The following is a 108,922-nucleotide window of genomic DNA, read 5'->3' as shown; positions in this document are numbered from 1 at the left end:
GTAAATGGATTTGGTTGAATTAAACAAAGTTGTAGTAGTAATGTAATGTTATGATTTAGTAAAGTTTTCCGATCATCAATTGTGAAAAGGGGAAAGGTAATTAAGTGGACTCTTCGTTTTGCCACCAAATATGCTTAATTACGACATTTCAAAGGGTCAAACTTAATTAATAATAAAAACACTAATTATATTACCTAAAACGTTGATGATGATGATGATAATTATATTTAGTACTAAAGACGATGACATGATATTCAAAAGGAACTAAAAAAATAAAAAAAGAAGAAGAGAATGGTGTTCACGTAACTAATAATTATAAACATTAATTATATCACATTAAGTGATGACAACCCCTTCAATTTTCATACTAATTAAAATATTTAGTCATTCAAAACATCACAACAAACCATAAACCATTCTAACTAATGATGTTGAATACGAATTTGGAGGCTAACCGTCTAAGCGAGTCATTATAAAAGAGCTTGTATCTTAAAAGTCTTTGATCGTTTTACAACAAAGGAATGTATAGCACATGTCGGCTAGAAATAACTCACCTCAAATTGAGCGTGAATCACCTAAGTAACACCCCCTATAAGAGAGTTGAGATTTCAATTGACATCAGAGTTCAACTTTCGTACGTGTGTTTTGTAGAAGAAGGGAGTCAATTAGTTGGTTCAAAAGGATGTCAAGAATCTAACACCCACGACACACTTTCCATCGGTATTTTGTAGGTTTGTGCAACTGTTTGTCAGTGAATCCTTTTGTTTGGAATCGAAATAAGTCGTCAGCCTCTCAATCAGCAACTTGTTTCCTCACCTTTCAAATTTGCTTAGCATGCAATGATACTAGTTTTGTCTATTTCGTGCATTGAACATCTCTCTGAAAGTCATGATTAATCTACATCGTCCTGTTATCACATAGAATATCAATATTAGTTTAAAGAAAATTAGGTCATAATTAATCCTTGTAACATGACATTTCTATATCGTGTGGGTAGAAGATTCCTACTGCTCTGTACAAAAAATATATATATACACAAAAGATCACAATGGATTCCTTTCTTGATGAGATTCTCTCTAGTGGAAACAAGATCGTTGAAAATTCTTCAACAACAATATATTTTAAGTCCTGATGAAAAACATGTGTATAAGTTTTATTTAGAAAAACATTATTATAAAGTTGAATTGATCTTAAAGAAAATAGTCGAATGTGGAGTACGAACTTGTCTTGGGAATGGAAATGACCCGAGGCAATCGAGTACATATAATTTTTTTTAACATTACGTGAATGTAAAAGTTATACTTGTTCCTATAGTCTTAAATTGGCCAATAAATATTAGGGAAAAAAAATTGACAATTAAGTGAGAAATTAGTGAACTTCTCCCAAAACGAAATGATTTATGAGATTTGATCGAATAAAGAGTGGCTTAAATCGGAACAAAGTGACAATTAAGCATACCTTAAATGCCTAAAACATTACATCATCAAACCTACATGTTATTAAAAAGATTATAAAAGAAAAACACAAAATTTTAAATGAGTTGGACTAAAATTTAAAACAACAATAAAAGAAACGAGTAGAATTTTAAAAATAAGATTTGAACAAAGAGAAAATAACACATCGATTACGTAAAGGTAATAGAATATTTTGGTGTATTTGAAGGTCGTAGTTGTTCATGTAAAAAAAAAAGAAAAGAAAATATTTAAAAGAATTAGAAATTAGAAAGAGAAAAGAAATAGGTTTAGTTGGAAGGGAACGTAATTAAATTACATTTTGTTTTTTTTTTTTGTATAAAAAGAAAAGAAGTAAGGAATGAAGTGATGAAGTGATGAAGTGATGGATTGAAAGAAATAAAGAAATAATCAAAAGCGCGTGAGAATGGAGAATTGACCATACGCTCCGTTGATTTTGTCAAACCTTCGCCTTCAATTTTTCTTTTCATAATTCTAAATTCTCTAAATCTCAACTCCTTTTCTGTTGTTTTCTCTTTCTCTCTCTTTTTTCCTTTATACAAAAATCTTTAACAATGTATTGTTAAGGAATAAAAAACAAAACTATTTATCAATTTTGATATATTTTGTAAATAGTTTTAATATTTTATTTTTTAACTGTTTCAAAATTTGGAAAATTGTATTAGATGATAATTTTTTTATAAAAAAAAAAACCGCTTACAACATTTTTTTTTGCATAATGCAAATTTGACAAATATGACTAATAATTTACGGTAATCTGATTTTAAATTTTTCATTTTTGCAACATGAACTCTATTAATATAATTTTCTTTTTTCTTTTTTGCTATTTTTGTAAACTCTACTTGTAATTTTAATTTTAGTATTTTTAAATGAAAAAATTATGTTGATAAGATTGGTGAATGATTGTTCTTTTTTTAACTTTGGAAAAGTTTTTAAAATGATTAAATATTTGAGCTTTTATAGAAAGGTTGATTAGAACAACTAAATAACAATTCGATTTTTTAAAAATGATTAAATACGTCGAATATACACAAAATTGAAATTAAAAATTTTATTTAATACAAAAATGAATGTTTAAAGATAAATCACATATAATTACTTAACACGAACTTAAACGTTTAAATATCTAATAGATACTTTTACGAGTTTAAATGTCAAATAAACACAAACTTTATATTTGAAATAATTAAAACTAGTGTTTGAATACTTGTTGTGGTATGGGTTTATTTTTAGTTAATGAAAGTATTGTCGAAAGTGAAGGGTCTGTTTGGTAGAGAATCTAAATTCTATTTATGTTTTCAGATTTACTGAATTCAATGAATGCGTGTTTGATAGACAATCTAGATTATGTTTCTGAAAATTGTTTTCGAATTTGGTCATCCAAAAAATACAAATTTTGAAAACAATTTTTTTTTAATGTTTTCATTTTATCCAAAATTTGAATATTACATTTTTTAAAACTTAATTAAACTAAATACATATATAAACATTTAAAAATACAATACATCAAGTTATAAACTCAGTTCCCTTTATTGATTTTTTTTTCATATTTTTTTTTGTACTCGATCATTTAGATTTGGGTAGTCAAATCTCATTGATTTTTTTTTTTCAAGAATTTGTGGTTTATGTTTGGAACACTATCATTTATATTTGGATTTCTTTTCCCGATCTTTTATATATTTGAAACCAAATAACATTTTGAAAAAAAATAGATTTTTTATATTTGGTATACTATCTTGAACCAAATAACAGTTTGAACAAAAAAAAATGCAAAAAAATAAAAGAAAAAGACGATGGAAAGAAAGAAAAAATAGCGGAAGAGAAAAAAGACAATGAAAAGGATGAGTAAACCTCATATGTTTAAAAAAAAATACTCAATTTCATTGACTTTTTCATTTTGTTACACCGGCCCTAAATATTTTCATGGTTGGTTATATTTATGAAAATCAACCTTTAAATTATAAATAATACAAAACAATAATTATATAAATTTGTCACTTCAATTACAAGATTGGTCCCTGTGGTTTTAAATGGATATAATTTAGTCTTTAATTATGATTTATAACAAGAATTTAGTCCATTTGGTTTGATAAAATCAAAGAAAATAGTCTCACTCGTAAAGACTATTTACGAAGGTTGTTAGACTATAAGGATTAACATTTTTCTAAAATTGGAATTCAAATTTTGAATTTGCCACCAAACACATATTTCGTTTTCAAATTTTTTACTAATCAAGCTTTAAAATTTTGCCTCCATGATTGCACAATTTTTTTCTATCAATAGTAAACTCTGGTTACTTAGTTGATAGAATTTTATTATCAGTGTCTATCATTGATATACATTTATCTGGAATAAAAATTTACTTACATTGTTTCTTTTGAAATTTCGTTTTCATAAAGATTTTGTCGTTCATCGTACTTCGTGGATTCTTATGAAAATGATTTTTTAACCTCTTAACAAGGGCAAGAGAGAAATCTTGAAGGTACACTAAGAATGTTAGATAAGGACCCTTTTTAAAGCATTACCCTAATTCACATTTTGTATTATATAGAAACAAAAGTTCTTATTTCTATGTTTTGAAGTTTAATAATTTTTGACTTGCTTATTGATTACTTTGTTTTATAAATTATCTTCACTTATCAAATTTAATTTGTTGTTATCCATTTATTAGTAATGATTTCAAAAACTACAGTAAAATTTTTCGAATTCTATCAATTATAAAAGTCTATCACTAATAGATCATATTACAAATATTGTCTATTATTGATTTGTTGTCTTTGCAATTTTTTTGAAAATATTGTTATCTTCTTAGTTATTATTCAAAAAAACCGCTACGATTGTAATTACTCAAACTTTTATTTATTGTTTTAATCTAGAGTTGTTTTCAAATATAATAAAATACACAAAAATATATATATAATAAAAAAATCAAAATTGATTAATGATAAACACTATTAAACTTTTATTAGCAAATATAAGTGTTATCGATAAACCCTGATAAAATCCACCAGTCTCAACCAATGATATTGATATGCATTGATAAAAATCTATCTTCTTATCAGTATCTTTCATCGGTAAGTCATTTATTATTTTTTTCAAAAAACAAAACTCGAAACAAAATCGTTTAAACTTGAAGTTTATAGGAACTGAACAAAGCTAAGAGAATAAAAATATGTTAACAATCAAAATAATAATAATTTTGAGGCAATTTTTAAGTGTTGACTTTCTCTTGTAATCCCAAAATGGAATCCAATGCCTTTCCCTCTCTCCCTCTCTCTTCCCTAACATTTGTTTACTTCATTTTATGCTCTCTTTTTTCCATTTCCTTTCTTTCAAATGTTTCATATTTGCAAGAAAGTCCAGGAAGATTCATTATTTGCGCCTTCAAACTACTTTTACAATAATAATATCATATGAGATCTTAATTCATTAATTAAAACCATTGTTATTTTTTTTTATTACTAACTTATAAGTTCTTTTCAATAAATTTTCCCCAAAAGAAATTGAAATTTACTTGTTTGACAGAAAATCTTCACCAAATGTTGTAAACAAAAAAACATATTTATAATGAGTGTAATCACTTTTGAACATTTAAAGCATTTTTATAAAAAGGTATGATATAACATTTATAAACAACATTTTTAGATGTAACAAAAGGAAAATATTTATAAATTATAGAAAAAATTTGGGTGTTTTGATGTCAATCATATTTACAAAACTTAGAAATTTGAAAATTTGTTAAATTTTATAAATATTTTTAACAATTTTATCTTTTATAATAATTTTTCAACTTAAATATACAATTATATTTTGAAATTAAAAATGAAAGGAACTGGTAGAAAGTCATTTCAAATAACAAAACTGTTAAAAAAATTTAGATTTATTAGAGTCTAAAACTGCTTTTAATTGACATATTATATTAGGGTTAATATATTATAAAATTTTGTCATAATTGGTAAGTAATTTAATTAATTTTGATTGCACCCTAAAATTTAATATAAAGTCATATACTTAGAGGAAATGAGTACACGTCTATTTTGGTCATTAAAATCATTTTGCAATAATTTATAATTAATTTTTTGATCACTATAAGCCAAGTTTCTATATCTTGATATGAAGTTTATTAAACACTAATTTAGTGTCATAATGTTTGAGTGATGAATCATAGAGATAGGCTTTTTGTTTGGCATGTAAAAGAAAGGAAAAAGGAGCAGTGTTATGTATTATGTATTTGGTTGGGAAGAAAAAGAAAATTCCTAGGAGCAAAGCATAAAACACAATGGAACAAACCTATATCATATTGACCTTTATTCATTTCTAAGTCATTTTTGAGAAGACGATTCTTTCCTTTTTCTTTTATTATAACCTAAGCAATGACCCCACCTAGATTCGTGTTAAAAAAATTCAATCAAATCAATTAAACACAATTCGTAGGATTTGAACTAAGTTATCAACTTAATCGGTTTGATTGAGTTATCAACTCATCTTAATTGATGAGTTCGAGTTCAAATAAATGAAAACTTGATGGATCCGTTTAATTTATAGGCTTACCTAGAATTTGTTTAGCTTCCCCAAAGGTGATTATATCATGAAGAAGACACACCAACAATAATGTGAAGATCAACCAATTCAATTTCAATTTGCTTTTTTTAATTACTCCTAAGTTTAATAACTTGTAACGAACTTAGGAGGTTCCGAACCTGAACAATGAACAGAACCAACCTGAATCGGTTCAGATCTTACAACCGATGTTTTTTTAATTCCTTGTCCGACTCCCTATAGATCTCATTTAATGGTTGACGGCGAAAAAGGAGGGAGCGGAGAAGAAGATAGAACTCACGGCGGCGATGACAATGCTTCCATGGCTGGCGGGGGCGGCAACAAGGAGAAGCAACTTGATGGAGAGGGAGTGCGGGTGGAGAGTGGAGATGGAGGAAGATGATTACGTTTAGGTGGGGTGGGAGTGCCTTAAAAGAGTTAACAAGAATGGGCTGGGGCTCATGATTTTGGGTTAACACAAAAGATGGGCTTATTTATTAAATACGGTTTGGTTTTCTGTGGTTTTTGAGATCCTGAACCGTGAACCGAACCGAACTATACGGTTTCCGTCTTCTTCTAAACCGTTGGTTTGGTGTAGTCAACGGTTTTTGCACATCTCTAGTTCAAATGCTTTATAATTAGGTTGGTTTAGAATAATAAAGGCTGTTTGAATCAAACAGTTAAATGGAGTGAACTTAATTCACAAGATAGGGAAGACATATAATATAGTTCTCAACCACAGAGATTGAACATGACCCAGAAGAACATCTTTTAAAAAATCTAAAACCTTCATCACCAAGAGAGAAAAAAAATCTTGGTATCTTCCAAAATTGGTGATCCAGCATTTATCTTTAGTATATAAAATAAGAGCAATCTCCCCATCTAATCTTAATGCTCAAGGCTATCTGAAAATGACCATGGGGTAGGCGGCTTGACAGATAAAAACAGACAAGAATCTCCACTTTTTTTTTTTTTCTTGTCTACAAAGAAAGAGTTAGGCAGCTAATCTTTAAAGGCAAGCAAGATAGAGAAATATTTCCATAGCATAAGCATGAGCTTACAAGAATCCGGGCTAGTCGCAAACTTGAGTTTATTCGAAGACGACTGACAATCGCTATTTCAATTCTCTACCCTTGGTGTTACAACTACACAAATTACAACTTTCACTATACAGCATAGCAAGACTTTATGATACAACCGTAATAACGGAAAGAGCACAAGAGAGCGAGGAGGGAGATGACCATCAGCAGATGAACTGCATCTATCAGTTAGGAATTTCATACACATGAGAGTGACCAATGGTCAAGTCAGATTGGTGGAGAAAATAGAAGAACATGTTAGTTTGTTGCTTGTTCACCATCTGGCTGACCTGACCACCCCTAATAAAATAGCATTGAGTGAAATTGCATTGTCCTCCTCTGTCTGCTAGTTTTCCCATATTTGCCTCTCACCTGTTAAAGAAAAGCCCATTGAATCATGCCAAAGACACAGAAACAACTTTAACAAACATGAAAATTTTCATATTATAGGATGATGATTATGCAGCAAATCGTTCGTATTTTTCCCTAGAAGAATTTCGAGACGGAAAAAGAAGTCCAAGCTACCAACTACTTCTTGTGGGGATATAGCCACCAGAGAATATGAACATTTTATCTCCTCTACAACATATGATTCACAAGTTGTTACCCAGTCTGAGATAGCCGCCTCCAATTGATTATTTGATGAGTCTGTTGATGCCCCTGCAAGAACGAAGAGCTAGTTCCGATGCCATTTTCATCAACCACAAACTGCTCCGTGTAACTCGAACTTGGTGGAGACCAAACCGGAACTACACCTCCATCTCTCTCTCTTCTAACATCACTACTGGAAGAAGACTCTGCAGTGGAGTCTTCAACAGAAGTTCTTAGGGCTATACCTGCGGTATAGGGGCGTCGAGTCTGTGTCGGAGCAGTTGGCATAGCTCTTGGGTTAACTGCATCTCTGGCCGGCTCTTGGGGTAGATTTGCATTTGTAGGTACTTCTGCTCTACCATCTTCTGCTGTACTTTGAATGTTCAAAGAAGATTCATCTTCTAATCTCACCGAACTAGTCATGCTTGGGACCATCTGATCCTCGTAGCACCGAACTGTATGAGCGTTCATCCTTGCAGGCTCAATGTCTTCCTCATCCATTGCAATGTCTTGAGGAAATGCAATTGGGATCGATTCAGAAGAGTCCCCGAGTCCCTCTTCAGTTCCATTCTCTATGGCAGCCCTTGAAGCCGCTTCTTGTTGCCACATCTCCGACAGCGCTTCTTCCAACCTAGCTTTGGCCGCATCCAGTCCTACGATGGGAAGAGGGTAGTTTGATCCAAGCTCAACCCCAGCAGCTTGGAGCACAGATTCTGGTGCATTCCATGGGTGATGAATCCATTCAGTGGGTAATCTAGAAAGTTCAGGAAGCCATCTCCGGACATATTCTCCATTTGGGTCGAATTTATAACCCTCCAGCTGTAGAAAACCAACTATTAGTATAGATATTGCATCCAAAAAACACACATAATACAAGAGCATGAGCAAGCAAATTGAGGACTCAAGTCTAGTCAATTGCACACGATAGCAAAAGTAGCAGTTATAAAATATTCATTTCCAAAACCCTCAATAAGAAACCTCTTTCCACAAGCAAGGAGTAGGAAGATATTAGCTTTTAGATAAATTCAGAGGATACATGTGAACATCTGAGGAAAAGTTTTAAAAGTGTGTGTACCTGTGGATTGTCAATGCGATCAAATTCGCGACTATCGGGAAGTGTTCCAGATATGTACTGCCACCCAAGCGCATCACTCTCTAGATCTGCATCCAAGAGAGTATCCCAGAAATATTTCATTCCCCATCTCCAGGGAAGCTGCAGAACCTTCACAAAGAAACTAGAAACGACAACTCGGATCCGGTCATGCAGCCATCCCGTAGCCCATAATTCCCTCATACCAGCATCCACTAATGGATAACCAGTCCTTCCTTGCCTCCATGCCTTAAAATAGCCTTCATCCACAACCCAGGGGAAGAATTTAAGATGCCCAAGAAGAGGTCTTTCATGACTGTACGGATGGTTGAAACTCATGTATCTGGAATATTCTCTAAGCCCAATAGACTTGAGAAACAAGTTGACACTCTCTTCGCCAGCTTTGTTTCCTTCATTGGCCCATAAAACCTGTTTCATTCGAACAAGATGGAATACTTTTCTCACACTTACCTCTCCGAAATGCAAGTGGGGAGACAGAAATGAGGTGGTTGCACTATCTGCCTTCCTACGATTTTTTGAGTATTCAAGTAATGGTCCATTGATGAATGTGGTCAAAGCTTTATCTGCGTTGCTCCATCCAGGAGACCATGCTCGAGCGAGAAGCGCATTACTTCCCTTCTCTGATTCATCTTCAAATACCAGCGTATCACATGGACACCTGGATGCATCACCTGAAGGAGCAAAGACAACACGTAGAGTGAATCTTTAAGATGGACAAAGTTCACAAAAAAGTGCATGTGCTACATTCCCAAAGTAGCTTTCGTTTTAGATAAAAGAGAAACAATGAATGAACACCAAGCACATACTTCAAATGTGAAACCTCCTTTTCACGGTCAACTAGTTTGCAAGTAACAATCTCTTAGAAAAATAAGTACTCTATAGGTGAATATAAACTTGAAAAGTAGTTTGAAGAATATAATTAAGATATCTTGACAATAGAATCGCATAGACCTAGCACCTTGTTAGACCACCTATCGTTTTACAATATAGTAGAAAAGGGAAGAAAGGGGTAGCATAAAGGGTGACCACAGTGGGAGTTAGAGTCTTTAGTCGGTTAGTATAAATAGTAGTTTGGAAAGGGAGGGCAAGTCAGTTAGGTTTTGCGAAGAATTTCTGTTTCATCTTTGAGAGATGAGATAACAGATAGAAAGGGAATTTCTTTTGTGTTTCTCGAATTGATATTCCATCAATTTGATCTTCATTCCTATTGTAATACTTTCATATTACCAGAAATAAAGTCAGATTGTTGATCAAATTCGGTTACTTGAGTGGAATTCCATCACACCTCTCTCCATTGGCTGTTTGTTTTCTCAATCAGACATCAGCAAGGCCAGTGCTTTCAAATGTTCTTCTATGTTTATGCACCTAACTTAAATACTAAACTAGAACGACCCACACAAACTTATAACAACTAACAAGCAATGCTACTTTCTCATTAATTAATCTAACCAGAAGCCATAGCCATTCATCCTTCAACAATAGGACAGATAACATTACAACTTGGGATTTCAAGTAAAACACCCCTCATAAGTTAAAGCAGGATGGCCGGACTCTCTCGTATAAGAGTATGTAGGGAAAGGGTAATTGTATCTGCTTTCCACTAATTGTGTGAAAGGAGAAGAAGATTAGACTAACGAAACCAACTATGCAACTTGGTACCCAAAACAGATTTAATATATTAGAAAGAACAAGGGTCGGCTTTAAAACTCTTCAAACTTCAAAGCTGTTGACTGAAATAAAAATGGATGAGCAAAACATTAAAGAATCACAACTAGAAAGTGCTCTCTCTTGCGAAAACCATCATGTACAACAAACAAACACAACAACTAGAGAATTACTGATCAATCAATATTCAATAAGAAAAAAAAATATATATAAACACAAAACTTGTTCGACTAAAATATAGAAAAGCAACCTGAAATTATTCTCTTAGGTGGTAGTAGTGGTGCCTCTGGATCACAAGGCATACTAAGACATCTCTCCCAGAAACCAGCAAAGGTAGTAAACGGATTGCCATTGGCATCCTTAACATCCCACGGTTCGTACAGTAAATCTGCATTGTAAGACCTCACACGTATCCCTTGGGCAGATAAAACCTCCTTCACTCGATGATCCCGAATGAGCGACAAAGGATCTAACAAAACAAATTCACTTTTAGAATATATGTACATCCAAATCATTACCAAGACATCAAAGAAAACACCATAAGTCACCAATCCTAAACGAAGAATCTATTCACATCACAACCAATTAAGAACCCCTTCCCTCTTTCCAATCCTATGAAAACTCAAAACTTCCAATTATAATCCGAGAAGACAGTTTATATCAATAATAAGCAGAGTTCACCTGGTAATTAATAAGAAATTAACAAGCAGATGAATAAAAATCTCAGTAAAATGTCACAAAATATCTTCCATCATTGAAAAAACCCCACAAATAGAAGAAAAATTAGATCACTATACAAACAATTCCAAGCACATCCAAGAACAAGCAAATCAATTATAGAAGAAAAACAAAGAAACCCAGAAAGAAGAACAAACCGTATAAGTGATTGAAGAAGAGGTGAGAAGCACCGGTGGCTTTAAAGACGTCAAGCAAAGCAGAAATGGTGTTGGTGGATCTCTTAGTGAGAAGATAAGTACCAAGGCTTCTAAGAGAGGAATCAAGATGAGCTAAGCTTTGTTTGAGCCACCATCGGGAAACTCTACCGGGATAATAGTGACCCTCTTCTTCAGGAGCCCAGATGAAGACGACGACGACGGCACCGGCCCTGACGGCGGCGGTAAGAGCTGGGTTATCTTCAATCCTGAGATCTCTTCTGAACCAAACTATGCTACAACCGCCACCTGACATCTCTCCCAAAAGAGAAAAAGAAAAAAAAAAAAAAAAGAACCAATCCAACACCCAAGAAAACACGTACCCTTTTTCTGTCACTCACCAATGAACCATATCCATCTTCTTCCTCTCTCTCTCTCTCTCTCTCTCTCACACACACACACACTCTCTCTCTCTCTCCTGTGAGTCTCAGAGTTTTTTTCTTTTTCTTTTTCTTTTTTAATTTTTAATTTCTTTACCTTATATTTAATTTTTCTCCCCCTGCTTTTTTGGCACTGTTGGAAGGATTTGGGGAATTGACAAAAATAGGCCAAAAATGGGGTAGATAAAGATTTTTAGGATTGATTGTAAAAAAGTTGACATTTAGGACAAATTGGAGGTGAAATGACGAAAATACCCTCATTTCATGTTAAACATTTCAATTTAAGAACCTGCGAGATGTTTACGAGATGTCTACCAGATGTTTGCGAGATAAAATAATAATAATAATAAATTGTTTTAATTGTTTTATTTTTTTTTAAATCTGAATATGAATTGTGTTATATGTATATATATTTGCATCTTAAATGTATCAAGTTGATTTATGGTTGATTTAAGGTTGTTTTATAGATGTTTCAAAGGATGTTAGCAATTTATTATTATTATTATTTTATCTCGCAAACATCTGGTAGACATCTCGCAGACATCTCGCAGGTTCTTAAATTGAAATGTTTAATATGAAATAAGGGTATTTTCGTCATTTCACCTTCAATTTGTCCTAAATGTCAACTTTTTTACAATCAATCCTAAAAGTCTTTATCTACTCCATTTTTGGCCTAATTTTGTCAATTCCCCGAAGGATTTTACATGGAGAAACGAGAAGGACTAGGAGAATCTATTATTATATTTCAGTTACCAATTCCTTCCCATTTTTTATTCACTAATTTATATAAAAATAAAAATATATATAAAAAATATCCTTGTCATCAAAATATTAAATCATTTTAAAACTTACACCCCATTAATATTTATATATATATTAAAGTAAAGATCTAAAATTTCAACAAATTGAGGTCTAACACAACTTAAAAGAATAGTGCAACAATGTATTCTCAAATAAGTGGGTATTTGGGTCAACCAATTTAAAATTGGTGAAGTGGGTTCTCTTATTACATGTTGTAAAGCTCCAAATTTATTAGTAACATTCACTTTACAACTATTTATACCTTACAATTAATATTTCAAAAATAGTTTCACACATCTTCAATCTTTAAACTAAAATAGTTCTCCCAAAATACAACTAAGGTTTCTTATAAGATAAAGTTGAGTTCTTTTTTTTTTAATAATATGACTTTATTTATTGTATTTTTACTTAGGGGTGAGGGTGAATTGCATGAAATGAATCTAAAATTGAAGATATATATTATATTTTATGAAACAAGTTGAGAGGAAAAAAAAGGGTATGAAAAGGAATGAGAGAGAGATAGAGAAATGGGGGTGAAGTGGATTGGTTAATGGAGTAGGGACGAGGGATACAGCAAATTGATGCGCAATTTGTAGCCACACATTTTCTTTTTTCCCTTTTCTTTTTATTTTCATTTTCCTCTTTTTATTTGTGTTTTATTTTATTTTATTTTATTTTTTTCATTCTTCTTATCTTCGTGGGGGAAAAAAACAAGGAGCCACCCACCTCTCTAGTTCCTTCCTTCTCTCATTGTCTTTCCTTGACAGGGTGGAAATGGATTATCACTCAACTCTTCCAAAAACCTAACCCTTTTAATTCCTAACACATTTTCCCTCTAATTTCCTTTTAATCTTTCTTCGTTCTCACTTATTTTCCGAATAAAACATGCGACATTTATTTACAGTCATAGTATCGAGAGTCATGAAAAATCATTTCATGACAATTGACGGTGAGAAAACTGCACGTCGTCCGGATATGACCTTCAAAGAGTTTGGAGATGGAGGGTGAAACTGGACGGTGGAGTGAAGAGACGAACACAAATAGAATGAGAGTTTTTCAATAGGGGTTAAGATTTACTCGTAAATAAAAATTTAACTTTTTTTATATATTAAATATATTATTTTATTTCTCTAATATGACATCAAATAATTGTTGCAAAAGTAATATTCGAAAACTTGTGCATTTTTCCACCAAAAACACGTTCTTTATCCTTTTGTGATAGTTTTTTCTCCCTCCATTTTGTGATATAAATAATTGTCGTAGTAGATGGTTTTTGTTGTAGGGTTATACAAAATACTTCTTAATTTTAAGGTAGTTGTAGGTGTCGATTACTGGAGGAATTTTAAAATTTAAATCTATGTTTAAAAAAGTTTATTTTGAAAAGATATTTATGCTAGAATATTATAAAAATTGACACGACAACTTATGTGTAAAAGTTGAATTGTGTTATGTAACATTATTGTAATATATTGTATGTGTATATAAATTTAATAAGATAACACCTTTTAAGATTATATGTATTTGTCAATAAAATCAAAATCAAGTTCATTAAAAAAAATAAAAGAAATAAAGTTCAAATGTGAAAATGAAACATGTTAAGAACCTAAGACATGCATTAATGGGTATTTTTTATAATTTAAAATTATACCAAAATAAATTATAATCAATAATTATTTGCCTCCAATTTTATGTGTCTGTTTAGTGTACCTTTTTTCCAGGCAATGTGTTTCATTTCTTAGTTAATTTCTTAAATTGTTGATTGAAATCCAAACATTTTAAAATGTAAAAATAAAAAAATTATGAGTTTTTTCTTTTTCGTTAATTCTAAATATTTATCCAATTTATTATTATTGTTATCGTTATTTAAGCAAATTAACTATTATACATGCACTAATTCAAACGTATTTAAAAAATAAAATACATGAAGCAAAAGTATCAAACATAAGATTTTAAGGAGGATATTATTCATATAGTATAAATTGAACTATTTTTATTTTAGCAATTAAATTCTTAAACTTGTAACTATTTTATATTTTTTTGGTTAATTTCAAAAATTAAGTAAAAAGAATTGTTTTTGTCTTGAAATTTACCCAACAATACGAATGTTAAAAATAAAGATAAAAATTGTGGTATAAAAAGTTGTTTAAAAAATAAGTTTGAGGACTAATACTTTTTTTTTTCATATAATCACTCAGTGTAAATATTTTTTGATTTTGGTACTTTTTTTTACATTTTTTCTTAAAATTTAAATAGAAAAAATTGAGTATGCATCAGATAATCTTTTGAGTTAGATAATAATTTATTAGGTGTTTTTATTTCTTTAATCTCTTTCTGTATTGTTTTACTAAAAATAAATAAAATAAAATTCGTTGTCTGAACATAATTCAATGCATAGTTTGATAAGATTTTTAATTAGGATGAAAATAATTTATCATTTTCCTATGGAAACAGAGAGATATGATTAAACAATATTGATGATAAACATAAATGTTCACTTTACCTTTTTATTATGAGTCAACCATTGAAAAGACATTATCCCACCACTAAAATTGCCCATCTTTGATTAATATTCCATCATTATCCAATACTTTGCACTTTGCACCAAACCATCTTTAATTTAATTAGGTATAACTAATTATTGTTTTCCTACATTAATTATTGAAGTTTAATATGTTTAAAGATGCAATTCATATGATTGAATTATCATTACAATCACGAAATTAAACAAAAATAACTCAATCTAAAGAATTATTGAGATTAATTTACTTTTTCATGGAAACATTCACGAATCACTTTTTATGTTTACTTTGGATAATCCTCAACATATATGAATATAACATTTTGTATGTGTCTAATAAGTATTGGTTATAATATTAAAGTCGTATCAAAATTTAACTATGTCCATACCACTTGTGTGCTTAATTTGGTTAAATGTGTCGTCAATTTATTAATAAGATAAGAGTAATATTGTTTAGAAATAAAATGATTGGCTGAAAATTATTTTATAGTCTCATTAATAATACATAAATACTATTTTGATGATTTCCTATGCATTATGTGTGTATATGAATTCATATAAAACCTAAAGAAACTATAATCAATCATGTTTAAGAGAATATTAATAAAGAAAAAATAAAATATAGATAAGAACAAAGACAACGTCAAACTTTCAATATCAAGATGTGTTCTTCTTGTTTTATATATATATATATATATCAAGTTACAATAGAAGAAAACAAAATATTGATATCTCAACACATTTAGGTGTCTAATAGATGAATGATTTTTGAAAAATTATTAGCACATTGGAAGGAAGAAATTTTTTAATTTAAAGGTTTAAACAACCAATATACACAAATCTAAACATTTTAAGGTTAAATGTGTAACTTAACGTGAAATTAAGATTAAAAATCATTTTTATCCCTAAGTTTTCATAAAAGTCTAATTAGTCTTAGAACTTTCATATTTAGACTATTAGTTTTTGTAAAATTTAGTTTTAAAACGTAACAATTTAGTTCTATTTTTAAATTTATAACTATTTAGCAAATTTAATTGTCAAAATTGAATTATTACTTGGAATTTTTGGTAGCTTTCAAAATAATAGCTAAGAATAATGCACACAAAGATGATTTTTTTTTTTTTGTAGGAAAGTTGTTCATTTTTAACTTGAAAAGTCATATTATGGTGTTTGACAAACTAATAATAATTAACTGCTACAGTTTAGTTATATCATCTAAAATATACAAATTATTTTAACAATTGCAATGTTGTAAATATCATTACTATCGATATACTACTAATCGACACTTTATTGCTATACTTATAATAATACACTTAACCATCATGGGTTGACTTAGTGGTAAAAAGGAAAATATAGTCTCAATATCTAACTAATAAGTCATGGTTTACTGATGGTCATTTATCTAAAAATTAATTTTTTACGAATTTTCTTGACACTAAAATGTTGTAGGGTCAGGTGAAGGTGCGTGTAAACTGACCCAAATGCTAATACAATTGACAACATCATTTATAATAATGCTTACACACTTGAATGATATAACGTTATTAAACTATGTAAATTGACTGATTTATTATTTATAAACTTGTTTAGTCGATATCTACTTTTCCCCACCATTTTTTTCTTCATTGTCATTATTTAATCAATTTAAGGTTTATTGAAAGTACGATAACTAAAAATTGACAAATGAAAGTATAGTTATAAGTGTATATGAGTTGAGTTGAATTAAATGTGGTTTTTTACCAATGTCAACCCATAAATTCGAGTTGGTCGAGTTAGCTACCCAAAATGCTCAAATAAGTTCTCCAACCCTATCCTTAAAATTCCGATTGGGTTAGCTGGGTTGCCGAGTTTTTCTACAAGATATAATTAATAGTTAAATATCATAAAACTCAAACGTTAAATATTAAACATCACGATATCTAAGACAAGGTTTGAAAAAACATTAACAAAAACAAATATATGCACATAAAAATTTAAATACATATACGATTTTTGATCGAATCGGATCAACTAACAAAAATTCAACGAGAGACCCAAACTCAACTCAACAAAAATAGAAAAGTTTCAATTCAATTGGATTGGACGGCTACAATTTGAGTTGGATAGTTACAAGTTATTTGAAGGTGAAAGTAATAAATAAGACTATAGTTTTACATGAGTTGAGATGATAATTTGAGGCTTGGACCCACGGAGGAAAAAGATAGCGGTAATCGGGAAGAGGATTGGGAAAACTCCGTTTTGGTTGGCTTTGTTTGGATTGTGGGTGGGCCTTTGCCTCTCATGTCTTTGGACTTTGGGGCTATTCATAGACTTTAGATTCCATTTACATCTCACTATTCTAACTTCATCAATTGAAGATTGAATTGCCTTTTTCCTCTCCACATAATCAATCACATCCTTTCTCTACTAAATTTGGAATTCTCTCATATAATCTATTTTCTATTATTTCATTTTCGTGTTTTCTTTTTCGAGGAGGTAGCGAGAAGATAGACAAATGTAGATTTATTGATCTCTCTACGCATGTTGATGTCGTCGTCCAATCAGACGTGACGAGGTGACGTATTTTTAAAATGAATAATTGTTTAATAAAAGTATTAAAATTATTTCTCCACTGGTCGTCCAAACGTTTTCTTCATTAACATTTTTTAGCTGTTCACCAACTCTTGAACTAAAACTCCTCGTTTGTGTTCATTCAAAGTATTAGAAAAATTATTTCACCCTCTCTCTCTCTCTCTCGTCCCCTTCTTTGTTCATATTTTTCTTTCTTCGGTTTTCAAGCACGTTCTGAATAGAAGGGTATTGGTATTATGATCGATACTGGTGCAGTTTTGATTGAAACAAACTATTTTATCTTGGAAACAACGTGGCGTAATATCGAATTGTTTGTATTTCGGGTAGAGCTGCAATACATCTTAAAGAGAGCATAGTCCACGACTCAACTTCAGATAGTGAAAAGTGTGAAGTAGAGTTTGAAGATTAGATTCAAGTTGCCTTATATGAAACTATAGTGATTTGTTTATAAAAGTAATTATCCTATATTGCTTCGGTTGAATTTTGAAATTGTGTTAGAATCTAGAGTGATGCTTTTGGCTAAGGCATTTGTGGGCATCTTCGATCGCTCGACTTGAGGTCAACGCAAGAATCTTGAGCCACTCAACCCAATTCCTTGCCTTCTCATGGTCTCTTCCTCCATTGGTCCGTGTCTAACACTCTTTTAGTCTCGATGTAACTACTATCATTTCAATTTTATTTTTCATGTCTTGCTTTTTTTCATGCTCGTAACTCTTGGTCTAAATTCAAATTTTACTTCAATCGTTCAATTTTTATTTAATTTTGGTAATTAAAAGTTCTAGTACATCTAGTTAATCATTGCTTTTCTTTTATATAACATCATTTTGAGTAATTCAAAATATATATGCTAATATTTTTTTTAACATATGGTCTCATTTGATTTTTTACCGTCATTTTGCTATGTAATATGATTCTATCCAATATTTTCTATTTAGTTTTAGTAATTCATCCAAGATCGTTTTAGGCATAAATCGTGCAATTCAAATAAACTATATTTTATAAACACTCCCAACAATTTTACTATATTTTATAAATATTTTGATTAATTTTTTTATATTGGAAAATGTCCCTTATAACAATTAACATTTTTATTTTTGTTAATAAAAGTTTAACTCAACTGACATATGTATGTAAAACGTAGACTAATTGAGAAATTTTACTATAATGTTTACCGTAACTAATTGATGATTGTTAAATAGTATTTGTTGTAGCTAACTAAAAATAATTATTATAATACTACGTAACTCTCGTTTCAAATGATCCGTGTATCGCTTGAAAGAACTAATCTAGATTGTCAACATATTTTATGGTCATTCCCTTAAGAAAATGTTGGTTCATATGATCCTTTGCCTTAACCCAAAAGCCAATTTTTTTGTTTTGGTTAGGAGACAAAAGTTTTGATTGGTGTGACGCCATAACAAAACATTATACATATGTGTTGATATGGAGTGAAATAAAGTCAAAAGTTAAGGGGTACGACATGTCGTCCAGATAATACACACAGAATCTCATTTTGCCTTGTTTGTAACCCGACGCCCCCATGTGTCCATCCATATGCCTTAACCCATTGTAGCCTTCCTCCCACACCCCAATGTTTCCTCCTTTTTACCATCCAAAAATTATTGGATTTTTTTCATGATTTTTATATGCTTAGATGCAAAATTCATCAATTGGAATGTGACAATATAACCTATCCCTTTTTTCTTTAATATATATAATATATATATATATATATATATAAAACTTCATTGAAAAATATGGTATGCCTAATGCATATAATTTCTTTTTGTTTTTAGTATATTAAAAAGAAATATTGCATGCATTTACTCTCCATTTTTCACCATCATTTGCATATCTTTTTTAAATATAGTTAAACACTTTTAGTTGACTTCTAATTCTAAAAACAGTCTGTTCAACTTTTAACTTAGCTTTTTAAACTACCGATAGAAAGTAGATAACAAAATAATAAATTTAAAGGTAAAAGTAATGTTTACTAGCTTAGTTTTAAAAAAAATAATTACTAAGCATATGACATAAACAAACTAAAACAATAATTTAAATAGTTATTTATTGTCTAATCTGTATGTTATGATATAAATAATATACATTAATGTTTATAGTCAAGTGGTAACTTATAACTAATCTATTTATTGTTCACGTGTCTCAATATGACACACCATTAGTGTACATTGAATCCACCACCTACTTGTCATTTATCCTATAAATAGATGTATTTGGCGGATTTGTAGGCGATACACATGTTGGCTAAAATTCCAAATAGATTAGAGTTAGTAGAGAAAACTATTTCTTAATTAATTAATTTATGTATATATTTGTTTATTTATTATAATATTACATTTTTTCAATATCCGTATTTTTGTTGTGTCTCGTTTTTATAACATATTTCACTTTTTAAGTCACTTTGAGAATAAATTTAAATGTATACACCATTGAATTTTTATATACGAGTAAAGCCTTTACATCATGTCAATGTTTCTAAAATGGTTTAAATTTTTTTTGTTCTCTTTTTTAATTTGGTATAAAGCATGATTTTAATAATTCAAAATCAAATACAATGGTATGGAAGTCATGTTAAAAAATGTAAGATTAAATATGAAATTAATGTTGAGTGATTAAATACATGTTTCAAAGTCATTTTGAACACATAAAAAAAATTTAATAATTTTAAAATCACTTACAAACATGTCATTGATATTATATAGTATAAATGTATAAGAGCTTGAAATTAATATCCGACTTTTATTAATAACATCTCTTAAAACGTAGAATCAATTGGTGAGACCCACCATCAATTTAAGAATATCTTTTCATAAAAGAAGAATCGTAATCTCTTAAACTTACAAGAAAAGTAGTAAAAAACGAACTAACAAACGGAAAAAAGAGTAACTGGCAACAAAAATGTCACAACCTTTAATTAAATGCAGGGTCTAATTTAATGAAATTAAATGATTTTGAAAGTAAAAATTGAAACAATTCAATACACAAAGTCAAGGGTAAATATTAAGGAAGGGTACTATTATATGCTATGTCACGGTGGGTCTACAACCAGATCTAGAGGTAAACAAAGCTAGAAATGACTTTGAGCCAAATCTTAATTTTTAATTCTCATTTGGTGCTTTTGTTGAAAGAATTTGCTAACTCATCCTTACTAATTAGTGTATTTAGATTGCCAGCGTCATTTGTGTAAATATTTTGCCATTCTTTTTTATATTTATAATTACTCAATTTCTTATCAAAATTTGATGATCTCTTTTAATGTTTGTGATTAGATTCTTACAAACTTTAAAATGTAAATTGTTCAATGTTTAAGTTTAGGATGGAACGATTAAATAGTTAAAAACTAAATAAAATTATATAATTATAATGAATAACAATTTTATAATAATATAATATCGAAACAAAATGAAATTAAAAATAATTATATTAATTATAGATTTATTAGTCATTAATAGACTCCATTAATTATAGACTTCTTATTTTTATAAAACGTAAATTAAACTCTAAAGAGAGAAAGGAAAATGGAAAATGGAAAATGGGCATTAAAGATTCAGATTACACAGTTGAACCCGAGAAGAAACAATCAAGAAAGAAGCTATCAAATAAATGCAACAATAATTAGCTAAGCGGCAAAACCCTAGACCATGGCCTACACGCTCTCTAATCTGCAATGCCCATCGCTTCTTCCATCATTCTCTCATTTTCTTTATCCAATTTCTAATCTAGATCCATGGCCAACGACGCCGCACTCAACTCCTCTCTCGTAATTTTGGCCCTCGCCGTCCTCCTCGTCGGAATCTCCACCTATTCCTTCAAGAAAATGGCCGTAACTTATTTCGTCGGCGTTTTCGCCATCGCCGGCGTTCTCTTACCCGATTGGTGTTTCTTTGGCCGAGATTTCTCCCGGTGGACTTCTCCGGTCACCGAAGAGGAAAGGGAATCGTATAGGAACGCCACTGGATCTCACCTTCAAAGGTCGGTTATATATACCTTTAATTTCTTCTCTTCTCTCCGTGTTACTTTTTTCTTCTTTGATTGATGAAAAATTTGTGCGCAGAATTAGCAAAAACTCGCCCTCCAACTAATTTACTACATAATTATATATATGGTAACGTTTAAGTCTACTGGACTACCAAAGTATTACAAATTTCCTAAGGCTACACCTAAATATTTTTTTATTTAATTTTTAACTGGAAAATTTATAATATATATTTTCTAATCTGGGTAAAATTTTAACTAAAATTACAAACTATTATAAGACTTCGTTAAAAATTGAAGAGAAAAAAAAAAATATATATATATATATTTTTTTTTTTTCTAATCTTTGTTTGTTGGAAATCTTTTTGCAGGTTTAGAATTTATCCAATGAGACTAATTGTGTACGGCGTAGTGTACAGTACTGCTTTGTACAAGTGGTGGCAATACGTGACCAACTAATTTTTTTTTTAAAAAAAGGTTAAAATATAATTATTTTTTCTTTTTGAAGAATTTAAAATATAAATAATTGGTTTAATTTTAGTTTTTTCATTTTACTTCTAAAATTTTATTCTTTAGACTTATAAATTAATCTTTATAAATATATATTTTAATGTTGTTTTCAAGTCACTTAAAGCATGCTGAATTAGCAAGCCATTTTTGTTGATGGCTAAGAAATAATTGAATTTTTTTTTTAGGAAGTAAGAAACATATATATTCGTTTAAATTTAAAATAATTGTCATATATGAAGATCTTTTAATAAGTGAGTAATTGAGATTGACGAACTAGAACGTTGAGAATGGAAAAAATGCATCCTCTCAAATTGCTCTCATGATCTAAATGTTTGTCTAATAACACTTTTGATTTTCTTCACTAACCTCTTCTCCATCCTTTTTATGTGTTTCTTTGATCCCTTAGTCATTTTTCTTTCTTTCCCTCCATGTAATTAGAGGAGGTTTTTATTTTTCCTTTTCCTTCTCGTTTCGCTCTCCCTTCTTTTTTTTTTTTTTCATTTCATTTCCAACGTTAATTGAGAAAGTAAGTATATCACTCGATAATTTCACGAAAATAAAATTTGAAAGAGGAGCAAGAAAATAGATCAAGCATGGAGTAGAAGTAGCGAGAGTGGTGATTTCCATGTTAGGTTGGTCATTTTGGGTAATTTCTCGTTCTAACAAAGCAAATAGAAGTTTAGAAGAAAAAAACAACTTAATTTCAATTAGGTGAAGTGAACTATTATAACTCACTCTATGTTTGAGCCTTTAATTATTATAGTTGTAAGGGTGTTTACAACTATTATAACTTACAATTAAGTAAAGTAATATATTTAAAATTTCTATTCTTCTTTCTCATCCTCTCTCTTTTTCATTTCGCATTTACTATTTTTTATCCATAATAAACTAATGTTATAAACTCTAAACACACGCTACTTTAACCTACAAACTATAATAACTATACCGCAACTACAGTGACAAACTTCGAAATCCAAATATCTAAGTCTTTGAAAGTCAAGACAAAATTCATTCGATCAAATACAAAAATTTCTTTATTAATGTGTTGGCTTTATAATAAAGATGGTTGTGATGGTTGAAAATTATGTACAAATAAAGAGGGGTGTGTGGATAGACCTTTGAAATTGATTTATGAAACTAATTAGGGATATAGACGTGAAGGTTGAAAACTAATGTTGTAATATTCCTTGGCGTGGACGGAAACACTATCCTCAAATATAACAAATTTGATGTCAATGTAATCCCAATCCCAATGCTTTGAAATATATTTTTAGGGTAAAGACTATTCTAAAACTATAACTTTCCTTACCACTAAACTATTTTATAATCTCTTAAATGCTCCTATTTATCATTATATTTACTATTTATTAAAAAAATTATTATTTGTTATTTGTTACTCGTATTTACTATTTTTTTCAAACTAAAATAATTTTCATATCAAACACATGTTATTAAAATAAAAAATAAAATAATCTACACTTTAAACACAAATTACAATAACCAACTCCTTGCTCCAAACGCCTCAAAAGCATTGATCTAAGAATTAATAAACACATATGGAGTTAAATATTACTTTTATTTATATACTTTATAATTTATTCAATTTTATTCATTCTATTTTTAATAAACTTTATATATATTTTTTTTGTTTTTAAGACTAATTTCTTGTTATTATTTAAAAAACTATTAGTCCATCATCTATACCTATTTTTACTATAAATTTTAAAAACATGTTTACATATCTATTTAATTAAATTATTGTTGTTATGTAATCAATTTGGGTGGAAATTAATTTTTAGTAACTAAATCTAAATTGTATTATTGAAAATGTAAAATTCAAAATATTGGACTATAAGGATCGTTTAGTTCCCATGAAAAATAATAATTATAGTGAATTAATTGTTGTTTTTCATTTATTAAAGTGGAAAGTTTAATTATTTCCAAATTTCATATTGGATAGAGTAAGAAACTTATAAATTATTTTAAAATGTTGTTATTTTATTCGTATTTCAAACGTATCACGTTGTATTAAATTCAATAAATGCGGGTAAGCTCACATATCTACCGATTTTAGAAAAGTCAATAGGCACCTTCTACTATATTAATGGAGGAAGGTTAGATAATTATTGAACCGAGTTAACAAATTTAGGCTCAGTTTGATACCCAATTAGTTAAATAGTTGTACTAGAAAAATGAGCTTTAACGATGTAAAATTTGTGTCATGAAAAGTTTGAATGATTCAGTTTTTGTGCAATCAAAGTCCCTATCACTATTTAACAATACTTTAAAAAAATGTCGTTAAATAAACTTAGATGACACCAACATACTGTCATTAATATCCTTATATTAACACTTCAAATGTGTCACCGTTATCTATAACTTAACATAAAAAAAAAATCGTGATTCACGTAATAGTCTGTTTATTCGTGTCATTTTTTTTTATATTTAAAAACAATGTAATTCAATGTAATTTACAATTAATTTTTTTAAAAAAAAAACTTTTTTATTATTAGTACATGTAATCATAATGCCAACCAACAAAAGTATCGGGCATCATATAGTATTCTATTTTTTTAGGACAGCAATCTTCCAAACATTTCTACGACGATGTGATATAACCCACTTTTGGTCATGCATACTGTGACTCATAGTTTTGCTTTTAGTTTCACTAAAAGTCTCAACGCCAACGAAGATGATTGTGTTTCACTTATACACCTATAACCATTCTCTTACCTATCGAGCTTTGGGACTTTGGTGACTTCGATTATATTTTCTATCTCCAATACCCTTCAACATACTTTCGTGATGTTAATGGTTCCTTGATATCAACAAAATATCAAAACAAAAAAATGTGTTTATTTGTGATATTAATGTTCTTTAACATCAATAAATTACTTAACAAATAAGTATGAAAAGATAAAATTATTCCCGAGAACTATACAAAATAGAATTTTTCAAAATTTTTAAAATCAAAGTTATATAAATATCTTGAGTCAAAATTCAACTTAGACCAAAACACATAAACTAAATAGACTCAAACCCTCGATATTCTTTTATATATATAAAACAATATCAATACTAACCATTAGCTTAGTAGCAAAATCATTTTCTACCCTCTCCAAACTCATGTACCTCTTTATATCATCAACTTTTATATTTTAATATTAATTTTGAAGTGTTAAATTATAATATATTAAATAATTTAAATGATTAGTGTGAGATGCTATCTTACAAAATTTATGATCTAAAATTTGATGGTAAGGATTTAGGAGTAAGAGAAAGAAAACTCTTCAACGATAAATTATGCGGAAGCATCGGAGGCGACCGTGTCGTGAGCCACGTGGGAGAATGCTCGAGAAACGTGCCAATGGAAAAACAATCCTAATCCCTTATACCACCTGAATGTCACGTGCCAAACCATTAGCCGTATGGCCCTCTCTTTCTCCCTCGTAGTACGTGCCAAACATTACCGCTCTTTTCTCCACGCCACGCCACCTCACTTCAATAATTAAACTTAACTACGTCATTAATAATTAAACTTTCGACCCTGTGGCGATTTGTGTTCTTTTAATTTTGTATTAACTCGTTAATTGACTTATTTAATATTTTATTAAACACAAAATTACAATATTATCTAAAAGATTAAGTTTTTAATTGAATTTTTTTTAAAATTATTTTTGAGTATTAGATACATTTTTCTTTTTCGGTTGTAATAATCCGAAACACATTGATGTGAAGGCTTTATAGCAAAAGCTTCGTCTTCGGGAAAGTATAAATTGAGAAATCGGACTGTCAAAAAAGACCGCATCACAAGTTGAAAGGAAAAAGAAGAGTAAAAAAAGAGTAGAAAAGTAAAAAGGAAATTCATGGCACACGAGATGCGCCCCTTGTTTGGCATTCCACAAACTGCTAGTTCCAACACTTCCACTTCTAATACCGATCCAACCGATCGAAGAATTAACGCTCTCGTTAGGCATCTGGTTGAACCATCTTCATCCGCCATGGCTGATTCTATCTCTGCTTCTCCTACTTCCTCCTTGAATACTGATTCCGTTTTCGCTCATGTTGTTCGTGCTCCTGAAGATCCTATTCTCGGGGTAATTTTTTATCTCTTTCCATCAATCCTTGTAGTTTTTTTTTTTTTTTTCGTTCTTTGCTCTGCTGATCAATTTTCTCTCCACTTGCATTTCTTTGTTCCGTTGCCGACAAGTTCAGCGGATTTCCTTTTCGTTTTTTCTTTCTCTTCTCTTGCTCTTAGTTTAAGTTTTTAATTATTCACGTCTCTGATTCGGACTTTTCTGTTTCTATTATGTACGGTATTTTATTGAAATGAACTATGTCGAGCCTTTTGGATTGTTGTGATCGGGAGTTTTTCGTTGGCTGTTTGTGGATCATGATCGTTGCTTGTGTGTTTTTCTTGAAATCTAACTGGCTGTTGCTTCTGATGTCATTTTGTTGTGTTTTGGAAATTTGTTCCGCTTATCACTTGGTTTAATGGCTTTAGAAACGCCGAAGGAGATTTTTAAGAAATAAGAAGACTATCGGACAAAAATCTTCTCGTTATTTTTGTTTAATGCATATTTATAACTATCTATCCGAATTTTTGCAATTTTTGCTAATATATATAAATCACTATGTTGAATGGATAGGTGACTGTTGCATACAACAAAGATCCGAGTCCGAACAAGTTGAATTTGGGCGTTGGTGCTTATAGGACAGAGGTACGTATCTGTTGCTTTAGATTGTCGCATCTTTTAATTTATTCATTATCGAGATGTCTAAGCAGTTGGCGTGTCTAGTTAGAAATTTTTTAATATTGTAGTATTTTGATATGATAGGAAGGAAAACCTCTTGTATTGAACGTTGTCAGAAAAGCAGAGCATCAGCTTGTTAATGATAGGTATTTTTCTTCATTCTCTTGGGATTGTTACTTGATGTAGATATATGTTGAGCTTCTTATTTTAATGACCTGCAGTTCACGAGTTAAGGAGTATCTTCCGATTGTGGGATTGGCGGAGTTTAATAAACAGAGTGCGAAGCTTATTTTTGGCGCTGACAGGTAAGCTGTACCGATATTATTTACAGTTGGTTAGCTCATACTTGGAACAGCATCTTTGGTTAAATAGTTTTCTCTTTTTGGATCGTATTTCTAATTCTTACTTTTATATAGCCCTGCCATCCTTGAGAATCGTGTCACAACTGTTCAATGCTTGTCCGGTACTGGATCATTGAGGGTTGGTAGTGAGTTTTTGGCAAGACATTATCATGAGGTGCGGAGTCGCTTAGGTGTTCAATTATCATGCTTGTTATGCTTTACTTTATCAAAGTAATAAAGCCATCTCAACATGCTTTATTTTCTTGTTTTTCAGCGGCTTATATACATTCCCCTGCCAACATGGGGGAACCACCCCAAAGTTTTTAATCTGGCTGGTCTATCTGTAAAAACTTACAGATATTATGATCCCTCAACACGGGGGTTGGATTTTCAAGGTTCAAACTCGTTCTCTTTTATTACTACTATGCAATAGGCTTTTTTGGTTCTATCACCATAATGAATTCCAACGTGTTTTTATCTTTCACTGAAGTGTTGGTTCAATTAGATTACTCTCAACTTGTATAGCCTTTTAGACTACAGTGTTCCTGGTATCCCATATGGGAGTGCTTTAAGATGATTGGTTACTGAAGCTTTTGATGTTGAGTATGTCAGTCCCTTACCATTCCTTACCATTGGTTGGACAACTTTAATGTGTTACAGGCCTCTTGGAAGATCTTGGTTCTGCCCCATCTGGAGCTATAGTTTTGCTTCATGCATGTGCGCACAACCCAACTGGTGTCGATCCAACCCTTGAACAATGGGATCAGATCAGGAAGTTGATGAGATCAAAACAGCTTTTACCTTTCTTTGACAGTGCTTATCAGGTAAGGGTTATAGATATTATAAAATAAAGAATGACTTGCACATCAACAACTAAAAAAGATAATCTAGGCGTTTAAACTTCTGATATATTTGCCTCTTATTATACAGGGTTTTGCCAGTGGAAGTTTGGATAAGGATGCACAGCCTGTGCGCTTATTTGTTGCTGATGGAGGTGAATGTTTTGTAGCCCAGAGTTACGCAAAGAATTTGGGGCTATATGGCGAACGTGTTGGCGCTTTAAGCATTGTAAGGTTTTTAGAAGAATGTCCATACTTGATTTATTGAGATATAGAGCATCACATCTTCATTGATTGAATATGGAGTCTGTGTGGTATTATTGGCAAATACAGGTTCTATTATAAATTGAGATGAGTAAGTTATTGTAGGTTACTATAAATTGTGTCGTCTTATTGTCACGTGCATGATTTTCCACTGCACTATTCTTTTGAAATGATAAATTTTTGGTACTCTGGAAAATTGTGCATATTATTCGTGGAAATATAATAACTGCTTGTATTATCATTACTGTTAATAATAGAAATTTACTAAATTGGTAAAAATACAGATTTCTAAACTGCAAGAGCTTATTGATAGACATTTTTTTTTCATTCAAAGAATCTTTGAAGCAGGAACATGCATGGATGGTGTCTAAGCTAGTATTTTTTTAAATTTTCTGCCTTGATCTTACGCATTTTTACTCTTGAACAGGTCTGCAAGAATGCTGATGTTGCAAGCAGGGTAGAGAGCCAGCTAAAACTAGTGATAAGGCCCATGTACTCGAGCCCACCCATCCACGGAGCATCTATTGTCGCTACAGTCCTGAAGGACAGGTAAAAATAAGAACTTCTCATATGACCTCAACTCAGATTGGGAAGGCGAACGAACATCTATAAGCAAGATGCTTGTGTTTACTTTATTTCCAATTCTGAAAATTTGTGTGGAACTGATTCACTGTCCATGCATCATGAAATCAATATCTTTGATCTTATCCAAAAAAATGAAAGCAATATCTTTGTTTCAATGGTAGGGATTTGTTCAATGAATGGACTGTTGAGTTGAAGGCCATGGCAGACCGTATTATTAGCATGCGCCAGCAACTTTTTGATGCCCTGCGCGCTAGAGGTTAGTATTTATTCTCTTGGTATCCATTTTGAGTTCTTTTGAGTGCTTACTAGCCTCATTATACCAGTTCCTTTTGTGACTGCATGGTCTTATTCAAAGGATATAGCTAAGGGTAAGAGTAATCAATAAGAGAATAAAGGGAATAAAACATTTGGGGTGTGGATGAGAAGAACGATCATAATTGGGAATGCAGATTAGGTAGGTGGACAAGGCTGAATCTCAATTTATCATAAAATTCAAATTTAGTTTCCCTTCGAAAACGATTTAGTTTTTAACTTTCTATTTTGGAAGGTTGTGCTGATTTTCTTATATTTTCTACTGTGTGGTTTTCAAAAAAGGAAATGAATAAATAATTTGAACTGCCTTTATTTTTCATTTTCAAAACTGCTCATAGAGATAGATCACAAAATAAGGAAAATAGTAGCTGGAAGCAGCGTTTATATAACCTTAATTATGAGAAGTAAAAAAAGTAGTCAAATAATGGGTCGGTCATTAGGCCTGAACAATCATTGTAATCTTAATTACTTATAGTTGGTTATGAGATTTTGAAGAGGAGAAAGGGAAGAGACGGTGCATGATTTAGTTTTACCTTATACATCCATTTTGTGTATTGTATGGTTAAATTTAGGAAGCTTTCATTTGGGAGGGACTAGTCGGGAGAATTGAGTGCGATGGGTGAATGATTAGGGGGACCTAATGGTCCTGGCTAGTGAATTGATATGATACCGATGGCTTTCTGGTGAATATTTTCTGGTCGTCTTGTGTGCGTTGCGGTCTGGTGAGATAACAGTGATGCCTTGAAAACGAGTAGGAGGTTCCTTTTGGAGAAAAATTAAATATTCTAGAAAATCCTAGAGGAATGTGGAAGAAAGGAAATGTTAATTAACAACAGAATTGCAAATAGAATAATATGGAGAGCTAATATGAAGAATGAATAGAATATTATAATCCATCCATCCAATCCATAGATTTTGAGGGCTAATATGAAGTTTGGTATGAATGATGCAACAAGTTATTTTGTAATGTTCGGAACTGCTTTATTTTAAGAATTGCATAGTCAATCAAGATTTGTGGTTTATAGATGGGGAGATCTGTCATCGAATTCAAATCTTTTAATTGCATCCTAATTAAACACAGCGTTTAGATTTTCTCAAGTAGACTAAAGTGCTATAAAACAAATGCCTGATTTATCATCCCTCACATGGAAGGGAGTATGAAATTTGGGAAAAGAGTAAAAGGAATCAACAAAATTGGTTGGTCGTGGTTGAAAATATGGTATTAGAAGCCATATTTGAAGGGGTCTTGTGGTGTGTTATTGACCATTCATGTGTATGTGTGTATGTGATGAAGGTACACCTGGTGATTGGAGTCACATCATCAAACAGATTGGGATGTTTACATTCACAGGATTGAACTCGGAACAAGTTAGCTTCATGACCAAAGAATATCATATTTACATGACCTCTGATGGGTAAAGCATCTTTCCTTTCACATTGCTATAATCACTTCTCTATATCCCCAATCATTTTCGTCTACCCATATTTTTGTTTTTCTTGCCCCTTTTTCCTAAGCTTGTTTGATATTTTTTTCTTAATATATTTGATTCTTTCCTTTTTTTTTTAATATAGAAAAATAAACTTAAATATTTAATAGCAAATATAAAAATGAAATTTTCAAATGTTCTATTATTTAAAAACCTCTCGATTAGAAACAAGACCATTTTTAAAAGTTCTAAAATAAATTAAAATATTTATGAGTTTTAATTTTTTGACGTCGGATTTGAATTTTAAGTTTTTGAATTTTGAATTTTAAGTTTTAAATTCTATGATTAAAATATTTCACTTATAACAAATTTTAAATTTTAAATTGTTTGACATAGTAATTTTAAATTTTAGATTCTATAATTAAAATATTTATAGGTTAAACAAAATTTAACAAAATTTTAAATTTTAGATTCTTTGACATAGTAATTTTAAATTTTAGCTACTTTGACATAGTGTTGAATTTGAATTTAAATTTTAGATTGTGTGATACAGTGTCGAATTAGAATGTAAATATTTTATAAAATTAAAATTTTCATAAAAACAACTTCCATAAAATGATTGAATTAATTATTGATTATGAATGAAGGTAAATATTCTTTTTTTATAACTTTGTTACGTGTTGCAGGAGAATCAGCATGGCAGGTTTGAGCTCAAGGACCGTACCTCACCTTGCGGACGCAATCCATGCAGCCGTGACTCGTGTCCTCTAATTTTTGTTCCCCCACTTCTATAGTCTTGCTTTAGTTCTCTTACCATATTATTAAATAATCATTGTTGCTCACCATACTGGAAGCAATTTGTTGTCATCTTGTTGGCAAAAACTTGTCTCTTTTAACATTTCATTTGAAGAAATTATCGGTGCTCATTTGCCCTTTGAGAAAAAGGCTCTTTGATTTTTCATTTATATTCAAAGTTTTGAAGTTTAGGTCAGACCGATGATAATCTAGAGAATCACGTACAATTACAATTTCTTCCCTGTTTTTTTCCCTTCTCTTTTTTCTTCTAGGGGGACGAATGAACACACATTACGTCAAGGAAGTTGAAGGCAGATAGATTTGTTATGTGCAGCCGTTGAGAAGATAGAAAAGGGGACGGGTGGTCTCTACTGTTGTTGTTTTCACGCACCCATTGTCCCTACTTTTCCTGGAGAGCCACATTCGCTGAAGTCCAATACCCTACACTCTGCCTGAAAGTCAAATCGTACAACTTTACAATATTACCCAAAACCACAACTCAAATCTTTCTCTCTTATTACTCGGATCAAATTAAATGTTTTAAAACTAAATCGACCCAGATTGTAATATATTTGCTATTTGTAAATATTTTTATCTAAAAAGTTTTTTTTTTAAAAAAAAGAAGTTTAAATATCATCGGCTATCATGATTTATTTTTTCCATTAAAAAAATAATAACAAAGTCTCTTTTGCTTGAAAACTTGATATGTATCAAAACGTAGCATTTGGAATATATTTCACTTTGAAAAGGTAAATTTTTTTAGAGAAAGAACCTTTTTGCCAAAAAGAAAAGAGAATGATGAAGGTGTTTGGAAAGAATGATTACCAGAACAGCTTCATCACAATGGAGATGTTTCATACGCGTTCCCTTCAGAAGTGTGTCTGGAGTTTCATTTCCCAACACTTCATGGGCATTGGCACATGCAGCTGCCGTTCTCTCGCTTACTTGTTTCATTAACCCAATTGCATCAAGGCTTCTTTCCTTCGGGCTCGAAAAATACCCAATGTCCTATTCAACAAAAATACAACAATTTGATCAAACCATCGTTTAATGAATACTTCTTTCCCATTCCAAACAATCTAACTAAGTACTACCTCGATCGATATTTCAGTATCGATCCTCGGGCCAGGTAGGAAAGAATTGAAAAACCAAGGAGACATCCATGCTGATGGGGATTCGATACTTCTCTTGAATGGAGTTTCACCAGCTCCAGGTCTAAAAGCCATAACACGATGTCCATTAGAGTTCATAAAAGTTAAAAAAGAAAGCAGAACACAACACTGGAACTCCATAAATGTAAACATGAAAGGAATAATGCATTAAACAGAGAGGAAGATGAATCTCACAATGAAGCAATTCCGGTGGCTGTAGTCTGTGGTCGAGTAGAATCTATCTGCTTTACATTGTCAGCATTTGATGCATCTTCCGATTTGCTCAGACAGTGTCGTTTCTTAATTCTTGTACTTGAATTGAGAGCTTTTTGATCAACAGAATGGAGTAGCAAGTCATTGGCATCATGTTCAGCCAAGACTCCAGGAGGTACCTTTCAAAGGTGAAATTAACTATCAGATTGTGTTCGTCGTAAAAGAAATACACGTTGAATGTTGGATACCCAGTAAACTTGATTCTTCAATACAATAAAAATAGCTTGGTAATTCTTCAATGATAACAAAAATCAATCATCTACCAAAAAGTTGGTTGAAAGTGACTAACAATTTCAGATGTGGATCGAACGCTTATCATCTCGGTATCAGCAGTCCCTTGTTTTGTATAGTCTTGGGAACAACGTTTTGGAAAACCATTCTCTGAAATCATGATGTCTTGAGATTCATTACTATCTTCAAAGGTACAATACATATTTTCTTTATTATCAGCAGAATCTTCAATACTTTTCTTTAGGTTAGATGGAGATAATATAGAAGCTTTATCAGACCCATCATTGAACACAACATCCAAGCGTGAAAAGTTTTCGGTCAAACTGGATGTCACATCGGTTTCAAGCTTTTTGTCGGTTCTTCTTTCAGAAAGAGGAGACATTAAATCACGGTGTCGTTTCTTCAAAATAGATGGAGTACTGGTAAAAGTTTTGGCAGCGCTTTTCAGTACGGCATCTGGACTAGTATCACGAGATGGTGAATCCCATAATCTGAATGGAGTAACAGAGTTTAGAGAAGACATCATCAACTGACGGATACCGAGTGGGCTGTACTCCTGCATTTCACTTCCTGACTGTATGAGATCACAGCTGAAAAAAGGAACATCTAAACTTGGAAAACGAGGAGGCTCGTAACAAAGAGCTCTCGAGTCTAGATGTTTATCATTTTGTTTCGCTGTTTCGTCCAAACGAGTGCATGTACCTGTACCATCTGCTTCCGCTGCTGCTGTTGCAAATGTATCCTCACAAATTGCTTTTGGCAGGTCTTCTGATCCGCCAGGCTGTTCTTGCATTTCTGGGTTATCTGCAACATCAAAATAGGAAGGCTTGGATGTTCCATCTTTATAAACAAACCTATTTTGCTGGCTAGTTACACATCCGTGCTCTACGGCTCCTACAAAGAGGTTGGATCCAGTACCGCCTAATAAAATCACGTCACCATTGACAGAAACCATAGATGGAATCAGCATGCCAGATTGACCAAAGGAATTTTTCTCCTGCACATCAGTTCCTGACGGATGATTATATATCTGTGGAGTCAAAGTATGGTTATTTTCCACTTTTGGAGTTCCCAAGGAGTGAACTGGTACTACGTAATCACACATTTCAGATACACAGGGTCCTTTAAGATTACTAGTCAGATGGCCTCTATCACTTTTTGTATCTGAGAATAGGACCCTGCAACACTCATCATCAGATATAAACATGCACTCTGCTTGGGCAGAAGCCACAGCTTCTTTTATCATCGAAGAAGTTTGAGCAGAATCACCAACTCCATGACTTTCACCCATCCCATGACCCATTGATTGAAACTGTGATGCTTCTTTGGCCACCTGTAATGAAGAGATGTTAGGAAACTGATTCAAATCACACTGGTGCTCCCTATTTGATGTTGTTCTACAATCATTCGAGAGATTTTGCTGCGAATGTGATGAGTGACCCATTTCTTGAGCAAACTCGGCAATTGGACAAGTGCTTACTTCCATGGAAGGACGGTAGTATGGTTCCGAATTGGATATTGGGCTGGCACTTTGCTCCTTTCCCAATCCCAAATCCTCGGTTAACTGAAATTCTTTTCTTATATTCAGGGTGGCACATGCTGAATCGATCATCAAGCTATCAGAAACTGTTGCATCTTGACTGCACTCTGAAATCTCCTCTGTATCCATTCCCTTCAAGCCACTGTCATTTCCACTACCAAGCACCTTTGAAGATGAAACTGGGAGTTTGTTTGGTTGTCCAGCGGGAACTGGATCTTGAAATTGTGAGAGCAAGCCTGAGGCAAAGTAAGAGTCCAATTTCTTTTTGACAGAACTGTTCCAATGGTTTTTTATGGCATTGTCTGTCCTGTTGATTATAAAAGCACAAATACAACATTTTTCAGAATCAAGTGAATTTTCCAATTAAAAATGGAAAGAAATGCAGTTGTAGAGAATAAAGCTGCAATGAAAAGAAATTCAACAATTTTAATCTGAAAAGATTTATAGGAACAAAATTATGCACATATAGGACAACCCCACATAATGCCTTCAACTTTAAGATATAAATATGGGACACACCTTCCAGGTAAGAACTTTGTTAGTTCTGCCCATCTGTTGCCATAAATTTGATGAGCACGAATTAAAGCTAACTCCTCCTCTTGGGTCCATGCTTCTTTGTTTATATTAGGATTGAGGTGGTTGTGCCACCTTTAAAAAAGAAAGCAGTTTATGTAAAAGAATCTGAGGACAGCTGAAAATTTAATTGAACATCAAGTAGGGACGCATGATAAGTTCAACTTGATGGCACCACCAATCATAATTGAATCCAGAAAATAAATATTCAACAGATGGGGTTAACCAAAGAGATAATAAAAGTAATAGGAGAATCAAAAGTCAAAAATAAATAAATAAAGAAGAAGCAAGAAAGTAACTCAATTGTCTTACCTTTCTCGGCATTGCTTGCCAATACGTCCAGGTAAATGTGTTGCAATTGTGGACCACTTTTTTGGTCCATATTTGTTCACCAGGTCTATGATAATCTCATCTTCCTACATTCAATTCACAAGCAAACAGGTAAGTTCATGTAGAATTCCACATATAGAGCATCGAAAGAGTAGGACGATTATTAAATTATAATTACTAAAATTTCACAAGCAGATCACCTCTTTAGACCATGGACCTTTGACAAGCTCGGGATTTAAAACCTTTTGCCACCTATGCAGACATTGTACATCAGTCCGATCCTTGAAATATCCAGCTACAAACAACCAATAACAAATGAACCAGTGATGCAGTAACACAGTAGTCCATACAAAATATTGTTCATCGTGAAATATGGCCTCCTTTTACACGATAAATTAGGTTATCTAATCATCTAAATACCGTAGGTACACTTTACATACAAGTTAAAAATGACCCAAGAAGAGAACATCTTCAGTACAATAAAATATATTCTTGGCCTCTATAGTATCCAACACATCAATAGTACCTATTTTCTTCCAGTTCTTGCCTTTGAAATGATCAACTGCTTGTCGCAAAATTTCATCCTGGATGTGTATAAAACAGATTACTCATCAAACATACAACTTTTGGAACAACAAAATTGTGAGCAAAGTAAAAATAAGGAAGACAACATTCTACCCACCCCCCCCCCCCCCCCCCCCCCCCCACACACACACCCACACACACACCCACACTCAAAAAAGAAAAACAAAAAACATCACCATTCTGTCCTGCAGCCAACTAGAACAATGAGAAGAAATATCTAACAGACTGCAGTATGATACATGATAAACTTACCTCTTCAGGTGTCCATTGTCCTTTTGTTGAACGTCTTGTTGGGCCACTAGTTCTCCTAAACATCCCCCAAAAGAACATACATAGAGTTCAAACTTCAGGCGATAACTTAGTTTTTTCCTTCCGACAAAGTAATAGGGCAAGGAAGGTATATGAATGTCAAGCAACAGTATAGGAACTGTGTAGTACAGGACATAAAGTCAATTCAAATTTCAAACACAAATCCACAGAAATGGGACAAAAATCATGTTGAACCAAAAGACATCAAAATACAACCATTTACAAGGAAAAATGAAAAGAAAGTAAAATTACAAGTTGCTAAAGACAGAATTACAACAAGCTAGTTAGTGACTGGTATGCCTCTCCAGTAATAAAGGAAACCAAGGAAAATGTTTTATAGAAACAGGACTCAAGAATATTGCAACTGAAACAGTTCTTATATGAGTTATGGTGGCAAATTTGGTTTAGAAGACTTGCAAAACAACAGTTACAAGACACCAATATAGTAAAGTGCATACAGAGGCCAAAACTTGCAGAATGAGGCGAATGAGAAGAAATATGAAGCAAAGCATGAGATCTGCTTAGTTAGATGAATGAAATTACCCATGGAGAGCACGTATCCTCTGATCACGAACTGCCTCCTCAGGATTGTCCGAAGGTGTTGAGATGGTCTTATCACCTTCCATAACTCCTTGACATAGAGGGGCAAATGCATAATATCCCAATTCCTACCCGACAATGGCTTGTTCCAAAGAATGCTATCCAGACCATTATTTTATTCCAATGTGGAAAAATCTACCATTTCATCCAACAATTTCTAACCAAGGAAAATAACCAGTGAATATCTGCAGGCAGTAGAACAAAGAAATAGTACAAAAATACAAAACATACGGCCGTATCTATAATGTATAAATGTGCATAATCATTATTCAAAGGCAAGAATCGAACCAAAAAACATCAGCTCCAGTAAATTAAATCTTAGTATTTCAAAGCTGTATAAAATTTGAGCTCAACATGGTCTTTGAATCAATGATGTTGAAAATCAGCAGTGAGACATAGTGGATCTAACTTCGGTCAAAGTTTCTTTAGGCAGTTTTTACAATAAGTGATGTGAAACGCATAAAATCAGATATTCCTCCAGGCGAAAAATGAATGCTATCGATATTCTCAAAACTCACTCTACGTGAGAGAAAAAAGGCCTCGTCATTTAAAATTAATTACTACAACAAGAAGTCCAAAATCCATATCATGAAAACAAACTGAGAGGTATAACAATTGAAACCTAATTTTAGGAGTGGAATAAGCTATCAATCCTTGATTAAAACGCACGTTGTGCACAATACTAGCATCAAACCTATTAACCGTACTCCAAACCTCAAAAACAACAGAAATGACTGCCAGGAGCCAAACCTGAAAAAAACGGAAATGACTAACAAAAATTCAATTTCCACCGCCGCAAAGACTGAAAAAAAAAGATCAGAGAAATGATTCATTACAAAATCGAACTCCAGAAACAGAAAACAACAAATTACCTAAGTGTGAATAAACCGAAACCACAACGAGGATAAGATAGAGAACATTTCATAGAGTCCACAAGGTAAATCACTCAAAATAGAAGGAAAGAAAAATGTTCAAGAATCCACAAACTTGAACTGAAATGCCTAGTAAACTTCAATCCGAAGCGAAAAACAATCAAATCGACAAAAAGATCATAAAATAAACGGAAGATAACAAAATTAACCAAAGAAACCCTAAAGAACTGACCGGCGTCGGCGTCGAGCGGCGGTGAAGTGCAGATAAATAGATGAAACTGGATGCAGCGATCGAAACAGAACGCATTAGAGAATCTGCGCGGAGTAGAAATTTGATCGGAAGAAGAAGTGAATGAAGGAAAGCAGAGAGAGGAACTGGTAGCGAAAGCGAAATGGCTTAGGATTTGGAAACGATAATTTAAACGGTCCGGAGCTCTATTCAAACATAAAGGGGCGGACTAAAGGGATTCAAAACCAGCGGCTAAGATGACAGCACGTTTGGAAATTCAACGGTGTAGATCGAAACACGTGTGAAGCGGAGATGTCGTACTACCGACAATGATTACGTGTAATGGTTGCAGTAATGGACAAGTTTTAACGGGAAAAGACCTCCGTCACACTTTATTTCATCTTTTTAAAACTTCACCAATTTTTCACCATATCTCTTTTGGAAAAAAAGAAAAACTTCATATTTGACTTTGTATCACTTAAATTATTTTGTTTAAAAACTATATAATATAAAATTTCTTAAAATGCATCGATTAACATAATATGATAATTTTCTTTCATTTTACCTTCTATATTTTTCACCTATTTTTTTTAAAAAAAAAATATGTGATAGTTTTTTCATTAATTTGATAAGATTTTGGAGAAAGTTGTTCTATTTAGGTGATTTTAAATTAATTACAGCTAATAGTTTACAAATGACAAAGTTTATAAATCTAAAGAAATTTGTAAGTGTAACTATCGACTAATTTTAGTTTTCACACAAGTATAAAGAATTGAAGACCTAAATTTCGAGAATTGTCACAAAAAGTTCAAAATATAAACTAATACATTTTTTGAAAAAAGAAATTAATATATATTTTGAATCATACAACAATCAATGTTTTTTTAAATGATAATAAATATCTTATTAATATTACTATTATTGTTGTTGTTATAATTAACAGTTGTTTTCATATGAACTAAAAAGGGGAGCACCACTTGGATGAAATTATGTCCTCTACAAAGTACTATATTTTTAGCACAACTGTAAGAATGAAAGAGCTACGTTTCTTATTTAGGAGTTCAAGGAAGAAGGGCATCACCATTGAGATTGATAGTGTACATCCAAGAAGTTTGTAAATCTCTCTCACTACCATTTCTTGTACTATACTACTTCAAAAAAATGTCCGATGCACATCAAAACATTTACCCGACCAATACTTTTACCTTTATGAGACGTAGTTTAGAGAAATAGTCAACCAAAGCATTCAAATGACATGGAAGAAACAAAGAAAAACAAATGCTTTTTTTTTTGCAGTAGAAGTTACTTTTTCTAAAAGCAAACACGCCAGACTTTCAAATTTCAATGACAGCTTTTCACCTGCCTTGGAAGAAACTAGGTGGGGTTCATCAAGCAACCAAAAAAAAAAGAGATACCAAAATGAAAAATCACCACTCAATATAAAGCTAGATGAAAAAATCCATATCAAAAGAAAAATGACATCCTTTTTCTTACTATGAAAAAGAAAAAAGTAGGCCAAAACGAGCTGAATTTATCATCATTAAACAAGAGTAACAGTAATTACAACTTACAGAACACCATTTCTCCGCTATCTTGAAAGGCACAGCAATTTTCCATTTGTATAGTCATCAAGTGTCTAGACACAATAGAGTTGAATATCATCGAGGCTAAAGACAATTTGATCACTCACTCACGAGAGAACAACTTTGGGCCAAGAACCACAAACTGGATTGGGCAGATGGCCATCTCTACGGACGAGCAGGTTTAGCTGCTGCTAGTTTTTGCAGCATTTGAACCGCGGATCAATTCGATCACATGAAATCATCCTCCAGCTCTTGTAGTGATTTGCTTGTTGCTGCAATCTGTTTGTTAGATGTCATCTTTTCAGACACCATTAAACCCTTGTAGCTCCTTAACTCTGCTTGCCTCTCTTTTTCTAACCTTTCCATTTCCTCGCGGCGTTTCTACAAAATGAAACTTAACTATAACTAGACATGAAAAGAATCACAATACTTCATGAAAACCACCTAGCAAACAAAACCAGGTCTGAGAACATTGGTTTAATGGCGAAAAAATATATTGCTAGCAATGGTCAATATGGTTATACTCACTAGCAAATATCTAAACATACAATTGCTAGATAAACACTTCTAGACTTGTGAAGCAAAACAATTATAGAGTAAAGTACAACGTTAGAGTAAGAATGTCTACGTAGAAAATACAGGAGCTTTAAATCCACCAGTTTCTTTATTTTGCTTATGTGTGTGAAGGAAAAGCTAAGCTAAGGCCATCATGAAAATACGATTGTTTTTATTTCTATGTGTGTACTTTCCTTTAGTAACATATAGAAGTCAGGGCTCATCCCATACATACCGATTTGGGATAAAATAGTAACCAGTTCATATGCATATGTATCAACTAGATTCTGGAAAAAATATTTTTCTCCCTTGGGGTAGAGGGCAATGTTGAAATATAAAAATCCAAGATGTAGACCGACAAAAGGAGTAATTTCAGAGACCGAACAAAAAGTTGTCACCAACCTTATCTCTCAAGTGTTGCTTCCTCTCTGCTCTTTCAGCTGCATTCACTGCTTCACGTTCGGCTGTATAATGAAAAACAAAGTGCTTGTCAACTGTTTTACTAGTACATATGCATGTGATGATGTGAAGATGGGACGACCATGATATGTTTGATGTATCATGTATGCCACTGGAAAATTTCAACAAAAACGCCATTTCCAATTTACCTTTCAAATCAGGCTTCCTTTCCACTTTAGTTCTGTTCAATCTATTGACAATGTCATTGATCCGTTTTTCCACCCTCACAGTTCGGACCTGAATTTTGTATGAAAAAGGCTTTGTGAATCACCTTGAATATTCCCATCCATAAAAGAACCATAAATACTTAAAAAGAAAAAGGAAAGATAAAATAAAACAAAATGCTTATGGACATATCCACTTGCCAAACTAAAACAATTAAGCTTACCATCTTGGGGTTATGAAAACCAACTTGGCCAACATCCATCGAAGCAGTTTTCTTCAAATTGGACCAAGGTGTATACACAACATCGATGTTGTTCACCTTGTTTCCTGTCACAGATAAAAATGATAATAGTCAATATTCTCTACCTCGTGACACAATTCAGAAACAGGCACATGTATTTTAAAGGTTTGATATATGAAAAAACAAACATATTTCACCACGTCAAGAGCTAACATTTTCCTATTTTCTAGAAAACTGTTCAAATTTTACCTTGAATAGAATTTGCTTTTACAAGCTGGGCACAATCCTCCAGCAACCCTTCACTAATATCATCAATGGTCTGCCCTTTTTGCAGTCTCACATATACATGAGCAGATGACATCTTGTCCACATGGAACCTGCACAAAACAATCATTGTGAATAGAAGAAAACTTAAGCCAAGTCCTCCCTAAAACAAAAACTAGATACAAAAGACTAAATGATAACCCCTTAGTTCTTAATGCCACAAAACAGTCAGTAATTTTTAAAGTTCAAGGTGCAATAAAGAGCAATGGTCTTCTAGGACTCAAGTACAAGGTGAAAAACAAATGGATTTTTTTTGTGAGGCACATTATATATAAAAGTACTATATTGAGGAGTGAAAACATAGTTGAATAGAAATATGGGGGAAAAACCCTCTCTAACACAAGAAAATTTCATTTAGTCTTACTAAATTTAATTGTTCCATATTAAAAATAAGGGGGAAAACCTCCAATTATTACGATTTTCTAAAAATAATGAAAAAGCCCCAAGGTACAGGCTTTGAGACGTTTGGCATCCCAGAAGGCAGGCGCGCCTTAGTTTGTGAGCCTTGCTTTTTCAAGACAAGGCGCCAAACCTGTGCCTTAAGCCTAGGCACACCAGGGTTTTTAAAACAGTGGTCAAGACCATGATAAGTCCGAGTCCTGTATCACTTAATAAAAGATTGTGCAATGAAAAATCCAGATATCAATGAAGACAGGAAACTCATTTCATTCTCTTCATAATCCGCCAGACATCCTCAAATGTATTCAATTTCAGTTTCATAAAGCTCTACAAAGGGAAGGAAATTGATTTAAATCAGAACAAAAAACAACCAACCAGATTGATTTACCTTTAAACTCAAAAAAGAAAATCGAATATCAATTTCCAAATACATCAACGAAGAAAGTAAACATCAGCAGCACTTTATCCCCCGACTTGATTAATCAAGAGAAACCATTTACAACCATTTCTCAATGAAATTGACATCAAACAACAAGCCGCGAAAGAAACATAAATAACAAAGAGAGATAGAGGAAAGATTACCAAATATCCTCGATGAAGCCGTATTTGATGAGCTCCTCGTTCTCGTACTTGTCAAGCCCCATGAAAATGGTGTAATCGCCGACGTCAGGCCGGGCTTTGAAATAGAAGACCATGGTGCTTCGATTTCGTTTGCTCAACTCTCAGAAATGGAGAGAATGGAATGAATTAGGGTTTTCAATTTGGGGAAAAATAGAGAGAGATTAGCCCTCTAGCGAGTTGCGTGTGATTTTGAATCTTTTAACAGGACGCTGATATACCACCCTCCAGGATAGCGTAGAATAATATTCCTTTAAATTATAGTTTAATCCTCGAGTTTATGTTTGTTTAATGTATAAACTTCAACATAAACTTTCCTTAAATAAAAAAAACTTGTAAATTAAAGATAACAGTTGTTTTCAAATATAGTAAACCAAAATTTTAAATGGATATCAAATAAATTTTTATTGTGCTAACAGTTACATTAATATATATAACATAAAATTTAAAATTTTGTTATATATATTTAGGAAATATATATGTTCTTACATTTAAAAAATATTTATTATTTTTTTTATATTCTTTCTCTTATCGTGAGATCTTTGTAAGGATAGTCTTTCGTGAAAGTGTTTTGCTTGCCTCATAACTTATTATCTCATTTTGTCAAATTAGATATAGTCATATGTATCACTCCAATGCTTTGTATCATCCTAGTGTGATGTTTATATTGTGTGTCTTTTTCTCTCACACAGTTAGTAAATTTTTTGTTGATAAAAATGAATATCATGATATGGCTATAAGGTCATTCTTAATGCAATACCAAGAATGTTTGTTGTGCTTCTTATTCTTCTTCTACTTAATTTGTTAGATTTAAAGATGAAGATGACAATAAGGATGGTCACTGATCACGTTAGGATGATATGCATGTCATATCTAACGCAGTAAATTAACAAAATGGGATAGTGAGTTATGATGTAAGCAAAATGTTATAAACGCTTAAGATCAGGTCATTTGTACAAAAACTCTGGTTTAAACTCTCTCAATACTCATCTAAATTTCTATGTTTATTTTTTCGTGTTCTTTACAATTTGGGACAAACTCCTATTCGTTTTTTTTTTTTTTTTGGACTCTTGGATCATTTTATGTTATTCTTAGATCTATAATATCATATGTGAATAATATATTACTCTCTAAAAGCATGCATTCTCCAGTATCTTCTATAATAATTGGTGTTACACTTTACTTTCACCGAGGAGAATTCATGTTTTGTAATTATATTAAAAAATAGAATGTTGAATGTTATGAATCTGAATACATACATATCTATGTATGTATATAATTGTATATAACTATATATGTTTGAATGTTTAATTTTTACCATTTTGAGATTTGATTCTTACGATTATTGTAAGTTCGAGGATCCAATTTTAACCTAAGTTTGAAAATTCATTTTTTACTCTAGAAAATTTGAGAGTATAATCACAACTATCACTCTACTTTATACTTTAAAAATAGGTTATACAAATTAATGATGTTTAATTACTTGTGTTTCATAATTGTAACGAAATGTAAGGTCTATCTCAAGTAAGTAATCAAAGAATATAATTTGATTGAGAGGGTAGGAGGTCGTCAATTTGATTTAGTTTGAAACTTGTATGAGACTCATTACCTTTAACTTTATAGTTATAATTATGAATTTGTTGTCACTTTTAAATTTTACCATTACCATTATCATTATTGTTAGAATCAAGCAGCAAATATGACATATTCGTAATTTTAAGTAAACTAGTATAAAGACATTTAGTAACATTTGCATTCAAGTCAATTATGATTAGTCCATCAAAGAAATCTCATTAGGTTTACACTAATTTTCATTCCAGATTGGTAGGAGGTTTTAGTCCTTAAATTTTGAGTTTAGTTTCAATTTAGTATTTAGACTTCAAAGTATTACAATTTTACTTTTGAAAATTGAATTTTATTTCAACTTGGTCTATGATTTGAGATTTTACAGTTTTAACATCGATTTCTCATTAAATATACAATTTCAACCATTCACATCAATGTCTATTAATTATTTTAAAATAACGATAATTGAATTTAGACAAGATGAAAAATAGTGAAATTTAGTTAATTATAATTTTGTTTAATTAATTAATAAACATTTATACTAAAGCCAAATTGAATTTAGTAAAAAGAAAAAAAAAATCTTGAAACCTTCGAACCAAATTCAAATAAAACTTTTAAAAAATTGCTATATTTTAGAACTTAGGATTAAATTGAGATAAAACTCAAATTTTAATAAAAAAAAAATTGCTATATTTTAAAACTTACTACTAAATTGAGATTAAACTCAAAATTTAAAATTTTAATGATTAAATGTAGAATATTTTAGAGCTATCTTTTCTAACTATTTCATTTTTTAACCAAGATTTTATTATTATAATTAGGTTTTTTTTTTTTTTTTGTAAATTTGTAAACCAAGTATGAAAATATCAATGTCTTTATTAGGGTCAGTGACTCAATTGACCACCATGTCAATACCATGGAAACACATAAAATATTGTGAAAACTTATATAAAAATTTAGAAGTAAGATTATTTTAAGTTAAAACAAATATATTTATATATATATAAGTTATTGGACAAAAATTAAAGTTCTTGATTTGTAAGTCAAGAAAGATAATATGATTGGGTGATTCAATCAATATTAATATAATTGATTTACTCACATTGGTGCTCCCAACTTATTTTATTTAGACAAATTTATCATTTACAATAATTAGAGAACCATTCTAAACAAACTCAAAGCCGAGAAGGAAAAGAAATTACAATTGACCCTATATTATTTAACAATAATGCAACACAAAACATTGTATTAAAAACTCTACATAATTAAATAAGAACAAAATATAAATAATATACAAGACAAAGCAAATAAAAGAATGAAGAAAAAGTAGTGGGAGGGCAAAAAATACAAAAGAAAGAAGGAAGAGTTTTGAACCAGAGAGAGAAAGAAACAAAAAATAAATTACTTATTACAAAATAATTGAAAAGAGAAATAGTATACTTCTATTCGTAATTTTATAGTCCTAGTCTTGAAGATCAGTTTTATAATGAGTTTGATTTATTAATAAGAAATTGTTTTAAAAGATAAAATTGTTGAAAATATTTATCAATATAGCAAATTCCATATTAGTATTTGGCTATATTTATAAATACTTAAGATTTGTCAAATTTAAAATCAACCATTAATAAAAGAGAATGAAGGATTGTATTTCAACATATAAAATATTTTCTATATACAATGCATTGCTCCGATAAAAATGTCGATAATTAACTCTTAAACGACAGAAATCGTTTGGTGCAGTTCAAAATTTAATTGGTACCAACTAATTATATACATATACATTTAGTCACCAATTAACATAAACCCAACTGAATGTATCAGTTTTCTCTTTAAGTACTAGCACAACTTTGTATTTTGACTATTTGTAATCCATAGAACAGAAAAAAGTAACAATTGTTTTAACTCCAATGTCCAAATTGAAAGTTCACAAACTCTCCAGATTCATCAATGGTAAATTTTATGTATAATGCCCTAATCAGCTGAACTAATGCTAATAAGTAAAATAGCAAGAGGACGAGACAAAAAAGAAACTTAGGAGTAAAAATAGTATCAACAAGCTTAAGTTTAAAAAAGTAGAACTAAAAATTAAAGGGTTAACAAACTAAGTCTTAATTAAAACATCGTTACTCAGAAAGAATTCGAGAACCCAATCCAAAAATGCATGGTGAATAGGAAAAGTAATATTGAAAATCTACTTCCGGGCACATTCAAGTGCACATATTTCTGAGACTGCTTTTTCCCAAACTAGAATATACATTTCTGCTTTCTAGGCTGTCGAGGCCCATATGACAAACTGCCCTAATGATGTAAATCAATTAATTTTAGCATCTTAGCCATCGAATTTAATGGACAAAAGTTCCAACTTAATCACAAGAATTTCAAAAACAATTACTAGATCACATTTCTTTCCCAGGAGGCTATACCTTATGCATCATATTTGCACAGATTTTCGAATCCCATGTATTCATGTCGCTGAATTTGTCCTATCATCTTCGAGATTCCAACTCCACCTATCAAACCAAACCAGAATTGATTTCAGATTTAGTTAAATTATCATATTGAGGAACATTGCATAAAGCAGTTTGCTTGTGTATGATATTTCACCTAGAGAGAGTGCACTGACGAATATTGTGAAGGACAAAATGAAGATAATTAAAGATGCTCTTCCAATCAAAAGGATCAGTTTTCTGATTACGTGCTGTCCAACAAATGCAGCTACGGCGGCCACAATGGTGAAGTAAAGAGCTGTGCAAAAAACATTACAACCTTGCTCAGTAAATCGATAGATTGAAAACTTTAGAGGAATGAGAAATGGAAATTTCTAGGATTGATTATAACGTGTGGTTCACTTTAGAGATCCTGAAAATCTAGAAAACAGATAGCATAAACCCTCATAATTTGCTTTTAATTTGATCAGAAAGTCCCTCGCTCATTTACCATAAATATCTCTCCACTTTCCTAGCCAACGTGAAACTTTGTCTGTACACTCTTTAACAGAAAGATAATTGCAACGTGAGATGGAATTGATTTACCATAAGGAACGGGGAAACGGTTAAGAAGATAGTATTGTATAACAGACATCGATGAGGAGAATGTCATTCCAAAAGTTGCTGAAGCACTTGATACCTGCAAAGCAAAGGTGAAGAAAAGTTAAACTTTGGTGGGATCTATAGTCTACCCACGATGTCTCAGATTTTGAAAGCAAACAAGTAGGTGGGATCCTAATTCAACAATGTACTCCCATCCTCAAAGAACCAAAAAAAGAAACCAATCCTAATTGTCCATCAACTATGAATAGATCAATTATAATTTTGTATCTAATAGGTTCTTAAACTTTCGAAAGTATATAATAACATGGTTCAAAATGTTTGATTTTGTGTTTACTATTAAGTCTTCAAATTTTTAATTGTCTAATGAATATCGAAATTTTTTATGTGTCTAATAGAGTATTGACATATTCACGATACATATACGAAAGTTTAGAGATCAAACTTTTAACCCAATCACGTAACATCACTATGGTTTATAGATGGGTCCCACTAGCCAAAAGGAAATCAATTTGAATTTAGAAGTTTGCGTTAAAATACATTTTTGGGCTAACAATTTATTTAATAGACAAAAACTAAGACTTTTGTACTTGGCTTAAAATATTTATAATTTACGAATCAAATGGAACATAATCAATTTTATGTCTAATAAATTTGTTAAATTTGTAAGACGTGGAATAAGATATGAATCTCTAACAAAATAAAAAATTGTTGGAGCCACAAAATATTTATGAAGTTAAAAGAATTTATTAGACCCAAGATACAAGATTGTGAGTTACAAATGCATAAACCTAATAGATGATAGTAGTATCTTGGATAATCGTTAAAAATAGCAAATTTGATAAAATATTTACAACATATAACAAAATTTCAGATTCTATCAATAACAGACATTGAAAATGATATGCTTCTATACATTGATAGGCAGTAAAAGAAGTCTATCAGTTTCTATCACGGATAGAATCCAAAATTTTGCTATAGATTATAAATATTATAATTTATTTTGCTATTTTTAAAAATATCCCTAGCCTATTGTATATATAAGAGTGATATTTTGTTCTATTTATAAAAATTCAAATATCTCATAATTTTTTAAAATAATTATTAAATCCTCGACCAAAAGTTGATGGCAGAGTGCATGTGCCTCACCGGTCCCTTTGGTTGTAAGGTCATAATTTACCCTGGACTCAGAGTCCCCCAATACCATAGACAAAAAAGCATAAGCAAGATTTTAATATCGCGTATCGAGGTAACAGAAATGTTACCTGAGGGGGAATGCCGAGCTCCAGAAACAGTGGACCCATGATAAATCCTCCACCAAGACCAAGTAGCCCACCAACAACTCCAGCTATTATGCCCATGAAGCAATATAGAACAAGCTGGTAAATTCGAAAATCTGTCTTCTGATTTCCCAGAGATGCAATTTTTCTCTTTCCTTTGTACAAACCAACTGCTTCATAACCAGATACACCAAAAGCAATTGGTACCTGCAGAGCAATTTTTGGTTAAACAAGAAATCGACAAGAAAAAGCACAAGAGAATTTGGAAGAGGATCAGCGAACTTACCTGCAGGAAGTTCAGTAGCCAGTATTCCCATGAACAATTGGGTGAATGCTTCTGTTTCCAACAAGAGAGGGACAGATTATTGAGATTGCCAAATCAAGAGTAAAGAGTTGATGTTGAAAATGGAAAGAAGAGGCAAAAACCTTGGTAATCTGTATTGCAAGAAATGCAAACCAAACTAATAAAAGAAGACCCATTTCTTTCCAATACACGTTCTCGAGAATTGGAACCTGCCATTTCAATCATAATTCAGCATTCTCATTTCTGGTAATCTTTTGTTTGGTAAAATATACAGAAAAGAAACAATTTCGTTCATGGAATGAAATTAGAAAAGGGGAATTTCAAGAGTTCATAAAATCTCTCCAATAGTACAAGAGGGTTGTAAAGATATACTAATGAAAGAGGGCAGATGATCTACACCAAGACCAAGATACAACCAAAACATATCTGGCATAAACATATCTTACAATAGATACTTCTTTATCATAAAATAATCTACGTTAACATGATACAGCACATTCAATTATGTCATCATCTATAACTATGAATGAACTTACCTCTCGATCAGTGTTGTTCGTTTCAGGCCTATGGCTCGGTCCACTGGGAAGAGGAGCATATGCTGTATCGGCTTGAATATCTAATTTTACAAAAGGTGGAATATGAAATAAGAACAAGGATTATCACCATCTTGATAAGATAAACAGTAAATTGTCTCACCATTTGATTCAGCACGCCTAGCAGCCTCCTAAAAGTTGAAAAGAAATGGCATCCAATATTGTTAAAAAACAACAATGTATGATCAAAGGACTTTACAGTTTACAGCACCACAAATTTTATTTTAACCATATAATCGAAACTACATGCAGAAGAAACTTGAAGTTCCAAGTTTAAGTACTGACCGTTTTCATTATGGTTTCCTTCTTCCAAGTTTCAACACCCTTCAAAAACGATTTCGTTGACGTAGCTACAAAACACAAATATCAGCCAGAAGATTAACAGAGCAGAACGAAATCATTCAGTATGAAGTTGAATGAGATACGTCTCTACATTACCTAAGAAGAGAACGATAAGGAGGACAGTAACCATCCAATCAGCAAATATGACATTAAAAACTACCCCAACGCTGATGCCCAACATGAGCATAGGCATGATAAGAAGAACCAAATCATAGTCAATGATAGGAAGTTCAAGTGTTGGATGTCTTAGTTTAAGATTATAATAGACGGTTGATGCTGCTGCTCCCATTATCATACCTTAAGAAAACAAAAGAATCAAGAAAAACTATACAAATTAGACATATTAAGAACAAATCCTGAGCAGATTCGAGCCGATTTGATATTACAAAGATCATTCCTCATACATTTCGATATAGCTGTAGATGATTTTGGATCGAACCCAATGATTAAACTAAGCATAGGAACATAAATTCCCCCACCACCAACACCTCCTACACTTCCAAATGCAGCACCCATAAATCCAATAACAGAACCAACTACAATCTGCCACCCAAATGCCATTTCCTGCAAACAATATTAAAATATACAATTAATTCATTCACTTTTCTCATGGTCTTATTCATAATTTCGATCATACCTAAGAACCTCATTACAAATTTGAGATGAAAGTCTATGTGAAGCTTGAATAAACTATAGTTTAGCCATACGGCTAACCTAAATCTCAATACCTTTTCCAACTTTGAATATAACCTTTCTAAAAGGTCTTACAATAACTCACTAATCAAAATAATTTACAGAAATCCATTTTCACAACGAAACCATAAACAATCCAAAAAGAAACACTGATTGGTTAGATCTGAATCAAAACAAGTCTAAAATAAGAGTTCCCAAAGGAAAAAGCTCCAAAAGGAGAACAACTTAGTTTATGAACACGAGGAGTTAAACTCTCAAAACCAAAAATTATTCTAACATAACAACTCAAAGTTAAGTTCAAACATCTAAACTAAGTTTTCTTTTAAACTCAAATTTGAGAAGTATGAAAATGATTAGAGAAAAACGTAAACATAGCCATAAACATAAACAAAACAAACTTGATTGCACTAGGATTTTTGTTTTCATCTCCATAAATAACAAGAGTTCTTACGGCAACTTACAGGCCAAACATGATGATACCCTGTTTTATCCGATTGCCACAAGAAATTCAAAGCTCCTTGAAACAGATTCAAATCTTCAGAACTTCCTTCGAGCTTCATTTTTCTCTCGCCGGAAACCAAAGCCAAAACTACAGCAAAGTTGAACATCGTCAACGCCATTGAACGAAAACCCGCGCATATTCCTCCAAATCCACCCGCCATTGAAACTCTGAATCCTTCCAAATCCAACTTTCTATGAACAAAAAAAAAATCAAGAAAACTTGTTCGTACGAGGAACAAGGGCAATGGGCTGGTAGTTCCAAAAATACAAAACCAATGATAATGAAGTTTGAGGAAAGCTAATGAAAGATTGAAATTGTTGGAAATTTTATGCTATACGAAATAGTAAAGGTACAAAATCAATTAATGCTGAAACGATGATTTATCACTGTCCATTTGAATTTGCTAAACGTTTCGCTCGTTCATGAAACAAAAAGTATACTGTTTGATACGAACGGTGCAAGATCAAATAAACCTACATCATAAAAAAAAAATATCGTTTACAAATTCAAAGCGAAAATAACTATAGGCACGCAGCCACAACAAGAACTTATTGATACATCCGTGTGGGCAAGTGGTTGAAGAAGAGAAGAGTATTGGCCTATCAAATAGCTTCATACACACGCCTCTATTTTAATACTATTCTCTCTTTCTCCCTTTTTTTGTTTAAACATTTTTATCCACCTTTGATGTATGAAATTCAGTGTTTTGTTCGGGTGTAAACAATTTGTTAAATTTTTCTATTTTTGAACAAAATTAAAAATTTAAACGGTTAGATTAATGATATTTAGAGGGTGGCTTAATCGAATTATAATGAATTATTTTGAATCATCATTTGTATAAAAAAGATAATTACATGATAATATAAAGATTATAAATATTTTGAGACGGAATGATGTGGAAAGGAAAGTTTTGAAAAAAAAGAAAAAAATGTATGATAAAATATTGAAAAAGTTTGGTCTTTCTTCGAAAATAATATTAAAAAAATGTGCATGTAAAGTTATGTAATTGTGTGTCATCTTCATTATAAAATTGAAACAAAAAAACTTGAAATGAGTTGACATATTTAATTTATAAAAATAAATATGAATTTAGGAGAAAAAAATTTGGATAAAATGGACTTGTGGTTCATAGAGTTTGAAGTTTATGTCTATTTGATCTTGAAAGTTTAAACACTTTGATCCACATGGTTTTTAAATACTTCTAAATGGTCAATAAGTTAATTTTAAGGATTGACATGTACATTAGTATAAATTATATTGAATTAATTTTAAAATTAACTTTAAACCTCAAATATTAAAAGTTCATTTTAATCTTTAAATGTTTGAAGATTTAGGGTGATTTGAAAAAGGGATTTTTTTAAAAGAAAAAAAAATTAGTGTTTTTAAAAGTATTTAGGTAAATTGGTAAATTTTTTGTTCTATTAGAATGCGTCGGTGGGCCCATCTTATTTAATCTATTATTTTTAATTATTATCATTATTATTTTAATTATTATTAATATTCTTATTTTAAAAAAATTCACTTATTTTACCTAACTACTTCTTATTTTAGAAAAAACATCAATTTTTTTAAATAATTGGAAGATTTAAGTAGAGAATTACCATTTCTTTTAGTATTATCGGATTATTTTTTAGTAGAATACAACTGTCGTAGTTAGGAGAAATTAAACTTCCTATATTTATGATGTACACTGTGCAGTCACGTCTAAAGTAACGTCAATCAGTGCTCAACTAAATTTATTTTAGTTTTTTTCTTTTTCTTTTTTTGTAAATATTAGAAAAGACTTCTCATTCATTTTTTCTAAAATAGTGATCGTTATTTATTGTCATTTATGTGTGCCTTTCTCTTTCAATTAAATATCATTCATTATTTATTGACTGCATTCACAGTATTATGACATTTATTTATGGGTTTCTTTTCTAAATAGAAAAAAAAAAACCAAAACATTTTACATTCATATAAAAAAAATTTGTTGATTTTGAAAATTTCTAAAAAAATTAGCTTATTTAAAAAAAAAAAACAAACTATTTGTTAATTAATTGAAATAATTTTTTCTTTTCAAATTTTTGGGAAGTATTATAAAAAAAACCAACGACAAAACTTGATTTTGTTTCTTTAGTTGAAACTTATAAACATATGTTTTATTCAGAACAATAATTGTGAATTTTAAAAGATGTTTTCTATGTCACCAATTATTATTATATTATTATTCTAGATCGAACCTATATCTTCAAATAAACAAAAGTATTTATATACAATAATAAAATATAACATATTTTGGAGTAAAATGTTCAAACTGATCTTAATCATTGATGATTAAATGTTAGTCCGTTGGTTTAGTATTAAGAAATAATTTTATGAAATTTATTGATTTGAAACTTTTTCGAACAAACATTGATTGAACCCTCTCATTATCTGATCGAACGACCAACCACCTTTAGTTTGGCGAGTCAATTTCCGATCTATCATACTCACGTAAACGATAGATTTTTATTTCTTTTAGAAAAAGAAATTGAGTTTTAATGATTTATTTCAGTTTTTATTTGAAATCTGTTACGATAGTGGGTAGGTGGGGGCAATAATAGAATAGAGCCACAAGAGTGGTCCAAGAGGATGCAATAAGGGAATAGAGCCACACTAGTTGTGGACGCAATGAGTTACAAAAATTAAACGTCTATTTCATGGGAAAGGAAAGCACTATTTTGTTTTTTCTTGTGCAAAAATAAAAATCAAGAAAAAAACGTGTTTTTGATTCACAATTTTTTTTTTTATTTTGTTAGGATTAAAGTGTATCCGAGTAAGAAATTATCTCGGGTGTGAAATTTAATCAAGATTATCAAAATTATAGAAACAAAAAATGAGTAATCAAATACGAAAAAAAATGCAATTGTTGATGATGAAAAGGGTAGAGAGAGGAATAAATTGAAAATTGTTTAAAGAAACATAAGTAATTTTTTGGATTATTAATTAGGTCTAAAATGCTCAATCTCAATTTTGAATTCTATTGCATTACAAACTCGTTCTATTATAAATCATTTAAGGTAAGTGCTAGTTTTAATTGAAATCATAATGCAATTAATTATATGATTACATCTAATATATATATATATATATATATATGATAATGTGTGAGGTAGGGATCAAACATCTTCCTATGAATATATTTTTTATAAAAAACAAAAAACAAAATAGCAAACTTGAAATATTTTTTCAATTAAATTATAAATCTAATATATTAAATTTAGATGGATGTCTATTTTCATCTACAAACTTTCAAAATTAAGAATTTCATCTTAAAATTTTCAATTTTTAAAATTTATGAATTTGTTGTAAACAAAACTAAAACTGTAAGGGGCGTTTAAGCAGTGAAGTGAGTTACTATAACATATGGTTATTATAGTTGATAAGTTATAATAGTTTGTGAGTTATTATAGTATGTGTTTGAGAGGAGAGAGTGAGATGTAAACGAGATTTAAACTTTGAACTTTAGATTTTAAAAGAGTCACAACCACTATATCAGAGACAAAATCTAGTAATAATATAACATATCATTTAATATATATTGTAATTTAACACTTCAAAACTAATATTAAAATACAAAAATCGAAAATGTGAGAGAGACACGTGTTACTAGCCTACTAATAAATATGTCCCGTGAAGAATAAAGAGAAATAAAGAAAAAGAAGTATAAAGTCATAATCGTTAAGACAAATATGGAGTGAGTTAAAATGGCTAGGTTCGTCATTTCATAATCTTATGCCAAAGGGCACTCGGATATTACACTTAAAATTCAATTATTCTTCATTTATTATTTTGTATTTTTGAGCCGAATGAACCCTTAAATATTACACATAAATTTCAATTATTCTTCATTTATTATTTTGTATTTTTTATGAAAAATAAATTTAAAAGTTATATTCAATTATTCTTCATAATAAATTAAATGAGATGGCCCACTGACCATTTCTTTTCCTTCTTTTACGTTGACAGGAGAGAGAGAAAAAATCAATCTAAAATGTGTAGACGTATTCTAATAAAACAAAAAATTCACTTCTTATATCCAAATACTTTTGAAAACATCTATTTTTACCATTTTTTTTAAAAGACCCGTTTTTTAAAATCAAACCTCTTAATTAACAGGTGAGGCAAGCAAATAAATATTTTGCCTCCCTTTTATGAACTTAAACTTTATATAATTTTTGGAGCATTTTTAAAAATAGTAAAATAAATTAAAATATTTAAAATTATAACAAAATTTTGGATTCTATCACATAATATTCTATCTATATCAATTATATAATTTGTTATAGGTCATAAATATTTTGTAAAATTTACTATATTTTAAAGTTCTTCCAGTTTTTTTTGTATAGTTTTTTTATTACATGTTAAGAATTCTAGTGAATGAGATTGTTTCCTTGAAATTTTGATTGAAAAAAATAATATAAAAAAACTAAAATGAATAAATTAAAGAGAACATTTTATAAATATGACAAATAATCAAACTATTTAGATATGTCATTTTTTTAAATAGTCTTTCATTTTCTCTTGTGCCATTTTTTTCTCCATCGTCTTTATTCTCTTATTCTCTTTTGCCGTTTTTCTTTCTTCTTATGTCGTCCATTTTCTTTCTTGCTCTCCATTTTTCTTTTATTTTTTTCAAACTATTTGTTTCAAGTTTTTTTTTTTTTTTTAAATGACGATAGTATAAACAAAATAGCCAAGGTACTAAATAATCTTAAAAGCAAAATCTAAATGAACTTATACTAAATATAAAATCCTGACCAAATGTAAAGTACCTACCGAATTTTAACGATCAAATATAAACTATAAAAATACCAAAATCTATAAAAAAATTATTGAAAAAAAAGTTGTTTAGATTTGGGTAAATTCAAATGTTATGAGTTCAAGGTCAACTAATCACGAGATATTTTTTTATATTTATGACTTTTATATTTTTTAAATAGTTCTATAGATTGTAAATATTCGTTTGTTATATTTTTTTAGAAGACTCATGAACTAAAACGATAGTGGTTTAATAGTAATAAACTAAATTAGCCTTAAAAACTAAAAAAATATATATAAAAAAAAGTTTAAAATATAGTCAAAACGAACCTTTTAAAATTATATAGTAAAGTAACTGAAATGGGAATTTCTTGAACCAATAAACCCTTTTATTGGGTTTTTTTAGAGAAGTTTTAAAAAATAGAAAAATTAACCCAAAAAAAAAACTGTCTACGAAAATAAAGTGCAATCAATTCCATATCATAATAATTTATGATTGTTTATGAGTTCAAATAGTTTATTGTTTTTCTATTTTTGAAAAAAAAAAACTTATTTTTCAGTGTTTGAAGTATTTGCGGTATATAAAACAATTTCAAAAACTAAAAAAACATGTAATGTCGTCACGTCATTAATTGATGGTTCACATTGGTATTTAGATTTTGCTATTATTTGTTATACCCAAATATAAACGATATTTTTATTTTCAAGATTCATTCGTTTAGACTTGTATGTTTACCAATATCCAATAATTTTTTAAAAATTATTTTATATTTGTTATATTTGGTTGTAACAAAATCTAAACATGTACCAATATTATCCAACAATTTTTGTTTAAGATCTTGAACAACTAAAAAACTTTTTTTTTTCTTCGAAAAAATAGACTTTTTATATTTGGTACATAATCTTCAACCTAACAGTTTGAAAAAAGGAAGATAAATTGTTAAATGAGAAGAGAAAAAAAAGCAATGGAAATGAAAAGTTTGACGAAGAAATGAGATAAAAATGGATGACACTGAAATATTTTTTAAAACTAACCAGTTTTATGGACTTTTTAGTTTCGTTACCCGATTCGTAAATATGTTAAAGTTTTGTTATATTTAAACATTTCAAATTTGATGTTACTATTATTACCACTTGTAAAATAGTAGATTAGATATATGAATGTGTGTAAAAAACCCAATTTTTTATTAGCATTCTTTTAAAAAATTTAATGTTACAATAATTTTGCCACTTTGAAAACAGTAGATTAGATTGGGAACGAAAAGATCCCAAAAAACAATTTGCATATGAAATTTGTCTTTCATAGTTCAATACATGTACTTAAAATATTAATAATTCAATAGAGGCAAAGTGGTTGGTGTACCGACAATATCTATTCAATAAGCCAATAAGCCAACGCATGAGATATTTGCTCTTCAAGTTATGGATTTACAATTTTCCAAATAATTCATTCCCACATTATTCCATAGAATTCCAAAAATTTTGCAAATATTTTCAACCATTTTATATTTTATAATAAATTTTTTCAATACGTTCAACTTTGTGAGAATTTATTTGAAATAATAAAACTTTTAAAAATAAACTAAAATAGACTTTTATCAGATAGATAATTTACCATATTTTTTTTTATAGTTTTTACATAATTTAGTTTATTTCTATATTTGGAAATATATTTTTTATTATTAAATACAAATAATATCCATTTTTGGTTGAAATACTGTTTTAGTCTTTCTATATTAATTTTTTCAATCTTATTTCAACATTTTTCCACTTTTGTTTTTGTTCTTTTTTTTGTGTTTTTTCATATATCTTAGATTTAATAACTATTACGTTTTTTTTTTTGTCTATAAAAATATTATTATCATCCAACATTTTCACAATAAATTCTAAAAAATATATTCATGTGGTGTGTTTTTTTTTTCTTCTAAAGATTATTATCAGTGTTCTACCATCAATATTACAATAGATTACATCCATCGTATTTAATATCACTTTCCTCTATATTTAATTACTTTGTTACATGGGTTGAAGATATATCGCGTTTGTCAAATTGACTATAAAGAGTGAATATTTTAAGAAAATTCTATTTCCTTAATTTCTTAGTTTATTATATATTTTTGTTTTGTTTATTTTAATATTGTTTTTTTCTTGTTAATTCATGTTTTTGCAGTGAAATAAGTTTATTTTAATTAAAAATTAACTTTAAAAAACAAAGTATAAATTTTAATAAAAGCACCTAAATCAGATTTAAAATGCTACGATAAATCCACCCCAACAAAACTATGACATATTCAATGAAGTCAAATATAATAATTAAAGGCTCTCTTATCAAAAGATAGTGGTTGGATTTGTTAGAAACTTAAGAGTGTGTATTTATATATATAGATAGTGGTTGGATTTGTTAGAAAATCAAATGTGTATATATATATATATATATATAAAGGTTGTAAAATGATTTTGCTCGTGAACTTTTTGACCAAGGCAACCATTTTCCCTTTTCAACTCTAATTTGTAACAATTTATTGAAATATAATATTTATATGGACCTAACAAAATAAATAACAATTTATTCTATCTACTTTATCATTAGATTTATAAGGATCTTGTGAAATAAACCATACTTTATTTTATATACTTTAAATTTAGTGTTTATAGTAATAAGGTTTTAAATTTGGAATGGATGAACAAATTTATTTATAAACTATTGTTACAAAGTAATAAAAATGGATCCTTAATTTCAATGAGATATTTTATAATAAAAAATTAATTGGTACAAAAGATAAAAGAAAGTAAATAGTTATATTGATTGAAAGTCTTCAACTAAACTTTTATTTGTACACTTTTTTCTTTGCCTTCTAAAAAGAATGTTTTGTTTAAGGAAAAAAAAAGGAAATGATTTATATGATTTTTACGACTCACAGCTGGAAAAAAGAAAGAAAAGGTTTCTGCCGTTCATTTATTTGTTTATTTATATGTATTTTTCTTTTGATAAACGAAAGTTTCTTTTGTAAGAGTGTAAGAAACACAAAGGTTTCAATGATTACAATAATTTCTCTTTAACATTAACATTTTTAAAACCTTTTTATTGGTGACTCACACAACTCTAACTTATTTTATTTTATCAACGTTCAGGTTAGGTTAGAGTTCGATTCCTCGTGTTAGATCGTATCACATACCTAGTCTTACAAATTTATGTATTTGAAGATATTTTTGAAAATTTTAAAACTTGAAAGACATTTTTGTTTAAGAATATTTTTTAAACATTTGAAATTTCAAAGATATTTTTAATGTAAATTTCGAATTTGATAAAAGTAGCGAGAAATTATTTAAAAAAATTTACCCAATTTGATAAAATTGAAAATGGATACAATATGAGAAAAGATTAGAGTTGAAAGAAACAAAAATGTATTCCAATAAATTTAATTTAGCAAGTATTGATCTATTTTTTATGGAAAGAAAAACAAAGTATTAGTGCGACCTTTGATACATACTTTAGAGCCACATTGATAATTTTAATTGGGAGATTCTCCACCAAAACACGTCTGTCTCTTAGCATTTTTCGCGATTAACTCTCGGTTTAAAGGTTTCACATCATCAACAGTACATTCCAAGAATCTCCACGCCGCTTCAACATCTATAGTCACAAAATTCACAAAATTTCGAAGTCAAATGATTTGAGCAAAAGAAGAGAATGACTTGTCTGTCATCTATAAGATTTCGAAATTTCACCACATGGGTTACAGTTGAAAGTGTTTCCTCTCAAGGCATAGTTTTGATCATTTCAAATTGCCCAGCATTATCAGTATAGGGTTAGAATTAAAATATGACTCAACAATGAATATTAGAAACCTATCTGTAGTTTTGTAGTTGTGGGTCCAAACTCCCATTAATATCATAAATAAATGAATAAAACTGTCGCAACCAAACATGAATGATTATGAATCTAAAAAATAGAAGCTGAAAAAGGAAAGACGATGGGGGCCCTTTATAAAATATTTAAATTTGCTATAAAAACCCCAAGCAAATGGGGAAAAGTTGAAATAAAAGCTTCTGATGAGGTGAAAACTAAGAGAGCTAAAAAGAGGACAGAACAGGACTTGACTTGGTGCTACCTCATTTCAAAATCTGTTTGTTTGTTTGGATACAACTGTAGGCAAAGTTTTTGCACATAAATTAGCCCTTTTTTTTTCCTTTTAACTTAAAAGAGGATGGGAATTGGGGATGAGATGAATGATGATGATTTGATATCTCTCATACAAACTACGCACATTTGCTTGGCCTCATTACACCTGGAAAATTAGGCCTCCCCACAACCCCATCCATCTTTTTCCATATTCATTCCTTCTTGCTTCCTTTATCATCTTCACCCCCATCTTCAGATGCAATACCCGTCTTCGATTCGTCAAACTCTAACAACTGCACAAAAGTAGAGTAAGTAAAATAACCGAATTCAAATTTTTATTTTGACAGAATGAACCAGACAGTGAATTTCCTTTAAGCTAAATTTTTTGAAGTGTGGGGTGTTAGTCGTACTATGGATGAGTGAAATCGACCATCAAATCAAAGATAAAATTTGAGAGCAAGATAAAATGGGAACAAACCGGTTTCACATCTCCATTCCATATCACATGAGCAGCCAAAAATCCAATGACAGCAGGCACAATATACAGAAGTGCAGGCTGCAAAATGAGAAAGCAAATGAAAAGATCAGGCCATATATTTTCAATTTCGCTAAAAAGAGTTGGAATCAAGACATACAAGTGATCATATCAAGCTCCTTGATACGTACATTGTTGAGCAAATTGCAAAAGTATGAATAATATTTAATAAAATAATCAAACCATGTAGCATTTGAATCAGAGGTGCATTAGCCAGAAAAAGCAACGAGAATGCAGACGTTACCTGAGCAGCTTGAAACCAATTCATAACTATTATGGTAAGGACCAAACCAACTGAGTATCCCAAAAAAGCACTCTTAAAATATTGACCATCTTTTCCCCTGGATGCATCAAATCGAAGAGCCAGTGCAACAAAGATGCCTAGAGGAAGAAAAACAATATCAATACTTCCTTAATGACATAAAGTCTTCCATGAATTGCATAGAAACAATGCTGATGAAATTAAGGCACGAGATCTATCAAAAAGGAGAATTGAGAATGCTAATCATCAAGCAGCTTCAATGTTCATTTTCAGACGCTTTATTCAATACTCTCACAATGTAACACTTTCTTAGATTGGAGGCCTTTTTCCTCCTCTCTTGATCCTGATTTAGGCATAGGGATCTCTCATCAATAAGAACTCTAGAAGTGCCTTTCTCCTTTTTGGAATATGAACGTCTATTTAAGAACATCTATAATGGATTTTCAAGAAGCCACTACCACCACAAAAGTAGCATGATTTATCAAGGCCAAAGGCACAGTAACCTCCCACTTTTCAGAAAAACTAAACCACCAAAATATGCACACAAAACATCTAAGATAAATTTGAACATTCTACTACGTCTAAATAATCGCCTACAAAAATCATTGCAGTAAAAAGAAAAATAGCATTTTCTTTCATAAACAAAGTGTTCTTTTTTCTTTTTTTCAACCAACAGTTGTCAATAGTGCAATTTTCTAAGCTTCTTCATAACTATTAGAATGGTAAATTTTAACATCATCTCTCTCTCCCACAGATAACTACCAAGAGTGTCTACTGTGTACCTTGGTAAGTCAATATGACTCAACAACAAAAAGGGCTTACATTTAGACACATTAAGAGAACAGTTGGAAAGCTATATGAACAATGCACATGTAGAGCCTAATTTGCATCAAAGTGGTGCGAAGATGAAAAGCATAGTTGGCTGGAGACATGAAAAAAATTGTAGGTCCAAAATAGAACAGTTAGCAATACGAGGGAGAGTTTAGTTATGTACACCACCATTCATTTCACCTACCCCGACATTATATTTCGTTTTCCTGCCAACACGTCATCTAGTATCAAGATTGCATGACAGAGGTAATGATGTTGATGACAAATAAAATGTGAAAAAAACTGGGATAAACACCCCAGAGACATGTCCTACCACAAATCCAACAGATGTAGATTGACATTCAAAACTCACCAGGAATGACAATGTCACCTAGTCCAAGCATGGAAAATGGTCTGGCAGCATCTGCGGTGGGGAACAAAAGCTACAAATAAATTTAGAAAACCATAATTAGACAGTCAGCTCAACCTAAATCACATTTATCTGTGAACTATCGTCAACAAGTATCATAGAAAAGAAAAATATTGCGAGAACAAGTTTTCAAGTTAAGCAAGAGTACAGACCTTTATGGGTGCATCAAACGATTTTGCAACACTAACCATCACGGGAGTAAAGAAAACCCAGAAGATATCGTATACAAACAGTCCAGCCTATGAGCAAATTAGAAAGAAAAGAAAGTAACAATTAATAACAGGGGGAAAAAGACACGACTGATCAGAACATGTGCAAAGGGACAATCAAATAATTGTACCACCAACATATCATTGATTAATCATAACAGCCAAAATACTTGTTAGAGAGATAACACGTGATGAAATTCAGACAGATTTGGTGGAGTGAAATATGCATTTCCCGTTAGTTTTCTCAAAACTCAGTCACCATATTGATTGAAATTGATAAAGTAAAGGTTTGGGGCAAGGGTGAAACTGTTTAGTTCAGGGAGTTGTTTAGTCATGGTGGAAGGACCTAATAAGTCCAGGAATTGATATTTCTTAGTCGTGGAGCCTGGCCTAGAGTGGGTTTAGGAACTCCTTGGACCATGGGCCAAACAAGGAGGGGAGTTCACACTCCCCAACTTCAACGCTTTGGGTCAAACATGCCCCAAGTATTCTATACAATTGTAACCAATTAATCTTGATTCTTGAATTATCATTAACTTTCAATATCAGATCGTTGTATTCCAGTTCTTACCAAAAGTATGGCACCAGTCTTAAAAGAACCAAGAGAGAGCATTTCAATTCCCTGCAAATGGAAAACAGAGATACAATTACTTCATCATGTGCTCAAACACAGGTAATCTGCCACATAAATGGATATCAAATCAATTAAATACGTTCTCTGATCTACCAAAAGAATTGCAGAAAAGTCCCTTAGTTACTTTTAGAGATACTTGATGATTTAATTCTTGAATTAAACCCAACAAAAGGCTTGGCAGCCAGCAAAGGACCCCCAACCACATACTTTAAGGAATTAGAGAACGGATTGCTGAACCAATGGCTATGGTGTAATTTATTTTAAAAGGTTGCTACTGTACCTGGATACAAAAGGCAAGGCCCAAGATATTGTTAGCCAGCCAGTGTTTCTTAAGAGCATACCATGCACAAAAGAAGGTTCCGGGAATTGCTGCAACAACCTGGGACCTGGTGAACTCGATCTCCAAAGCTGTGTAAGAAATGAAAGGAAAAATATCATTCTGCATGATAAAATGAGATAAGGTCAAGCAGATCAAAGCATCTGAATCTTGAGAGAAACAGAGATATCCAAAATAAAAATAAAGTTATAATTGTATGGGTTACAAAAGAACAGAATGCCACTGTACATCTTTTCAAAGATCTTGACATTTAACCTACGATCTTCCAGGGAGAAAAAAAATTTAAAATAAAATAAAATATTTGTACAAGCCTGGCAAACAAGTATACTCATACGAAAACTATAATAAAAACCATTAAACTTCAAATTCCTTGATAGGAAAGTGGCAAAACGTCTTCAAAGCCAAAAAAGAGCTCCAAAAATACCAACTGACAATGTTTCATTTCAAACCTAGGATTTTTTGTCAAAGGTTTCCTCATAGGAGAAAAGGTAGCCTAAAGTAAAAAATAGTCACGACCATGACAGACATGTGGAACCAAAGGAAAACAGCACACACAAACACTTGAAAATTTACTCATTTTTCATGGAACTACATTGAGCAAAAACGAAGTCACATACACCGGAAATATGGAAAACGCCACGAAATAGCATCTTCATTCCAATGGTCTGGCAGATATCGCTTAATAGCAGGCAACAGAGTCGCTCTAGATAGAATAGAACAAGGATAATCATTAATAAAATTGAATTCAGGGCACACTTAATTATATCGGCAATAAGGAGAAGTGCTTATGAGCAAACAAATTTGAATACATACGAAAGAGCAAGGATCCCAAGCACAAAAAAGTAGCATGTCAAGACTGCATTAACCAAGTCCTTCGATAGAAACTTGAAAAGCAAGAAAAGAGATAAAAGCATTGCACTCCCAACAAAGGGAAAACGCATGGCGTGTTCACTGGACATTGTCTCCTGTACGTTTCATAATAAGACAGTGTAAGCAAATGGATTTATAATCGTACAAGGAATGAAGTGAAAGGAATTAACAACTTAAAGGAACTTCCTCGTTGCACTTACTGAAGGTGGAGTGGGTTTCACAGACCGATAACAGCCCACATAGACAGTTAGACAAGCAGTCAGCACAACGTTCACATTGGGATCAACCTTCATAACAAGTGGAGCTAATGTCAATCCTGCACGCAAAAGGTAGAAAAGATTAAGCTTAACCATACACTGGATTTTAAGATAACATGTCTGACATTGACTAATGAGTTACATGACAGTTAAATTATAAGATGGCAATATGGTAATATTATTGTCACATATTTATATTTCTATTAGGTATCATTGTATTTAGTTCCAGTGGATAGAAATCTAAGTACAAATTCATTCAGACCCATCAAGATCAATGAATATTCATACAATTCTTCGTGGTGCTTCCAAAGTGAGTTACTTAGTCTTCCCAGAATAACATAATCCACATTGAACAATCTGTATATCTTGCCATGATGATTCCAGGATACTGGGAATTTTCATTTTCTCATTTCCATCGTATTCAATTTCCAGACAAAAACTACCAAAACAAGGAAGAAAACAACAAATGCTTGTGGACATGATTTGCCCACTCTCTAGTACAAACTAGAGATACCCAGATCTAAGTCCTAGATTACCAGATATACGGATCTTGCAAAGAATTCCATGAAACTACAGATGTTAATCAGTCAAGATTATAATCTGTGATCATACCACGTAACTACCATGATTACGTCTAGCATTTAGAATGAGAGGTTAGCTATCAGATTTCTAGCTGCAGATGATATAGACCCTTCAGAAAAAAAGAAAATTGGCTATTCAATACAAGCTATCTAATTAGGCAACTGATATTAGGACTAATACGTGTCTGCTAATTCTATTGACAATTTACCCAGTCCCAGACTAATTGTGCACAATTCTCCATACGCTTAACATTCATAAACAATACAAAACACAAAAGAAACAAAGATCTCCAGATTAACACAAACCAACCTAAATCGTACGTAATTTACAGGCGAGAAAAATCAGTACAATAAATTGGTTACCCACCCGCTAGAGCAAAATTCGCAATGCGCTCGGCGTTCTTCATGTTGGGCAGTTCTTAATTAAACACCTTTCAACCAACACTATCAATCGGCAAAAAAACTAAGATAACTGTCTCGCAATTGCTCCCTCTGCAATCAAACTCAAACAACATCAATTACACTAACCCAAAATCAAACATCAAATCATCAATCTCAAAATGTCGTAATTTCGAAGCGCAATTCAACCTACGAGCAAAACCCAAATAACCATAAATTATCGAGAAATGGAAACAGCAACGAGAATAAAGAAAACCGTTAAATTGGAAAAAAGGAACGAACAAACGACCGTACCAATCATCGGCGGCTCGAAGACTTCGAGTGGATTTGACCACGCAGATCGGAGAGCTCGCCGAAGAAAGAGAAGGAATTATTATTATTTTTTTTCACAAAATTTTCAGATTTAGGGTTTAACTCGACGAATGGAAAGGGAAAACAAATGAAAGAAAAAGGAACGAAAGGGTAAAAGTAGAAATTAAAAAGGACGTCGATCCACCGGACTGTTAATTTAAATCGTCTGACCTTCAACGACGACTGGGATTTTATACGGAGAAGCGTTTCTTTTGAAACGTGGCGTGTTACTATTGGTCTAGAAATGAGAAATGATGCTAGCGGTTGTTTGTGATTGGATTACATATTTATAAAATTAAATCATATTATTATTATTATTATTATTTGCATATAACACGACAGCGTGTACTGAAATGAAGCCACGTCCTATTGCTGATTTTCATCCATTCACATTTCGCCACGTCGGATTTGAATTCCTCCCTGTTTACGTGTCATTTCAGAAGCGTGACGTCTCAGTAAACCGTTGATTTCTTTCCGATAACACTTTAATGAGTTTCAATTTAGGAATATAAATTTGATAATTACAATGGAATTGAAAAAAAATTGGTAATTAGAAAAAAGTTATTGATAACACAAATTTGGTATATATATCTAATAATATTTTACCATTTTCGTCACTAAACTATTTGTAATGGATGACTTTTTTAAAAAATAATTTTACATGTGTGTTATTAATTTTGTAAACGTCCTAAAATTTAAGGAAAATTGTAAAAAAATATTTACAATTTAAATAAGTATAATAAATGTTCTGTTTGGATGTATTTTGCTAAATAGTAATTCAAATATTTATCATTGATATGAAGAGTCTATCGATAAGCTTTTAATTATGCTCACTAGTATAATTTGAAGTTTTATTTTGCTATATTTTATATATTTTTTTGTTATTTACAGTAATCATTCTTATAATTATATTCTACGATTTAAGAATAAGCATTATAGACAGAAAACTAGGTTGACCAACTAGATAGGTCGGAGTTAAGAAGAGGTTTGGTGGGTGTTGGATTGAAAAAATCCAAACTTAAGCACATTTTATTTAAAAAATCAAATGCTTAAATCAATTAATCGACAGATGAATGGTCGATTTACACTCCCTCGTGGTTGGAGTGTAAATCGACTATTGTTCATTAGGTACCGGTTTGGTCTGATCGAAAAATAGACTCAAACGGACTAATTCTCATCCCACTAAAATTGTCCAAATTTCACATTCCTTCATTTTCTTTCCCCTTTATAACAGTTTTCTCACATTTTGAGTTTTTTTTTTTAAATCAATTTTAGAAGATTCTCTTTCTTCATCCTCTCCCGAAAATTTTCATTGATCAAATTTTCGTCGTTGATTCAATTGCTTTGATTTCTTCATCCTCAAGCATTCATTGCCCTGTTCCTCTATATTTACATTTCCTTTTTAATTTAGTATATGTAATTCCATTATCATTTTGATATGAGCCACTTGATACAAAAATTGATTGTACTTAACTATAAAACGGTTTGCAACGAGGGTTGCAAGAGGTCGGGGTCGGAGACACTCTCCGTCCCCGCCCTATTACTCATTTTGTGAGTCAAGGTAGGAGATCCTCATTGAAAGATCGAGTGCCTGCAAGGGAAGTACTCAAGTGTGGCTGAGACTAGGATGTTGGGGTCGGAGACACTCCTCGTCCTTGCCCTATTATCCATTTTGGGAGTCAAGGTCGAGGATCCTCATTCAAAGATCGGGTGCCCGCAGGAAAAGTAATCGAGTCTGGCCGGAACCAGAATGTTGGAGTAGGAGACACTCCCCATCTCCGTCCTATTACCTATTTTGGGAGTCAAGGTAGGGGATCCTCATTCAAAGAACGGGTGCTCACAGGGAAAAGTACTCGAGCGTGGTCGAGACTAGGATGTCCTTCTCACCACTGATTTGACCCGTCCTCCATCATATGACAATATTAGAATGACCTAATAATTGATAAAATCAAAAACAATATTAAATTGTTTTGGTTATTATAAGTCAATGAAAAGAAAAAAATTGTATGAAGATCATCATATATCAATATTAAAAACCTACTAACTAATACACAAAAAGGATAATACAGTGGTAATCATATGTCATTCACGTGACAGTTAAATGCAATCATCGAATCATGAGGACAATCTTTATTTCTTATTTTCAATGTCTCATTTAAACAAAACTAATAGATTTTACCATTTTCGAAAAGTTTCACATTATTAGACAATGAGCTTAATTTTTGTACACCCACTCTTGCAAATGCTCATTTCTTTTATTTTTTATTATCGTTATTCTCTTTTTCCTTTTTCTATAGATGGTAAAGTTTCAAATTCAATATTTATTGTCGATAATTCGACGTTCTACCTCCCACATTAAAGAAACAAAAAGAAATAATCCTCTTCCATGATTTTTCTTAAAAGGAATACGAATACTACAAATATACTAAAATACGAGTTAAAAAAAAGTGTTACTTTTGAAAACTTACATTTAAATACTTTTACCAATTTTTCTTTCCCTTTATTATATTTTTTTGCAAGCTAAACCTTATTTTAATTTAGCCATAAAAGATATATATATATATATACATTAACTATTATTTCATTACTCCACCGATTTATCCAATTAGCTTATCGCTCTCAAATTTCCAATGCAACTTCAGTTGCAGCAGCAGCTGCTTCATGGAGGCCGAATTTCGAAACCTCCAACGCTATGCAACAACCAAATGCCTTTAACTTCCATTTCTTTTCAATCCAGCTTCACCTTAACCTCACTCAGATTTTCATCTCCATTTCTCCATTCCCTTCCCCAATTTACCCATGTTCTTCCTCTCCACTCGCGTTTCTTTTGTATGAAACCCATCGCGACCTGCAAGATGAACGATGCAGGTTCTCCTTTTATTTTTTCCGCTTTTTGGAACAGTATCTTAATCTGTTTCCTTATGATTTTATAGAGGAATTTTTCGATTTTGTTTGATGAAAGACGTGTGCGGTTGAATGAAAGTAAAAAAAGAATTTTGTGTTTTTTAAATGTTTGTTAGATTTGATATCACAGTTGGAGCTGGGAAAACCACTGCAGAATCGGAAAACGGAGAAGCGTGTTAATGGTATATTCTGGATTATTCTTCTCAACATTGGAATATATGTGGCTGATCACGTTTTTCAGGTAGGGTTTTTGTTCTCTTATGTTTACTTTTCACGTCGTTGCCTTTCGATAGAGTGAAAAACAATTCCCTCAAAATAGCTAGCTCTCAGAGGTCAGGCCACTAGGGATTGATAGTTGAAGTTTTCTCATTGGGGAAGGTGAGGAACAAAGTTGCTCGACAGTAGCTGCAGCTCTTTTCTTTCAAGTAGGCCCAGCACAGGAAATAGCTCGAAATGCATAATCCTTCTGATGATTTATATCCAGCAAATCAAAAAATAAAACCATTTCGTTCAACATATCCATCCTTTCCATCCACATTTGAAAACGACTCGTAGCACCCTTATTCCCATTTCAAAATTTCATATTCCATTTCCCATTCAGAGATGCTATCCGAGTAGGAAAGTTAGCCAAGTTATCCTGCCTAGTTTAGATAAAGCATCCCGGATCAGACTTGAGATTCATTTGATGTTCATCAATGTGCTGTATCATCATAAGTTTCAATAAACTAGGCCCTCCTCCTTGTCTTTCATCAATGTGCTGTATCATCAGACTTGAGATTCCTTGTCTTGAAGAAAGTCTACCGGTTGATAGTTTATTAGGTCGACTATATCATAAAAAAGATAGTTGTTTAGGTCAAAACTTTTTGTAACTTTTACCCATCTAAACGAATAAACTATTTGTCAAAGCTGATTATTGTAGAGTTTTAAGACTATGATCCACTGGAAAGCAGATCGGGTTATTAGCTATTAACCTTTTCTTTAGAGGATATGAAAGACACAACATGACGACCTACCAAAAAAAAAAAAAGACATTCAAGACAGAAACCAGAATGAGCATTGCAAAAAAAGGGGATCAATTGGTACAATAATATATTATATACATAATTGTTAAGTACAAAAGGGTTTTTTTTAGAGAGTTTATCACATTAGAGTCAAACTATCGTAAGTAAATCAAATAAGTCTCCAAAGTCTCTTTGAGAGCCACTGAAAGTTCTCCAATTGCTCCCCTTCCACTGCTATCAAAGACCACAATTATTGCAGTTTTCCTCCCAGACATACTTCAGCTTTTCTTTGAAGCATGGCTTCAAAGAAAATCCTCAACAATGACTTAGATAGTCTATGGCTTGCTCCAACAACAACCGAACTTATAAAATAGCTGTTCCCATAATATTGAAGCATAAGTAGAGCATAAGGATGCCTTTGGTAGTCTCACTAGTCTTGCACAAAATGCAACAATTGGGAAGAAGAAAAGAATCTAAAAACTGTCTTTTAAGCACATTATGGGGGAGTTGAGTTTCCACAACAAAGTAGTTCATGAAAGTACTCTCACCTTTATTTGTATCCTTTTCCTCAATAGTGTTTGGAGCCCTCAGATGATGAACAAAGAGGGATTTACACTTTCAAAGCTTCCAAAAACGAAATCCTTTTGTCCTCTCTGGAATCAAGATCCATAGTAGTCAACAAAACAGTCAAAACTCAATTTCATTTCTGAAAGATTCATTCTAAGAGTTAGAGTCATTCTGAGCCTATCCATGAATCCATGATTATTAACAATTGAAAGGCTTTCCTATAGTCTTGCTTCAGGTAGGGGTTTTCTTTACCCATTACCTTTATGCTGTCTTTCTGTTACCTATGAAGAAAATGAAAAAAGGAGTTCCCGGTTATTTTTCCTCACCTTATCCCACGTTTGCAACGAACATCTCAAATTCTGCCCATTATAGACGTTGGCATGCCAGAGCTTTGTTACTGGAGACCTAATTCACTATACCCAAACTTCCTCCCGCCAACAAAAGAGAAACCAATAATCATCAAATGAAGTGACAAAAACAGGTGTTTTTAACTATCTGTTTTAAATGTTAACATAGAAAAGAATGAAAGACTCCAACCTTGTTTGATAACCATTTTTCTTTAGTGATTTTTTTATTTTCTTATTTTTAAACATTGTTCTTGATCCATTCTCACAATTTATTCATTTTAATTTTTTTTGCCTCGCCTGTAGAAACATTTGGGTTTTTAGCCAAACTCAAAAAATTGAAACTACTTTTTATAGTTTTTAAAACATGACATGAATTTTGAAAACTGTTCGTGATTTATAATTAAATTTACCTTCTACCACCAACTTAAGCTTTTGGATGAATTAGTTATTTAATAAAAACATTTAGAAGTAGAGAAAAAAACAAACTCACTAGTAGAAGAAGTATTTATACATGTTCACAAAATACTAAATGGTTATCAAACGTTGTCTAAATTTTCATTTTCGTAGGTTCGTAATATAGGAGCTTTGTACCTGTATCACAGTCGTCCTGCTTGGTATCAATTTTTTACAGCAACATTTTGTCACGCTAATTGGTGAGTTTTTTTGGCTGTTCAAAATCATCCAAATTTCAGATTGTTTACACACACACAGAGGCAGAAGCTTGCTTATCTTCTCATGAGAATGCAATTTGCTGCTTTTACAAGCATTGTTTAATGTAGTTCTTGCTATTCTGAATGTTTGCAGGAACCATCTCTCTAGCAATCTTTTTTTCTTGTATATATTTGGTGAGAAACATCTTCCAAATCCTTATTATTTTTTCTCCCTATAATGGGATCAACTTTCTTTCTGGACATCAAAACCATAAAATAACCAAAATGTTTTGACATTTAATAGTTCCATTATGTGTGATCAACAGGGAAACTTGTTGAAGAAGAGGAAGGAAACTTTGCTTTGTGGCTTTCCTATATTCTTACTGGTGTAGGTGCAAACATTGTTTCATGGCTAATTTTACCAAGAAATGCTGTTTCAGTTGGAGCTTCAGGTGCTGTTTTCGGTTTGTTTACCATAAGTGTTCTTGTAAAGGTATCTATCTAAAACATAATGATTCATTACTCTCATTAGAAATTTAATACAACATTTTTAATGAAGTAATTTCTTCGTGCCAGATGTCTTGGGATTGGAGGAAGATACTTGAAGTCCTTATACTTGGCCAATTCGTAATAGAGAAGGTAAAGTTCTCTTTTTGCCCTCATGTACATGATCTTAAAAACGCAAATACTAAGCATCCTTCCCAAGATGGGGATTGGTTAGGAATGAAATACTCGGGCATAGGATATAATGTTCCTTCTTTCCATATCCCTAGTTAATTGCTAATTTGTCATATCTTGATTTTTTTTTAAAATGTATTTTTAAGTACAACTTGGGGGAGGATTTGAACTCAAGACCTTTTGTCCTCATGAACGTACAGATGTTTGTTAAGCTAAAAACTCATGTTGGCTATCGTATCTTGATTTTCCTCTAATTAGAATGAACTAGCCTTGGTTTTCCTTTTCCTTTCTATAATATAGGAATCATCTTTAAATTGGCATACGGTTCTCGAGACTTTTGTTTTTCTTCTTTCCCACCTCCTTCAAAGCCACTTTTTCCAGAAGGAAAGAAGAAGCTTCTTTGGGAGAACTTTATTTTTTAAGCATTCTATTGGAACATATGGTGAAATAGAAGAATCTTCCCCCCCAAAAAAAGTCTGATTTTAACTTTTTAATGCTACACTTAATACGGTTTTGACATGGTGTAAATGGCTCTTTTTACTCTAGCACTGTATACTTTCTTTTTTTTTGGAAAGGTGACAAGCTTCTTTATTGATAATAATACTCAAAGTACAAGAGAGTTATACATTGAGAATAATAGAGAAGCCTAGAAAAAAAAAGAGGGAGATAGATAGTTGTACACTACTATAGGCTTTTCTACTCTCCCTTCCGATTGTAATCTTCTTATTGGCACGTTACCCTTTTGTAATTTCATAGCATCAATGAAACCGTTTCTCTTCCGTGCAAGGCAAAGGTATGTGACACTTGCTTATTCATTTGTTATTTTCCCTGCTCATAATAGGTCATGGAAGCAGCTCAAGCATCAACTGCATTGTCGGGAAGCTTCCGTGGATATTCGTTGCAGAATGTGAACCATGTTGCACATCTCTCCGGGGCGCTGGTTGGTGTCCTTCTGGTATGGCTTCTTAGTAGAGTTCCTTCTCAATCTTCTGATCAAGATGCATCAGCTTTGCATAGGAAAGGAAGATGATTCCAATAGGCCATTCCACTTCGAAATTGAAATGTATTTCAGTTGTATAATATGTGTTCTTTGTTTGTATCTTCTCTTAAATATTTCAGCTACAGTTTTGATTATAGGCTGTGAATGTGAATCATTACAATTTCTCTTAAACATTAGATATATCAACCATTACAATTTCTCCAAAAGTATGAACAATGGCTATGTTTTCTTCGAAAACATTTAATAGAATCCTAAATTTAAGCAAGTGTTACGAGAGGTTTAATTTTCGTTATTTAATGCACTAATTTTAGCTACAGAAGGTGTATTCTTTTTCCATCAACATCAATAAAATAAAGCTTTGTACCAATTTACTATGTAAGTTTCATCGATGCATAAATTCAATTATTAAATCACAAAACTTCCTAATGTATTCTCTGAAATTTTATTAATTTCAAATTGCGCATGTATTTTATAATGTATTAAAATTATATTTGTAGAGATTGGCACTAGTGTGATGGAAATAAGTTTTTTAAGAAACGTCTCTATTTCTTTTGGGAAGGAGAAGCAAGAAACTTACCAAAAAAAACTCATTTTTTAAAAAACTATAAACATAAACGTCATCAAATGAATTTTTAGATTTTAACAACAAATTAACAAGAGAGATTGATAGAACCAACATATAATTAAATTATAATATCTAACAAATCTAGATATAATAATTAAGCATGTAACAAAATTTTAAAAAATTGTAAGTATAATCTATACTTATAAGTGACTATCCATGATAGACTTTTATTTTTAATACACTATAATAGATTTTGCTACACTTTCAATTTTTCAAAGATTTTTTATATATTTTTAATTTAATTGTTATATTTTGTATCTTTTTAGTGGTTTTTTTTTAAAATAATATTATTTTAGAAACCAACCCAAAAAAAATAGGAGTCCATGCTTCTTTTTTCTTTATTATTTATTTATTAGAGGCTCACACCTTCTTCTTTGTGAGTTCCACGTCTTTTTATTATTTATCTCAATATTTAATATTCAAATATTCTTATTAAATTCATATTTTCTAATACAATTTGATTATTTCTTAATAAAAATATACATATAGTTTTTTCAATAAAAAAAGCGTATATTATCAAAATATATTATTAAAAACTATATTAAACTAATTAAAATAGTAATAATAATAACTGAAGCTGAAGCCTAAAATTAAATTTAGAAAATCCACCGAGCAAATTAGAAAACGGTTTTATATCATTAGTACGAGGAATTTACTATTGTATCTTACTAATTTAATCCTAATACTAGGTTGAATATATATATATATATATATATATATATATATATATATTGTATTTTGATATACAGCAAAATGATTAATTTGGTTAGATAGATTAACAGTATTTTGAATATTTGTTTAGATAGATATTCAGCAAAGTGATTAATTTAATCTTAACAATATCTACCGATCTCACCGCTAGCAACCGCCCTCCTTCCCCTGTTTTACCGATCAAAACTCCCAACGGCGGATTGATTTAAGAAAGAAATCTCCAAAATCAAAGGATCTTCTTCTTCTGCTGTTAATAAATCAGAATTTCCCATAAACCCATTTTCATCCCATCACCATGTCTTCCACTACCAATCTGTCTCTTGATTGCTGTGTTCGCAGCATCCCCACCACCGCAGATAAGCAACTCGTGGAAATCCGATTAAGGAGATTCAGCAAATTAGTGTCTCCATTTTCTAACCAAAACATCCAACAAACTTTCCCAACTTCGATTTCCAATGCTCTGTTTCACTTTCCTCTGCCAGAGCTTGAACTTGAAAACCCATCCTTATTCCACGACTTCCTCCTTCAATTCCTCTCTCCGGCTGACTCCGCCGCCATATTCCACAACATCTCCTCCTTCGCCCTTCAACTGGCTGCCGGCAACCTCAATCTCAATTTCCACCTCATCGCCACAGTGGATTTACTCTACACGATCTCGATAAACCTGAACCTGAACCCACCACAATATTCACCGCCGGTGAGGAATGGGGTGCCGGCGTCGGTCATGGAGCGGCTTATGAATGAGAAATATGATGATGGGAATGGAGGGGAAGGGATGGGAGGTCAATGCTGCGTTTGTTATGAGGATCTCAACTGTGAAAGGGAAGAGGAAAAGGAGGAGGCAACGAGAATCCCCTGCGGGCACGTCTATCACAAGTCCTGTATTCTCAAATGGCTCAACGTCAACAATTCATGTCCTTTGTGCAGAAGTGAATTTCGTTGAAATTTTAACCAAAGGTTACTTAACCCTAAGTAGAAATAGGAGATTTAAATTCTGAGAGTAAAATTAGAGAGTGTTTTTGTACTTAGCTGTATAGAAGTTCTTCTCCCAAAGAAATCAGCTTGATTTTTGTTTTTGTTTTAAGGTAAAGATTGCAACAACTCAAAGTTTATAGTCGAATTTGTTTTTTCCCCTCAAGTTTTTGTTTATCTGGAGAATAGGAAATGGCATTTGAAGAGATTGGCACCATCAAGATGCAACATAACGATCCTGACCCATTATGTGTGATGAAAGAAACAATTCTAAACGAATGTTACACGAATTTGGAGATCAAATCTTCAACCTTACTCCAAAATCACACATAGAAAAGCAATAAATCTTCGTGACAAAATGAGCACGAAATTAATAGAACCACAATGTATCACAATATAAAAGGTAAAGGAACTAATAAACTAAGTAATTTGAGGAACTTGAAGCCATAATTCACTCACCAAATGAATCCATCAGCCTCCATCCATATTTCCTCTATTTCTAAGTTTGAACAAAATATCCCATCAACTTTCCCAACTGATTACTAATATAGTCTTTTGATTACATCCTATCCAAAGTTTCTTATGGAATAATCTTAATGCCAGGAAAGAAAAATATTTCATCTATGTCGAATGTCACGACTGTACATGAATGTGTGAAATGATTATATCAGTGTCACAAGTGAACATGTGTAAAATGACTGTACATACCAATTTGTGCTTGTAGCCACTTTCGAGAGATGATAGGCATCTTTCCCCAAGCTTGCAAATGCAAGATTGGTAAATTTCTAAAGAAGAATCAACATCTCTCTAAAGAAGAATCAACATCTCTCAATAAGACACGGTTTCTTTTATTTCCAGTGGTTGAGCCCTTGTATCTGCAATATATTTGTATGAGAGGTACCAGAAAGCTGCTTCTTATAGAACTTGTTCGAGTTCTCCACTCGCATGTTCATTGTCTCTGTTTGATCAGTGCTTTCCATGCGTTTCATAATGCCTATGACTCCAAATTCTTTCATCAACATCAAAACCTGCACGTTTTCTTTTCCAGTATTGGCTCTTCAAAAAGTAACAATAAGTAAAACAAATATGTAGCATCACAATACTACAAATATACTTATTCCTAGGTTAAAATGATAATCTAGACAGATGATTAACATAAATTTAGACATATGCATAGTTGGGGGTATACTGCATAGGAATGGGCGTCAAGATAATGCCCGTGTTCCTTAGAGTTCAACTTCACTAAATCACAAAAGCAAGCTGTAAAGTAAACTCTTATGAAATATAATGGTTATGCAAGAAGCATCAATTCCACACGAGCCAACTTACAATTTTCTCCTTCACAAAAACTCCAGAAGATTTTTCACCATTTTCCTTTTTGTGGAAGTGGTGAGAAAGGATGGAGAAAGATGGTTGACGTCCAGGTACTTATACCCAACTTATATGGTCATATCAATGTAAAGTAGGAACTATTTATTTCTTCTCTAAAAATGTTCGATGGAACTTTTATAATTGTATCAATCAAATTCTCAACTTTTATAAATAGATCAATTTGAACTATTGAAACTTTTATAATTGTATCAATCAAATTCTCAACTTTTATAAATAGATCAATTTGAACTATTGAGCAAAACTTCCTTTGAGAATCGCCTAGATTGTAAAATTGACATTTGAAGAAGTCTACACACGCTTGAGAATAAATGTTTGGATGGTTTTCATACCTAATTGTAATAAAATGTCTAAATTCGATTGACCTATAAAAATTAAGAGTTTGATTGACTTAACCATAAGTTTCACATGATATCAGTCAAATGAAATTTGAAAAGAATGTAAATTGATGCGAGTATGCAAGTTAATTGTATGAATGGATACCATCTTCAAAATTTAAAGGTATCATTCTAAAGGTATAGAATGATATTTGTTCATTTACTTCTTGTATCTTTTATATGAACCATTAGTAAAATGTGAATAACAAAAGACAAAAAAACTTATGGGTAAAAATGATATTTACAAACCTTATTTTCAAAAACAAAAAGATTATCAATCAATGTCAAGATACAAAAAACAGTATTTAAACAACACTTGCACAATTTTCATACTAAAAAGAGAAATTATATTTTTATTTAATCTTTTTAAAACAACAGTAAGGACGAGCAATCAAACCTCCCCACCTCGACTAAAATTAATTTTGATACTCATAAAATGAAAACCCAACAATAGATTTAAACAAACTAGAATATTTATAGCCTAATATTAAGAAATTCAAATTTTTTGAAGATGAAAAAAGGAATAGAAACAAGACTTTAGGTTGATTACATGGTTCCCAATGCCCAATGCCATATTGAGTTTGAAATTATAAATTTTGTTAAATAGAAATTTAAATTAATATGTATTGACCTATAAGACTCACGTCAAAATCTACAAACAAAAGCTGCAATCCAATTGACGAGCAGAGAGTGATCAATTTAATTATGTCCGAAAATTACATCTTATCATTATCATTTTCATTTGTGTTTGAATTTGAATTTGAGTTGTAGTTACACTTTTAGAGAGAAAAAATCATTTTGACATTGTTAGCGTTGCAATTTGGATTAACTCAAACCATAACATTAATAGTAAATTTGATAAAATTCATAATTTTTAGTAATCGGAATCAAACTTCATTAAATTACATTTGCGATTATAGTCTATAATGATTGATCTATCAATAAAATTTAATTACAACTACGTCGACTAACTTTCAAACAACATAAATGTAATTTGTACACCATCGAGAAGTTATATGGTGAACAAAAGCCCAAAAGGATCAACAAAGCAAATTTATCTTCCAAGGTCTTGGTATTCCTCTATTTTCCAAAAAATGACCACAAAAGCGCATGAGTCGCACATCTCCAAAGGATTTTGCCTCTTTCACATGAACTTCGACCGTCAAGACCGTTTATCACCATTCATAAATTTTCTTATAGAGGGTAGCCACCTCAAAAGTACTAAAATGAATACACTACCCTTTAGAAAAGCAAACTCATAATGCAAAAACAAGCAATCCAGGGTTTCCAACTCCCTAAGACAAAGCAGAATATTGTATTGGACATGGGATATACATTGTTATCATTCTACTTATGACTGACTATACATTGTCATCGAAAGCCTAATTCCACTTATTTAGCTTAGTAAGGATCTCCTTCATCCCTTCCAACTCCCCAGATTCAAACCATACTGGAATGAATTTCTCAACCACATTCCAATCGATCTCCCATCCATTGTCAAGCACAACATTTAGGAACTTCTTCACTTCATCAAAATTTTTCCTTTTACAGAGCCCCTCAAGCATATTCTCCAATATGATTGTGTTGGGTACAATGTCAGATAAGATCATTTCCTCAAAACATTTGACACCAAAATCAAAGCAGTTCGATTTCACACTACCATGTATAAGAGCTTCGTAGGTTCGAAGGTCGGGAGAGAATTCAAATGCTTTTTTGGCTGAATACCATGCTTGCATAGAGTTGACATCGTGCAATTTGGCGAATGCAGAAATGAAATAATAGAAAGTGTCAGTGTTGGGTTTAAAATTTTTGGAGTTTTTCATTACTTCAAATATGCTAAAGGCAGTTATCATATTATTGGAAGATATACAAGCCTCTATAAGTGAATTGAAAGCAGTCACCGTGGGTTTAACTCCTTGAAATTCCATAACATTGAAGACACGCATTGCAAGAGAGGAATTTCTAAGCTTTCCGCATAGACATATCAGGTTGATGTAGAAATCAAGATCTCTCTCATTTTTTTTGCTCATATTCTCCAATTTCCATTCCAAAACCTGATAAAGCCCCAGAAAAAGGTTAATCACGAGATACCATGATAGCTCAAAGATAAACTTGCCAATCACTGAAGCCATTGGAAGAAAAAGACAGTTGAAAACATGAAACCAGTTCCTACAGAACATTATTCAGTTGATAGCAAGGGTATGTTTGGAAGCAAAATCAGTCTGTCTAACATTGTTATATGTTCAAAATCACTCAAACACATGCCTTCAGTCATTTAAATTCAATTTAATGTTTGATTTTACACTGTCTTAGGAATGATTTAGAAGATGAAGAAAGTACTTTTAACCATTTTAGAATCACTATCAATCCTCACTGATAGTGATTCTTAAATGGTTAAAGAATCATTAAGAAATTATGCAAGTTCAAGTTACATAATCTCTTCAAATCTTTTCCTTACCTTGAGCTCTTTGAATCTGCAAGTCTGAAGGCTTTCTTCTAGGAGTTCTCTATCCAATATTTATGTGCTTTTAATTGCTTATCATTCCATCTTTGGCTCCAAAATCCATCTTTAATGATCTTTCTCTATTCTCGTTAAAGCATTTCACTCTGAGTGATAGTGTAAAAGAAATCAAAGGATCTTTCATATCAAGCTCCAATAGCTTTGCTTCCGCTAGGGTGTTCTCCTTCTAAGTCATTGATTTAATTCTCTTCACAAGTTTAACGTCTTAGACGAAATGCTTTTTATCTTTATTCTTTATTTATTGCTTTCATTTACTGATTCCAATTCCATTCCAGAGTTTGTATAAGTCCCTTCACATTGATGATGAATTTTTTTGAAGGAAAAAAAAGTTACATAATCCCTCCAATTTAGATACCACCAACTAACACACAGAATCCATAGCTTTTCTTACCCTAAATTCATTCAACAATCAACAAAACAGACAACAATGGAGAAAAAAGAGAGAATAGGGAGAGTTACCAGCTGAGCCTTCTTGAGCATTGAAGAAGATATAAGAGACGTAACGAGGGCATTCAATGAAAGACGGGAGCTACAGAGAAAACCATTTTCCTGGGAATCGAGCACGGATTTGACAGACGAAGTTGGCTCCTGAAGCAATTTGAGAAGCAGAGGATTCGTAATGGAAATTGAAGGATCAGTGGAGAAGAATCCCCGGAAAATAAGTGGATAATGAGGTTGCTGTGACTGAAGTGGAACACTGAGGGAAACATTTCTGGCCAATGCCAAAACCCTTTTCCCGGTGGACGCCATTGTTTGCTCCCGAGTTCCTGATGCAATGCTTAGAATGTGTAATGGCCGTTCGAGCTTTTACCTGACAGTCGCCAGAGTTCCTGATGCAATGCTTAGAATGTGCAATGAACTTTTAGTCCAAAACTATAATAAGCTAATAAAAACTATTTTAACATTTCTAAATTTCTAATTTGGCTACCATATCAACTATTTTAGTTAGTATTTATGCTATCATTTTTATTCTTCTCCAACTAAAATAATTCACACCACAAACTAAAATAATCTATGTTCTAAACATAAATTATAATCTCACTTTTTACTCGAAATATCTACAAATTAAAATAATCTATATTTCAAACATAAATTATATTAACTTAATTTTTATTCGAAATGTCCCTTAAATGTTATTAAACCATGTCTGATGAGACTCCATAATTGGACAAAATATGTCAAAAAAAATCTCTGGAAAAAAATGCCAACGACCCTTTGCAATTTGGGTGAAATTAACAAAATATATACATGCACACAAGAAAGAATCACGGTTTCGCTTCCACTTGACTCGTTCTAGCTCATCTTGCTCTCCTTTTTTTCGCTCACAAAACTCTGTTAACTCTCACTTCTTGCTCTCTTCTTTTTCTCACTCAAAAAGCACTATTCTTGCTCTTAGTTTCACAATCTCGCTCTCCCACTCTCTTCACTATTCTTACTCTTAGTTTCACAAAGAAATAAAAACGTGCAACATGGAGAAGAAGAGGAAAAAGAAAAGGATAATGCCGCAAACATACATTAGCAAATGGACATATCATTAACTAAAAGATCCAATGACGCACCTCTAAAAACATATGGAAGATCACGTCAATTAGCATTGACCTAACTCCAATTTGTGTGTAAATATATTGCCATTAAAATTTTAAGTATCTATTTTAATCTTTTAATAAAGAAATTGAAATGGTTCATTTTCAAGAATATAAAGACAAATGTTACAATTATACTTTCAAATTTTAATCGTAAAAGTTGATCTCTCAAACTTAATTCTAGTTGTGTTGTACGATAGAATCCATCTTTAACTTGCTACAACCTGCAATGCTCAGAGGCAAAAATAGAAAGTATACGCCAGAATGGAAGGCAGACATGACAAAATCTTCAAATTTTGATGTATAGAACACAAACAATAAGAATTCACCCTGTGGGATTTGGTACACAAATGACCAAGAACCTTGGATATTATTTACCTGCATAAGGCTGAAAAATAGTCTCAATACAGAAGTTAAAAAGAAGCGAAAAGAGATGAAGAGTGCAAGAAACTAACTACAAGACTTGAAAATTCACAAAACCTTATACACTGGACGAGATTTTATAGCACAGATTTGGAGCAAAAGCTAAGCAATTGGAAGGGGCCACGATTAGGGAACAGAAAGAGGAGATTCTTCAGTCCCATATTACACTCATCTATACTACAAATCAATGTGAAATTCCATAACCATAGCTACCTTGTTTATCTCCATCCATCCATCTGTTCCTATATGTTGATGCAGATAACGCGAACGAAGGGATTTACCAAGCAAAACTTAATGCTGATAACTTATGGCATACCAAAGCTTGCCAGAGCTGATTGGAACAAAGACAAGAAAGCTTGCGACACGCTTTGGTCATCGGCTTTAACCTTTACCTGTGCTTTGGCAGATGCTGTGTTGATAATGCACTCCACCAGAAAGTTGCTCGGTTCTTCTTGTTTTTGTGCGAAGAAGAAGATTTTGAAGTTAGGTGCCTGGCCACCGGATGCAATGGAATGAATGGAATGGTTTTGCATGTGCCGGAGGAGGACTTGTGGTGATGTTAGCGCTGCGACTCCTTGAGGGCTTACAGAAATTTCCTGAAAGAAAAAGGCATCAGGTGGCAGCACAATATGGAGGTCGGAATAACGGAAGTACCCTAAGTTCAGTTTCACTTGGAAAAGATGATCAGATTCACGATGGGTTAACTACAATGAAAAAGTGGCTGATGAAATATCTAGAAAAGGATCTTCATATGAAAATGGCAGGTACAAGGCATGTTTTGCACTGATTCTAAAATACCGAAAATCAGTTTTGTCATTTTCAAAATCACACTTAAATATGCTTTTAAACATTCAAAAGTAATTTTGTTGACATAAAATGACAGTTAAAAGTGTAAATTAATGCTTCGTGATTAAAACCTCGTGTTTCGGAGTGATTTTGAACTTAATAAAAGAGACTTCAACAATTTTAAAATGACAAAATTACTCTCGAAAATACTCTAGATGTGAAAACAAACCTGTGATATTGATATAGGCAGCTGCCGCCATTTCTGCTGAAAAGTTCCTGGATCTAGAACAGCTTTTGACTTTAACTGCAAGGGAGGTGGTGAAGGTGCAGCGGGAGTGATAGGAGAAGCAGAAGCTGTTGGTAAACCTAGACCAAATAGATCATCAAATGGCGAGCTTGACTGTGGAGCAGGCCCCGGTATGGAAGGATTTGACACTGCAGATTCTAGTGGCGCTTGAGGAATGAGAGATCCAATGGAGCCTTCATATGAAGGAGCACTATATGCTGAACCATTGTTACTAACGACTCTTGTTTCCTCTTCCACTGAGGTGCTTAGAAGTAGGTCATTATCATTTGCCTCAACTTGCTGAGTTGGAACAACAGTATCTGCAGACTCTACCCCAATAGATAAATTTCCAAGTTCGTCTGAGAACTCAAATGGACCACGATGTTCCTTGTCAGTGAACATGTAAGATGGCTGCAACAACATACACAAATTATATGATTATACAATAGCTTAGAGTCCATTTAAGATAGGTCAAATTTGGTCAGAAAGCTAAACAGGATATGAATGGCTGAAGCTAACCAGGTGCTAGAGCACAAAAAATATTTTAATTTTGCTCTCGGTGATGATTCTATCTTCTACTATCTCCCACTATCTCATCTTTATATTCTTAAACTTACATAATAATTTCGGAGTAATCCTTACATGAGGGAGTCAAAAGAAAAATACATTGGATACTCATGAGAATTAAGTGGTGTTACCTTCTGATAAATAACAGACAAACTATTAAATTCATCAAATATTCTATCCTTGACTTCACTGCTCTGTGTATCAGCAAATACAGAAACGGCTTGCTTTGGAGGATTGACCACACGTTCAGCTACAGAAACATTGTATTGCAAAAGTCTGTAGTAGAATAGTGCTCGATCATGGACATCCTATAATTGAGAGCAAATATTACCACATAAAATGACCAAATATTGCTAAGAATAAGCTTTTTTTGAAAAAAAACAATCTAATAACCTCTACCTGATGAAAGTCAGCGAGACCTACTGCCAGTGCAGCTCCCAAGGCCTTTTGAGTTTCCGGAGGCCTTTTGAAGAAACACTTCATCACTGCAGTGAGAAGATGTAGGCGTACCTGCAAAAGTGATATTGCCCATCATTCAACATGTAAGATAAAAAATATCATGATTTTAGAACATTAAGGCAATACACATATGTACATGTAGATATATGTATATATATGCGTATACATACATACGTGCGTGTGAGTGTATGTGCATGTGTAGTATAGATACATACATATGTATATACATAGTTGGTGAATGTGGTGTTAAATCGAACTTTTAAATACCACATACGAGGCATGAACAGACCAACAGAACCCTCAGTTTGTTTAAGCATAATATTTTTTTTTTTTTTTTTTTGGGGGGGGGGGGGGAGGGGGAGGTTACCTCAGCAGAAGGCTCATCATCCCAGTTTTCAACTAAACTCTCTAGAATATATGGGGCATCTTGCATGTCCTGCGAGTACTCCCCCAGCATCCAGATAAGAGCTGCTTTGGCCTTTGGTTCTTGAATATTTTTACTGCTGATGCTGCCGACAACAGCAATGCAATCATGACTCCATTGTGGATATTTTCTCAAAAGGTCTTTAACAAGCACCTGCCAAAAGTCACTTTGTTCAACTACTGCTGCTGCTTTTGTGATACAAATTAGTGTAGAAAGAAAATATAACACATTTACCATTTACATTAGTCTTTAAAAATAAAAGTGCGTGAAGCGTGTGAAGAACTAATTACCAGAGCTTCAGCAGTCACATAGTCCTTTTCCATCTCCAAAAACTGCAGAAGTCGATCAACAATTGCATTAACATCATATTGTTGCAGTGCTATTTTTCCAACAGCACGTATTGACTCTCTTGCAATGGGAATATCAACATTTGCAACGTATTCACATAATTCTGTCACTGAAAAAACAACTCGAAGGTATTATTTATCAAACATTTGAGAACTAAAATAGATATAAAATGTTGCAGATAACAAAAGACCAAGACAAACAAGAAACCACAAGATGCACATTCAATGAATCTTTTTGTGAATGAAGAAACAATTTTATTGATAAATGAGAAGCATATTTACTGGTTTAACTGCATAACTAGACAGTAGAACGATCTGTGGAGTTCACTCACCAATTTCGTAAGTGTTGCTCTCATTTGCCACTGCAGTCAACATTTCGAGCTTCAATTTTTTTACATAAGATGGCTCGTTGTACTGACAATAGAAGTATTTATAGTCTGCAGAAAATACAAATGGAGCACGCATCACCAAGAGATGCAGGTGGCTGAGAACTGCGTAAGATTGCTCCGGACTTCCTGAACTCACTAAGGTTAAGAGAGGGGCTTTAATTCGTTCGTAGACCTAGCCAACATAATGAACTCCATAAAGTTTATGTACTCAATAGAAGGGGAAAAAGAATTATATCAAACACTACACTATCCCAGTGTTCACTGAGAACAAAGAGTCAACAAGTAAAAGATAATAATGGTAATCTAAGATAAACAGCCACCAAAAATTTCTTGTCCTAGGATTGGAACATAGAAGTTCACTACAAGGAGAACTATATTTTTAAGATGATTCAATTTATTTCTCTTTCCAAGAACTTAGACTGCCAGGTTAGAGGTAGCGATTATCCTCAATTTTAAATACTTAAGAAAAAAAAGAATAAGAAGCGACGAACCTAGGCAAAGCCATATGATTCAGGTATGAGAGTTGAAAAGTAAAACTGTAATACAGAGTTTAGTAAAAAAAATGGATCAAAACTCTTGATAAGTCACCTGCTGATGAACATCAGTCATTGATAAAGTTAAATGTAGAAAAACTTTGGTTGTTGCCAATACCACAGCACCATTAGCATGCTGAAGTCTATCTTCAAGGAGATTCATGATGTCAAAAATCTCATTGCTATCTGACGGTACATATTTGGAAACCAATTCAAGTATGAGACACTGTGCCCATTCATTAAATTCTTTGATCCTGCAAGCATAGCAATTTGTTTGAACCAAGTATGATATATATTCTATCTCCGAAATTCTCAGCGCTCACAGATTATAGAATGCATATATAAGAACCATTCAATAGATAAATTAGCTTAGAGACTCTAAAACAACACAATCAATACAATTCTAAAGTTATTATCTCGTACTACCAAACTTCTACTGAACCATGACATTATGCAATGACAAATTAACAGCTAAAGCAAGCCCTTGATAAAATGCAATGAGAAAAATGTACAAGAGCATCCCAAGTTTCGATTATCCACCTACATCATTACGAAGATCAGAACTACAGAAAACATAGGAAGCACCAAGACCGACACCGACACGTAACACACCAACACGCCAATTTTCAAAAAAGTAGAACATGACACGTTGGGGACACATTATTCTTTTATTAAAAAGTTTAAATATATGTCGTGCATATAAACATATTGGAAAATATTTCATTTGAAAACATCAAAATAACAAGTTAAACACCATAGAATTCATGAATTTATAAGTGAAGGTTTAGATGTGAATGTTGGGGTGTGACCGTTTGGAGGTGGAGTTTTGGGCGTGGAGAAATGAGGGATATTGTGGATGTGGGAGGTCTGTTTTTTATGAAAAGAAAGGCCAGAGACAATAATAATAAGCCTAAAATGTGGGGTTGATGGTCTATATTTGGGCTGGGCATTTGGCCTTTTAAAATGTTAGTTTTAGTAAAAAAAATCTTACCAAATCTGCAGGTTCCATGTCCCAGTTGTGTCCCAACCGTGTTGGGGCGTGTCCGAAATTAAAAAATAATAATAAAATAATTGACACACCAGCTGGCATCTCGGAAATGTGTCGGTGTCAAACAAGTGCCATTTTAGAAGTGTCGGTGCTTCTTAGCAGAAAACTATGGCCAAGACTGTTAGGAAAAAATTAATGTTCTGAACACCCTTCAGAAAAATAACACGGTCATAGAACAACCTTGCACTACAAACTGATAAAGTTCTAGGGAAATGTGTTATTTATAAAAGTAATTATGAATAAAGTTTGAGGTTTCAAATGACAAGAGTGTAACCCAATAGACTAAACGACAAGATCTGCAAGTGCATGAAGAAAAGCCATAAAGAATGTCTTAGAACACAGAGGTAGATATGATGTCATGATCTCCAATGACTAAATATAATGTCGAAGTCCCAACCCTCTTACTGTTTAGACCCCAAATCATTTAAATTTCAAAACATATGTAATAACTAAATGGCTGTGACTTCCAATGACTACAATGATAATATTGCTAAAAGTAAAAACATGGTAAAATTAATACTTCTTTCAGACCTAGATCTAGAGAAACTGATCAAGAATGGGCTCCTGATTCCAAAGCCTACAGAACATACCGATTCAGAAGATAATACACAACTGGCTTACTGAGCAAAGCCTCTCTTTCTCTTGATGCTTCCTCCAAGGAGCTAGCTTCTGAGGTTAAAATCTCTTGTAGAGCAGATAAACAATTTGCAACTACCTGAATAGGTGCAATAGATTAGAAAAACACCTTATCAAGTCAAAAGAAAAAAGCTTAAATACAATCAACGTCATTCAAATAATAGACTTCTCTATCACCCACAAAATATTCAAGTTAATTCGCAATACAATAATATTTGTGGTTGTTTATGAGATAAAAATGATTAGTACATAGAAATCTGAAGGCGTGCCACTTCAGATTCCTGCCATGACTACATTTAAGCATAATTTATGGTGGCATTAGAAATCTCTTTGGTATAGAAATCATTCATTGGATGAAAGGTATATCAAAAGATTCCTCTTCTCTTTTCATTTTTTCAATAAGAAACGTCATTGGAAAAATAATAGCACCAACTTATTTTGTGATGTAGAGAGATACGTTATGAAGAAAGCTCAAACAGAAGTATATTAATAGTGAAGCACAAAAATAATAGTTCATAATTAAAAATTTGGATTAAATAATTTAAATAGATCACCTGAGTATCTCGATCATTAAGCATCAAATGCTTCAGCGTTGCTGGAAAATCAGCATCAGTGCATGTTGAAGCAGATATACGGTATAGTTTCAAAACCCCCGTAACAGCAACCATTCTCACATAACTATTGCTATCCTTCAAACCAGAACCCAAGGGCCCTACCAGATACTCAACCAGATTTGCAACCCGAAGTGAACATAAACTCCTCAAAGCAAGCCCTCTAATCATTGGATCATCGTCCTTGCAGTCTCTTTGAAGGAAATTAATTGTGAGAAGAGCAAGATCAGGATTAACCTTGGCATAATTGCCAACGTATAGATAACACATTTTTTTGAGAACTATGTCTGATGTAGCAGAACACATCACCATCTCTCCAAAGAGAGACGATACATCAATCCCAATAGTCATGTATGAGATCACTTTCTTAAAAAGTTCCCTCTTGGAATCTTCAACACCCGGTGCTCTGCTTCCAGCAAGCTGCCGGAGCTGTGATTTCAGATCAGATACTTCACTTTTTCTGGTCAGGTAAATCAAATTCCAGTAAGGCTCATTGCAATGGATATCAGCAAATAAAATTTTGATTTTAGTTCCTTATAAATCGAAATTCAATCAAAATACTCCATCGAAATCATGAAACCTTAATCGAAATTAAAATGGGGTCATCCAGAATTTTCATTTCAGGGAGCAACAATAGTAGAAACTGATTCAATCGAACTTCAAGTCGACCCATTGCAAAGTTCAAACAATTATTCCGAAGTGACAAACTAAAAATAATAATCTTACAGAACATCAAGCGAAAACGAAATTGCTTTTGGACTAACAATATGATCAGGATTTTACCCATTAGATGCAATAACTTATACAACAGAACAGAAACTAAAGCTCCATGATCGGTTTCAATGCAGTAGTCGAGAGAAAAACTAAACTAATGAAGGAACAGGGCAAAAAATGCTTCGAACTTAAGCAGATCCACGACTTCCAAATCCAGACGAAAAATAGTAAAACCATCTAAATACCAATCTCAAAACAACTCTAAAACTAAGTGATCGGCAGAAATGAATTGTATGTATAATCCGGAATCATCGATAAAACTGACAATGTAAGAAAAAATGGAGGGGGAAAGATAAAGTGCCACCTACCCCGATGGTTGGGACGGCGATGAAGTTCGATGAGACGGCGCAGGCGGAGCCATGGAGGACCAAAATTACGGTGGCGTGCAGCTCCGTCCAAAGCGAGACAATTCGTAGAGAAATATCTCAACGACAAGGGACTTGAGAGAGTCGCAATTCCGAATTTGGCTATGGAGTTCGTGAATCTAAGATGGGACTTGCAGATGCAATTGCACGCTAGCCGCGCCCGCAGAGAAGCCTTCTCTCTTTTCTTCTTGGCTTATGGGAAGAACTAAGAAGACTTGTTGGGTCTGAAGCCGGTCTACTCTGAAATTGGGCTCCGCCCGGTCTACCGGTTTAGTGGATAACACAATGCCATCTCTCTCAACCCAACCAAATCTCTCAGATCGATATAGCACAATGTCGAAGAATTTATACTTGAAGCAAAATTTAGAATTAGTTCTCGAACTCTATCGTTGATAAACTTATGGAGTGTTTGGTTGGAGTTTTTTTTCTTTTTTTATGAGTTGAGTTGGTAATTATAATATAGAAAAAAATAATTGGGAGAGTTAACAAGAAATAAGGTGTGAGAAATGTGGTTTAACACAAATAAGTAGATAATAATCACAATTCACCTCTCTGGTTTACCCATAACAATTCTACGAGGTTGCTTTTGATGTTAATCAAATTTATTTTGTCAAAATATTTGATACTTATTTGTTTGAGCTCTTCACTCCTACAATTGGTATATCTTCTCTTTCGAGTTCTTTTTGACAAATTATATGCAAAGATTAATTGCTAGAGCTATAGCAACGTGCTGATAAACAATTAAAATAGCAAAACTAATTAAGATATAAATCATATACTAACAATCTCAAAGTTAGATATCAGATTCTCACTTTCCATATTGTAAAACAAAGACACTATAAGTTTCGAGATATTATTTATTGACAATAAAAGTAAGGAGTAGGATTAATACACGTGATAACTATTGTTGTTGTTTTTGTTATAACATTGCGACATCAGGAAAAATAAGTTTGACTCACATTCCGAATTCCCAAGTATGTATGAGCTCGAAAGTACTATGAGGATTGGTCTTCAAGTAAATTCCATCATCTCGAGCAAACCAAATGCAGTTTCTAAGCTGACATCTAAAAGCAAGCCAACCGGATTTCTCGGGCCAAAATACATTAAATGAAGCATGACTATTGGCATTGTGCGTATCACACCAATAAAGTATTGTTTGCCATAAATTCTCCTTGGAACTCCATGAAAAATGTTGCTTTATACCTAAGTTTCGTGCACCCAAATAATCATCTTTAGACTTACAATGAAGAAACAACGAGTATTTGCTCATCTCGTTCAAAATATTAATTTTGTATGAACTCAATGGAACCTCTGCACCAGGCTGTCCATTGTACTGGCCACCCAATACTAAAATTATACCCACAATGACTATATATTTGAGAGCTTTCATATCTTTTGGTAAGGGTTATTTATCTTCCACCTTTGTCATTGTTTTGTTTCTCTTTATTACTTTTGTCTCACAATTTCTCTAATATTCACGGTGACAGAAGTATATTATAAATAGAAACGTGTTTGGTTTTCTATTAATTTTAGAAGAAAAAAATAACAATAATTTAAGAGCTCGTTAGTAAACAAATGGAATTTAAATTTACCAATATATAATTATCATATTTACTTTCTCACTCCCTAAAATAATTTACCACATACAATTATATTTGTTTCATAAATGTAAAATTTTGGTTTTCCTAATTTACCAGTAACAAATTACTTTTTAAAAGTTTTTTGTTTTTTTCCAAACTTAAATTATCCATAATTATTTATATAACTACCATATTTATTTTATTTTTACCTAACAAAATTTACCATACATAATTATATTTGTTCCATAAATAATAATGGAAAAGGTTGGTTTTTTCTAAATAATAAAGTTTTATTTTTATTTTTATATATTTTTAAATACAAACTTAGCTAATTTAATTTATATATATATATATATATAAAGAACATTTTTAAAAATAGCAAAATAAATTAAAATATTTACCAGCTATAGCAAAATTTTGGATTTTATAATTGATAGTCTTCTATTGCTATAGCATATAAATGATAAAATTTGTTATAGGTTATAAATATTTTGTAAAATCTACCCTTTAGAGATCACATATTTTTAAACATAAACTTAGCTAATTTAACTTTGCATCTCAAAAAAAAATATTTACATATAGGAATCTTTTAAAAAATATAACCAAACTGGACAAAAAAATTAGTTTTGAAAAAATATTTTTTTTATTGGAAAATTGTCAACAACATTTCATAAAATATTTTTATTAAATAGTTTATCAATTTTTATATTTTTGAAAACATCTCTATTATTATATTAGTTTTATTTGCTTGTGCCTAATACATTTCTAAATTTGTTGTTATATTTTGCAATTAAAACAGATTTTGTAATTAATTTGTTATTATATTTTATTGCTTGAAATTAATTGCTAATTGCTCGTTTATTTTGATTGGTTATTCTATTTTTTTTATTACCAATATTTTATAAGAATTATATGAGCTGTTGATTTGTTAATTTTTTTGTTTAATTCAAAGAGGACTTATAATTTGTATTAAAATATCGATTAAATTACCTATTAGCAAAAAGTTTATTAATTTTTTTAATTAAACGATAAAAAGTTCCATTATTTCGAATAATAAACTCTATTCTCCTCCTCCAACGTTGTTCATACGAGTACTACAATTGGTATTAGATCGAGCTAGGTTGCTCATGATTTTAATCAAATTTATTTTATCAAAGAATTTGATACTTTTTGTTCATGTTCTTAGCTTTATACCTAAAGCATCGATCTTAATAATGTTTTGATACTTCCACATTCAACGTTGTAAAATAACATTAGAGTTGAGATATCATTGATTGACAATAAAAAGCAAAGAGTAAACTTGATACATGTCATAAATAATAATAGTATTATTATTATTATAGTAATATAACGACATTAGGGAAAATAAGTTTGATTCACATTCCAGGTTCCCAAGTATGTATGAGCTCAAAAGTATTATGAGGGTTGGTCTTCAAGTAAATTCCATCATCTCGAGCAGACCAAATGCAATTTCTGAGTTGACATCTAAAAGCAAGCCAACCAGATTTCTCAGGCCAAAATACATTAAATGAAGCATGACTTTCGGCATTGTGCATATAACACCAATACAGTGTTGTTTGCCACAAATTCTCCTTGAAACTCCATGAAAATTGTTGTTTTACACCTAAATTTTGTGCACCTAGATCATCATCTTTAGACTTACATTGAAGAAACAATGTGTCTTTGGTCATCTCGTTCAGAATATTAATTTTCCATGAACTCAATGGAACCTCTGCACCAGGTTGCCCATTACATTCACCAATCAATGCTAAAATTACACAAACGATTGCTATGTATTTGAGAGCTTCCATATCTTCGACCTTTGCCACTGCTTTGTTTCTTGTTTCTCTTTGTTACTTATGTCTTATAATCTCTCTAATATTTATAGTTACGAAATATATTATAAATGGAAACCTGTTTGATTTTTTATTTATTTTGAAAATAAAAACAATAATTTAAGAGTCAGTTAGTAAACAAATGGAATATTGGTACTTTAGGAAACACCAAAGAAAAAAAGAGTAAACTTGACAAAAAAGAATTTACTAAAAAAGGTTACCCATACCAATTCTACCAAGTTGCTTTTCACGTTAATCAAATTTATTTTATCAAAGGATTTGATACTTATTTGTTTGAGTTATTCAATCCTACAATTGGTATATCTTCTCTTTCTAGTTCTTTTATTATATACCAAAAGCATCTTAGTGATATTTTGAAAAATTATATGCAAAGATTTGTTGCTAGAGCTATGACAACAGTAGAAAATTATTCTGCTGATAAACAATTAAAACAACAAAACTAATTAACTATAACTCAATTGATATAAACTATATATACTAACAATCTCAAAGGTATATGTCCGATTCTCACTTCCCATATTGTAAAACAAAGATATTAGATTTGAGATATCATTTATTGACAATAAAAGCTAGGAGTAAAATTAATACACGTCTTAAATATTGTTGTTGCTGTTATAACATACCGACATTAGGGAAAATAAGTTTGATTCACATTCTGGGTTCCCAAGTATGTATGAGCTCGAAAGTATTATGAGGGTTGGTCTTCAAGTAAATTCCATCATCTCGAGCAGACCAAATGTAGTTTCTAAGTTGACATCTAAAAGCAAGCCAACCGAATTTTTCTGGCCAAAATACGTTAAATGAAGCATGACTATTGGCATTGTGCATATCACACTAATACAGTGTTGTTTGCCACAAATTCTCTTTGAAACTTCATGAAAATTGTTGCTTTATACCTAAATTTCATGCACCCAAATCATCATCTTTAGACTTACAATTAAGAAACAATGAGTCTTTGTTCATCTCGTTTAGAATATTAATTTTCCATGAACTCAATGGAACCTCTGCACCAGGCTGCCAATTGTATTAGCCACCCAATGTTAAAATTACTATATATTTGAGGCCTTCCATATCGTTTGGTAAGGGTTGTTTATCTTCGACCTTTGCCACTACTTTGTTTCTCTTTATTACTTTTGCCTCACAAATTCTATAATATATATAGGGACGAAATATATTATAAATAAAAACCAATTTAGTTTCCTATTAATTTTGGAGAAAAAATAACAATAATTTAAAAGTTTGTTAGTAAGCAAATCAAATTTAAATTTGACAAAAAAAAAATACCAATATATAATTATCATATTTACTTTCTCACTCCCAAAATAAATTACCATATATAATTATATTTGTTTCATAAATGTAAAACGTTGGTTTTTCTAATTTACTATAACAATTTTTTTTTGGAATTTTTTTTCGCCAAACGTAAATTTTGGGTAATTATACATATAACTACCATGTTTACTTTCTCGCTACCTAACAAAATTTACCACATAATTATATTTGTTCCATAAATAATAATGTAAAATGTTGTTTTTTTCTAAATAATAAAGTTTAATTATTATTTTTATACATAAACGAGTTAATTTAAATTTACATTCTCAAAAGAAAATATTTACATCTAGTGGATCTTTTAAAAAATATAACAAAACGACAAAATTTATTGAATTTTGATAAAATATTTTTTTGTAGAAAATGGTCAAAATTAGAACCATCAACCAAAATATTTTTCTTTTATAGAAAAATTTGTTGTAAAAATTTGTTATATTGGTTTTGTTTGCTTGTGACTGATACATTTCTAAATTTGTTGTTATATTTTGCAGTTAAAACAGATTTTGTTATTAATTTGTTATTATATTTTGTTGCTTGAAATTAATTTCTAATTGGCAATTTATTTTAATTGGTTATTTTGTTTTTTTATTACCAATATTTTATAAGAATTAAATGAGGTGTTGTGATTGGTAATTTTTTGTTTAATTCAGAGTGGACTTATTTGTATAGAAATATTGATTAAATTACGTATTAGCAAAAAAAACTTTATTAATTTTCTTAATTAAACGATTAAAAGTTTTGTTTTTTCCAATAATAAATTTTATTCACCTCTTCCAACATTGTCCACACTATTAACAAATAAAAAAATGTCGTAAACTAGAGATTAGTCAAAACCAAAGGTGGAATATAGTAAAATTAAAGTATTATTTAATATATATATTGTAATTTAAAACACTTCAATATTAATATTAAAATATAAAAACTGTAAATGAACTCGTTCATAGTACAATTGGTATTAAATAAAGGTTGCTCTTTATTTTAATTAAATTTACTTTATAAAAGGATTTGATATATATTTGTTTGGATTCTTCCCTCCTACAATGGGTATGTATATCTTCTTTCAAGTTCTTTTTTATACCTAAAGCATCTTAATAATGTTTTGAAAAACTATATGCAAAGATTAATTACTCGAGCTATGACAACAGTAGAAAATTATTTTGTTTATATACAATACATTAACATAGCAAAACTAATTAACTATAATTCAATTGACATAAACTATAATACTAACAATCTCAAAGTCAAATGTCTAATTCTCTCATTCCACGTTGTAAAACGGCATTAGAGTTGAAATATCATTGATTGATAATAAAAAGCAAAGATTAAACTTGATACACATCATAAATAATAATAGTATTATTATTACTATTATTATTATTATTATTATTATAGTAATATAACATCATTAGGGAAAATAAGTTTGATTCACATTCCAGGTTCCCAAGTATGTATGAGCTCATAAGTATTATGAGTGTTGGTCTTCAAGTAAATTCCATCATCTCGAGCAGACCAAATGCAGTTTCTGAGTTGGCATCTAAAAGCAAGCCAACCGGATCTCTCAGGCCAATACACGTTAAATGAAGCATGACTTTTGGCATTGTGCATATAACACCAATACAATGTTGTTTGCCATAAATTCTCCTTGAAACTCCATGAAAATTGTTGTTTTACACCTAAATTTTGTGCACCTAAATCGTCATCTTTAGACTTACATCGAATAAACAATGAGTCTTTGGTCATCTCATTCAAAATATTAACTTTCCATGAACTCAGTGGAACCTCTGCACCAGGTTGCCCATTGCATTCGCCAATCAATGCTAAAATCACACCAACGACAGCTATATATTTGAGAGCTTCCATATCTTGTGGTAACGATTGTTTATCTTCCACGATTGTCACTATTTCTCTGTATTACTTTTAAATTGTCTCAGAATCTATAATATTTATAGTGACATAAATATATTATAAATAAGACACTTGTTTGGAACAAAATAACAATAATTTAAAAGTCCTTTAGTAAACAAATCAAATATTGATACTTTAGGAAACACCAAAGAGAAAAAAAAAAGGTAAACTTGACCAAAAACAATTACCATGTATAATCATATCTATAATTATCATATTTACTTTTTCATTATCTAAAAAATTTACCCCACATAATTAATATTTGTTCAATAAATAATAATACATAAAATGTGATTTCTTAATTCACTCATAACAAATTATTTTTGGGATCTTTTTCTTTGGCCAGACTTAAATTTTGGATAATTATATATAATTATCATATTTACCTGACAAAATTTACCATAATTATATTTGTTCCATAACGGTAAAGGTTGATTTTTCCTAATTTACTCGTAATAAACTATTTTACTCATTTAAATTTACATTCTTAAGAAAATATTTTAATCTAATACAAAATAAATGGTAGGATAAATATCAAGTTACAAACTTACCATTTTTATTTTTATTTCATTTCTAATGTATAAACTTCATTTTTCTTTTAATATATTTTAAAGAAATTTAGTGTTGTTTTAGGGTGAAGGAACCGTATTTCATAGGGTTTCAAATGAGTTTTTATTTTTTTACAATTATTTTAAAGAAAACATTATTTTAAAGAAAACATTATTTTTGAAGTTTGTCCTTGAAAAAAATCATAACACTATGGGGAATTTTAAAGAACTTAAATTTACAATTACGATCTGTTCCTTTCAAAGTAAGCTTTTTAGCTCATATCGGTAAAATTAGTAGTAACGGTACAAAGTTTTAGCTAAAGAGAAAAAAAGCATACAACTTCACCTTCATTTTTCTATATTTCGTCTCAACAATACCTTTCAATTATTAATTATCCACGCTAGCGTTAGCTGTAAACTTTCGAAGTTACGTAATGGATTTGAAAGCTTTCAAATATATGTCTTCAATTTATCTCTGCCAAACCTTCTAGGCAAAGATAATTATTGTGTAGAGGTTTCAAAGTTAAAATTACATTTCGAAAATAAATTGCATGCTATTGTCACAAATATTATAAAGTTTCATGTGTATTTAAAAAAATGCATCTACTTACTGTCAAAAGTCCTATTTTCGTCCTATAGAAAATAGAGTCTCAAGATTTTAGGAAAACAATGAGAACCGTATTCAACGTTCAACTTAGCCATACGATTTAGAACTGAGATTGGAGGGGTGCGCCAGGCCCAAGCAGTAGTGCAACGCTAAGGCGACGCTCGAAGGCCCCAATAGCAAGCTATTGTATTGGACCTTCCCCCTAAAAAAATAAATTTAATATCATGTGAGCCGATGGCCCACGTATCAGATATTAAACTGATAAGAACAGATACTACACTTGATCTTAGCCAAAAGGCCGAGAAAGGTATGAATTGCACAGAGCCACTCCACCGTTTTTATACTCATCGTTTTCCTTATCTTCTCTACACCAAACCGATGTGGGACAATTACTTTTCTTCTGTTCATTTGTGTATTATTGTTATTATAAGCTTCATTGATGAATACTGATCCCATCATAGTTTCTCATATTATTTTCTTAGAAAGCTTAGTCTCCATGGTTAGCTACTTAACTTATATTTTTATTATTTATATTTATATTTTGTTCTAAACAACAAGAACTATAGCAAAAACTTTAAAGAAAACCTAAGTAGAAGCAATTAAGAAAGTTCTTATGCTGTAGAAGTTACAAAATATTTTTAATTTATATGAATTATTCTAGAAAATTAATTATTGAAATAAATAAATGGGTTTTTAATGTTTCAATATAATGTAATTAAAATATAATAAATAAAAATATTAACATTTTTAATAGTAATAATTAAATCATTTTAACATAAGTGATACTTTTTTATTTTTAACAATTAAATTATTTTAACTTTAATATATCGTAAGTAATGTTTTTATTTGTTTTTTTAAAATACTCAATAGTATTGTGTACATGAGTGTTCTTTTTTTTTTTAATTACCAACCTAACCTAAAATACACAATAACAACAATTTTTATCTTTAGAAGCAAACGCTACTATTTATAAATTTAAGAATAAATGTTTTAAGAAACACATTATTAATTATTTTTAAAACTTTTTAATCAATTAAAAGCATGAAATATTAATTACACAAGCAATAATATAAAACTATTTACGAGAATTGAAGGGAAAGATGTGCTATTTAATTTGGTGTAGAATTTGAAAAGTTAAAAATAAAATTTTAGAGGTTATAGTTTAGAATGGTGAGAGATTTCATATGTATCTCTTCAATTGGCTTCGACTTTCAATTGGCTTCGACGATGAGTGAATAATGTATCGATTAATTTGTATCATTTTCAAATTTTTAACATTAAGTTATAGAGTGAATCAATATTAATTGAAACCTTCACTTTCAATATGTAATTTACACATACATTATTTCAATTTTGTACCATTTACCTCTGTTTCTTAAGTCGTTTTTTAAATTCCAAAGTATTAATCATATTACAATTGCAACACATCAGCAAAAAGTAAACAAAATACAAACCTAAGTAGAAGAGAGAATTCAAATATTTATAAAAAAAATTGAAAATGGTTTTTATATTGTTGTAGAACTGTAACGCCCAATATTATAAAGGAGACATTAATAAACCAGTATCATATATGAATGAGATATCCTAAAGACATGAAAGTCATGTTAAGAAATACTTAAAAGAATTAAAAAAGTAATATCTATACCAACAAGGTGCATATTCATTTTTCGATGGCTCGGTCGTAGAAACTCCAAAGCTAAGCATGCTTTGAAAATTTAGTGGAATTTCTCCTTAGATGAATTAGTTTGTGTGGGGAGCACGGGGCCTCCAATTTGTATCATTTTCATATGTTAACTTCTTGATCACTTAAATAATAAGTTAGGTAAGAAGGTGAGAATTTAAAAAGATTATAAATGGTTATTTATAATATTTCCCATATTAGTTAAATAATCATAAATAAATAGAAAAATCAATTAAATTCGGTTGATATTGTAAATCTAGAATTTGACAACCCGTACAATATGATTTTCTCTTAAGCCACATTGCTTTTAATAAAATAATATATATATATATATATATATATATATATATATATATATATATATATTTATAATATAAGATAATGGTAAAAAATAGCAAATTTAACAACATATAAATTTTTAGATTCTATAAATAATAGACCTTCGTAGCCACCGACTAGTGTCATTTAGCCATCATTGATAGAACAAAAAAAAAGTGTAAATATTTTAATTTGTGTTGTAATTTTAGTACAAGAATATTTGAATTTATTTTATTATTTTAAAAAAAATGTCCATATAATAATATATATAGTTAATGGATATAGATGTAGATAGACAAAACGTTTTGGTTAGCATGATCGACAAGTCGTAGTCTCGAGGCAACTCGTACGACAAGTCGAACTCTTTATCAACTAAGCAGCCTTCTGTACATAGGCAAATGGTCCGACAAGAACCCACCGCATTTTCATCTTCAAAAAACTTCCACTCAGAGCCGAGCAAGTGCTCAAAGTCACAGAGATGGTTCTCTCTCACCTCTCTAGAATCAACAACTTTCTCTTTACTTCACCAATTCATCGAAATTTCAGCTTATTTGCAAAAACCAATAAACCCATTATCGCGGCAACAGGAGCCCCCATTCTCACATCGACCCCATTCCCCGTCCCCAAATCCACTCTCACAGCCGCCGAACCAATTCCTATCACCGAATTTACAGAGTATCCGGAAGAAACCCAGCTACCCATTTCCCCTGAGAAGCTATTTGTGCCGCCGGATACTGATATCTCCGGCGGCGGGGGGGCAAGAATCTTGAAGGGATCGAACATTGTGTTGGGTCGGTACGCAAGAGATGCGCAAGTTTCTCAGGCGGATTTTGTAAAGAGTAGTGTGAGAACTGAGGACTGCCCTTCTGATGGGCTTCCTGAATTTGCCCTTGTTGGGCGCTCGAATGTGGGGAAATCATCTCTGTTGAATTCACTCGTTCGGCGGAAGAAGCTCGCTCTCACCTCCAAGAAACCAGGTGAGTGGTTTGTTCTGACCCAAGTTCATCTTGATTAATTGGACTGTGAAGTCACTGTAGTCGCAAGGAAAAAATGTAGTTCCATCCAATAGAATCCATGAGAATTCTCTAGCTCTTGTCATTTTTTTTTTTTTTTTGTGTAATTTCAAACTATGTTCAATATGAATATGGATAAAAGAATTAGAGAGCTGTACAATGAAATAGAAGATAATTGTACAATATAGCTTGAACAGAACAAAAACCTTAACAGCTAGTGACCTAGTAGAAGATCCACTAATCAAAGCTTTGTAAGTTAGGATGATTCTTTATTTCCAGTGCTCTGCTTGGTTCTATTACATCTATGGTGCTGCAATGCCATTAATTTTGACCTTATAAAATATCTGCTCGATTAATTGGATCTCTCTCCATTGTCTGTCTTTATTCATTAAGTTTTTGTTGTTTTGAATTATCATTTTCCCCATGAGAATCCGACAGACATGTTAAACCCACATCCAATTTACGGATGTAAGTTAGGTACAGAGCAAAAAAGGAAGGAAGGAAGGGAGAACCTGCTCTTGTAGTCCGTCTTGGATACAAATATCATACATGAACATAAAGATGCTGAAGCTTTTTCTGATTTGCCTTATGATTGTCTATATAGAAGGAAAAGACAGAATGCTTTTGAATGTAAACACGTATATGTGAGCTAAATTATTGGAAGTGAAAGGACTTATTTGCATTATAGTTGTTGTTGGACCATATGCCTTTTATGTTATGACGTACAAGGGGTCTATATGTACTAAGGAATAGTGACAAGGGGGTTCGTTGGTGACCAAATATTATAGGCTCAAGTGGTTATCCTACGAAAACAGTTGAAGTGTGTGCAATGTTAAAGGAAAAAAGTGGGGGAGAAGAGTTTGGCATGTAAACATTGTTTATGTGAGCTTCAAACCTCTTGGATGTGTGAAATCTCTCGTACTCTTTAGACACAGACAGTCTTGCCCTATTGTTTTATTACTTAATCAGGTTTTTGGATATGGACATAAACATTGTTGTGATTTCTTGCAGGAAAGACACAGTGCATAAACCACTTTCGAATTAACGATAGTTGGTACTTGGTCGATTTGCCTGGATATGGGTATGTCTCAACTTCAAGTTGCGTCGATATTTGTCAAAAGATCTCTGACTCTTAAACTCAATTTTAAGTGATTTGCATAGCGATGGGATACAAGTTCACTCTCCAAATTTTTTCCACGTGCGACTCCTACATGAATGAATGTCAATGAGATTTGTTTCTTCCTCCTTTTTAGGTATGCAGCTGCACCACAGGAACTCCGAACAGATTGGAACAAGTTTACCAGAGACTATTTTCTGAATCGGTCCACATTGGTTTCAGTTTTCCTTCTCATAGATGCAAGCATTCCTGCCAAACCAATTGATCTTGACTATGCTAGTTGGTTGGGTCAGAATCAGGTAATATTCTCTTTGTTTTAGGGGTCTTATAGAAGGAAAATATTTAAATTGCATATCCTTTGTTTTCTTTAAAAGACAACTTTTAAAAAGTTGAAAGTATAGACGACCACAAAAAATAACAAAAACAAGAGCTGATACAAAAGCATAATAGATACCAAATTCTAGAAGTAGAGAGACTGAGGTGGTGAATAATTTCAGATTCTCTTCCAATTTCTATAAATAAAAAAAAGAGAGGATAATCCCTAAGCAATAAAGACAAACAGATTCTTGCAAGAGGTTCGAAGTATGCATTGCTACAGACCGTCAGACCTCCTACCGAGACAAGGCCTTTTCTTGGGAAGGCCAATTTCGTTTATGTCAAATTTGACAACTAAAGATTCTAATAGAACTCGAATATATCGAAAGATAAACGATAATGAAAATATAAGATAAACCAAGTGTTCAAGGTACTAGAACCCTCCCAGTCTTGAGATACTTTCAAGCCCTACTTCATATTCCAAAATATTGCTTATCCTTCCCCTACCTTACCTAGTGTATTTATAATCAAATTTACTTAACAAACTCCTTCAACTCATTGCTAATGTACTGTTAAGACTCTTCAACCTGAAACTCAGAAAAATCCCAACAATGGCCAAACAGAGGCAGCACTCTGCTATAATATATTGCAATATCAACCAAGAGTTCTACAACCTAACATACAATCAAAGATGAAAACAAGAAAGCAAAATACAAAATAAAGATGGAAATAAACTCAACTCCTTTGATAAGGCTGGAAACCTTCCCCTTTAAAGCTTACATTAGCTTTTACTGAAAGATACCTAATTCAGCAATCCTAAAAATTATTCCCTATTTATGCCAGCAAACCAAGTTGGCTCAGGTATTTCCTTCCTTTCCATTCAGCTCCCCAAATGAATTATTTTGGGAATTTCCCTTCTTGCCTCTTCTTTACAAGTGTGAAGGATTGGAGGTCTAGCACATACCTCTTAATATTCTTCCAATACCATTCTAATCAGATCCCTCACCTTTTGAAAACAAAGTTTGACAAGTGTGCATAATTGAGATTTCTTCTAAAACCCAAGTTCCAATTAGTATGGAAATCATCCAAAGTATAATATCGCTCTTCGTCATCATAGTAGGGACTAGGGAGATTATAGAGCCCGTGAAGAGATCTAAAGATTTACCTTCATTTAGAACAGTGTTTGAAGTTTCCAACTTTTTTTTCTCCATTACCAAGCTTAAAAGCAAATGCAGCTCAACTGTCCATTCTCCAAAGGAAATCACTTTCCCAAAACAAACCTCCCCATTCTTTTTAATAACAATGTGCCTAGTCATGACACGCTTCTATGGCAAGCATGTAATCTTCCAATTAATAAGGTGACTTCCTTTGATTTGCTAAAAGAGGAAAAAACCTAAGATAAGCTTTCTGTTGCATGCCTCCATTGATAACCCAAGTCTGATTGAAAAGTCTCGTTTGACTGATTGGGTCCTCCTTTCTCTTTGCTAATTTGCTCTTTTGATTGAGTACCCCCATTTCTCTTCTTAAGATAGTGCATCGTGATTTTTTAACAATGAATAGTAGAAATTTAGCTTTTACTTCAATTGTTGATGTCTTGGTTTTCAAGAAAAATTGACATAGAATGGTTTCTATAGATTCCAATGACGATAATATTCACGAAATGTGACAAACGGAAGAAGAAAAAGAATGGGGGAAAAAGACCAGAAGAAAATGTGAGCGACTTTCAGGAACTTATAAGTGGTTTTTTCCAAACGACTCCGCCGTGGATTATGACTAGCAGTGTCACCCATCAAGGTCGGGATGAAATTCTTCTACATATTGCTCAGCTGAGGAACTACTGGCTCAAGCACTGAATTTTTTTTTGCAGCCTCATCTTCTTGAATCAACCAGGTACAATGCATTGTTTGTTATGATTCCTAATGACGTATTGACACACGAAAAGTCGGTCTTATGATTTTGAACTTTTTACTATTAAAATTAACAGTAAATGCAAATGTTTCAGCTGGAAGATGCTTCTCAACGCTATTTGAATTGCTTGATCTTGACTCAAAATGAGAATGTGTTGATTGAATATGAATCTTGAATAGCCTAAGCTGTTTGATCAAGAACATGAATTTTGGAGAGTTAACAAAGCAACCATGCTAGCAATAATGGCTTAATAGTTGCACAATTTTCATTACGTTCCTACTTAAAAACTTCAAACATTCAATAGAATGGAAGATTGGTGGAAAGTTACTGTTATCTTGTGGGTGAATACTCTTCTCAGTTTGCTATTAGTTGTTAGAGCAATTGGATCCCATTTATTCATATTCTGGATAAAGGACAGCTTACCCCCTTTGTCCAAACTTGTAATATGATGTGTATAGTATAGCAAAGTTGTAGGGAAATTGGAAAAAAACAAGATTTTTTTGGGTGGGTAAAAGACTTTTGAGATGCTTTTTAAAAATAATGAATTTTGGGTAAAAAATTAGCATATGAAAAGTTCAAAGTGCCCTTTAGTTTTAGAAAAACCCTAACAGTGAATATGTGCAGTGATTCCTTCTCCCTCTCCCTCGCGTGCGATTCTTCTCAGTGAACGAGGTTGTGATGAACAACGAGCACGGAGCTTCAGACGGTGGCACAGCCAATGGAGGTGGAGACTTTGACGGTGGCGACTAAGTTGCGGTTCAACAACTTGGATGGCTGCTAAACTCTTCTATTCGACATCTTAATGAAGTGATACGATGTGTTGGGAGATTTAATATCTCAAGTGTACACTGTACAAAAAACTTAAATTAACGGCAGATTGTGATCCCAGACATTCAACTTTTAATAGCTAACATATGGTTTAGATTCTGTAACACTATGTCAAGAAAACAAATAACAGGACAAATACCATCTTCAATTGCTGTGTTTCATACATATCCAAGAAATAAGAATAATGAAAATAACTAACATGTTCAAAGTACTAAGAAAAGTTTTCAGGAAAAAGTAAACTAAGGTGTTTCGTTATTTTGTACACTTGATTTCTCTAAGCATAGGTCCAATATCTTTTGTTACCATTGTTGGTTTACTTTGATAACATACTCATCATTGGCCCATCTCCAGCATGGATTGAAGATACTAAAATGATTCTTCATCAACACTTCCTTCTTAAAGACCTTGGCGCTGCCAAGTATTTTAAGGCCTTGAACTATCTCGTTCCACTCAGTCTTTATTTGTCGTTTCAACGTAAATATTGTTTACAAATTGTATTGCGGACTCGGGATTGCTAGCAGCAAAGCCATTTGTATCCCCTACGTCGACACCAAATGATGCTTCTACTTTTCAGCGTTTCATTGGACGGCTACTTTATCTCCAAATTTCACTGTATGACATCTCCTTTGTTGGTCACTAATTAAGTCAATTTGTTGTCCAACCACGATCAGCTCATCTTGATGCAGTCCGTCACCTTTTACGATATTTCTGGTCAAGGTATTCTAATACGGCCAACAAATCTTTTCTGCTGTTTCCAGTGAGTTACGGTGGATTACACATTTTCTTAATGATTTGCTTATACCGTTTCTAGCTCATGTCTAGTCTACTATTACAGTCACTAAGTACATTGAAATCTATCGCCATTTTGTTCAGGATACTATTATTCAAGGATTTCTGAAATCACTACCTATTTGTTCATCGTCTCAACTGGCTGATATGTAAACCAAGGTGTTGCCCGATGAAAAGTTTCATGGTTAAGATGATTTGTTATTACAAGTAAATCGATGGTTGGTTTACACGACCATTGCTATTCTTGTATTTATAACTGTGAACCCTTTTGTTGAGAGCAAATTATTCATTTGGGTTCAATGCAATAGTCAATACATAAGCTAAATTAATGAAGGGAGGGAAGCAGCAATGCTTTGAACTAAAGCAGTTCAACGACTTCCAAATCCATAGGGAATTAAAATAGTAAAACCATCCACATATCAACTTCAAAACAGCTCTGGAACTAAGCTAATCATCTAGCAAAAAATTATTGAGCATGTATAATGTCTAATTTCACGGTACAAGTCCCGTCTGACTTACAACATTTGAACCATGAACTTTTAGTTAGTTATTGAGACTATGTCTCTGTTGGTCAAACCATGATAGCTGTTTAAATGTATTTTTAGGTAATATTATAAGTTTACCTTCTAATTTTTCAATTTTATATTTTAACTATAGCACGTAAAGTACGAAGATTTAAACTTCTTATATCAAGAAACGAGTTTGTGTCAATCACCTCACTTTGAAACTTTCAAAAAGTATATGCATAACCATTTTAATAAACTTTGGGGGCCTAATATAAATTTTGTAGGACTTTATCAAAAATCCAAAACTAATTATTTGAAGTTTAATAATTAAATGACCATACCTTTATCTCATAATTTTTTTTTTCTAAATAAAATTATAGGTTAAAATATACGTGTATCTTGTGATTTGTTCGATTTCAATTCATATATTTTCAAACGATCAATTTTGTTTTCTCCATTTTTAACATATCTTACATTTAGTTATAGTATATGCTTGATTTTTTAAATAATAATTATTATACATTAGTCATTTCCTTATAAAATTTATAATACCTTTGTATATAGCACTCCAAGTAATAAGACACTACTATGCACCATCTAAGAATTAACTGATTAAAAATTTTTACACCATCACAGTGAACATCAATAAAGATTGATACACTATTTTATATCATCTAACAAAATATAATTATGTTACATTTTTTATTTTAAAATAAAATATAGTAAAATTCCATATTATATCAATTGGGTTCGCGGGTTGTATGGTTTTTTTTTCTTTTTTTTTATTCCTAATGTTTGAAAAGTTTAAAATAATTATACCTATCATATTCATAAATACATACATAAAAAAATTCAAACATTCATATATTCAAAGTTTTAAACATTCATAAAAATTCAACATTCCAAACATTATTCATAAATATTAAATAAAAAATAATATACATATATATATTATTATTCCGGGTTAAGTTCGGTTGGACTGAATTTTTCAATCCAACTCAAAAAAACCGAAATTTTCAACAGTAAACCTATATAATATGAGTTGGGTAAGTAGTTGTTGACGTTATTCTCAAATCGAACCGATATATAGTATATGAAATTTTGGTTTACAATTATTTTTCAATATATAATTTAAAATCTAAGAAGAACGGTGGAAATGGGATAATTTAATATTGGGGAAAATCCGGAATGGCCGGCAACCACAATTCATAAGTACTTAATTGATACACTGCAGTCTCTCCTAGCAGTTGTATGGTGCATAGTTAATTAGCTACATCTTTTGTCCTGCAACAAATTAAAGAAAATGAAACTACATATTTCAAACAAATTCATTTATCTTTTTTGTACTTTGGATTTCTCTTTTCTGTTTCTATAAAGTCTGGAGACCAAATAAATTGACTTTTCTCTTGTTGCTCAATCATATTAAATTGCAATAAAGACACTAAGACTTCCCAACTAAATTTGCAAAACCCTCACATGACATAGTTCAAAGAAGGACTAGAGTCTAAATGATCAATTCTCACCATTGATTTCTCAAACCACTTGTAACATTATAAGAATATATATTAGAACCAACAAATTGATATAAAACAGTACATTAGATTACTCTCTAAATCTTTTTGTCGGAGGAATGATTCGAATCTAATTTTTTATACTAAAATGACAAATATTTCTCAGTCAAATTTTGTGTGACGTCCCAACTTTATAAGACACCTAATATTACCATAATTACCTCATGCACGCTAAATTTAAACATAGATCTTACTAGATAATTATGATCAAATTCATACCGTTTACTTCATATATAGTTTATACAAAGCAACAATTAAAGTTTCATGAAGCTTTGGTAGGAGTAGTCCTAAAAACTTTAATTTAGAATAAGAAAACTAGAGTAAGAATCCCAAACACTTGAGTACCAACAACATCGGTCACGAGATTCTTCTCGCTAATGCTTCTTTGCCTTTACTTGAAAAGCATGTAAACATAAAATATGATTATAAAATACTAATGTTACACCATACATGTATAACTTAATGTTATACCATATGTGTGTCATGTAAACTATACTTTACGTATCATATTATGAATCAACGAGTGAATATTTTATTATAAATATTAAATTATAAGAAATACTAAATTATCATGTTAGTTTTTAACGTTTCGAAGTTTTTCAATTAATTTTTGATTATACACTTTCAACGGCATAATTTTAATCTATATACTTTTAATAAATCTTAAATTTAGTCTTTCCAAAATTAGTTAAATGATAATAATAGTTCATAAATAAAACAAAATACAATATTTCGAAACTTACAGCTAGATGATAAAAAAATATACATAAGTTTGGTATTTGAGGTTTGCATGCATTTTTTAAAAGCGAGAAGGTTTCTAGTATTTTATCAATCTTTTTTTCTAAAAAATATTATTATTTTCTAAATAATTTTTATAAATTAAAATATCTATGATCAAATAAAATAACATTAAAAGAATAAGGATCAAAATGACAATTTAATATATTTTAGTTTACATCCCGCACAACATTTTTAAATAATATTTATTTCACGTCAACTAATGACCTTAGTTATTTTCCATACTAACAAGTATTATGATAGTTTAGTTCATTGACAATTAACATAACCTTTCATCTTATACACATGAGCTTCTATCTTTACTATATAATACCGTTGAACTAAAATAAATTTTGTATAGTCACAAGTCCTCCATTGAAAGCATATTGAAATCAAACATAATATATAAAAAGTGGATCCATTGTAGAGGTGTTCCATACAGGAACAAATTTATTAAGGGACTAGGGGCACGTGCCTCTATCACATCCTCAATTTTTGTATTTTAATACTAATTTTAGAGTATTAAATTATAATATATATTAAATAATAATTTGTTGTTATTAAATTATGCTTTTGATACTGTGGTTGTTTCCATTGAAAGTTCCAAGATTATGGATTTGAATCTTGTTTATGTATAATTTGATTTCACAGTTGAATTATGAAAATTATAATGAAACATAACATTAAATAAAATAAACTATGTTTACCAAATATTTAAATAAATGTATTTAAGGAAAATCAATTATATAATAAATGTATTTAAGAAAAATCAATTATATTTACAACAAAGACGTGGCAGAAAGTGATTGGGTGTAGAACCGGAAAACGCGGCACTAACTCGTTGGTTTAAATTAATTAGTTATACTAAAAGAAACCCTAGTTGGTTTTAAATTCTTTAGGGGTATTCTCGTGATTTTGAAGAGAAATATTTCTGCTTTATCGTTGTAGTTGTAATAATTGAGTGCTTTTTGGAACCTCACTTGTTTTTAACTCTAAGATAAAAAAAAAAACTGAGTCGATGAATAAAATTAGACCTACCATAATCGATCAGATAACATTTTATTTGAAAAAATGACTTTGATCGACCGATGACTACTAACTATAGATAATGTTTAGAATGTACTCAAGCATTTATAAGATAAACAACTTTGATCGACCGATGACTAATAACTATAGATAATGTTTAGAATATACTCGAGCATTTATAAGATATTCACGCTTTTCTTTCTTTTTTTTTTGTTGGGCACTAAAAAGGATATTCACACTTTATTAATGAGTGTTGACATGCCCCGTAATTTTGGGGAACATATTCACACTTTATTAATGAATGTATGGTTTAAATTAGAAGTTTAATTATTTAGTTTAGCTAATATTTTATAATTATGCTCTAAATTCTCTTATTATGGTAATTATCTAAAGCAATAAATAATAGGTTTTAAAAAGAAAAATTTGTCATGAATAGAAAAAAAAACTATTTACAAAATGTAGCAAAAAAAAAAAAAAAAGTTAAAAGAGAGTTTGACTAATTTTGTAAGTAGTTTTAATATTTTACTATTTTTTAGAATGTCTCCTTTTTAAAATTTGTTTTTTTTAAAAAAAGTTTGGATAGAAAACATGAAAGAAATCAATAAAGCTTTTAAAAATAGCTATCAATCCACAGTATAAAAGAACATAGTCTTAATAACTAACTAAGAGAGTTGTACAACTGTTATTAAAAAATACACGAACCGTCCTAAATAAGTTTAAACATTAACTAAACATGTTGATATTACAATAAATTTGTTCATAAAATATTTATACCCTATTAATTATTTATGATAATTTTATTAAATTACCGTGTTTAAATTCTAAATATCAATAATAAACATTAAA

General features: G+C 31.5%; 14 protein-coding genes, 1 long non-coding RNA gene and 1 other non-coding gene across 24 annotated transcripts; 6 read left to right on the top strand and 10 right to left on the bottom strand.

The window, feature by feature from the left end:
* Nucleotides 1-7,019: 7,019 nt before the first annotated feature.
* On the bottom strand, nt 7,020-11,848 carry LOC101213649 (cryptochrome-1). Of its 3 annotated transcripts, none has more exons than XM_011654250.2 (5): nt 11,333-11,848; nt 10,708-10,926; nt 8,757-9,463; nt 7,927-8,500; nt 7,020-7,462 (listed from the first exon to the last, which is right to left on the bottom strand). In XM_011654250.2, the coding sequence occupies exons 1-5, from the start codon at nt 11,643-11,645 to the stop codon at nt 7,437-7,439; spliced, it is 1,839 nt and encodes a 612-aa protein (XP_011652552.1). In that variant the 5' UTR covers nt 11,646-11,848; the 3' UTR covers nt 7,020-7,436. The 3 variants fall into 3 exon arrangements, with proteins under 3 accessions (XP_011652552.1, XP_011652550.1, XP_004136290.1); XM_011654248.2 differs by having other exon boundaries at nt 7,698-8,500; nt 11,333-11,847; XM_004136242.3 differs by having other exon boundaries at nt 7,020-8,500.
* A 5,533-nt stretch (nt 11,849-17,381) lies between these two features.
* Nucleotides 17,382-18,460, top strand: LOC116402610. The gene is made up of 2 exons (XR_004215055.1): nt 17,382-17,645; nt 18,161-18,460. It is a non-coding gene; the product is annotated as an uncharacterized LOC116402610 (long non-coding RNA).
* Nucleotides 18,461-21,189: 2,729 nt separating this feature from the next.
* On the top strand, nt 21,190-23,008 carry LOC101214135 (signal peptidase complex-like protein DTM1). Its single transcript, XM_004136244.3, has 2 exons — nt 21,190-21,655; nt 22,030-23,008. Exons 1-2 carry the CDS (start codon nt 21,411-21,413, stop codon nt 22,115-22,117), a joined length of 333 nt encoding a protein of 110 aa, XP_004136292.1. The 5' UTR covers nt 21,190-21,410; the 3' UTR covers nt 22,118-23,008.
* A 2,946-nt stretch (nt 23,009-25,954) lies between these two features.
* On the top strand, nt 25,955-31,655 carry LOC101213892 (aspartate aminotransferase, cytoplasmic). The gene is made up of 12 exons (XM_004136243.3): nt 25,955-26,265; nt 26,818-26,889; nt 27,007-27,068; nt 27,144-27,227; nt 27,339-27,438; nt 27,538-27,658; nt 27,924-28,087; nt 28,194-28,331; nt 28,794-28,915; nt 29,113-29,207; nt 30,558-30,678; nt 31,377-31,655. The coding sequence occupies exons 1-12, from the start codon at nt 26,035-26,037 to the stop codon at nt 31,459-31,461; spliced, it is 1,395 nt and encodes a 464-aa protein (XP_004136291.1). The 5' UTR covers nt 25,955-26,034; the 3' UTR covers nt 31,462-31,655.
* LOC101207893 (transcription factor MYB3R-1) lies at nt 31,624-38,370 on the bottom strand. 4 transcript variants are annotated; one of them, XM_031881985.1, is made up of 13 exons: nt 38,182-38,370; nt 37,828-37,879; nt 37,021-37,234; nt 36,421-36,475; nt 36,110-36,167; nt 35,784-35,878; nt 35,566-35,669; nt 35,200-35,328; nt 33,199-34,987; nt 32,832-33,028; nt 32,580-32,700; nt 32,311-32,493; nt 31,624-31,937 (listed from the first exon to the last, which is right to left on the bottom strand). In XM_031881985.1, the coding sequence occupies exons 3-13, from the start codon at nt 37,101-37,103 to the stop codon at nt 31,869-31,871; spliced, it is 2,883 nt and encodes a 960-aa protein (XP_031737845.1). In that variant the 5' UTR covers nt 37,104-37,234; nt 37,828-37,879; nt 38,182-38,370; the 3' UTR covers nt 31,624-31,868. The 4 variants fall into 4 exon arrangements, with proteins under 4 accessions (XP_031737845.1, XP_031737846.1, XP_031737847.1 ...); XM_031881986.1 differs by lacking the exon at nt 37,828-37,879 and having other exon boundaries at nt 37,021-37,262; XM_031881987.1 differs by lacking the exon at nt 37,828-37,879 and having other exon boundaries at nt 36,421-36,595.
* Nucleotides 38,371-39,612: 1,242 nt separating this feature from the next.
* On the bottom strand, nt 39,613-42,768 carry LOC101214540 (coiled-coil domain-containing protein 25). The gene is made up of 6 exons (XM_004136246.3): nt 42,487-42,768; nt 41,431-41,558; nt 41,164-41,267; nt 40,925-41,012; nt 40,719-40,780; nt 39,613-40,142 (listed from the first exon to the last, which is right to left on the bottom strand). Exons 1-6 carry the CDS (start codon nt 42,597-42,599, stop codon nt 39,990-39,992), a joined length of 648 nt encoding a protein of 215 aa, XP_004136294.1. The 5' UTR covers nt 42,600-42,768; the 3' UTR covers nt 39,613-39,989.
* A 3,405-nt stretch (nt 42,769-46,173) lies between these two features.
* LOC101214783 (sulfite exporter TauE/SafE family protein 3) lies at nt 46,174-51,515 on the bottom strand. The gene is made up of 12 exons (XM_031882217.1): nt 50,809-51,515; nt 50,059-50,218; nt 49,751-49,951; nt 49,598-49,662; nt 49,416-49,443; nt 49,256-49,335; nt 48,842-48,928; nt 48,702-48,752; nt 48,401-48,622; nt 47,121-47,214; nt 46,693-46,833; nt 46,174-46,598 (listed from the first exon to the last, which is right to left on the bottom strand). The coding sequence occupies exons 1-12, from the start codon at nt 51,007-51,009 to the stop codon at nt 46,513-46,515; spliced, it is 1,416 nt and encodes a 471-aa protein (XP_031738077.1). The 5' UTR covers nt 51,010-51,515; the 3' UTR covers nt 46,174-46,512.
* An 8,074-nt stretch (nt 51,516-59,589) lies between these two features.
* On the bottom strand, nt 59,590-65,553 carry LOC101215021 (signal peptide peptidase). 2 transcript variants are annotated; one of them, XM_031882218.1, is made up of 12 exons: nt 65,373-65,553; nt 65,047-65,267; nt 64,042-64,157; nt 63,785-63,936; nt 63,589-63,674; nt 62,915-63,042; nt 62,572-62,622; nt 61,944-62,030; nt 61,735-61,804; nt 60,534-60,670; nt 60,233-60,310; nt 59,590-60,047 (listed from the first exon to the last, which is right to left on the bottom strand). In XM_031882218.1, the coding sequence occupies exons 2-12, from the start codon at nt 65,084-65,086 to the stop codon at nt 59,967-59,969; spliced, it is 1,026 nt and encodes a 341-aa protein (XP_031738078.1). In that variant the 5' UTR covers nt 65,087-65,267; nt 65,373-65,553; the 3' UTR covers nt 59,590-59,966. The 2 variants fall into 2 exon arrangements, with proteins under 2 accessions (XP_031738078.1, XP_004136296.1); XM_004136248.3 differs by having other exon boundaries at nt 65,047-65,171; nt 65,373-65,552.
* A 2,462-nt stretch (nt 65,554-68,015) lies between these two features.
* LOC101215506 (rhomboid-like protein 11, chloroplastic) lies at nt 68,016-72,841 on the top strand. Of its 2 annotated transcripts, none has more exons than XM_004136250.3 (7): nt 68,016-68,297; nt 68,464-68,574; nt 70,816-70,901; nt 71,053-71,093; nt 71,225-71,391; nt 71,475-71,537; nt 72,418-72,841. In XM_004136250.3, exons 1-7 carry the CDS (start codon nt 68,292-68,294, stop codon nt 72,604-72,606), a joined length of 663 nt encoding a protein of 220 aa, XP_004136298.1. In that variant the 5' UTR covers nt 68,016-68,291; the 3' UTR covers nt 72,607-72,841. The 2 variants fall into 2 exon arrangements, with proteins under 2 accessions (XP_004136298.1, XP_011652547.1); XM_011654245.2 differs by having other exon boundaries at nt 68,450-68,574.
* Nucleotides 72,842-74,207: 1,366 nt separating this feature from the next.
* Nucleotides 74,208-74,855, top strand: LOC105435143 (RING-H2 finger protein ATL66). Its single transcript, XM_011654583.1, has one exon. The coding sequence runs from the start codon at nt 74,208-74,210 to the stop codon at nt 74,853-74,855; it is 648 nt and encodes a 215-aa protein (XP_011652885.1).
* A 2,666-nt stretch (nt 74,856-77,521) lies between these two features.
* LOC101208133 (pentatricopeptide repeat-containing protein At1g12775, mitochondrial) lies at nt 77,522-80,043 on the bottom strand. The gene is made up of 2 exons (XM_004136385.3): nt 79,631-80,043; nt 77,522-78,704 (listed from the first exon to the last, which is right to left on the bottom strand). The coding sequence occupies exons 1-2, from the start codon at nt 79,919-79,921 to the stop codon at nt 78,033-78,035; spliced, it is 963 nt and encodes a 320-aa protein (XP_004136433.1). The 5' UTR covers nt 79,922-80,043; the 3' UTR covers nt 77,522-78,032.
* A 978-nt stretch (nt 80,044-81,021) lies between these two features.
* LOC101215264 (beta-adaptin-like protein A) lies at nt 81,022-88,588 on the bottom strand. The gene is made up of 11 exons (XM_011654244.2): nt 88,346-88,588; nt 87,207-87,723; nt 86,607-86,731; nt 85,024-85,222; nt 84,379-84,607; nt 83,990-84,156; nt 83,643-83,852; nt 83,216-83,326; nt 82,948-83,124; nt 82,193-82,660; nt 81,022-81,773 (listed from the first exon to the last, which is right to left on the bottom strand). The coding sequence occupies exons 1-11, from the start codon at nt 88,396-88,398 to the stop codon at nt 81,483-81,485; spliced, it is 2,547 nt and encodes an 848-aa protein (XP_011652546.1). The 5' UTR covers nt 88,399-88,588; the 3' UTR covers nt 81,022-81,482.
* A 2,770-nt stretch (nt 88,589-91,358) lies between these two features.
* Nucleotides 91,359-91,793, bottom strand: LOC101208376 (S-protein homolog 1-like). The gene has a single exon (XM_004136386.3). It carries the CDS (start codon nt 91,791-91,793, stop codon nt 91,359-91,361), a length of 435 nt encoding a protein of 144 aa, XP_004136434.3.
* A 2,799-nt stretch (nt 91,794-94,592) lies between these two features.
* On the bottom strand, nt 94,593-95,027 carry LOC101208617 (S-protein homolog 1-like). Its single transcript, XM_004136387.1, has one exon. It carries the CDS (start codon nt 95,025-95,027, stop codon nt 94,593-94,595), a length of 435 nt encoding a protein of 144 aa, XP_004136435.1.
* Nucleotides 95,028-96,342: 1,315 nt separating this feature from the next.
* Nucleotides 96,343-96,538, bottom strand: LOC116402994. The gene has a single exon (XR_004215726.1). It is a non-coding gene; the product is annotated as a U2 spliceosomal RNA (small nuclear RNA).
* Nucleotides 96,539-98,597: 2,059 nt separating this feature from the next.
* LOC101215737 (GTP-binding protein At2g22870) lies at nt 98,598-103,568 on the top strand. 2 transcript variants are annotated; one of them, XM_031883514.1, is made up of 5 exons: nt 98,598-99,203; nt 100,251-100,320; nt 100,493-100,655; nt 102,306-102,561; nt 102,674-102,912. In XM_031883514.1, exons 1-4 carry the CDS (start codon nt 98,705-98,707, stop codon nt 102,522-102,524), a joined length of 951 nt encoding a protein of 316 aa, XP_031739374.1. In that variant the 5' UTR covers nt 98,598-98,704; the 3' UTR covers nt 102,525-102,561; nt 102,674-102,912. The 2 variants fall into 2 exon arrangements, with proteins under 2 accessions (XP_031739374.1, XP_004136299.1); XM_004136251.3 differs by lacking the exon at nt 102,674-102,912 and adding an exon at nt 103,204-103,568 and having other exon boundaries at nt 98,606-99,203.
* Nucleotides 103,569-108,922: the final 5,354 nt, after the last annotated feature.

Source organism: Cucumis sativus, chromosome 3 (assembly GCF_000004075.3).
Source record: "Cucumis sativus cultivar 9930 chromosome 3, Cucumber_9930_V3, whole genome shotgun sequence".
NCBI lineage: Eukaryota > Viridiplantae > Streptophyta > Magnoliopsida > Cucurbitales > Cucurbitaceae > Cucumis > Cucumis sativus.
This window is presented reverse-complemented; position numbering and strand designations above follow the sequence as displayed.

Coding starts and splice junctions, on each gene's coding strand:
- LOC105435143 (XM_011654583.1), top strand. CDS start 74,208: ATGTCTTCCACTACCAATCTGTCTCTTGATTGCTGTGTTCGCAGCATC.
- LOC101208376 (XM_004136386.3), bottom strand. CDS start 91,793: ATGGAAGCTCTCAAATACATAGCAATCGTTTGTGTAATTTTAGCATTG.
- LOC101213649 (XM_004136242.3), bottom strand. CDS start 11,645: ATGTCAGGTGGCGGTTGTAGCATAGTTTGGTTCAGAAGAGATCTCAGG. Junction 10,927..11,332: donor CTTCTTCAATCACTTATACG/GTTTGTTCTTCT, acceptor TTGTTTTGTTAG/ATCCTTTGTCGCTCATTCGG. Junction 9,464..10,707: donor ACCTAAGAGAATAATTTCAG/GTTGCTTTTCTA, acceptor TTGCTCCTTCAG/GTGATGCATCCAGGTGTCCA.
- LOC101215021 (XM_031882218.1), bottom strand. CDS start 65,086: ATGAAGAACGCCGAGCGCATTGCGAATTTTGCTCTAGCGG. Junction 62,031..62,571: donor AGACTGGTGCCATACTTTTG/GTAAGAACTGGA, acceptor ATTTGCTCATAG/GCTGGACTGTTTGTATACGA. Junction 60,048..60,232: donor GGAATGGAGATGTGAAACCG/GTTTGTTCCCAT, acceptor ACTTTTGTGCAG/TTGTTAGAGTTTGACGAATC.
- LOC101214135 (XM_004136244.3), top strand. CDS start 21,411: ATGGCCAACGACGCCGCACTCAACTCCTCTCTCGTAATTTTGGCCCTC. Junction 21,656..22,029: donor ACTGGATCTCACCTTCAAAG/GTCGGTTATATA, acceptor ATCTTTTTGCAG/GTTTAGAATTTATCCAATGA.
- LOC101214540 (XM_004136246.3), bottom strand. CDS start 42,599: ATGGTCTTCTATTTCAAAGCCCGGCCTGACGTCGGCGATTACACCATT. Junction 41,559..42,486: donor GGCTTCATCGAGGATATTTG/GTAATCTTTCCT, acceptor TGTTTTGTGCAG/GTTCCATGTGGACAAGATGT. Junction 41,268..41,430: donor AAAAGCAAATTCTATTCAAG/GTAAAATTTGAA, acceptor TATCTGTGACAG/GAAACAAGGTGAACAACATC.
- LOC101215506 (XM_011654245.2), top strand. CDS start 68,060: ATGCAACTTCAGTTGCAGCAGCAGCTGCTTCATGGAGGCCGAATTTCG. Junction 71,094..71,224: donor TTTTTTCTTGTATATATTTG/GTGAGAAACATC, acceptor TGTGATCAACAG/GGAAACTTGTTGAAGAAGAG. Junction 71,538..72,417: donor GCCAATTCGTAATAGAGAAG/GTAAAGTTCTCT, acceptor TGCTCATAATAG/GTCATGGAAGCAGCTCAAGC.
- LOC101215737 (XM_004136251.3), top strand. CDS start 98,705: ATGGTTCTCTCTCACCTCTCTAGAATCAACAACTTTCTCTTTACTTCA. Junction 99,204..100,250: donor TCTCACCTCCAAGAAACCAG/GTGAGTGGTTTG, acceptor GATTTCTTGCAG/GAAAGACACAGTGCATAAAC. Junction 100,321..100,492: donor GTCGATTTGCCTGGATATGG/GTATGTCTCAAC, acceptor CCTCCTTTTTAG/GTATGCAGCTGCACCACAGG.
- LOC101207893 (XM_031881985.1), bottom strand. CDS start 37,103: ATGGAAGGTGATAAGACCATCTCAACACCTTCGGACAATCCTGAGGAG. Junction 33,029..33,198: donor TTCGATCCACATCTGAAATT/GTTAGTCACTTT, acceptor CACCTTTGAAAG/GTACCTCCTGGAGTCTTGGC. Junction 31,938..32,310: donor ATTGTGATGAAGCTGTTCTG/GTAATCATTCTT, acceptor TTTGACTTTCAG/GCAGAGTGTAGGGTATTGGA.
- LOC101213892 (XM_004136243.3), top strand. CDS start 26,035: ATGGCACACGAGATGCGCCCCTTGTTTGGCATTCCACAAACTGCTAGT. Junction 26,890..27,006: donor TTGGTGCTTATAGGACAGAG/GTACGTATCTGT, acceptor TTGATATGATAG/GAAGGAAAACCTCTTGTATT. Junction 27,439..27,537: donor TGGCAAGACATTATCATGAG/GTGCGGAGTCGC, acceptor CTTGTTTTTCAG/CGGCTTATATACATTCCCCT.
- LOC101208617 (XM_004136387.1), bottom strand. CDS start 95,027: ATGGAAGCTCTCAAATATATAGCTGTCGTTGGTGTGATTTTAGCATTG.
- LOC101215264 (XM_011654244.2), bottom strand. CDS start 88,398: ATGGCTCCGCCTGCGCCGTCTCATCGAACTTCATCGCCGTCCCAACCA. Junction 87,724..88,345: donor TCGCCGTCCCAACCATCGGG/GTAGGTGGCACT, acceptor TTACCTGACCAG/AAAAAGTGAAGTATCTGATC. Junction 81,774..82,192: donor TGCCTATATCAATATCACAG/GTTTGTTTTCAC, acceptor TTTTTCTTTCAG/GAAATTTCTGTAAGCCCTCA.
- LOC101208133 (XM_004136385.3), bottom strand. CDS start 79,921: ATGGCGTCCACCGGGAAAAGGGTTTTGGCATTGGCCAGAAATGTTTCC. Junction 78,705..79,630: donor TGCTCAAGAAGGCTCAGCTG/GTAACTCTCCCT, acceptor GGGCTTTATCAG/GTTTTGGAATGGAAATTGGA.
- LOC101214783 (XM_031882217.1), bottom strand. CDS start 51,009: ATGGCGGGTGGATTTGGAGGAATATGCGCGGGTTTTCGTTCAATGGCG. Junction 49,444..49,597: donor AGGAAACCATAATGAAAACG/GTCAGTACTTAA, acceptor TTCAACTTTTAG/GAGGCTGCTAGGCGTGCTGA. Junction 48,623..48,701: donor GGCTACTGAACTTCCTGCAG/GTAAGTTCGCTG, acceptor ATTGCTCTGCAG/GTACCAATTGCTTTTGGTGT.